This window comes from Heloderma suspectum, chromosome 3, assembly GCF_057233095.1.
Source record: "Heloderma suspectum isolate Gila_16-S chromosome 3, 16-S_ref, whole genome shotgun sequence".
Lineage (NCBI taxonomy): Eukaryota > Metazoa > Chordata > Lepidosauria > Squamata > Helodermatidae > Heloderma > Heloderma suspectum.
In genome coordinates this window covers 91815274-91937169 of record NC_139460.1, presented here as the reverse complement: position 1 = coordinate 91937169, position 121896 = coordinate 91815274, and the positions used below count along the sequence as shown (strand labels likewise).

General features: G+C 45.1%; 3 protein-coding genes across 4 annotated transcripts; 2 read left to right on the top strand and 1 right to left on the bottom strand.

The window, feature by feature from the left end:
• The first annotated feature begins 286 nt into the window (after positions 1 to 286).
• On the top strand, positions 287 to 30849 carry RSPH1 (radial spoke head component 1). Its single transcript, XM_084843807.1, has 9 exons — positions 287 to 373; positions 1897 to 2010; positions 2424 to 2529; positions 14806 to 14896; positions 15972 to 16107; positions 17547 to 17612; positions 23173 to 23344; positions 27956 to 28096; positions 30208 to 30849. The coding sequence occupies exons 1-9, from the start codon at positions 320 to 322 to the stop codon at positions 30264 to 30266; spliced, it is 939 nt and encodes a 312-aa protein (XP_084699933.1). The 5' UTR covers positions 287 to 319; the 3' UTR covers positions 30267 to 30849.
• A 6878-nt stretch (positions 30850 to 37727) lies between these two features.
• UBASH3A (ubiquitin associated and SH3 domain containing A) lies at positions 37728 to 71247 on the bottom strand. 2 transcript variants are annotated; one of them, XR_014789124.1, is made up of 14 exons: positions 71090 to 71247; positions 67283 to 67336; positions 60859 to 61045; positions 60118 to 60316; positions 59381 to 59550; positions 57149 to 57357; positions 51976 to 52093; positions 50662 to 50770; positions 49721 to 49843; positions 47376 to 47468; positions 45320 to 45464; positions 39702 to 39819; positions 39394 to 39500; positions 37728 to 38381 (listed from the first exon to the last, which is right to left on the bottom strand). XR_014789124.1 is itself a non-coding variant. In XM_084843806.1 (14 exons), exons 1-14 carry the CDS (start codon positions 71239 to 71241, stop codon positions 38244 to 38246), a joined length of 1911 nt encoding a protein of 636 aa, XP_084699932.1. In that variant the 5' UTR covers positions 71242 to 71247; the 3' UTR covers positions 37728 to 38243. The 2 variants fall into 2 exon arrangements, 1 of the variants encoding a protein (XP_084699932.1); XM_084843806.1 differs by having other exon boundaries at positions 39713 to 39819.
• Positions 71248 to 78840: 7593 nt separating this feature from the next.
• On the top strand, positions 78841 to 102645 carry TMPRSS3 (transmembrane serine protease 3). The gene is given in 13 exon segments (XM_084845507.1): positions 78841 to 78858; positions 81271 to 81415; positions 83460 to 83567; positions 87232 to 87348; positions 91362 to 91485; positions 92526 to 92651; positions 94340 to 94383; positions 94931 to 95096; positions 96751 to 96920; positions 100271 to 100366; positions 101037 to 101179; positions 102458 to 102616; positions 102619 to 102645. Coding segments are annotated over 13 exon segments (1443 nt in total).
• The last annotated feature ends 19251 nt before the right edge of the window (positions 102646 to 121896 follow it).

The following is a 121896-nucleotide window of genomic DNA, read 5'->3' as shown; positions in this document are numbered from 1 at the left end:
TGCTGCACCCGTTGGTTTTTTTACCTGTCGCGCACCCTTAACAAAAATCTTGCAAGGAAGCGCACACAAAGAAAGCCAAAGGCACCGCTGGCCCGCCCGCTCCCGTCGAAAGTATCTTCTGCCTGTCACACAGCGGACCAATCGCACAGGCCAGAAGATGGGGCAGGCAGCGATAGAAGAGGGGAGGCGGGGCAGGCGTCGGCTTCCCTGGCGAATCGGCCACGAGGACGCAAACCACGGTTGCTATAGCGACTACGCTCCTGGAGCATCGCCCTCCGACCAGGACGCCGTTTCCATGGTGACAGGGCCTGGATGAAGCATGTCGGATCTTGGCTCAGAAGAGATCGAAGAGGAGGCGGAGAATGATTTGGGGGTCAGTGCCGGGGAGACGGGGGGGGGGGTGGTGGTGGTGGTGGTGGTGTCGAGGAAGATATAGGAGAGAGGGAAGGACGAGGCGGAAAAAGGGTGGTATGACTGAGACAGAAATCCGAAACACATTGACTGTGGACTAAGCCCCCTGGATTACAGTGGCACTCACTTCTGAGTAAACCTGCACAGGAGTGAACATCACCCGCGTAATCCCCCTCTGTGGTGGGCGAACTGGTGGAGTGAAGAAAGCGGTTTTTGCTGACGGATTAACGCACTTTTGCGTGATGCTAGAAACATTTGGGGGAAAGTAAAGCTCCAGTCGCCACAAGGCAAATATTAAAGTGAAAGGCTATGAATTACTAATTATTAATTCTGGGAGTTTGATACAGAATGTTTCCCACAATATGGATGAGTATTCTCAAGTGCAGCCTGGTGCATGTGCAGATGCTTTGTACTTCAACTCCCATCAGCCCAGCCAGCATGGCCATTGCTCAGGAATGCTGGGAGTTGAAGTCCCAAACATCTGGAGTGCACCAGGTTGGGGAAGGCTACTCTTACCTTATCCTTTTAGAAATTGTTATTATTATCTTCTGGTCTTTGATCTCTTCCCACCGCCATTGCTAAGGAGAAATCCAAATTGTGTAATTGTGTGGATGCAAAGTAGCTTTATGCAAATGTTTAATTTGCATGATTTATTTAAACCCCCCTTCCCCAACCTGGTGCCCTCCAGCTGTGTTGGACTGCAAATCCTTTCACTCCCAGCCAGGATGGCCAATGGTGATAGGACACAATTGACTTTTAAACTCTTGCTTAAGATACTAGTTTGATGTAAGCCTAGGAAGAAATAATTAATTAGAATCCAATAATTGTATGGCAAGAAGATAGCTAAATATAATCTTGTTGAACTCTACACTGACAGAAGATCCTATATAACACTGCCTTCAAATTATGCACCTTAAAACAAAAGAGAACCTTGCACTATGCTTGTGATCCTTATGAACTGCAATCCCATATAACACTTAGGAATATGTCCCATTGGACTTAATAGGACTTACTTCTGACATGCATAGAATTAACTAGCAGAGTAATATTTGGATTATACACAATAACTTACATTCTATTTTCATACTTGTCTTATATGGGGCCACAAGTCAATGGTAAAACATGCTTTACATTCAGAGGGCCCTGGGTTCATTCTCCAGTTATGGCTGGAATGACCCCTGTTCAAAATCCTGGAAAGCTGTCAGTAATCATTTTCCAGAGAGGTAGCTGTGTGAAGTCTGTTGCAGCAGAAACAAGAAAGAATCTTGTGGCACCTTAAAGACTATCAAATTTATCATAGTCGCTGACTGAACCAGATGGACCAATGGCCTGACCTGGTATATGGCAGGTTCCTATGTTTATAATCAAAGTTTACCTGAAACACTATTTACTTTTTAAATATTTTAATGTGTGTTTATAAGCTGACATACCACTTTAGCTTCTCTGTTTTAGTGGAATGCTAACTATTTGTTCCCATTTGAGTAGGAATATGAAGGTGAACGCAATGAAGCTGGTGAACGGCATGGACATGGGAAGGCCAGATTACCCAATGGTGATACCTATGAAGGGGAATATGCAAATGGTAAAAGAAGTGGGCAGGTAAGACTTACTTTGAAAAGGATTTGCTCATTTCCCAATAGTTAACTCAATCTCTGATTGCACCATCCATGCATAAGATGTAGGTATCAGCAGGCACTGAGGAGCCCAAAGGTTTACAGAAGAACAAAACAACTTGCGGGGTGTGTGTGTGTGTGTCACAAAGTGGTCCAGTGAAGACTGAGTATACTGAGTGAGCACAGAATGCTGATTGGCTGTGGAGGGCAGGGGAATGGAAAACCAGGGAGGGTGGAATGGAATGGAGTGGCTGGAAACCTGAACAGGAGCAGTCCACACTGCAACATTTTGTGGCAGATCCTTCTTGTTTGCATATATCGGATATTTCTCTAATATAAGCACTGTAATAAAACAACCCTGAGAATGAACAAGAACTCTGTGCAACATATATGTTTCAGGGACTGTACAGATTTAGAAATGGTGCACGCTACACAGGAGAATACTTTGACAATAAAAAACATGGCCATGGCGTCTTTATTTATCCCGATGGATCCAAGTATGAAGGTAAAGTATATTTTCTTTGTTCAGATTTAATTGTGAGGATTCTGGTGCCTAGTGAAACCTGAGTAATTGTGTCCCTATGTGTGAATGAATGAAAGAATCCAGTGGTAGGGAACAATGGACTGAGTAGGAGATACTTGATTCAGTAAACCAAAAAATTAAATCTTCACTTTCCCTCCATACTTGCCACACCATAGACTTCAGACAAGAAATGATAGAAGATTTTGGTATAATATCAGGAGAATTACACCTGAATATAATTAGTATGTACACTAAAGCAGGCTTCTGTATGTGTGTCTCCTAGCTAGATGAGGAATTGTGTGTCTAGTTCCTTCTCCAAGACAGCTGCCTTACCAATCAATTGTTTGTTGGGAAGGTGGAACACGGAGGGAGAATAAATCCACCCTTTACAACAGATGATAAATGTGATCACTACTAGTTTTCTGAAAGGGTAAAACTCATGCAGTCCCAGCTACTGCATGCACGTCAGTGGGGAGGGATCGCAGATCAGTGGTAGATCACCTGCTTTGCATGCCGCAGGTCCCAAGTTTGATCCCTGCCATCTCCCAGTAAGGCTGGAAAAACACGTGCCTGAAACCCTGGAGAGCCACTGCTGTCAGAGTGGACAATTCTGGGCTAGATGGACCAATGGTCTGATTCAATGGTATAAGGATCTTATAAGACCACGGTCTTATAGTCTATCAGCTTCTCATTAAAAATATATATAGTAGAGCTATCTGAAAACAATATTAAACAGACTCATTAGCAACATTTCTTTGTGTGCATGGATTTACACATTGTGTAGCAAGTTCCTAACATTTGTAGCTGTATGTTCTGGAGAGGTAGCCATGTTACTCAGTGGCAGCAAAACCAATGAAGAATCTGGCAGCACTTTAAAGGTAAACATTTAGGGCCAAACTACATGTGATTTCTTTCTGGTGTCCTGTCCAGAATGGGACTCTAGCATGGAGGGTGAGGGGGCTTTAGTCCTTTGCCTCCTGCCTTAGTCAGATTCAGATCAGGAGCCCCACACTTGCTTCCATGTTTCCAAATTGCAGGTGTGGGGGACAGTTCCACACTGGGACCCTACATTGGTTGTTTCTGAAAGAAAAATTCTGCAGTCAAGGACAAACCATATGATGAATGTTGCATGTATTTGGCCATTAGGGTTGCATAAGCTTTTGTCGACTAAAATCTATTTCATCCCTTGCATGAAATATTATCCATCAGATGCATGGTGAGGATAACATGTTATGCATCTGATGAAGTGGGCTCTAGGTCACAGCATTTTATGCCAAATTTGGTGCTGCAAGCCCCCTCGTGCTCCTCCCCTGGGGCCCTGGGTTTGTGGGGGTACAGCTGGTGGAAGTGCCTGAGCAGCAATGGAGCATGCACATTTTCCGCGGGTTCCCAGGATCGCTCATCTGGCCTGTACCCCTTCCAGTCCACTAGATATTGCAGGTGGCCGCGAGAAAGGCAGGAGTCCAGAATCTCCGCGACCTCAAACTCCTCCTCCCCCTCCACCAGCACTGGCAGTGGGGGGGGGAGCTGACTGAGCGATGAGGGTCGCCAGAAACCAAGGGGGACAGCAAGGACCGATGAAAAACAGGATGGATCTTCATGGAGGGGGGGAGAGCCAGGAGAAAAGCAACAGGGTTAATCTGGGCTGTAATCTGGAAAGGCCCCGTGTGGCGAGGCGCGAGCTTCCTTGCGGGCGAGTGAGAGGGGAGGTATTGGGTGGACAACCAAACCCAGTCCCCCAGTTGCAGAGACGGACCCGGCTGGTGACGCCGGTCCGCAGAGGCCTTTTAGGCTGTCTTGGCTTGCTCGAGGGAGTCCCGTAAGAGGTGGTATACCGCTCGCAACTCCTCTAAAAAGTCATGGGCCGCCGGCACCGAAGAGTAGGGATGGTGGAGAATTTCTCCACGAATCTCGGGGAGGCCGAATGCCAACGCATTCGGCCCCCCGAAATTGGTGGTGAAATTCTCCGCCACCCCCCCGGGATGGGACTTACCTCCCTTGAATGTCCCGCTCGGCGGCGGTTCGGCAGGGGCGGCGGCTGGTCTTCCGACTGGCTGCCGCCACCATTACAAAGTGAATGTTAAAAAAACACACACACACACGTGATAGGCTACGTAACGATTTACATAGCCTATCACGGCTAGATTTCCAAAGTCAGCCGTGATAGGCTACGTAAATCATTTTACGTAGTCACGGGTGACTATCACGGGTGACTTTGGGGGGAAAAAAAGCGCGTACGCAAATGGCGGCGCCCATGGGCACCGCCATTTGCGTTCCTTATTTGGGCCCGGGTAACCTACGTAAAGATTTACGTAAATCGTTTACGTAGCCTATCACGGCTGACTTTGGAAATCTAGCCGTGATAGGCTACGTAAATCGTTACGTAGCCTATCACGGGTGTGTGTTGTTGTTTTTTAACATTCACTTTTTTATTTCGCGGCCAGGGAGACGGGGCGCTTCTCCTCGGCCTGAATTTCAGCCGGGCGAGGCGGGGCACCTCCCTCCCCGGCCTGAACTTCAGGGGGAGAACCGAAGCACCTCCCCCCCACCGCGAAGCAAGCTGCGGGACCAGGTAAGTGACTTTCGTACATCCCTACCAAAGAGGGAGCTAGGGTGGATGGGAAAGCATTGGGGTGGTAACCAAAATTGGCAAAAAATGGAGTTTGGCAGGTGGAAGCATGGCAGGCGTTGTTATAAGCAAATTCTGCGAGAGGCAGCAAGGAAAACCAGTCATCTTGCTGGTAATTGACATAACAGCGCAAATATTGCTCCAGAGTCGCATTGGTGCGCTCGGTCTGACCGTCCGTCTGTGGATGGTGGGTGGAGGAAAGACGAAGCATCACATGGAGAAGCCCAAGTAGCTCCCTCCAGAAATGGGCAGTGAATTGGGGCCCCCTATCTGAAATGAGACCCTCGGGCCATCCGTGAAGACGGAAAACATGTGCCAAAAAAAGATCTGCCATCTCCCTGGCTGTGGACAACCCAGAGCAGGGGATGAAATGGGCCATCTTAGAAAACAAATCCACCACCACCAGAATGGTGATCTTACCGTGTGAGGGAGGCAAGTCAGTGATGAAGTCAAGGGAGAGCAGTTTCCAAGGTCCTGAGGGGGTAGGCAGGGGGTGAAGCAAGCCTGTGGGCTTGCCTGAGGGGGCCTTTGCCCACTGGCAGGTTGGGCAGGAGGCAACATAGGTCTTGATGTCCTGACACACACGAGGCCACCAAAAATCCCGCGTCACTCCGTGCAGGGTCTTGGCGACGCCAAAATGCCCAGCGGTGGGGGAGTCATGGCACTGATGGAGGACCTTCTTGTGGAGGGGTCTAGAAGGCACATAGACCTAGCCGGAATGGTAAAGCCGGCCACCTCACAAAGAGAAGGGGGTAGAGTGTGTGTGTGTGGGGGGCAGAGGCTAGCCCCAATTCCTCCACTGTTGTGCGGACAAAAGCATCCTGAGCCTGTGCTGAGTGAAGGAGCTCCTCCCAAGAGTGAGGCACTGCAGCTGCCGCCAGGCTCTTGGGGGTGGGGAAGAATCAGAGAGGGGGGGAAGAATTGGGGGGGGGGAATTTCCCTCACCCCCTGGCTGGAGGTCCGGCTTACAAGAAAGAGCATCTGCTTGTAGGTTGTTGGAGGCCTTCACATGGCAAATCTTAAGGTGGAACCGGGCGGGGAAAAGCGACCACCTAATCTGCCGCTGGTTTAAGGCACGGGCTGTCTGAAGATGTTCCAGGTTGAGATGGTCGGTTCTAACTTCGACTGGGTGCAGTGCCCCCTCCAGCAGATGACGCCAGGTCTCCAAAGCGGACTTGATGGCCAAGTGTTCCTTCTTCCAGATGGTATAATTCCTCTCAGGCATGTTCAGCTTCCTGGAGTGGTAGGCGCAGGGTTGCAACCCGCCGCCTGCCCGAATTGGCTGAAAAAGCACCGCCCCACTGCAAAGTCAGAGGCATCAGTTTGCACTACAAAAGGCTTCCTCGGGTTGGGATGTAACAGGATCGGCTCAGAACTAAAAAGCTTCTTAAGTTCCTCGAAAGCCTGTTGGGCAGATGCCATCCAATGAAAAGGAGATTTCCTGTCCTTAAGGAGGTCCGTGAGAGGAGATGTCAGCCGAGCAAAGCTGGGCAGGAACTTTCTGTAGAAATTAGCAAACCCCAGAAAACGTTGCAAGTCCTTCTTGGTGGATGGAGCCTGCCAGGAGAGGACAGCCTGGGCCTTTGCAGGATCCATCCTGATACCGTCAGCTGAGATAATGTAGCCGAGATAGTCCAAAGAGGGTAGGTCAAATGCACATTTCTCCAGCTTGGCATACAGATGGTGCTTGCGGAGGTGCTGGAGGACAGCGGAGACATGGTGCTGATGGGCGTGGGGGTCCTCAGAAAATATAAGTACATCATCGAGATACACAATGAGGAAAGTGTCCAAATAGTCCAGGAAGATGGCATTCATAAAACGCAAAACCGTGGGGGGGGGGCAGGCGACCCCAAACGGCATCTCTAGGTATTCATACGCTCTGTACCGGGTGCCGAAACAGGTCTTTCACTCATCCCCCTCCTGGATGTGAATCAGATTGTAAGTGCCATGCAGGTCCAACTTTGTGAAAATCTTGGCTCGCCCCAGGCGCTCCAGCATCTCGGGTATGAGGGGGACGGGGTACTTGTCAGGGATTGAGACCGAATTCAACGCTCTGTAATCGTGCACCGGGCGGAGTTCTCCCGATTTCTTGGTCACAAAGATGGTAGGGGTGCAGGCGGGGGAGGAGGAGGGGCGAATGAAGCCACGTCTGAGGTTTGTGTCCAAAAACTCCCACAGAGCTCAAAGTTCCGGCTCCGACATAGAATAGAGCCAGCCAGCGGGGATGGTCACCCCAGGAATGAAGTTAATGGCACAATCAAAAGGGCGGTGGGGGGGGGAGCTGGTCGGCCTCCTTGTCGAAAACCTCCCAAAAAGCCGCATACTTCTCTGGGAGGATCACGGTAGCTGAAGAACCGTCAGAAGCAGACGAGGAGGGGGAGGAAAGGGTTAAGGCCTGGACTGCGACTGGCACCTCGTTAGGGAGGCAATGCTCCCGGCAGTAGGGAGACGCAGATTCCACTTGCTGAAGCCTCCAAGAAATCTGAGGATTATGCTTAGGGAGCCAGGAAACACCCAGCACGACTGGGTATTGGGAACCTTGGCCAAGTGAAACTGAATCTGCTCAATGTGGGACTGGGCGCGCAGAGTGAATGGAACTGTAATCCGGGTCACCGCGCCTGAAGAAAGAAGATGCCCATCAATGGTCTCCACTGCCAAGAGGGCAGGAAGGGGCAGGGTAGGAATCTTGTGGAAGAGAGCGAACGTTTCATCCATGAAACTGGTCGTAGCCCCAGAGTCCACTAAAGCTAGGACCTCCACCCCATCCCACTGAGAGGAGCAGAGGTGAACATGCAATAGCAGATGGGAGGGTTGGGGGGGTTGCGGAAGGCACCCACCTTGTGTGGAACTGACCCCCACACTGGAGACCCCCAACAGGCTTGGGGGGCAGCCTAGTCAGGCCTGGGGACGAGGAGGAGGAGGAGGAAGGAGAGGAGGAGGAGGCAGTGGGGCTGTGGATCTAGCGCGGCAGGTTTTGGCAAAATGTCCCAGCTTTCCACACTGAAAGCATAGGCGCCCCACGCACCACCGCTGTAGTTCCTCTGGCGGCAGTGGGGCTCGGGTAGCTCCCAGCTGCATCAGGGTCTCCTCCACCCCCACCGCAGGGGCGGGGAGTGGGGGAGGGGGCAGGAAACGGGGAATGGGAGGAGGGAAATCTCAGCCCCCAGCGCCCCACTGGATCTGCCGGTGCCCCTCCAGCCGACTATCTATCTGGAGACAGGTCTGGATGAGGTCCTCCAAAGTAGACAGGCTAGGCGTGTGTGCCAACTCATCCATGATCTCGTCGTTCAAACTGTCCAAAACTGAGCCACGAGCGCGGCATCATGCCACTGTAAATCCTGCATCAGCAAGCGAAAAGTTGTCACGTAGTTGGAAACTGAGTCCTTGCCCTGCCTGAGGCGGCAAATCTCCCAAGAAGCCGTCTGCGTGCGGAAGGGGTCACCAAAAAAATGGGCCATCGCTGTCATGAAACCTTGATAGTCCCCGAGCAGAGGGTCATTAGCGAGAAGAAGTCCCGAAGTCCATTTAGCTGCCACGCCTGAAAGTAGGTTTATTTATTTATTTATTTATTTATTGCATTTATACCCCGCCTTTCTCCCTCTCGCAAGGAACTCAAGGCGGCTTACATTATCCTCCTCCTCACCGTTGTATCCTCACAACAACAACCCTGTGAGGTAGGTTGGGCTGAGAGTCTGTGACTGGCCCAAAGTCACCCAGTGAGCTTCCATGGCCAAGTGGGGACTAGAACCCGGATCTCCCGGCTCCCAGTCCGTCACTCTCACCACTACACTACACTGGCTCTCAGTGTAATGATGAAGCCCACACAAACCTGTTCTGTTAGGAAATCCTCAAGTCATAGGCGCATGTACAGCTCCGATTGGGCCTGGAAAATCTGAAAAAGTCCTTTCTCACCAGAAAACTTCTCTGGCAAAGCCACCGGGCACTTGCGGCAGGTGGGAATCAGAGGTGGTGGGGGTTGAACCGCAGCTTGCAGATTCTGTACGGCAGTTGTCAGTTGAGCCACTTATCACGGAGAGCCTGGTTCTCTTGCGCGAGAGCTTGCACCGCCGGGTCCATGGCAGCCTCCAGAAGCAGTAGGAGAAGAGAGAGAGAAAAAAAAGAGGAACGGGGACCAAGCTGTCAGGAGCGCCCTAGCGGCCTCTTTCAGTCTACTCCAATAGCCAACTCAAGACACAGACAAAAGGATTCTTTTCAAGGCTTTAATCCTTTTACAACTTAATGACTCTTTCAGATGCTAATCACCAGCGACTAAGCAATGAACAGCAGAGTAGCCTATGCTCCGGGTTAGGCAGTTGGTCCCCGTTTGAAGGAGAATCACTTGAAGACCCTGAACTTATGGGCTAGGGAGAGATCCTCCCTCTTTCCCTTGGGTCCATGGGACGTGACCGTTGTTTGCGCGCCAAACGGGCGCTATGCCTCCTTTCCGCGCCCTCCATCGCTTGTCGCTCCCTGCATCTGCGTTGAGCATCTAGCAAGCCCCCCTCCCGCACTCTCTTGCTGCCAGGGTCACTATCTCTCTCAGGAATGCTGGCAGGAGGAATCTCTGCCAGCTGCTGTGCCTGTGAGGGATGAACGGGCTCCTCTCCCATGGATTGCTGTTTCTCCTCAAAATCAGAACTGCTCTGGGGTTCTGTGGGCTCAGTTTCCACCCTGACAAGGCCATGTGCAGCTCTTCCATCTGTTTCTCCTTAATGGATTTTCTGCAGTAAGAAAAAATAGGGAAGAAGTGATGGGAAAACATGGGTGGGTTATACCTGGAAGATATCATCATCTGGTGCTCCCATAAAATTCCATGAATGAGGCAAGACAATGGTGCAATAAAAGCCTCATCTGAAAGACCCCTAGGTATAGCCTCTGACCTTAAAGCCTGCAAATGTTTCAAGGACACTCTCATTTGACATATGTATTTAGTAACTGCTTACAGAGATGTTACAGTTAGTAGAATACATTATGCATTTATGCATGATAGAGTAATAAAAAGAGGGAGGAAAATGCTTTATCCAGCAACTCCTTTGTGGAAAACATGACAGATCCAGTGTGGGCACAGAGAATTGCCCTAGTGGGTCCAGCCAATAAGCATGAAGGCTGGGGCACAATGCCTGATAAGAAAGCACAGTGTCACAATCTGTGGTCTTGTGCTAGTGGCAAAAGCAGCCTGGCAGAACTAGGTTGTTTCTCTGCTGTGCCAGCAACAATGATCATTAGATGCTGCACAGGTGCAATGTGGAAAGCTTAGACAAATTCATGGAGGATATGGCTATCAATGGCTACTAGTCATGATGGCTGTTTATCACCTCCAGTATGGGAGGCAGTCACTGGGATAACAGGCAGGCATGGCCTTGGTGTACAAAATGAAGCAGGACAAAAGCTAATAGAGTTTTGTCAAGAGAACACGCTGATCATAGCAAACACTCTTTTCCAACAGCACAAGAGACGACGCTACACATGGACATCACCAGATGGTCAATATCGAAATCAGATTGATTATGTCCTTTGCAGCCAAAGATGGAGAAGCTCTATACAGTCAGTCAAAACAAGACCTGGAGCTGACTGTGGCTCAGATCATGAGCTTCTTGTTGCAAAATTTCGGCTTAAATTGAAGAACGTAGGGAAAACCACTAAACCATTCAGGTATGACCTAAATCATATTCCTTATGAATATACAGTGGAGGTGAGGAATACATTTCAGGGATTAGACCTGATAGACAGAGTGCCTGAGGAACTATGGACGGAGGACCGTAACATTGTTCAGGAGGCAGCAACAAAATCCATCCCAAAGAAAAATGCAAGAAAGCCAAGTGGCTGTTTGATGAGGCTTTACAAGTGGCTGAGGAAAGAAGGGAAGCGAAAAGCAAGGGAGAAAGGGGAAGATATATCCAACTGAATGCAGAGTTCCAGAGAATAGCAAGGAGAGAAAAGAAGGCCTTCTTAAATGAACAATGCAAAGAAATCGAGGAAAACAACAGAATGGGAAAGACTAGAGATCTCTTCAAGAAAATCGGAGATCTCAAGGGAACGTTTTCTGCAAAGACGGGCATGATAAAGGACAAAGAAGGCAGGGACCTAACAGATGCAGATGAGATTAAGAAGAGGTGGAAAGAATACATAGAAGAACTATACAGGAAAGATCTGAATGTCCCTGATAGCCATGATAGTGTGGTCACTGAACTTGAGCCGGACATCCTTGAGAGTGAAGTCAAGTGGGCCTTAGGAAGCATTACTAACAACAAAGCTAGTGGAGATGACAGTATTCCAGCCGAGCTATTTAAAATCCTAAAAGATGATGCTGTTAAAGTGCTGCATTCAATATGCCAACAAATTTGGAACACTCAACAATGGCCGCAAGACTGGAAAAGGTCAGTTTACATTCCAATTCCAAGGAAGGGCAACGCCAAAGAGTGTTCAAACTACCGCACAATTGCGCTCATTTCGCATGCCAGCAAGGTGATGCTCAAAATCCTACAAGCTAGGCTTCAGCAGTATGCGAACCGAGAACTACCGGAAGTACAAGCTGGGTTTCGAAGAGGCAGAGGAACTAGAGATCAAATCGCCAACATTCGCTGCATCATGGAGAAAGCAAGAGAATTCCAGAAAAACGTCTATTTCTGCTTCATTGACTACACTAAAGCCTTTGATTGTGTGGATCACAACAAACTGTGGCAAATTCTTAAAATGATGGGAGTACCAGACCACCTTACCTGTCTCCTGAGAAACCTGTACAAGGGTCAAGAAGCAACAGTAAGAACCAGACATGGAACAACCGATTGGTTCAAAATTGGGAAAGGAGTACGACAAGGCTGCATATTGTCGCCCTGCTTATTTAACTTATATGCAGAGTACATCATGAGAAATGCCGGGTTGGATGAATCAGAGGTCGGAATTAAGATTGCTGGGAGAATTATCAACAACCTCCGATATGCAGACGATACCACCCTAATGGCAGAAAACGAAGAGGATCTCAAGAGCCTCTTGTTGAGGGTGAAAGAGGAGAGTGCAAAAGCTGGTTTGAAACTCAACATTAAAAAAAAGAAGATCATGGCATCTGGCCCTATCACTTCCTGGCATATAGAAGGGGAAGAAATGGAAGCAGTGACAGATTTTACTTTCTTGGGCTCCAAGATCACCGCAGATGGTGACTGTAGCCATGAAATTAAAAGACGCTTGCTCCTTGGGAGGAAAGCTATGGCAAACCGAGACAGCATAGTAAGAAGCAGAGACATCGCCTTGCCGACAAAGGTCCATCTAATCAAAGCTATGGTTTTCCCAGTAGTAATGTATGGCTGTGAGAGCTGGACTATAAGGAAGGCTGAGCGCCGAAGAATTGATGCTTTCGAACTGTGGTGCTGGAGAAGACTCTTACGAGTCCCCTGGACTGCAAGGAGGTCAAATCAGTCCATCCTAAAGGAAATCAACCCTGACTGCTCATTGGAAGGACAGATACTGAAGCTGAAGCTCCAATATTTTGGCCACCTAATGCGAAGAGAAAACTCTCTGGAAAAGACCCTGATGCTGGGAAAGACTGAAGGCAAAAGGAGAAGGGGATGGCAGAGGATGAGATGGCTAGATAGCATCACCGATGCAATGAATATGAACTTGAGCACGCTCCGGGAGAGAGCGCAGGACAGGAAGGCCTGGCGTGCTATGGTCCATGGGGTCACGAAGAGTCGGACACGACTGAACGACTGAACAGCAATGCCTCTGAATACCAGTTGCTGGGGAACATGAGCCAGAGGCTGCTATTGCACTCATGTCCTGTGTGGGCTTCCCATGGGAATTTGGTTGGCCATTGTGGGAACAGAATGTTCAACTAGATAAGGCTTTGGTCTGATCTAGCACAGATCTTATGTTCTTATGCTGCATGGAACAGAAATGTCAGAATGGGTGTGGGAATTATGAATCACCTCTGCAGAACCCTAAAAGCATGTTACGATGGAACAAGTTGAAAACAGGGAGGACAGAAAGGACAGTATGTTGTGGCCAGACTTGCAGACCCATGCTATGCTCCACAAAAATCACCATGATACAAGTGAGAAGTTATACACCCAGCTATGTTGATGTAACCCTACGCACTATGTGCTCATAATGAACATAGGAATCTGCTTAATAACATCAGATCATTTTTCGTCTAGTCCAGGGGTGGTCAACTTGTGGCCCTCCAGATGTTTTGGCCTACAATTCCCATCAGCCCTAGCCAATATAGACAATGATGAGGGATGATGGGAGTTGTAGGCCAAAATACCTGGAGAGCCACAAATTGTGCAACCCTGGTTTAGTCCATTATAATATACTCTGGCTTTCACTGGCTCTTCGAGGAATCGTACAGAAGCCTTTTCCAGGCCTGTACATGAAATCCTTTAAGTAGAGATGCTGGGATTGAATCTTGGACCATATACCTGCAAAGTATGTGCTCTTCCACTGAACTATGTCAGTGCATTATGCACTGTGTACACAATGTCAGTGGTGGGGCAAGCAGTGTGATCCTGCTGCCCTTTCTCTGTGCATACATATGCACATATAAAATATCTTCAGGGGACTCTAGTCTGTTCTGGATCAGCAGTGGCATTACCTTCCTTCTTAAGTCCTTGACTGATGAGTAGTCATTCACAATTAGAGATGTAAAATTTCTGGAAATTTTGAAGCCATGGGAAAAAAAAAAGTTTTCCCCTTGGGTTCTTTTTTGGGGGAAAAAAACAGAAATTGGGCAGGGGGAATGAAAAATAAGCAATACTTCTGCTTTGACACTTTTTACAGACCTAAAGTCTCTTTCACTGCTTTAGGACAGCCTTCTCCAACCTGGTGCTCTCCAGATATTTTGGCCTTCATTTCCTATCAGCCTCAGGCTGGATGGCCACTGGTCAGGAATGCTGGACATTGTAGCTCAAAGCATCTGCAGGGTACCAGTTTGAGGAAGCCTGCTTTAGGAACATAAAGGAACAACACTTTTTCAGTCCCAGCGATAGAAACAAACAGTTTATCAGCCCCCTAGTGGGCCAGCATACATAACTTAAAGGCTTGGTGGTCACAAGGTATACAGATCTGGAATAGTAGATTATTCCAGTAAATGTATTGTACTTTGGAGTGATAGCATTTACAACTACTCTGATGTACTGTATATTAAAGTGTAAGGGAGACAAATGTCAGCAGCAGTACAAGAAGATAAAAAAAAAAATGTAGAGAGGTATGCCAAACTAATATTTGTATTGCCCTGTCTTTGGGGCACATTCTTATTCCAGGAAATCTGTGTTTACTTAATGAAATTCTCAAGTTTTACTTCTCTGTTGATGTTCTTATTCATTCAGGATTCTTTTAATTCTAGACTGCTCAATCACAAAAAGTAAAATGTGGATTATATTTATTATTGTATAAGTACCAAGTTCTTTCCCTGACATTAACTATTATATTACTTGTTCATAAGATCGAGCCAAAGACTAAGTGCTATAATGTATAAAGGGGTGTGTGTATGTGTGTGTGTGTGTGTAGAAAGATATATACTGTGTGTGTGTGTGTGTATATATCTATCATCTATCTATCTATCTATCTATCTATCTATCTATCTATCTATCTATCTATCTATATCTTTCTATATCTTTCTATTATGTTCATTGCAGGAGACTGGGTAGAGGACCAGAGACACGGAAATGGAGTTTACTACTATGTAAATGGAGACACATATACTGGAGAGTGGTTCAATCATTGCAGGTTTGCTTCACTGCAGTTTCAAGTTTCTTTTTACATTATTACTGATGAATTGTCAATACCAGTGCAGCCTCCCCCAACCTGGTGTCCTCCATATGTATTGAACTGCAACTCCCACAGTCCAGAATCTGCACTAGTTGTGCTGGCTGGGGTGGTGGAAGTTGTAGTCCAGCACATATGGAGGAGGCTGCAGTGGGTTCTGAAACAAAACGTTGCACTGTGTCCCCAACCGGTAGGAGAACTTTCGTTGGGGGCTGCAGCCAGCCTCGATCAGGAGCCTTGCAGTGCTGTTTAGACCTCTCAGAGGAGAAGGGGGAAAGGACACTTTTTTCTTTACCCATCCCAAGATCTTTCCTTGCTGTGTAATATAGTGCTACAGAACTCAGGTTTGGAGGCAGCTGCTAGTCTTGAACCTGAGCATTGCATTGCTATATAGCATGGGTGGTGGTTCTGGAAAGTGGGAAAGGTCCACAGGGATGGGAGGTTTCTTTTAACCTCATGGCATTCATTCCCTCCACCCCTTCCCACCGTCTCTAATCCCACCTTGCAGGATTTTCATGATAAGCTTAAGCACTTGAGCAGGCCCATTTCTTCTGTCCCTCCTGCCCACCATTTTTCTTCCCCTGAATGTCATCTCAACACTTCATGTCTGAACTGCTCTCAAATACAGACTAAATGAATAAATAAGAAACGGCTGTATTTAGTTGAAAACCAGTATGCATTAACTGTTGTAGCAACCAGTTAGTTTGCATTCTTATTCAGCAAATGCATGGAATTCAAAATGGGAAATGAACAGTGAAATCCTAAACATGTCTACTTGGAATTGAGTCCCATTGAATTCAGTGGGGCTAACTCCCAGGTAAGTGGGTACTGGATTGAAGCCTTAATTTAAACCTGCAATTTAAACCAGACTTTGCTTAGAAATCAATTTAATAATCAGTTTAAAATGGTTATTTAAATTGCCTTGATTTACATCACTGCATCCTGAGACAATGTGGGGGAGACAGCTCTGGTGCTCAGAATCACGATTAAGGTTTTCTACCCATTTAATCTGAAGCTACCCTTTGTCTCTCCATAGGCATGGGCAAGGTACCTATTTCTATGCACTAACTGGCTCTAAATATATTGGCACCTGGGCAAATGGACAACAAGAAGGATCTGCTGAACTTGTTCACCTAAACCACAGATTCCAGGGGAAGTTTGTGAATAGAAATGTATGTATGTTAGAACTAATAGTGATCTCAGAATGTCTTGGAAGGGGTTTTTCGTTATTAATTCTTAATTGAATGTACAGAGTAATCTGTTCAGCTTATTTTGTATCCCCCCCCTCTCCAATAAATGATAGTCCTGATGATAGTGCAGAAGCTCCTTGTGTACAGAGGATCTCCAGTGTTCACCCAGAGCCTCATGTGAGCAAGTGCTTTTCATTCCCTTTAGTGTGGGGGCAGTTTTACCTATCCACATGCAGCTCCTTAGGAGGTTTTGATTAGCCTGAGAATGTGTGTTTTATTTTGGTAGGTGGTGTATACCAGGGGTTCCCAAACTTTTTGGACCTGTGGGCACGTTTGGGAATTTGCAAAACTGCTGTGGGCACCACTACAAATGGCTCCCATGGAGGGTGTGGCTAGTCACATAATACCTGTAGTGGGGTCCTGGCTAGTCAAAAGAGCTGGGTTGAGGGGAGAAATAAGGCTAGAGGCTGGGAGGGAGGGGGAAATAGCAAGGCAAAATGGGTAGAGGGGAGAGAAGGAGTGAGGCTAGAGGCTGGGAGTAAACCGCAAGATAAAGGGGCGAGTGGGAGAGAAAGAGCAAGGCTAAGGGCTAGGAGGAGAGACAAAGAAGAAGGCTAGGGATGGGGAAGGGAGAGAAATAGCAAGACTAGAGGCTGGAATGAGAAAAAGAGAGAGCGCAGAGGGGAAAGGTCTATGGGGACAGAAGAAGTTTGGGTGGGGCCAGGAAGCAACTCTTTCCTTCTCTTCTTGCCCACTGAACAGCTGATCAGCAGCAGGTTCAGGAATAGGAAGGAGAACCTGGCACCTTAATGTTTTCAATTTTGTATTATAAATCCATCTTTCAAGGGGCAGGGAGTGGAGAGCTTCATGGGCACCTTTAGAGGTCCCTGCTGGCACCTCATTGGGGACCCCTACTGTATACATTTCATAACAGTTACAGCAAAAACAACAAAGAATCTTGTGCCACTTTAAAAACTTAACAAATTTACTATGGCATAAGCTTTGGTGAATAGAATCCACTTCATTAAATGCATGAAGTGTTATCTTCAGTTGGCAGGTAGACATGAGTGTAAGGGAGGGGGGATGTTAATAGTCACGTTGGATGGAAATGCAGTGCAAAAAATAAAATCTTTGACAATTATGTTAAAACGTACATATGCATAACTATTTTCAGGTCAGCAACAAAGTGTCCTAGGAGACTGAAATGTTCTCCCACTGGTTTCTGAATATTGCTCTTTCTGATACCAGATTTCTGTCCTTTTTTTTGCATAGAGACTGACCTGTTTTTTCTTTGTAGAATGCAGAAGGGCATTTGTGGAAGATGCCATCTGTGCTATAGTATAACAAAATTTTGGGGATATTTTGTGTCTTTATGATTTGATATTGTCAGAACATTACTGTTTTTTCCTTTTCTCATACAGCCATTGGGTCCTGGGAAGTATATATTTGACATTGGATGTGAACAACATGGGGAATACTGTCACGAGGTAAATACTATCATGTGAACAATGCTAATAGAAAGCCCAGGATTGTATTTATTATTTTAGCTCACCTGATTCTTGTTATGTCTTGTAGCTAACAGGTGACTGAAACAATAACTCTTGTTAAGAGGTATGTACTTTACATTAAAATGCAAGAGTAATAATTTTCATGGCTAACAATGTTAGCGTCAATTCAGTCATCTGGCCGGCATTCACAAGATGAGAAGGTGTGCTTGATTCTCCATTCTTCTTTTAGCCTGTTGTTGTAGCAATACCTGCCCCTAAATCCATGCTGATCTTTTTGCAAAAAAATAACAAAAAATGGGTGGAGGGTTCCACATAGTACTCACTTGCTCTCTTCCCTGCTCTTTTTTTTCTATATCACCCTCTGATGGGATCAAAAAATATAAAGATACAGGGAGTTAGACGTTCAGGTCTTTGCAGTTGGGTTTTTCCACAACTGCAAACCTGCACCCTTACCAGGCTTTCTTCTTCTGGAGTTTTTTCGCTTTCAACCAAGAGGGACCACCCTGATTTGTAATTGAAAACTTTCCCTCTCTGCAGTCCTCCATAATCTTCAATGAAACAGTGCCATCTACTGGCTGTATTATAGCGCAAGGCCAATTTTACACACTGGGGGTTTCCCATTATAATTTTAAATAGTGCATTATCTCTGATCTTTTAAAAAGTGAGATTACCAGGGGAAGGTGCAGGAGACATCCTGGAGGTTGACAATGTCTTGTAAAGGACCCACAAACTTCTGTGAGTAACCAGTCATGAGCATGCTGTAAATTGCTAGTGTGGAGAAACCCTATCTGCAACATGAATGTGCTGCTATGATGCATCAATAAAGTTGTTCTTCAGAGGATTGGTCTGTTCAAAAGTAGTGCAGTCTTTCGGTTTTCTGCAGTCATTGACAATACGGTACCGTCTTGTGCTCTTTGTGCAAAACAGGGAAGGCTTTGCAAGCAAGAAAGTGCTCTGCGAGTTAAAGGAATTAAAAGCTGAGCTTTCATGCTCCGAACTTGATTCTTTTTACCATGAACTTCTGTATCACAAATATACTGTTTAGAGGTATATGATGTATTCTAACACGTGCTCATGAATTACATTTCTCAAGTAATCCCATGATACATGGATATTAAAAGCATGACCCAAGCAAAGTTAAGAACTTTGAAGTCCTATGGAATTTAACACACATGCATAAACATTATGCTGAGGAACAAAGGAAGTTTCCTTATACTGAGCCAGACCATTGGTCCATCTAGCCTAGTTTCGTCCTGGGGACTGAACCTGGGACCTTCTGTGTGCAAAACATATGCTCTATCACCAAGCTATGGCACCTTCCCAATTACTTTGCTTGGATCATGTTTCACACTTGGGTATGAGTTATTCATGTTAACTTTTCCAAAGCCAAATCTATACACAGGAACCAACAGCGTTCTGAGATCCTGCTTCCATCCAGGGAAAGTTTTATTTTCACACAACATATCTATGACCCAGTTCACATGTAACGACCACGTAACCCATGGTTTGTTATTGGGTTAAAACTCTGGGTTGTTTCGCCCTCAGCAACCCAGAGTGCCGGGTTTGGACATCACACCAAGCCACCCAGGAATGGGGTGTCCCTGGGTTATTTTCTAAACCAGATGCAAAGCGGAAGTGGCATGCGGTGGGAGTCACTGTGCTCCCTCACTCCACTTGGCCCTAACAACCATGGGTTGTCATTAATTGTGAACTGGGTCTGCATATAGGCACTCATGGGTAACTTCATAAATGAATCTCTGAGCTCAAAATATTATGTTAAATCAGAGCTCTGATATTTAATAGCAAACATTCTCAGACCATTTTTCTGACCTCGTCTCAGTTTCGTCGCAAGTCATCTGCTAGCTAAGGATGCAATCTGTGGAAGCAAACTTTTGCTGCTCCCATTTATCTCAGTGGGGAATATACAGCAGAACTCCCAGGTGAATTCTGCCTTAGATCAGTAACAACACAGAACTAATCTGTGCCAAACGCATAGGCGGACCAACCCTTCATTCAGTGAGTGTTGTGAATGCACAGCCTCCAGGATGAGAATCTGCATCCTAATGTCAGGTATATAAATAGCTGACATTTATTTGAACATAGTGTTTTGTTTTCAAGGAAAGGATATCACCATTTTATTAAAAGTAATTTAAGAAATAATGCTTTTAGGATCTGCAACTCAAATCTGAATCTTAGCTTCATTTTAAAAAGTTAGTACAATCTGAATTCTTAGCATGCAAAACTGCTAATGTTGTTGGATTCAAGATTTTTTGTAAATAACTGGTTCACCCCCCCCACCCCAATATATCTGTCCTGCAGAAGAGGCAGCAAATAACTGCCTTCTGTTCAAAGCTATGGGAAGCCATCAACATTTACAATGCATATGGTACAGTTTTCAGAAATGCACACATTCTTTTTTCGGAATCTTGTGCTGCAAGCCTCCATTTATTTCATGAATGCAAGTTCTTTTCTTTCCAACAAATTTGTGCTTTCCCCCCCATTGCAAATGGGGCTTTTAAACTTTTGTATAGCGAAATTCATCATTCACTTTGATTCCTTTTCGCAATTTGCTTAGCTCATGCAAACCAAAAGCAAGAGGAGAGGCAGCAAAGAACTGCCTTCTGTTCAGAACTATGAGAAGCAACCAGCCATTGAAGCCTTTATCTTCATGGAACCTAGTACAACAGAGGTGCTCTCTGGCTTTGAAATGGAATGTTTCTGCATGGTTTGCTTGCATGTGACTTAAGTCAGAAAGGAATTTTGGAAAAGAAAGAACTGTGGAGCATTAGTCAATACTGTATAGCTCTACATTTTTAAACATAAAACTAGTTATTTTTGCAATCTCTTTGTAGCCTCTTGAATAGTTTGGTGTTGTTGTTTTTTAATAATGCAACTATTTTGGCAATATATGATGGTGGGGGAAATCGCTTTTCATGCCCCAGAGTTTCCAGATAGTAAGTGGATGGATTGCTAGGATGGATTATAGTGGATTTCAAGGATAGTACAGCAGAGTGGATGCTTTGCTGGGAAAAAAAGACTAGGTGGGCAGGCTGGGTGATGACCAATAGCATATCTAAATATTGCTGGTCCTTAAAGGAGAACAATTGAGAGACACTGCATTCAGAATATATTTAAGGTCTCCATATCTGCACTATTATATTCTCAAGCTGTCTTCATGAGTTATGTCCTATATTTTATCAAAGGGGATACTGAAAACAATAAGGGCTGCTTTGGACGTTATTGGAAGCCATGCTTTTCTGTTTCATGCTTGAGTCTGCATGTGACCCCAACTCACCCCCCCACCCAAAAGGTCCTCTTGCAATGCCACAAGGAGGTGATTGGAAGCTTTTGCTTCTGCTGTTAAACTATTCACAGTTCCCCATTCCATCTGAACCCACGGAACTGTGGTTTCTTTAAACGTGGGTTTGTTAGAACAAGACCAAACCGTAGTTTCAGATATGTTTAAAAGCTTATAATACCATTAACTTTTTACCTAGATAAAAGACATTTGAAACCAACTTACCATTCTCAATCCAATAGAGGAAAACAGCTAAGCCATAACAAGTATACTGTTGCTGGCTCCTAGTGCAATGGGCGCCATCCAAGTGTCTTTGGGGAGCATATTCCGCTGCCAGTGTGCCAGCGCCACCATGTCTGCTCTTCAGACAGTTCTGATGAAGAGGTTGGCACCTGGAGCAGGGCCTCTCATGGAGAGCTTAAAGAACAGGCAGATTTTGTGGTAAATACTTCTAGAAGAAAAGCTGGGTCAAGATTCTTTCTGGATCACTTTGTTGGGGCACAGGAACACAGAGGCTGTTTATTTATTTGTTTGTTACATTTATACTCCGTCTTCCTGTAAAAAATGTCCTAGGTGACTAACAACAATAAAATCCACGATAAAAAATAACTAATCTGCAAACAGGTGTGCAATATTATAGTCAACTCAAATAAGACCATATTAAAAATGATAGCCAATTAAAAACATAATTAAATCAGAAATACAGGTGGAAACACAGAGAAAAACAAAACAACCCTGCCTAGTAAGCCAAGCACCTGTTTAAATAAAGAGGGACTTGCCTGTTGGAGGAAGGCCATCAATGAGAGGTCTAGACGAGCCTCCCTCAGTAGGGTGGTCCAATATCTGGGCGCAGCCACTGAGAAGGCCGCTTCTTGAGTTGCTCCCATACACACATCAGATGCTGGTGGGACAGAGCAAAGGGCATCTCTGAAAGATCTCAACACCCAGACAACCTCATAAGGGAGAACACAGTCCTTCCAAGATTGGCCACAGATATTTTGCAGCCTGAGGTGAAGGACAAGATGGCACCCTCCCATTCCATGTACCAAAGCCAACCGGACTGGTAGTTGAATCTTTAACCCTGGTGACTGGACCATGTCCTCCACTGCACCTGAGTGCAGAAGGATAGATTAGGGGTTGCAGGGCAGGCCACATGACACACACAGCTGTTCTCCCACCATTACTCCCTGCCTTCCAGAATTGGCCACCCAAAGCAGCTGCCTCACTCTGCAGATTGATTGATTTGATTTGTACCCTGCCTTTCTATCCATAAAATGGCACTCAAGGCAGCTGACAATCATAAATAAAACTTGATAAAGCAATGCGCTAAAATACAATAAAACACTGCAACAACAGAATAAAAGCAGCACCTAACTCATCAGATCCACTTCCATGCCGAAGGTCTTCTTGAATGAAGCAGTCTTTGCCTGTTGATGGAAGGACAGCAAAGAGGGAGCAAACCTAGCCTCCCTTGGCAGGAAGTTCCACAGCCTGGGAGAGGCTACTGAGAAGGCCCTCTTTCATGTTGCCATCAAACGTGCCTCTGAAGGTGTTGGTATCAAAAGAAGGGCCTCTCCCAAAGATCTTAAGACCTGGGCAGGCTCATATGGGAGAAGGCGGTCTTTTAGGTAGCCTGGTCACAAGCTTTATAGCTCATAACCAGCACTTTGAATTCTGCCCAGAAACAGACTGGTACCTGAAGCTGTTGTAACAAGGGAGTCACTTCCTCCCTGTGACTGGCCCCAGGCAACGACCAGCTGAAGTTTCTGAACAGTTTTCAAAGGCAGCCCCACATAGGGTGCATTATAGAAGTCCAAATGAGATGTAACTGAGGCATGTGTGACTGTGGCCTAATGATAGGGCCAGCCGTGGGGCCTTGAGTCAGCCTGGTCCCAAGCCTTTTGGGCTTTGTAGGTCATAACTGGCACTTTGAAATCCATGTGGAAATGGAGCAGCAGCCAGCTGTTGTAACCTAATAGTTACATATTCCCTATAACTGGCTCCAGTCGAGAGCCTGGCTGCAGCATTCTGAACCTGATGAAGTTTCCCAACAGTCTTCAAAGGCAGCCCCACAAAGAGCTTGTTGCAGTAATCCAAATGAGATGGAACAAAGGCATGTGTATTTTTGAGGGGAGCATGCAGTGTGTGTGTGTCTGTGTGCGTGTGTGTGTTGCCACAAATAAGTATTGTCATTTTCTTTTTCATTCAAATTGTTACTTTGGATATTCATCTGATCTTTAGGAAAAAGCAGAAGAGGAGGAGGAGGAAGAAGCTTTGGTACCAGTTATTCCAAAATGGAAAGCAATGAAAATTACTAACCTGATACTCTGGACACCTGAAGAACCACCTCCTCCAGGACCGACCCCTGTAGTAACTGTACAGGCTCCGTCAACTGAGGAAGCCGTGGCTCCAGGTTTGTACTGTGGCTGTGGGAGCAATCCATATTCATTGGGTCTCATGTATTCAATGGATCATGGTCAGATCATTTCCTTGTGAAGTTTGGTTTGGTGAAAGCAGATCCTTCCTGCAGGGGTTGGGGACCAATTATTGTATTTATTTATTACATTTATATTCCGCCTTTCTTTCTCTTGCAAGGAACCCAAGGCGCTTTATATAGTCCTTCTCCTCCTTTCCATTTTATCCTCACAACAACCCTGTGAGGTAGGTTAGGCTGAGAGTCAGTGACTGGCCCAAAGACACCCAGTGTGAGCTTCATGGCCAAGTGGGGACTAGAACCCAGGTCTCCTGAGTCCCAGTCCAACACTCCTGATGCTCCGGGGGTTTTCTGGCTGATAGGGCTGGCGATTTGGACAAGGCCCTGGTCTCACTATGGAATGGTGAGATGGGAAAGTCCATCAATACAGTTGCTCCCACTCTGGTGCTGTGGAGCCCATAATTCACCTTGGTCTACAGAAGATCTACAGGCAATGAAACAGGCCAGACGACAGCTAGAGTGCAGGTGGCACAGGGCTTGGAGCAAGTACAATCGAAGATTAGCAAAGACTTTGTTGTGCCTATTATGCAGCAGAGAGGATGGCAGAAAAATCTCATTATACCTCTATTATCTTATCCTTGAAACGTTGCCCAACAGAAACTGTTCTGAGTGGTGAAGAGCCTGTTGAGATCTGGCTTGGGTTCAGAGAAATTGGGATTGGAACTCCCAGTCATTTGCTGTAATAAATTTGCTACGCACTTTGAGGAGAAAGTCGCCTGTATTCACTCAGAACTTGACACCACAGTTATCGCAGAGTCTTGGGAGGTGTCCAGTGTTCCATCTGGTTGTGTGTCTTGGGATCAGTTTCAATTGTTGCAGCCTGATGATGTGGACAAGATGCTTGAATCGGTCCGTCCCACCACATGTAAGCTTGACCTTTGCCTACCTTGGCTAATACGATCCAGCAGGGGTGGATTGATTGGGTGGATCCAGGGGGTGGTAAATGCTTCGCTCTGCCAGGGGATGATGCCTGCTGCCTTGAAAGAGGCTGTAGTGCACCCTTTCCTGAAGAGGACCTCCCTGCACACAGAGGTATGTGAGAACTATCGCCCCATTGCTAATATCCCCTTTTGGGGCAAGGTGCTTGAGGGTGTGGTGGCTGGGCAGCTTCAGATGTTCTTGGAGAGAGCTGATTATCTAGACCCATTTCAGTCTGGTTTCAGGCCAGGGCACAGCACTGAAACGGCCCTGGTTGCTCTGACTGATGACCTCCGGGTGGGGAGTGCGACTCTGTTGATCTTCCTGGATCTCTCAGCAGCTTTCAGCACCATTGATCATGGTATCTTACTGGATCAGCTCTCCAAGATGGGACTTGGGGGCACTATGTTACAGTGGTTCCGCTCCTACCTGCAGGGCTAATTCCAGAGAGTGGTACTGGGGGATTCTACCTCATGGTTATTAAACTGTGGGGTGCCACAGGTTCTATTCTATCCCCCATGCTGTTCAACGTCTATATGAAACCATTGGGTGAGGTCATTAGGAGTTTTGGGGTGGGGTGTCACCAGTATGCTGATGATGCTCAGCTCTCTTTTTCCTTGTCGTCGGAGTCGGCTGAGCCAGTGAAGGTGCTGGACCAGTGCCTGGAGGCTATAATGGGCTGAATGAGGGCCAATAAACTGAAGCTAAATCCTAACAAGACGGAAGCTCTGCGGATTAGTGGTTCCCGAGCCTGGGAATTGGGTAAGCAACTGTCCTGGATGGGGTTGCACTACCCCTGAAGGAGCAGGTGTGTAGCTTGGGGGAACTCCCAAATCCATTCCTGTCACTAGAGTCCCGGGGGGACTCCATGGCCCAGAGTGACTCCATGGCCCAGAGTACTTGGGGACAGCTTCAGCCAATCCACCAGCTATGGCCTTTCCTGGACAGGGATAACCCAGCTACAGTAATACATGCGCTGGTAACTTCCTGATTAGACTACAGCAATGCATTTTACGTGGGGCTGCCGTTAAAGGCGACTCGGAAGTTGCAGCTAGTGCAAAATGCAGTACCTAGACTGCTGACTGGAACATCTCATAAAGAATACATAACACTGGTTTTAAAGGAATTGCACTGGCTGCCAATATGCTTCAGAATTCAAGGTTCTGGTAATGACATTTAAAGCCCTAAGCAGCTTGGGACCTCAATACTTGAGGGAGCACCTCTTCCTATATATGCCTGCCCTAGGACTGAGATCTGTTGGAGGGCCCTCCTCTGCGTCCCACCAGTGCGAGACATACACTATGGTGGGATGTGGGAGAGGTTGCTGTGGCACCCCGGTTGTGGAATGCCCTACCCTTGGAGGCCCAATTGGTGCAGACATTGGTTTCATTTTGGCACCAAGTAAAAAATGGCTTTTTACCAAAGCCTTTGAGGGCTAAATGCATTCCCTAAAGTAGCACACTGTTGTAACTGTTTTATTGTTTTAGATTTTAATTGGTATGAGCTTGTTTAATGGTTTAATATGTTTTTAGCTGTTTAAATTATTCATTGTTTTATATTGTTTAAATTGATTTTATCTTTACGCCACCCTGAGATCTTAATGATATAGGGCGGGATATAAATGTTTTAAATAAATAAATAAATAAATGTATTTGGCATGTCAAGGTTTCACAAGACTGAATATATTTTATAATCTTACACTGTGTAGGATTTCTCCAATAAACCTGGGCCCAATAGCAGGAGGGAGGGGATACGACCCCCACCCAGTTTGGAATGTTGTTCATAAGGGTATCTACAGAGGGAGAAATCCAGAGATTCATGGGCCCCCATAGGTGGCTGGAACTTTCAGGCCCTGATGACAAAAAATAATAATTCCTATGTGCCATTTTTAGGCAGATGGCAATGGATGTTTATGACACATGCAGATAGAATGAGGGCATTTTCAAATACTGAAAAATATCCAGAATACAAACCCTATTAGCTCTAAAGGTAAAGGTAAAGGTGTCCCCAACCAGTCGTGTCCGACTCTAGGGTGCGGTGCTCATCCCCGTTTCTAAGCCGAAGAACCAGCGCTGTCTGAAGACGCTTCTGTGGTCATGTGGCTGGCATGACTGAACACCGAGGTGCACGGAACGCTGTTACCTTTCCCGCCGAGGCGGTACCTATTTATCTACTTGCAATGTCTTGCTTTCGAACTGCTAGGTTGGCAGAAGCTGGGACTGAAGACGGGAGCTCACTCTGTCACGCAGCACTTGGGTCTCGAACTGCTGACCTTCCAGTCTGCAGTTCAGCATCTTAACCACTAAGCCACCGCGGCCCTATTAGCTCTAAAGAGAGCATCAGAATTAGCATTCCTTTACAGTGTCATATCTTTTTACCACATGGGTGGAACAGCTGGTAGATTTACTCTGGAGGTAGTTGCCATTGCCACATGGGAGCTGGGTGTGGGAATTGTATGCTGCTTGATCAGTATTGTGGAGTGCTCATCTTCCATAAAAATACATTTTAAAATTTCACAAATCCTTTTAAATTTTTCGAAATGGAAAAGGTGTGGCAGAAGGAGAGGCATGTGTCACCAGTGATGTCAATAATAGTATTTTCTCAGCCGTTGGAAGTTTGAGTTCTGGGAAAATGGGATGACCCCAGAATGATGTACTAGCTAAGAGAAAGAAGTTTGGTTTGCTTACAGCAGTAAATCCTGTTTGTTTGTTTGTTTGTTTTAAAAAACAAACCTGTTGGGGGGTGAGGATTTTGGGATGTGAATGGCTGGGTGCAAGGAAGGTTTAATCTTCCTGTCCAGTGCAAGGTGGTGCCAGTCCAATCACACACTGACTCTAGAATAAGATAACAATAGAGGGATAAGCTACACCCTACAAAATGAACATAATGTGTAGTTTGACCCCAAGTCTGGGTGAATAAGGCTGATTTGGGCAACCCTGCTCCATGTAAATCAATGCTGGCTTTGCTATAGACTTCAGCTGAGTAAGATTGCACCCAGAGCATATACCTGATCTTTGAAAGGAGCTTTATGAACTTCCCACATTAAAAACTCCTTTAAAAGCAAACACAGGTTTTGATTTTCCTAATTCTGGGCAGAGCCATTCTCACCCCCAGATCCACTGGTTGGTGGTGGGCAAAGGGGGCAAAGGCATCCCTTTGCCAGAAAGTAGTTCCATCAGCAGGGGGTGGGATGTCTGCCTTGGAGACCCCGTTATGCACACAGAAAGCTCTGCTGACTTCACTGGCCCACCATTGGTGGTAGGTCCTGAATTGGGGCATTTCAGCCAACACAACACTTGGATCATCCACCAGGTGAGGACATAGGACCGGTGGAGCCAACCCAGCCCACCACGACTGGGATGGTGAGCAGCATATGAAGAAGGTGCTTGGCTGATGCTTGGAAGAGCAGCTGGAAGTGCCAGTTAGTGTGCCGCTCCCCTTCTCAGTTGGAATTCCCATGTTATCTCCGATCACGGATCAGAGATAACAAGGGGATGCCTCTCCCCATCTCTTCTCTAAGCCCCAGTAAGTTAACTAAAAGAAACTTCACACATATAAGTAGGACAGTAATGCTTTTGCTTTTCCAAAAGTTTATTCCACTCTCCATTTCAGCTGGAGGTGAGACTGATGCTGAAGCTCCTGCTGAAAGTGCTGAGGCACCTGCAGAGGTAGCAGAGCCTGCTGAAGTGACATCTCCACCGAAAGAAAATGAGGAAGAAGACGAGGCAGCTAAAGATGACCAAGGGGATCAGGGTGAGGGAGAGAGCAATTAAGTTGGTCCCTTTAAAAGATGGGCATTATGTACTTAGAAAATGTATATCCCACCTTTGGATCAAATGATCCTCATGGTGGCTTGCAATAGATTGTAATCATCACCAACCCTAAAATCATACATTCCAGCAACCCTTATGGGGCCAAAGTGTGCTTCTCTTCATCTCTGCAGTCCCTGGGCAACTGGCAGAGCCATGTTTTCTTCCTGGAAAGGAGGGGAGTCTGTGATTAGCATCTATTCTTATTAAGCTCATAGAATTGCTGCACATAACCCAGCCTTCCACTGCAAGGCAGGATCATCCAGCTACAAGTCCACACAATCTGGGTTAGAAAAAATGTGGACAGGCCAACTTCATCCCAGGCCAACCCATCACACAGCTAGCATTGCTGCACTTGATTTTCTAAGGCCAAAGATGCTACAGCTCCCCGTTTCTTTTCTCCCAGGTGGGAACAGTGCAAGACGGCAACAGTTTCCTAGAATGGCTGGCGAGGTTTTCCTAAGACAGTGCCGTTTTGTGCAAGATGGTGCCACTCTAGTGAAATGTAGCCAACTAGCACCATCTTGGGAGACTTTTCCCTATCCAGGAAAAAAAAAAGAGAGGGGTGAACAGACAGCAGCTTGGGCGGCATTAGGAGAATGGAGTGGAAAGGGATGGAATTTGACAATATCCCCAACTATGCCAACTTAGTCAAGGTTTTCGACCCACCCCATGGCTGTTTGGCATGCTTCCTCTGAAGAGTCAGAACTGTATTGTTTCTGGAGGTGGCGGTAATGAGCAGTAGTGTACTGGTAAATTTTGAACGGCAGATACTCATCATGGCAGTTCCTGTAGCCATGCTGCCAAGGACAGTCCAAAATTCAGGTGTTACTGAGTGTGTGTGTGCGCGCACGTGCACCCCCGCCCCCCAAAGAGCAGCGGTACATAGCACGGTACCAAATATATTAGGATGCGCTGACAGTCATAGAATAGTGAGGTGGCAAAAGGCAGTGTAATGGCTACTATGTTGACTTTGACTGGAGGAACTTGAAATTGCATGAGAAAGTGAAAGATGTCCCCAAACAGCATAATACCACCAGCTCAAGATTTTCTACTAGTTTCTTTTCCCAGGTGTTTCTAGGAAAAGAAATCAAATGTTTCTCAGGGAGAAAGGTTTGATCTCAAAGTCAACAAACCAGTTCTTGCAGTTTTAATCTCCGCCAGGAGCAAGTCTTTTGTAAAGCTAATGGGTCTTAATTGCCTATTTAAGAACAAGCCACCCTGAAATACTTTGCATTAGAACAGGGTTAGCTCAGATTAGTATATTGTTGCTGGGAAAATCCATCCCCCACCCCCCCACTGTGAGGATTGCAGCTAAACTCAGAGGGAACTGGGAAATCTGAGGAGACATGGCAGATGACATCATTGTAGCTGCTAATCAAAAAATCCCCATGCTTTGACCCTGCAAGACCTAGCGCTCCTACACCACTGGTCATGAGTAGGCTTTCAGATGCAGGACATCCTGCAAAGCCTATAGTTGGTATCCAGTGCAAAATTGATTTGCACTACTATTGGATCAAATAGAGTCATTTAAAACTGTTAGCTTCATCCATTCTTCCTTACTGCCCCATTTCTAACTCCCTTACAGATTATGGGTTGGATCCAGACTTAGTCATGCTTGGAGTAAACCACTGAAATCAATGGGATAAGTTACTCATGACTAACTTAAGTCCTGTTGATTTCAATTGTTCTCCTCTAAGTATGAGGATCCAGTCAATATCTGCAGAGCCTCCTCAGCCTCTGCCTTCAAATCAATTTTTCATAACCTATTTTATTTAGTTGTTACAAAGTCTTTCTCCCCAACATTATGTAGCCCTTCAAGTTTTTACTGAAATTATAACAGCATTTTAACCCTCATTTTCTCCATTCTTCCTTTTTTCTGCTTTTACCCTTGTCTATGTTTGATTTTAACTTAAGCCCTTTTAGGCAGCAATTGTTTTTAAATTCCATGTTTATATAGTGTCAGTTACAAAGCTGACACTTCAGAAATTTTAAAAATGATACTATTTTTATGTTATTTATTTATTCACCATTTTATTTTATTTTTCTACACAGCCGCAGTCATGGCAGAAGAAAAGGAGGAAGACACAAAGGAAGCTGAGCCTCAAGACTAAGGGAAAGGCATGACAAAAATCACATATAACGAAATGAGGCACAATTCAATCGTGCTTAAGCACTTTTAAATCCCATTAATTTAATAGAATTTGAGCATATGTTTAACTCTCCCACTGAAATCAATGGGACTTAAAAGTGGTTTGTTTGGGTGGGTCCATGCCCAAACTTTTATTATTATTTTTTAGCCTATTATCTGGACTGCTTGTTTCATGTTTCAAGGGGCAGCCTAAGCTTCATTGCTGTCTGAAGCAAGAGGCAAAAGTCTGCCTTGCCCTGTCAACATTCACTCCTGCCCTTCCTCTTCCTGCTGTCTCTCCCCTGTTGGGTGGGGTGCCCTTTCTAAATTCAAATATTTGTCAAGCTATTTTAAATAAAGACATTTAAATGAATGCCTGGCCTAGGGTATAAGATTATGATTTCCAAACCTTTGTTTTAAGCCCTGTTGTGCAGAATATAACCCAGTCTTGTTAGCCTCAGGCCATCGTTACATATTAAAATGCTGTTACTGGATCCGTATCTGTAATGGAAATGTAAAACTTGCCTTGGATAGCATGTGTTTTTGACTTAAAATGGTTCTCTTTCATGTCTTGTCCCATGTTAGCAATGTTCATATTTTCACACACATTGGCTGCATTCAGACATAATGCTGAACCATATTATGGGAATGAGCTTGGGTGAGCCTTCAGCATGTTTTCCCCTCCCTTCTGTTCTTCCAGCACAGCCCCAAGGAGGAGACAAGAAGCTTTTGCTTCCTTTTTCAAGTAACCATGGTTACTCATTTCATCTGAACTAAAAACTGAGGTTCATGTTAATTATATTGAAACAGGCCAGCATCGTAAGCCACAGGTTGAAGATGACTTCATTCCTTAAGCCATCTGCCCACAAATAGGATGGAGAATTTCAAAAAGCCATTTGCACACAGCTTGAGTGAGCTCAAATTAATGTGAGGAGTGTGAACAAGACAACATGCATATAAAAGAACATGCCTCCAGGTGGCATTTGTGCTACTTTATTCAGTTGCATCTTCAGTAGAACAGGATTTTTTGATTATGTAAAGTTTTATTTTGGCTTAATATGTATACATATTGTCCCTTTAGATGTATAAATGATCAGCCAGTAGGCTTACATTTCACCAAAATTTTCCAGGGGGAGGAGAAATTCTCCAATAGTTTCTCAGGGATGGGGCTTACCGTTAGTAGTGGCGGTAGTACAGCTTCTTTCTTTTTCCCTCTAAGGCTTTTGGGGTTTCGTGCAGCAGCATCTGTATTGGCAGCTTGGACACCATTTTATATCCTCTGCATTGTGGGGGTAACTGGTGGTCACAACAAAAAATGATGGAGAATATTTGGTGAAAATTCTGCAAAGTGGTCTCTTTTGGGATGACAACAGAGAAAAAGGAAATCAGATTTTTTTCCAGAAATATATCTTCTGAGAAATTCTGGCTCAGCTCTAGAGCTCACAAAAAAGGAATACCATCTTTATTTGGGTTTAAAGAAGTGGTTTTGTGTTTTGCAGCTCAGACCCTAGCTTTGCCTTTTATTAGGTTCTTGGGACAAGTTACTTTTCTTTTAGTCTCAACAGTTTACCTACTAGGAAATGTGTGTTTTGTGATCAGCCATGCTCATCATGGCAGAATGAGCAAGCCCCCATGGCATCCATTTTGTGAGAGCATTCACAACACTCTCTGATCTCCAGATATGCCCACTGACCCAAAAAGGTTGGGGATCCCTGGGGTACAAGTTAAGTGTGAAAAGAGAAGGGGTGAAGAAATGAGAGGAGAAAGTAAGACTACTTTGAGAGGCATGTGAGGGGTGGAGGAAAACAATGCAAAATTAAAAGTCCTCCACTTAGAACCATGAATTAGCAAACTCTGCCTAAAATGGGGAGGCTGAGTCATGATACCTCCAGAGCCAATGTCTGTACTTAACTTGAGGACAGCTGAATTCCCTGCTACAAGGAAAACACCATGGCAAAGAGGGAGTAGCTAACGACATAAAATTATATCAGAAATTGCCAGCTGATAATGCTAAACCCTGCCTCCATCTTCCACATTTTATGACTGGCTCCATGCCTTTATTATCATTTTGTGACTGGTGGGCGTCAGTCATTTTCAACTCAAAAGGGTCCCTGAGGTAAAAAGTTTGAGAACCCCTGCAGTAGACCATGCGATGTCAAGTAAATATGGGTGAGAACTTTTCAAAAGATCTTAATGTCCTCACTGCAGTGAATATTTCACCAGTATAGAATGATCCAAAATGGTCACTTATCAGACAAAGAGCAATGTGTTCCGACATAATGTTATGCTTGACCTTTTAAGATCATTGCTATTGCCCAGTGCAGTTACTCACCCGTAGGGAATACATTTTCTGCTTTTAGGGGCTTCTTCACATGGAGGTTTTATCCTGCCATTTAGATTGCTCACTCACAGAAGTTTGTGGGTCCTTTCCATGATGTCGTCAACCTCCAGGGTACATCCAGAGGTATTTCCTGGATAGTCCATGTTAAATAGATCCGGAAATAATGAAGTATTAAAATACATTGGATTGTTGCGCTATTAAAACAGCCACTAGATGGTGCTGTTTCATTGAGTTCTATGGAACCTTGAAAATTAAAAACTTCCCCTCTCAGCAATCATGAGGTTGCTGTCTGGGAGCCTGTTGTAAACATGGAAAGGCTCCACAATGGTCGGGCTGTGGATTTTCTCTTTAATGTAAAGGCAGTCTAGATCTCCCCTATGAGGGAGCACAAAAACCTGCTGCGAAGTTGGAGGCAAATGATACCCAGTAGCTGAGATTACATAAACAGATAATCAGAATTGTCAATTGTAACAGTGCTGCCCACAGATGTTTGCTTTTGGAGTGGGTGGAGGAAGGGACGACTGGATGCTAATCTCTGTTCACACCACCTATGTGCTTATCAGTGCCATCAGAGCTGTTCAATGGGGGGAGATGGAGGGGCCCTTGCAGCACTGGGGCATATAGACTTCTATGCCAGAAACATCTTATGTCTGGCTTTAATTTCAAACTTAAATCTAACACATAAAGGCATGATTCCAAAACACGGCCTGGTTAGCCATAGCTCAGTAGTAGGGGATATGCTTTGCATGCAGAAGGTGCCAGGTTCAATCCCCACATCTCCTGGAAGGGCTGGAAAAACTCCTACCTGAAACATTGGACAGCCACTGCCGGTCGGTGTCAACAATACTGGGCTAGATGGCTGCTTCCTGTGTTCCTAGTTTTGTATACTCCCCCCGCCCCACACATATATTATAAACTCACATCTCGAGAGAGACGGAGAGAGAGAGAAATATACGTACTATAAACGATATAACGTTCATATGAAAGCCAAGCATCTACATTAGTTAACACACCTGCAAAGTATCATTCTAAACAGGAAGCTGGTATGTTATTAAACATGTAAAAAAACAGCAATTAAACAATTGGTCAAAATTGTTAAATTTTGCCTCTTGAGCAGACTATAACAAGGACCTTTCACATTTTCCCTGGCTTTCAAAAGAGGGTTTACCACGCAGCATGGGGGAGCTGCTATTTAGGAACTTTGGACTTGTGTTTCTTGAGCAGCAGGTCCCTATACTCCATGGCAACCCTCTTTTAAAACTGAGGAACACTTGAAAATTAGTTATAACATGGCACATATGTGTGTGTGCTCAAAGGGAAAAAGTCATTGGACCTGCCCAAGCCCTGGGATGCCAGCCGATCGATCAATCAGTCCTAGGTTTCCCTTATTCCTCCAGTAAGAACAGACACCATTTCCCTTTGGAAGTGCCCCATCAACTACAGTAGATTATTCAGAAATAAAGGACTGGTTCATGTATTGAATTTTTATCGGAAACGTTTACGATCCATGCTAAAAACATGATGGGTTTGATCCAAACTTAGGGCGCAATCCTATGGGGATAGTTGGCTGCCTCTGAACTCGGAGGCAGCCGACTATCCAATGCAGGGCAGGCAGAGCGCAGAGGGGAGCTTCTCCGTGCTCCAGCCACCCTGCATTTGCAGTGGGACAGCCGATTTCAACTGTCTAGCCAGGGCACCTCGGAGTGCCAAGGGAGGCCAGATGGCGCACAGGGAGCGTTATAATGGTGCTTCCACGGTTCCCTCCCTGCCCCTGGGAACGCCCTCTTTTCGGCCACTCCGAGTTGCTCATACGAGTGCAAAGCGGGGGACAAACCGTGCTGCCTGCGAGATGGCACAAGAGGGGAGTCGGATTTCTGGGAACTGAAAAATCCTATGGCCATCTAGATGCTGTCTAACAGCTGTAGCATTGTGCCCTCAGTCATACATAGCCATACGTACCCATTGAAAGCAAGGAGTCTTTAGCAATCTGATGCAAGTCCCATTGATTTCAATGGGTCTACTCTAAGTATGACTAAGACTAGATTATAATACATGGGTGCACCACTTGTGGTCTCCAGACCACATGCAGCCCTCAGATGCTCCCAGTGTGGCCCACAAAGCCAGCAGTGCCCCAGCCACTCTTCCCCACAACCTAGCTGGCCAACCAGCCAGCTTCTTCTTCAGGCCGTGCCTTTCTCCTGGCATGGAAAAACTCTTATTTCCAGTCAGTAGCTGATGGGAGATGACAGCTTTTCCCTGCTGGAGAGAGGGGGCAGGATCTGGGGAAGGAGCTGCTGAGTGATTCAATGCTGTCTACTTCTGAGTAGACATGCAGACACTTGCCCTGCCTACTTCTGAGTAGACATGCTACTCATGCTTACTTGTGAGTAGTCATGCAGCAGCTTGGTATTTGCAATGTTATTTGAAAGCGCTGCTATGTGATTTAGTCTTGCTTATTTGTGAGTAAACATGCTGCTCATTTTTACTTCTGAGTAAATTGTATAGTAAATACAAACATCTATTTTTTAAACATATTGGGATATAGTACATTCTCCAGGGATCTCCCAATAGACTGCAGTCCCCTGCATCAAGTACCATACGAGGAGACTTGTGTTTGGGGGCCGTATTGTGTGAAGGAGCCCTGAACTGTATGTTATTCCAAATTAGGTTTCAAAACAGATATGGTAGATGGTTGCATTTTTAGTTTGCTTCACTAGATGTCACTCTAGATTGCTGTACAAGCTTTCTTGCTCGCATTTCAAAATTCAGAAACAGTTTTCAAACCTACAGCTGTATCTTGGGGTGTTTTCAGATGAGGCTTTAATTATATCACCCTGTCTCAGACACAGAAGTTTAGGAGGAAGGGATCCACATGACATTCTGTTCCTTTCATAATCCTCCCATGTTTTGCCACTGCTTCCAGCTCTTTTTTTTCTTTACACCCCCCCCCCCCACACACACCCAAATTCATTAAGGGAAAGGTGATATAGCCACACAGTGTTTTTTCAGTGGTAGCTCCTCCCTTGGCTTAATCATTCCAGAATCAATGAAGTTACGTGGAAGCTTTCATTGTGCTTCAGAACTATGAACCAGATTGATCGTTCTCTTCATTTTCACCTTTCCTCTTGGAGTAACGTGGCTCAAATCCTGATTTCAATCAGGCCATAATTTGCTTTCCACAGGCCACATCTGGAAGTGACTATATAGCACAAACAAGGAACTGCCTCAAGAGGTTTTCTGGGGGAAGAACATGATTGTTGAAGCCCATAGACAAAGGGCCCAGGGAGGTGCATGGTACAGCTACTGTAGGCAGTTCAGAGTTGAGTAGGCTGAAGAGACTTAGCAGAACAGAGTAAAAAAGAAACCCGTCTACTGATTTCAGTCTAGGGATGTCGGAGAATTTCTCCACGAATCTCCGGGAGGCCGAATGCCAACGCATTCGGCCCCCCGAAATTGGTGGGGAAATTCTCCCCCCCCCCGGGATGGGACTTACCTCGTGCGAATGTCCCTCTTGGCGGTGGGTCCCAGCGGCGGTTCGGCGGCGGCGGCCGGTCTTCTGACTGGCTGCCGCTGCCGCCATTACGAAGTAAAAAAAAAAACACGTGATAGGCTATGTAAATCTTTACGTAGACTATCACAGCTAGATTTTCAAAGTCAGCCGTGACAGGCTACGTAAATCTTTACGTAGCCTATCACGGCTGCCTTTGAAAAAAAAAAGCGTGTACGCAAATGGCGGCGCCCATGGGCACCATTTGCGTTCCTTATTTGGGCACAGGTAGTCTACGTAAAGATTTACGTAGACTACGGCGAAAATAAGGGCAACGCTGCTATCGCGGCTGACTTTGAAAATCTAGCCGTGATAGGCTACGTAAATCTTTACGTAGCCTATCACGTTTTTTTTTTAAAAAAAACTTTACTTTGTTTTTCACGGCCGGAGAGGTGGGGCACTCCCCTCCGGCCAGAATTTCGGCGGGGAGGGATGGGGCGCCTCCCCCCTGGCCAGAATTTCGGGGGGAGAAACGGAGCGCCTCCCCCCCCACACCGAAAAAAGCTGCAGGACCAGGTAAGGGACTTTCGTCCATCCTTAGTCACTACTAGCTCAGATCACATCAACATATATATGGAGTTGGGATTTTTTGCCACAACCCGCATCACTTTACACTTGCTTACATCGAACCACATTTGGCATTTTGATGCCGATTCTCCCAGTTTGGAGAGATCATTTGGAGTGCTTTGCAATCCCTTTTTGTTTGTACCACCCTAGATAATTTGGTGACATCATCAAACTTTTCCACCCCACTGCTCACTAATTCCAGATCATTTATGAACAAGTTAAAATATTAGATCCCTGTGGGACTCCTCAATTTACATCCCTCCACTGTAGTAATTTACAATTTAACCAGCAACAATAATGGATGAAAGAAATATGTATGTACATCAAGGGCACTTGTGTGTCTTATTCTAACTCCGTTGGGCATTCCTTCCCCCAGTTATCACCAGGCAGCAGCCGTTACACTGGGCTGCAGCAGAGGGAGGTGGGAACAGGCCATTCCATCAGCTCTGCTGAAAGATCATGTCCAACCATCAGGCTTCTCATTTCCCTGAACTGTTTCCATTCCAAAGGGGCACAAGAACTACCGTTTAACTTTAGGAATGATTGCCTATTTGTTTTTTTCCTCTTCCCTCCCATCCCGTCTTCCTTTTGTGTCGTGTCTTTTTGATTGTCAGCATTTAAGCAGGTTCTGTTTTGTTTTTATTGATTGTATGTAAACCACTCAGGGAGCGTTTTTGGCTGAAGAGCAAGGTAAAAAACGCTTTAAGTAAATAAAACAATGAACTCTCTTAAAAATAATCATCTGCCTCCACTCCAGCCCTATACACCTGGATCAACCCACACCATTCCCTGAAGGGATTGTTACCCTAGAGCTGGCCTCAACACCTTTTATCCATGGTTGGGATGGTGCAGTAAAAGGGAAGACTAGAGGGAGATGGAACCTTGTGTGTGCAAAAGACTCCGGATCTGTATGTAAGTAAGAACGTGGGAGAGCAAATGCATGTGTGTAGCGTCTTATCTTAGGATCAAATGAGGACAGAGCCAAAAGTAGTAGTCCCATTTAGTTTTATCACATGAATGTTATCTCAGGAAATCTCCAGCAGATACTGAGCTGAAATGCGAGCTTGATTTTCTCAGCAACACACAATTTTTGCAACGGCAAAACAATAAACATGTTCTTGTTTCTTAAAGTGCACTGCCAGGCATTTCACAATTCCTATATCTCATTAATGCTGCAATTATTTGGTAGAAGCCAGAAATGCGATGTTGGCAGCAGTCTATATCAACTCCAGTCCTATTTAGGGGAGAAATGCAGTTAAATGTGAAGTATGCAGATTTTATTTCTGCATTGCATTTGTTTGGGAAGATTTTTCTTTTTAATCTGAAAATTTAAAATTTCAAACAAAGATGGTACAGAGTCTCTGTCTCTCCCAAAGCCAGTTCCTGACTCCCATTACTTGGTTGTTATAGCCAAGAAACAGACAGCAGGGCAGGGCTTTGGGCTAACCATGAGATTCTGTTGAATTAGAAAAATACATATCCACAATGAGGGTGAATGAATATTATTAATTCTCCAGAAGAATGTGTTTCCAATTAAATGCAGCATTTGCTCCATGGGTTAACATCTTGACTGGCGGGTTAATCATTTGCCATTTTTTCTCCTCTTTAAGCTCTTCGCAGAAACACATGCCCAGGGAAGGTATCTAGTAAAGCAGAGAAGATTTCAAGAGGGCTTTGTTAGGGCTACTCAAAATGTTTGCAGCAAGAGAGCAAGGTTTTACCCCACGTAGGCCAATACTATGAAATAACTGAATAGATTTCATTATTCAAGAAAGCTGGGGATAAGGCACTTGAGCCTTTTAAAGAATGGACCCACGCAAGAAGGGGGTCCATTTAGTAGCACAAATGGGTTGTGGGGTCTGATAACTATGCTGTGGGTTCCTTTCTTCATATGCTTTATGAATAGCATTAAAGATGCTGGTAGCCAAATGCCTCTGCTTCTAGTCCTTTTTCTGGAGTAAAGGAAGGACCAGAGCTCAGGGGTAGAGCATGTGCTTTGGATCAGAGCTGTTGAACCTCAGGCCTGTGGGCCAAGTCTGGCCCACCTGGGGTTCCAATCTGGCCCTGGCCTTGCCGTTATCCCATTCACCCAACCACCAGTCATTTGGTGGTTTCCTGACTTTTTGCTCAGTCCCCCTGCCCCATTCTAAAAGGTTGAAATGCCTCTCCTAAGGCTTGGTTAGTAGCAGTAAGAGCATGAAGCTAAAATATGCTGGTATGTTTTGGTATTTGGGGCCGGCTTATTTTGTCTTTGGCCTCGCCTCCTTTTGGCTTTGATCTTGCTCACCACTGGAACGAGGCCCCTGAGAGCTTCTCCAAAATGGGATGCGTCCCTTGGGCTGAAAGAGGTTCAACAGCCCTGCTTTGGATGCTAAAGGTACCAAGTTTGATTCCTGGCATCTCCAGTTAAAAGGATCAAATAAGAGCTGTTGAGAATGATATCTGTCTGAAATCCAGGGGATCTGTTGCTAGACTGACAAACTGTCTGATGAAGTAAAAGACAGCTGTCTATATTCCTAATAGTGAATAGACACACATTACCGGTATGAATGAAAAGCGGGGACTACCAAATCTTAATTTTTGGAGACTATGCACAAAACAGGGGAAAACAAGCAGAAATAACCAATTTATTGATAGTAGCATATCATGTCTTACCTTTCGAACAGACTGGGCAAAGGCATTGCTCTCCCTGGCTGGGAGACCCAATAACGGCCGGGTGAAGGAATCCAGAGATGCGCCATGGCCAACGATCAGGATGGTGCCTATTGTTAGAAGGTAGCTTTTTAGAATGGTATATTAAAGTACAGGGTGCGAATTGTCCTAGATGATAGTTGAGTGCATTCAGACCTATGTAGATTCCAGACCTGCTATATTTTAGCAGCCATATAGAATAAGTTCATATGGCAAATCTTTGCTTCTGATTCTGTTCACTAAAGATACAAGGTAATGAAATCAAGAATTACCATAGAGTTACCTTCAGTTGCACAGGTGTCAACCATCTGTTTTATACTCGCAGAGCATCTGTTAATATAGTCCTCATAGCCTTCGGATGGCATCAGGGAAGAAAGAGGAAAAGTACATCTGTTAACAAAACCATTGCCTGGTTAACATTTGTTGGATCACAGCAACCCTTAAATCTGAATCATGTGAATGTCAGTCCCTGCTTCGATCCTGCTTGGTGGCCTTGAGAACACTGTCGCCCTTAGATCTCCACATGTTTCCTGATGTACACATGGAGCTCCTGTACAAGTGGGATTTAATGGAGGGGGCAGCATGTGCTTGCATCTTTTTGTACACGCAGAGCTGCTTCATCCACTGAACTGAATGTCTGGGCAAATGGAGCATGTGAGGAAGCTCCATTTGCCTATCAGAGCTCCCATACCTCCGAGAAGTTGGTGAGCTGGGATCACCATCCTTCAGTGTCCATTCCTCTGATGTAGAACTGGAATTGTATATCCTGATGTTGAAAGGATCAGTGATCAAGCGCTGCAAAGTGCTTTGCAGCCTGAAAGTCCCACAGAGCACTTTCCTGGGATTAGAAGCCTTGGATTTTCCCATGATGCTGAACTGTTTTCTTTGCCCCTTACATTGCCATTGGCAGAATCAGCTGCCATAAGATAAAGTGATGACCAACAACGCAGCTGGCATTTGAAAAGGACTACACAGATGCATGAAGGCTTGGCCCTCTAAAGGCGATTAGCCAGAAGAGCTGAGAAAATTGAACTGCTGCCTTCATAGGCCAGTGGAGGCTGGTGGCTCCTTTTTCAGTGGGGCAGTAGATCCGGTCTGGGTTTCAGTCAGAACTCTCAAGAAGCTACCCAAAGTGCTGCACCCATTTTGAGGATTGGGTTCAGCATTTTGGATAGCTCCTTTAGAGTTCTGACTGGTTCTGACTGAAACCCAGACCGGATCTACTGCTCCACTGAAATAGGAGCCATCAGCCTCTGCTGTCACAGGCCATATAGCTCTAGAGGCCAGACTAGATGTGACATGTAGGGCACAATCCTATGGCTGACTGGGGCATGCTGGGAGTTGTAGGACTTTATTCTGTCTAAACATGTATGGGATTGCACCCTAAATGTGTTTTTGCATTTAACATGTAGGCTCTAAAAATTCAAATAGCATGAGGAATGTGTGTTATAATTATTGGGATTGCAGCAAGCAGAGATGCAAGAGAAATGTAACCCTTTTCTCCCCTGCTGCAGTCATGAAGCTGGTATTTGCTTTGGAGGGAAATCCCCCATTGGTGCCAACTGAGGATTTCCCAATTCCTCCAAGGCAAATATCATCTTCAGAGGAGGGGTTTTCCTCAAGATTGCAGGAGGGCAAGAAATGGTTGCATTTCCCAGCGACATATATTGTTCCCTGTAACACAAAGTATTTTAGGGTGGCTTGGTCGTGAATGGGTGTCACAAAAGAATTGCTCCTGGTGTGAACCCCCACCCCCGAACGGGTTTGTTGATACAGATCAACACAGCTGCCTGAATTTTCTGATTCTCCTTAGGGGCGTGGCCACAGGGACTCTCATGACGAGTGCCTGCCCTTTAAAATTTACCAATACACCACTATGAGGAATACAGTACAATTATAAGGGATCACACACACACACACACGCACCCATAACACACATATGGCCATCCCAAGCCATTTTTATCAGCTGATCAATTTCCACCATTGGAGCACACATCCTGGATATTTTACAGCGGGATTCCAGGAGCAAGGTACATGGCTTGATCTTGAAGAGGCTTTACAAAAGACCTGCTCCTTGTGTGGACCCCCCCCCCCCGCTAGAACAAGGTACATGACTACAATCAATCCAGCTTCTGTTATTGTTTCCTGTTCCATTTTGGTTTCGCAAACTTTCAGAAACTGTTCTGCAAAATTACATTGCCATGGATGGTAAGGAAACAGAAAATGAAGCATGGTGGTTGACGGAGTGGAATAATAATTATTTTTGTGCAAAACATGCAAACACTTTATGCTTCTTATGAATGCAGTTAGAATCAACATATATTTGAAGGAGTTATTCATGATCTAGAAATGTATTAAACATAGGATCAGAGCTGCTTTGTTTTTAACCTTTTCCCCTTCTCTCTCTTTCTCTCCCCTCACTGCTAGTGGCTGCTCAACCCCAAATGGTTGTTTCTTATGTATTTCTTTTAAAACTCAAGTGCATTTCATACAGCTTGCTACTAACCATAGATGACATAACATCATGAAATTATACTCTACACTGATAATGCTATTGTTAGTCACCTAATTTAAAATGCACCTTTTAAGACCATTTTGAGTGTACACAATATTTGGCCAAGAGAAAGAGTATTAATAGCTCCTACCAAAACAACAACAACACACCACTAGCTGCAATGGGAACAAGACTGAACTCTTACCTTCCATCTGCTTTCTAACCCATGAACAGGGATAGCGTGTGTTTGTTTTTGCATTGGAAGAGTCCATTCGTCATGGGCTGCAACACAGGATTGCTCTTGGCTCCCCTAGCACCAGCCCAAGAAGACCCTGTCCCCTTAATTTAACGATGCGCATTGACCTCCCTTTGCAATCAGTCACTTGCATCAGCCCTTGGCACTGCTATTTTATCAGGAAGACATCCCTCAAGTGGCACAGAAGCACTGCACACAGGGCTTAAGAATGTAAGAAGAGTGCTGCTGGATCAGACTAAAAGGCACTGCTTCAGGAGAGAGACACTGGGCTCCTTCACTCTGAGCTTTTATCCTGCGAATGAGATTGCTCCTTCATGGAAGTTTGCCGGCTCTTTACATGATGCTGGGATTATTCAAGGCGTCTCCTGCACCAAATGCCCTTTGTTCCATTTTTAAATAGATCGCAGATAACGAGCTATCAAATTACCCTGTTGTGTGTCACTTCAGTTTCCTCCATGAAAAGAGTAAAAGCAGCAAGAAAAGAAGTGAAAGATAATGGAAGACTCTGATGTGGGGAGGAGGAGGGGGAAGGGGGTGGAGGAAAAGGAAGCTCGCGAAAAAGGTAGTCATGATCCTGCATTTAAAACAGAAGCAGAAAGCCCTGTTTTAAATGCAGGGTTTTAGGCTGGCGTAGAGATGCCCGCTGTTCCATCAAAGGTGAGCTATTCCACTTGCTCCCCCCACCCTTACCTAGAAACCTTATAAGAATGGCTGAAGCTGAAGCTCGGAAGACGCTGCTTCAGGGGAAAGACGCTGTTCCAACCAAAGCGACCCCCCTCCACATCTGCTCTGTTCCATCCCACTGCCTGGGAAACCTCATAAAGAGCTGAGGATTATTCCAGCTCTCCTTTGGCATTTTTGCTGATGGGTTTTTGCTTTTAGACAGGAGGAAGGTGTGTTTGGGCATCAGGGTTGTTGTTTTAGTTTTAAATAGTGGTTGCGATATTTCTGCTTTAAATTTGCATTTAGGGTATTGTTTGAATATTGTATTTGCATATTTTTTGTGAGCTGTTTTGGGGGCCTTTTGGCCAAAAGGCAGCTTAGAAATAAAATGTAACACAACATCTACTGTAGTCTGTAGCATCATGTTTCCTATGGTGGCTGCACAGATACTTTCAGAAAGCACATCAGCAGTACACCAAGCTGTGGCGCTCCCTCCCAAGGGAGGCTAGCTTCACTCCCTTTCTGCTGTCCTTCTGTCAGTAGGCAAAGACCACTTTATTCAAGAAGGCCTTTGGCCTGTAAGTGGGTCTGTGGGTTCAGTAGTTTTTGGTTAATTCTGCAATTGTTACATTTTTTCTTGTATTTATGTTATTGTTGTAACCCATTTAAATGATGCCTGTAAGCCACCTTAAGTGCCAGGTTTTGGTAGAAAGGCAGGGGTACAAATCAAATCAAAATCAATCGATCAATAACGGCAACAGCCTTCCAGTGATCTCTGACCACTGGATTCCTGCACTGAGCAGGGAGTTGGACTCAATGGTCTTATAGGGCCCTTCCAATCCTACTATTCTATGATTCCTATGACCACTGACAATTGGTTTTCAGTTGGACAGAAGCAAGTGACAGGCTTGTTACCTACCTCCTGCACTTAATCCTAAGGCCAACAGTAAGTGGTGGGCCTTAGCTTCTAGTGCCAACTCAGCCCTGTGCTAGCAAGAGACTAAAGCAGCCTTCCCCAACCTGCAGCTCTGTAGATGTTTTGGAACTCCCATAAGCCCTAGACAGCTTGGCCAATGGTCAGGAATGCTGAGAGCTGTAGTCCAAAAGATCTGGAGAGCAACAGACTGGGGAATGCTGAACTAAAGCAAGAGCATCACTCCACGCTTGTACAGGGAAGTGAAGCACAGGTGTCCGGTTCTGCCAGGTCTGCCTCTCACAGGATGCTGTAGTACCCACCGGTACTACTGGAGCACATAGGCTTGGGCTGAGTATCTCGGAAGTCGGCTTTCGCTGCATCCATCTAATTCCTGCCTCAAGTAAATGGTTGCTACTAGTGCTAATGATGTGTTGATCTTTACGAGCAATATTCAACAGCTTGAATGGATAATAACTAGTGCTGTGCCAAACCCTGCCCCCTGTTTTGGGGAATTTTCTCTCTCCCTGTGAAAGAGGCATTGCTTTTTCTGTCTCTTTCACAGGGAGGGGGATAATTTTGAGCAATTTTCTCCTTGGGGAGGGGGACAGGGTTTCCACATACCTTTTTAAGTTTAGAAAGAGGCTGAAGGATTTTTTTTTTTAACTTTAAAAAGGCCCTGTGCACTTGCAGCAGCATGAGACTCTTTATAGACAGGCTTCTCCAACCTGGCAGCACTTCTTGAACTCCCATGAAACCATGGGATGTCACCATCTCTCATAGACGTTCAGGAAGAGCTCCTGGGCTGCAGAAGCCTTTCTTCAAAGAGTGCTCGGTTGCCGCAAGCAAGAACAAATGGGACTCTTAGAGCGTTAGAAAAACTCTGATCTTGCTTGCAGCAGAACAGAGCTCTTTGCAGAGAGGCTGGCAGCCCAGCAGGAGTTCCTGAATGGCTCTCTGCAGAAAGCCTCTCTTCAAAGAGCTCAGTGCTGCTGCGAGCAAGAATAGAGTTTTTCTAAAGCCCTAAAAGACCCATTTGTTCTTGCTTTGTGGAGAGACTTCTGCAGCTCCAGAGTGTTTCCTGAATGCCTATGAGAGAGGGTGAGTCATGTGGTCTCATGGGAGTTCAGGAAGAGCTGCCAGGCTGGAGAAGCCTCACCTCTCTATAAAGCGTCCCGGGCTGTTGCAAGTGCAGGGGACATTTTTAAAGTAAAAAAGAAAGAAGACCCCTCAGCTGCCTCCTACGCTTGAAAATGTAAAAAAAAAAAAAAACACCCTTGCCCCTCTCCTCAAGTAGAAAAGTATTCAAAAGTCTCACATCCCCAACCTCTTTCGCTAGAGTTTTGATTTTGTCCCCCCCGCCCCGAACTGCTGAAAAAAAAAGGAAGAATCAAAATATTTGGCACAGCACTATTACCACACAGACTATTACCACAGTTCATCCTGTTAATTTGGTTCGTCACAAAGAGAAGGCATCTAAGTGTTTGTCTGGGTGGTTTCTCTCTGGTAGTCTCCATAACATTTAGACATGATTCAAGTAACACACTGTAACTGTAGCACTTACCTGTATGTGGTATCTATGCTGTAATTGAGCTCAGCCAGTTCTCTCTGTGACATAAAAGAGGGAATAGCTGTGCTTGTCTCCCATTTCGTCCATTCAAAGACTCCAGGTTCTATACAAATCTTAACTTTTTGTTCCAGCTGAAGTCCTGCAATGACCAAAGGAGATGTTTTCACAAAGGAAATGGTTCAGAACTCCATATTTAGGTCTGATGCCTGCATGACTTTACCAGGCCACCCCAGTCACTGCGCTTTCGGCAGGGGCGTTAAAGTAATATGTCAGCAGTGCTCTTTCGCAAGCAGACTCTCCTAGGACCAGCAATGCTGAAAGAGCTGTGGAGTTGGTGGTGGTTGTATTTTGCTTGTGTGACCTTATTTTAATCCAGACCAATCCTTTCCTTAAAACCCTTTTCTAAAACCCATCTCTTGCATCCTGATTCTTATTTACACTTGCTGTTGGTTCCTTGTTTTGTCTATCTTGAATAACATTAGTTAGTTATTAAGGGTGCAGCCCTATGCATGTTTAGACAGAGAAAAAGCCTACAACTCCCAGCATGCCCCAGCCAGCCATGCTGGCTGGGGCATGCTGGGAATTGTAGGCCTTTTCTCTGTCTAAACATGCATAGGATTGCTCCCTAAGTAAGTCACTTCCCTGCAACCCCAAATCCACTGAGGCTGTAGGGGTATTTGATGTAAGTTCAGAGTTAAATACAATTAGGTCTATGTGCCTATCAGTAATAGCATAGTATCAGTCTGACTCTGGCCCAATTTGGACATCACGACAACCCAGGTTTTTTGTTTTTTTAAATGCTCCATCTCTGGGTTGTTTTGTGATGTGTGTGAACCAATGATTCTGGCTTGTCAGGGGGAGAAACAGCCCAGAGTTGGAACCCAAGGTTTAACTCTGGGTTCCAAATCTGGGTTGTCACTCCCCCAATAAGCCTGAGTTCCTAGTTCACACACAACACTAAACAATAGTCGCAGTGGGAGCAGCTAGGCAGCATGTAGTAGCATGCTTGCTCACAACCCAGGGTTTAAAAAAACCTGGGTTGTCATGATGTCTGAACTGAAATGGATGTCTGTGTTCTTTGTTGTATGTGTGTTGTGTGACTGTGTTACACACACACACACACACACACACACACACAGAGTGTTAGTGTGCTCATGCACTATAGAATGTGAAATCTGATGAAACAGGAATATAGCAAATCTCATGGTGTCACCAAAGCAGTTTCTGGGAGGAGAGGGAGAGGTGGCAAGATCAGTTCTCTCCTTCCCAAAACACATGAACTTTAAAAGGCACCTAGCTACACCCAGCTGCCTGAAATTTGGCAGGCTTCATCCCCTCAGAAGGGGCTACTATGCCTGCAAATTTCAACATGGACTATGTTCACTGGGCACAGAATGCTGACTGACTGTTGGGGAATTAAACAAAAAGTGGGGGGACGGGAAATGGAATGAACAAGGCCCTTGGGCAAGACATCCTCAATGGGCCGCCTCCCTCAGTGAGTCGACCTTCTCACTGCCATTTTCACCAGCTGCTATTGCTCCTCATCCTCTCTCTCATTGCTACCATTTGCTTGCTTGACAGGCAGAGAGCCAGGGAGCAAGTAGGCCATGGCATCGACTGCTCCCCCTTCTCACCACTACTGTAATCTGGGTCAGAGCGAGAGGCAGATGAACAAGCAGATTGCAATGGTGAAAGGGAGGAGCAAGTCCCGGGGGCTTGTCAGTGGGCCTCTGCTGGGGTGTAGTTCGCCGAAGTTACCCAACCATGCCTATCTTTGATACCGGCCCTGGAATGGACTCGTGTCTGGAATCCTGAACTCCAAACTGCATCATTTGTGACAAGTCCCTCTTGTGAGAGACAAAAGGGCATCCATAGCATCACCAGTGAAAGTTTCCTTAGCCTGTAGCAACAACCACCTCAAAACTGTCCGTCTCTCCCCCCCCCCCCGCGACCTTAAAAAAACCTGTTGGAGGGCAAATGCTGGCAAGGTACAGACCACTTCAGAAGCAATTGGTTCAAAATATTGCTCCTTTCAGAAAGGCTCACCTACCTTCCAACACCTGCTGAGCAGTTTGGATACAACGCAGTGCTGGAGAAGAGTATACACAGCTTACCATCACTTCATTCTCTAGCAGGGCTTCACCTGGTAGTGGGAAAAATACCCCCATAAATGGTCCTTCTTCACAAAAAGAAGAATGCAAAATATGTTCTCACACACATCAGTTGGTTCCCCCTGCCCCCAATACATTGGCTGCAGACACTTTCATTTCCATTTGTATTGTTTCATTTTTTAATATCGAATCTCAGTAGATGGGCTCAAAAGAAATGCTTTCATGAATAAACGACAAGGAGAAGCTACTGGAGTCTTCAGGGTAATTTGGCTGGAATTTGTAAATCTCATTAAATAACTCTGTAATAGATGCTGTGGTAGCCTGAAGATATTTAAGAAAATGCATTCTTAAATGTAAGAAACCAACTTACATGCAACCTCAGTAATGTAAGAAACCAATTTACATGCAACCTGAGAATGAAATGAAATTATGATTTCTGTGGTATTGTTCCTCCACACTAGAGCCCTTTAGAGCTGTTGAGGCAATGCTTTTTCTAGGGATGGATGAGAAATTCATTTCATTTTATTTTTGGTAAGAATCTTACCAAAATTTGCAAAGTACTTCATTATCAGGACAAAAAGAATTTGAGATTAAAAAATCTGAATGTGGAAGAAACTGAAACTGACAAATTCATCCATCCAGGCCCAGGGCTTTGAGTGCTTTGCTCTTAAAAGTCTAGGTCTGAAATTGAATACTACCTATTTAACCATCTTTAACAGCTATATTGCAGGCAGGTTCCTCACGGTCCTTTCCATCCTGAGAATAGCGGTACCTATTCTATTTGGCTGGTATAGATGGGTGATTAGTTCATTTCAGTTCATTTTTTATCAGAATTTACCCAAACTAACAAAGTTCTTCATATTTAGGAGGGAAACAACCTGAGATTTAAAAAAATTCAAATGTGGGAGGAAATTAAACTGACAGGTTTGACCATCTTTTCCACAATTAGCTGGAAGTGGAATTAAAATGGTTTTACCTGGTATTTTTAAACTTTTAAAAGTTTTATATATTATGTTTTTTTAGGTTGTATTTTATGGTTTTAACTGTAAACTGCCCAGAGAGCCTCAGCTACTGGGCAGTATAAAAATGTAATAAATAATAAAAAGAAGAAGAAATGCGGGTTCCACACAAGCATTTCATAGGGCTACATTATATCCAGGAAAGCCTTTCCCTGTGGCCCAAATCCTGTTCAGCAAAGGTTCCCAGTCATACCTGGCATGATGGCCTCAGCATGGTGTTGAAGTACCTCAACACCAACAGGCAGAGAAATGGCAACACCAACTCTGAGGCCATCTCTGCAAGCTCAACCAGGAAGTCTATGGTGCAGTGAGTCAGACAGTACGACAACAGAATCCCATTTCCCCCCGGCATCTACTACAAGGAAAGGACACTCACAACCTTCCACGGACTAGGTACCTATAACAATAGATGGCTTCACTGCAGACAGGACCAAACCCTCCTCCCTGACCTATCCCCTGAAGCTAGCTATCATGAAGCTGGGATCAGGAGGAGCCCAACAAAGGTGCCCTGACATTATGCAGCCTGGTCTTGGTAATACATGCTAGATTGGTGGCCTCCTCCACAATCATATCATGGAAGATGAATGTTCTGTTTGCTGCTGACTTGGCCTCTTATCAAAACTAGCTGGAGGAGAGGGGAGCACCTGAAGATATCTCCTGCATTAACTGGGGCTGCTAGATAAAGCAATAGACCATAACTGTCTGATGTCACATCTATTCTAAACCCTTTGCTGCCTCCCACCTTGCCAATGCCATACCCAAGGACAAATCAACAATTCTAGTTTAAGTGCTGGAAAAATGTGATGTCCCCGTAACCTAAATGCTGCAACGTGGGAAGGCATTTGGATCCCAATCAGCGCTGGCCCAAATGTTAGGCAGAGTGAGGCAGCTGTCTCAGGCAGCAGATGCTGAGGGGCAGGAATGAAGTGTTGGAGGACATTGCTGTGTGTGTGTCACATAGCCTGCTTTGCCCCCCCCCCATGTTAGCGTGCTGCACTCAGGTGCAGTAGAGGATGCTGCACTGTCACCAGTGTTGAAGCAAGATTCAGCTGCCAATCCAGGTGGCTTCTGTATGTGGGCACCATCTTGTCCTTCACCTCAGACGGCAAGTTGTCTTGGTCCGGTTGTGGATCCCATGCAGTAGACAGGCAGCAACAGTTCATAACAGTGGGTTATGAGAAGCAAGGCCCAGAGAATGTTGTTTGAGAGTTTAAATGCCTTCTTTCTGTCTCTCCAACCTCCAATTAATATACTAAGTTGCTTACCAATTAGCCTAGATTGGAATATGCCACAGCATGTTAAAGGAGGATCACATTCATACTCCTTGATGCTATCTTTTCGGTTTGGTAGACTGGAGGGGAAATTTAAGTCTGCTCGATAATATTTTCCTGAAACAAAACAGAATGCTTTACTACCATGAATGTCAAAGCGTTAATCTTGGCAAATCTGCTTCCTACTTTTAATTTTGTTTGTGGTAATTATGACCTAGCTGTCTTTAGAATGCTGCTGCTACTGCTACTACAATCTCAAATTTCTTCTCACATTTCCTCACATTTTTTCATAGAATTCACATTTTCCCCATTTTAGCTTAAGTATCATGAAAACTGATTGCTGTTTCAATTGACTGCTGTTTGAATTCATTTTTTAATTATTATTTTTTTCGTGTGTGTGTGTGTGTGTGTGTGTGTGTGTGTGATCATACGTCACCCTGAGAGCTATTAGCTATAGGGCAACTAAAATAATAAATACATAAATGAAAATCTGTTGCACGTGGCCCCCACCAAAGTGGAGCTTTATGACAGCCAGTGTAGTGTAGTGGTGAGAGTGACGGACTGGGAGCTGGGAGATCCGGGTTCTAGTCCCCATTTGGCCATGGAAGCTCACTGGGTGACTTTGGGCCAGTCACAGACTCTCAGCCCAACCTACCTCACAGGGTTGTTGTTGTGAGGATACAACGGAGAGGAGGTGGATAATGTAAGCCACCTTGGGTTCCTTGCAAGAGGAAAAAAGGTGGGATATAAATGCAATAATAAAAAAATAAAAATAAAAAACTCATGGTGACACCATTGAAAACTCATGGCAAACCTGGGAACTCAGGTTTTGCATGGAGCAGTGGACTAATTGTCTTTGTTTTGTTTGTTACTGTTAACATGATATGTTGCTTTAGGTCAAACCTGCTGTATCAGATCCCCAAACTTCTACCTACCATCTGCACCAAAACACTGCTGTAGCCAAGACTTCCCGAACACCTGATCAATCCTTTCTCCATGGCGAATCACTAACAGGCCTCTTCGGAATGTAGTTTTCCCAGACAGCTGGAAGAAATTGCATTACAACTCTGCTCACTAAATAACAGAAACATTTAGATAATCAGATGTTTAAATGAGCAGAAGTGTTATTTACATGGGTGCTGCACTGACATGATGTCTACAGACTGGTGCTCTAATCAGTTTTACATTACTGCATCAAACCAGTGACACTGACACACACCACTGAGAATGATGCAAGTTCTGCTGATTGTAAGTATGTAGGAGTTGCCTTGCTAAATCAGAACAAAGTCTATCTAGAATCACATTTTGTCTTCAGCAGAAGTTGGCCAGAAGCCTCTAAGAAGCTCACAAGTAGGGTGTGATATAACAGTTTGGTCCCAACATCTGGCAACTGAATATGGATCATTTAGCTTTCATGACTAAGGGAACAATCCTATGGTTGCTAGTCAGCAGCTAGACGGCCATAGGATAGGTCGGTTCCTGGGAAATGACCTTGGAGCCCGCGCTCCGAGGTCGGTTCCCAGAGAAGCAATCCTCCTGCGCCACCTTGTAGGCAGTGCACATCGGCCCCACGCTTGTAAGAGCAGCAGGGAGCAGCAAAAATGGGGCATTCCCAGGGACAGGCCAGGGCAGAGAGGTTGGAAATGCTGGTACACCCACTGCTTTCCGCACTCCAAGGTCCCACGGCTAAACAGCTGAAATCGGCTGTCTAGCTGCGGAAGCAGGGTGCGGGGAGCAAGGAGCAGGTCTGCTCCTCACCGCTCCTCCCACCCTGCACTGGATAGGCGGTCACCCGCAGGGTTGGAGGCGACCGTCAATCCACATACAATTGCTCCCTCCAAGTTGATATATAGCTAGACTTGACAGACAGCTGAGCTTTTCCTAATGCAGGGTTCTTCCTTACTTTTCTGGATTTTTGGTTGCTTACCTTTATGATAATTACAATAATAGAGGACACTCTCTAGGATAGCCTTCTCCAACATGGTGCCCTCCAGATGTTTTGACCTTCAACTCCCATCAACCCCACTCAGCATAGCAAATGATAAGGTTTTGGACATTGGTTTACTTCTGAAATAGGATTCCTTATCATTTAGCACTTCTAATAACGTTGCCCTTTAATTTACAAGTCATGAAGTGAAACCCAAAAACTATGCAAATTTCCTTGTGCATAAACCTGTTTTCTATAGTAGCTTCACTTACACTAGTGTCTATGTGCACATCATACAGCAAGATATTCAAAATCCAGTTACCTGATGAGCAAATGTTTGGGCTACATTCCTTGGCATTGGATTTGGGTTTTTTAGTTTCATGCAGGGTTCGGTTTGATACTTAGGAGTCAGTCCTGAAGCTAGAGTAAAAATATATTCTCTGCAAGGGAAAGTTGAATACCAGTGACAGAGAGGAAAAAGAAAACAGTGAGAAAATCTAAGTTCATACTTTGCCTTGAAACCAGGCACAAGGTCCATAGTATGCGATGGAAGAGACATCCCCATGATGACTCAAACACCCTGCCCTTGCAAAGATGTGAGCATAGAGTGGTTCTCAGAATGACAAGATCTGCTTTTTCTGCACTAAAGCAGAATGGTGGAATACCTACATTGCTGTCTGCTATACAGTAACCAAGACGTTTCTGCACAGGCTTGCTTTCATTACTGAAAGTGAAAGTTGCTTAGCACAACTATGACGAATCCAACTCTTCTCCTGACGAGGACATGTCTCTGAACAAAGAACATGTCCAGGCAGCTATAGACACTAAAATCTGTATTTCTACACCTTCCAGGCTGACTCTTCTTCTTCACCTCTCCCCACGACTTAGCCTTATGTTAACCAGGTACCTGCAGGAATCACCTGGAGGACACATAACCATGTCCTCCTAGGCTACTGATTGGTCAGTTTGAATTTCCCCTCTGGGAGCTGCCCACCCCCATAGAAATATGTTTCCCCTTTGAGATCTTCCATTGTCTCCAACTGGCTGGCAAAGAGGCAAGGCAAGGCAAGGCAAGGCAAGGCCATGCTAAGTAGCCCCAGGTGGGCCTCATCCCCTCCCCCACCTGTAAACCACTTTGCTGAATTAGTCTTACAACCCTGCGAAGTATGTTTGAGTTAGCTAGTTTGATGTTTCATTTTATTTTAAAAGCAACTGACCATTTCTGAACATCCCTCTGCTGGGCTCTTGAATAAATGTACTCAGTTGGAAACTGGAATTGATTTAGTTCTTTTGCCTAGCAGTCCATACTCCTGATCCATACTTCTAGTTCTAAGGAGTATAAAGGAAGTCCTGGAAAATGGGCCTATCTTTCTTCATAAAAGGAAAAGCCTAGATTCCCACATGCTGTTGTTGTTGTTGTTCAGTTGTTAAGTCGTGTCCGACTCTTCATGATCCCATGGACCATAGCACGCCAGGCCTTCCTGTCCTCTGCTCTCTCCCGGAGTGTGCTCAAGTTCATATTCATTGCATCGGTGATGCTATCTAGCCATCTCATCCTCTGCCGTCCCCTTCTCCTTTTGCCTTCAATCTTTCCCAGCATCAGGGTCTTTTCCAGTGACTTTTCTCTTCGCATTAGGTGGCCAAAATATTTGAGCTTCAGCTTCAGTATCTGTCCTTCCAATGAGCAGTTGATTTCCTTTAGGATTGACTGATTTGACCTCCTCGCAGTCCAGGGGACTCGTAACAGGCTTCTCCAGCACCACAGTTCGAAAGCATCAATTCTTCAGCGTTCAGCCTTCCTTATAGTCCAGCTCTCACAGCCATACGTTACTACTAGGAAAACCACAGCTTTGATTATACTTTGTCGGCAAGGTGATGTCTCTGCTTCTTACTATGCTGTCTAGGTTTGCCATAGCTTTCCTCCCAAGGAGCAAGCGTCTTTTAATTTCATGGCTACAGTCACTGTCTGCGGTGACCTTGGAGCCCAAGAAAATAAAATCTGTCACTGTTTTTTAGTTTCATGCAGGGTTCGGTTTGATACTTAGGAGTCAGTCCTGAAGCTAGAGTAAAAATATATTCTCTGCAAGGGAAAGTTGAATACCAGTGACAGAGGAAAAAGAAAACAGTGAGAAAATCTAAGTTCATACTTTGCCTTGAAACCAGGCACAAGGTCCATAGTATGCGATGGAAGAGACATCCCCATGATGACTCAAACACCCTACCCTTGCAAAGATGTGAGCATAGAGTGGTTCTCAGAATGACAAGATCTGCTTTTTCTGCACTAAAGCAGAATGGTGGAATACCTACATTGCTGTCTGCTATACAGTAACCAAGACGTTTCTGAACAGGCTTCGTAACAGGCTTCTCCAGCACCACAGTTCGAACGCATCAATTCTTCAGCGCTCAGCCTTCCTTATAGTCCAGCTCTCACAGCCATATGTTACTACTAGGAAAACCACAGCTTTGATTATACTTTGTCGGCAAGGTGATGTCTCTGCTTCTTACTATGCTGTCTAGGTTTGCCATAGCTTTCCTCCCAAGGAGCAAGCGTCTTTTAATTTCATGGCTACAGTCACTGTCTGCGGTGACCTTGGAGCCCAAGAAAGTAAAATCTGTCACTGCTTCCATTTCTTCCCCTTCTATATGCCAGGAAGTGATGGGGCCGGATGCCATGATCTTCATTTTTTTAATGTTGAGTTTCAAATCAGCGTTTGCACTCTCCACTTTCACCCTCAACAAGAGGCTCTTGAGATCTTCTTCGCTTTCTGCCATGAGGGTGGTATCGTCTGCGTATCTGAGGTTGTTGATAATTCTCCCGGCAATCTGAATTCCAACCTGTGATTCATCCAACCCAGCGTTTCTCATGATGTACTCCGCATATAAGTTAAATAAGCAGGGAGACAATATACAGCCTTGTTGTACTCCTTTCCCAATTTTGAACCAATTGGTTGTTCCATGTCCGGTTCTTACTGTTGCTTCTTGACCCTTGTACAGGTTTCTCAGGAGACAGGTAAGGTGGTCTGGTACTCCCATCTCTTTCAGAATTTGCCACAGTTTGTTGTGATCCACACAATCAAAGGCTTTAGTGTAGTCAATGAAGCAGAAATAGATGTTTTTCTGGAATTCTCTTGCTTTCTCCATGATCCAGTGAATGTTGGTGATTTGATCTCTAGTTCCTCTGCCTCTTCGAAACCCAGCTTGTACTTCTGGTAGTTCTCGGTTTACATATTGCTGAAGCCTAGCTTGTAGGATTTTGAGCATCACCTTGCTGGCATGTGAAATGAGTGCAATTGTACGGTAGATTGAACACTCTTTGGCATTGCCCTTCTTTGGAATTGGAATGTAAACTGACCTTTTCCAGTCTTGTGGCCACTGTTGAGTGTTCCAAATTTGTTGGCATATTGAGTGCAGCACTTGAACAGCATCATCTTTTAGGATCTTAAATAGCTCAGCTGGAATACTGTCATCTCTGCTAGCTTTGTTGTTAGTAATGCTTCCTAAGGCCCACTTGACTTCACTCTCGAGGATGTCCGGCTCAAGTTCAGTGACCGCACTATCATGGCTATCAGGGACATTCAGATCTTTCCTGTATCGTTCTTCTGTGTATTCTTGCAACCTCTTCTTAATCTCATCTGCTTCTGTTAGTCCCTGCCTTCTTTGTCCTTTATCATGCCCGTCTTTGCACAAAATGTTCCCTTGATATCTCCGATTTCCTTGAAGAGATCTCTAGTCTTTCCCATTCTATTGTTTTCCTTGATTTCTTTGCATTGTTCATTTAAAAAGGCCTTCTTGTCTCTCCTTGCTATTCTCTGGAACTCTGCATTCAGTTGGGTATATCTTCCCCTTTTTCCCTTGCTTTTCGCTTCCCTTCTTTCCTCAGCTACTCGTAAAGCCTCATCAGACAGCCACTTTGCTTTCTTGCATTTCTTTTTCTTTGGGATGGATTTAGTTGCTACCTCCTGAACAATGTTACGGACCTCTGTCCATAGATCCTCAGGCACTCTGTCTATCAGGTCTAATCCCTGAAATCTATTCCTCACCTCCACAGTATATTCATAAGGGATATGATTTAGGTCATACCGGAATGGTTTAGTGGTTTTCCCTACGTTCTTCAATTTCAGCCGAAATTTTGTGATAAGAAGCTCATGGTCTGAGCCACTGTCAGCTCCAGGTCTTGTTTTTACTGACTGTATAGAGCTTCTCCATCTTTGGCAGCAAAGGACATAATCAATCTGATTTCGATATTGACCATCTGGTGATGTCCATGTGTAGAGTCACCTCTTGTGCTGCTGGAAAAGAGTGTTTGCTATGATCAGCGTGTTCTCTTGGTAAAACTCTATTAGCCTTTGTCCTGCTTCATTTTGTTCACCAAGGCCATACTTGCCTGTTATCCTGGTGATTTCTTGACTTCCTACTTTAGCATTCCAATCCCCCATGATGAAAAGGACATCTTTTTTTGGTGTTAGTTCTAGAAGGTGTTGTAGGTCTTCATAGAACTGATCAACCTCAGCTTCTTTGGCCTCAGTGGTTGGGGCATAGACTTGAATTACTATAACGTTGAATGGTTTGCCTTGGATTCGTACTGAGATCATTCTATCGTTTTTGAGATTGTACCCCAGTACTGCTTTTCCCACCTTTTTATTGACTAAGTGCTACTCCATATCTTCTAAGGGATTCTTGCCCACAGTAGTACATATGATGGTCACCTGAATTAAATTTGCCCATGCTTGTCCATTTTAGTTCACTGATTCCCAAGATGTCGATTTTCAATCTTGCCATCTCATGTTTGACCACCTCCAGCTTACCTTGATTCAATGATCTTACTTTCCAGGTTCCTAAACAATATTGTTCTTTACAGCATTGGATTTTCTTCTCACCACCATACACATCCACAGCTGAATGTCCTTTCGGCTTTGGCCCAGCCGCTTCACTCTTTCTGGCTGTACTTGGAAATTCCCTCTGCTCTTCCCCATTGGACACCTTCCGACCTGAGGGGCTCATCTTCTGGTGTCATATCTTTTAGCCTTGTGATACGTTCCATGAAGTTTTCTTGGCGGGAATACTGGAGTGGGTTGCCATTTCCTTCTCCAGTGGACCACATTTTGTCAGAACTCTCCGCCATGACCTGTTCGTCTTGGGTGGCCCTGCACGGCATAGCTTATGGCTTCACTGAGTTATGCAAGCCCCTTCGCCACAACAAGGCAGTGATCCATGAAGGGGAGATTCCCACATACCCAGGAACTAAGATTAAATATTAAATTAATATTAAAGATTAAATATTAAAATTAAATACATGGGTGATGGTGGCCTAACTCTGAGGAGTACAGACAAAGCGTGCCCTGCAGCCTTTCCTACCTTGCAGGGCTGGAGGTGCAGATGTACCATTTATCACAACTACTCTTCTGTCCTCTTACTCTACCAATGGAGGACAATATCAAATAGCAACGAACTGCACACACATCCCATGAAGAAATCTGAAGCCAAGCAATACTAACCTGTGCTTGACCCAGGTATCTGACTCATTGGCTTTTTCCGTGTAATTTTCAGGAAGAAATCCCTGGCACCCAGTTCGGTGGGAGATACCAATCACCCAGCCATCACAAACTTCACTTTGTTGTGTCGGATTGACATACATAAGATCTCCAGCATTCAGCATCAGTTCATCAATGTTCTGAGGTTTATACTGGAACAAGGCCCTCAAAACCTAAGAGGAAGCCCATTTTAAAAAGGAGAAAGTTAAAGTGATGTATATTTTGGCAAATGCAGGAACAAATGGAGATGTTGCTGACATCTGTTTACACTTCATTTTATACACTGATACTCTTTCAAACAATGGACATATAAGTGAGATCTCAATTAGGGACAGATGAATCTGTCAGTTTGGGTTTCTCAGCATTGCTCATTTTTCCAGACTTGAATTTGCCTTTCCCAAGCTTTGAGAATTTTTCCATCTTACATCCAGTTCATCCTGAACTCTGAGGATTTTTTTAAAAGTTCACATGAAAATGCATTTCATTTTTGTGCACAATTCTTCTAATACATGCAAGTTGTATGCAATTTTGACACACACACAACATACACACACACACACACACACCCCATGTCACAGAAATCTGCAGTGGGACCAATTGAGTTCAGTTTTTCATGAGTCTCACCTACGGATTCTGTAGCAGACTGGCTTCTCTCTTGTCGGGCAGATTCCGTGGACTTGCAGGCAGGTTTTTCTAATTTCCCAAATTTTGTGCAAATTTCATCATAGAAAAATACACAAAATAAAAAAACAGCCAAAAATGTGCATTTCCCCCATAGGCTAAAGCATGAAAGTGCACATTTTGGGGAAAATTTGCACATTTTCACCCATGTGAATTTTTTGCAAATGCACATTTGCACAAATGCAAATTTGCGCACAGTCAGAAAAAAAAAAGCTCTGACTGTGGATGGGCAGACAACAGAACGAGAGGCGCCTGACAATCCGCAAAACACAGATGGAATGGATTTTACATAATCTGCACATCCCTAATACACAATCTCACACACACACGAAATTTTCCTAATATAATGCATTTTTAATGTTATTTTCATTAATATACACATTTGGGGTGCATTTCCTCCTAATATATGCATTTCTGTATGCAGTTTTTGACTGGAGAACTCCATTGCAAAATTTGGGGAAATGCACATTTCAAAGGATAACCAAGTTTTGCTTTGCGTATCGGTTCAGAAGTGCGAAATGAGGGAAGTTCACATTAAAATGTGAAATGAATGTCTCCCCCAGCATAACCACAATACATCATCATTTAGCATGTTGCCATAACTTAATATGGAACTAAGCCCCATTGGTTTCAATAGAACTCTCTGAAGGAGATGTGCTTTGACCACAGCAAAAGCATTCAGAACTTATTTCTAGCAGGAGAAATCTTAGTGCTGAGCAGCTTGCAGGCTGTGTTGTTCCTGTGGTAACTGCAGTTGCCGCGTGACAATCTGCTTGTGTGAATGTGGTGCATCATCATGAATAGAACACTGTCTCTTATTACAAAGTTATCCATCAATGAGAGCCACACTGGTAGCTCATTACTGCATCAATTATATTATCCTTGAGACCAAAGCCCTTTTCAGACTTCAGGTTTAGGGAAGGACTGTGGCTTGTGACAGAGCACAAACTTTGCATGTAGAAGGTCCCAGGTTTGATCCCTGGCATCTCTAGGTAAGGCTGGAAATATTCCTGCCTGAAACCCTGGAGAGCTTCAGCCAGTCAGTGTTGACAATACTGGACAAGATGGACCAATGGTTTGATTCAATATAAGGCAGCTTCCTATGTTCCTGTCTTCTCCTCCATGTGTTCACTCCACGCCCACTAGAAGTAAATCTTTTCAGCTATAAGTCATGGCTTCAGTTTTAATTCTAGAAACAAGTGTGCTACATCTGTCAGAAATCTGAGAAAAACTGCCTTAAACATTGTTATGAACACCATGGAAGCTTTGAAATCTGTGCCAGTGATTGGGGGCTCCCCTCAAAATCCCCAGCATGCAAAGTGACTTTTCTGATGGGACAGCTGCAAAGCCAAACCAAAAGAGAAGGGATCGTTCATTTTTGGGAATGGCAAATAAAGTGCTGCATACCCAAAAGCTAATCATGAAAGGATGTACTGGACCCATAAATCACTACACACCCACAGAAAGGTTTTTCTAATCTTGAAAGCGCAAGAGGCTATCTAGTCATGTACGTACCTGGTAATTTACGAAGCGCATGTCTCTGGAATACAGAGCTGCCATCCACTGGCAGCTTTGCTTAGGATTGATGGATTTAGCCAGTTGCTCCAAAGTCTTTTGATGGTGAGGATAAAATTTGTTGGCCATCGTCAGATGGAGTTGCTTGGTTGAAGGTTTCACACAGCAATCTAACAGGTAAAAAGGACAGGATTGCAAGATGAGGTTAATTATCACTAGATTATTCACAGAGCTGTACTCTAACAAGTGTTGCATGATCAATTCATAGCGCAATCCTATGAATTTTTACTCAGAAGTAAGTCCCACCAAGTTCAGTGGGACATGCCCCTAGTTAAGTGTTATACGGTAGCAGCCTCAGTAGCTCTAGGACACACGTGCAAGCCCCAATGTGTTCAGAAGGCCTGCACACGAGGAGAGGCCCCCTAATTCAGTTTATCAGAAAAGGGGACTGCATGTACTATGAAAAAGTTCACATAGGGAAGCCTTCCCCAACCTGGTGCCCTCCAGATGTGTTGGACCACAACTCCCATAATTCAGATTACCATGCTGTCTGGGAATTATGGGAGTTGCGGTCCAACACATCTTGAGCGCACTCGGTTGGGGAAGGCCGATGCAGGACTTTTCCTGACACTAAAATGGAGACGGCAGTTTCTCCGCTCACATGCCTGCTCCTTGGAGCTTCGAGAAAGGGAAAATCTCAGCCTGATAATGGATTTCCACTTTGCCACCCTTGTTACCTGCCAACATCATAGCCTCCGTGGCAAAAACTGTAGCAAATGATTTGATGATATTTGCAGGGCCATCGCTAACGAAGAAGCCGATGTAGGTGGTGGAGGAATGTAGTGATAGGGAGATGATCGCTGGGAAACAACTGGAAAAACGGTCACCGGCTCTCTTTAAGGCTTTATATAAGCCGTCAACCTTTTGGTCTTCACACTGAAAGAAAACTCATGAGTTACAGAACCCTGCTGTTTCAGGCTGTAAATAGGACAATTCATATACTTTCAGTCTAACATTTAAGATGGGAATAAGGCAAATCACAAACTTCTGGGATAGATGAAAAATGGCCAACACTGAAAACAGCTTCTGGGCCGCACCGTGTAAGTTTTACACATCAGGTGAGACACTGACAACAACAACAGTGTGGTGTAGTGGCTAGAGTGTTGGACTGGGAGTCGGGAGATCGCGGTTCTAGGCCCCACTCGGCCATGGAAGCTCACTGGGTGACTTTGGGCCAGTCACAGACTCTCAGTCCAACCCACCTCACAGGATTGTTGTTGTGAGGATAAAAGGGAGGAGAAGGAGGACTATGTATGCCTCCTTGGGTTCCTTAAGGAGGAAAAAAGGCGGGATATAAATGCAATAAACAAACAAACAAACAACAACAACTAGAGACCAGGATGCGTGTCATTTCTTTGCACAGTAAAATGCAAAGATTCTGTGATATCACTTCTGAGAACACTAAAAGTCAAGCTCACCGTAAAGAATTCAGAAAGCGTGATGTGTGGGAAAATGTCATGGGCTTTGTTTTTTCCACATTGGTGTTTGCTTTCTCTCCAAAACTCCATCAGTATGTCATTCAAAGTGCCCGTCGGGCACAAATACAGGATGTATTCCTGAGGGATTGGATCTTCCAAAGAAGGATCATTACAGTGAGAATGCAACCTACAATTGAGAGAGAGAGAGAGAGAGAGAGAGAGAGCGCATATCAAGATACAAAATGCTGCAAGCGTTCTTCGGTCCTTCTGGCTAAAGCGCTGTGATGGTATGAGGAATTAGAGCTGCAATTCTTGTTGCAAAGGCTGCTACAGCAGGCCAGCCATTTTCAGTCTGTGGCATTTGTGGGCATGCAACCTGACTGGGCATGATGGGAGCTGCAGTCCAACACATCTGGGGGGCGGGCATGGTGGGGAAGGCTGCTTTATGTTCTTTCCTATTTTGAGTCAAGTTCGGGAGATCCATAAACCCAAGGCAGAGAGAGGCTTTTTGCAGAACAGGCTAGGGTTCCAGGGACACCCACAACCACTACTGGAGAAAGGAGAGGAGCAAGAGGGAGAGTGTCTGATAGGGACAGGCGAGGATATCTTTTGGACAACTGGGGAAAGGAACGTGGTTCCTGTGTTGTATTTGGGCACAGTGGATTAATGGGCCCCCGCTGTCCCTGCTGCCGTGCCAGCAAATTCAGCCATGTAGCATGGTGGTGGGGAAGCTTCCTTTTAAAAGCACAAAGTTGTGGTTTGCCACCAAAATTGTGGTGTGGTGGAAATGTGTGTGGTGGCAAAAGGGGGCTATTATAAAGAAAATAGCCAATGTTCCCCCGCTGCCCTGCCACTGCATTTCGATGAAATGTTCAGCGGCAAAGTGGCAGGGGTGCAGCCCCTGGTGGGGCCTGGGGGTGGTCAAAGTGATGCCCTACCCCTGGAAATTGCCTGCCCCTGTTTTAAGTGCAAGCCAAACTACAGACTCCCGTGTCCTTCTCTTTCTTGGCCCGTGGCAAGTTCCTTCATTCTCCCTTTTTGCAGTCAACATACTCTAAGATACCAGGCTTCAGGCTCACTACTTCATTAGTTAACGACGACTAGGTTCTTTACAGATACAAATTCTAGGAGACTCTCAGGCTACCAAGGAAACAACTATTCCACACAATTACAAATACCAGTAGAGGAGCTGAAGTGGAAGTTCGAGAAGTTGCCGGCAGTTTGAACAAGAACTTCCCAGCCAGACTAGCTTAGGGGGATGCTCCTCCCTTACGATGGCTCCCTCCTATGTAGGCTATCACGCATAGCCAACCTGGTGGAGTGCCTGAGTTCTGCCTCTAACTTTTCCCGCTTTGCTCTGCAACGGACCCTAGCATCCCTCAAGTCACGCCCCTCACTCTCCTCCTCCTCTGAGACCTGGGTTCTCATGGAGGAGGAGAGGCGGGGCCCTTCAGGTTGAGCCATCTGTGTGCCAAGGTCTTGAGAAGAATGCCTTGCCATATCTGAGCTCACTAGGGAGGGAGCCTCCCCCAGTTCTGGCTGTTCCCATTCTGAGTCTGCGCTGCTAACTATCTCCACATGCTCAGATTCATTCCTGACAGCCCAGTCCTAAGAAAAACCATGCAGCAGGTTATGTTGAGTAGCCCTCCAAGGAACTATATAGAATAACTGGCATAGTTAATATGCCAGTTAAGTGACCAACACAAGCGTAGAGCCTGGATTCAATAACTAAGGTGCAACGGACAACACAGTGCCCTTAACTAAGGGCCAGTTCACACATTATGTAGTAAATGAGTTTATGCAGCCCATATAGCCTTGGATGGAGAAAAGCATGTCTACTACTTCTCAGTTATTCCTGCGACTAAGCTGAAGTATGCATAACTGCATTTGAGCATATTTTTCCTTGCTACCCTTTGCTTCTCTCTTTCCCCTCTCCACTAGCAGCCAGAACACCAGGGAGGCTGGGGAAGAGGACTCAACCTTGGTGCCAGTTCTCTCTAGAGCATCAAGAGAGCCTTCAAGATTGCCAGCCAGCTTTCTTTGGAGGAGAGATGGGGAAGCCAACTGAGAAGCGTCAAGTCTGCTGAGAAGGCCCTGTGCCCAAGACTGTGAGCTGCATTTAAGCCAGACTGCTGTGGTCCTTGGACTGTAGCAAGAGTCTTGGGGGAAAGGGGGCAGAGCCATCTGGGGAACCCTGGAGGGCCAGACTGGGATTTGGTCTCAGTTTTATTTATTTATGGCATTTTATCTGATTTAGCCTGCAAAGTTCAACACCCCTGCTGTGAGACATCACCATTTATCTGTTTATTTAAACTCTTTATACCCTGCCATTCCTTAATAAGCCCAAGATGGCTATCATTAAAACCATAACATCACCATTTTAAAATAACTTGACACCAGCAACAAATGCAACAAAGTAGTAATAAAGCACTGGCACAGCAATCCTATCAATGGCCATCCAGCATGGCTTAGGTTAAGGGTGGAGCCCCTCCATCAAGGTTGTCCATACTGGAGGCCCCATTTACTTTCCTGTGGAAAGTTATGCGGGTGTAAATCTACCACCGACAATAGACCTCAAAACAGAGTGTTCTGGGGTTGGAGTGGAACTGATGTTGGATTTGCTGGATCCAAAACCTTTCTAATCCCCCAAATAGGGCTTGGATTGTGCCCCTCAACTATGCCAGTTTGGAGCAGACTTAGCTAACTTCCCCCCATTGCTTCCAATGGGGAGGATTAAAAAAAATCCCAAAGCCCAGCAAGCTGTTCACACACACACACACACACACACACACACACGCACACCCTCCTCCCCTGGCTGGTATGAGTCAACATGGCTCTGGAAACAATGGAGGATTGCTTTGTAAAACAGCAGAGAAGATAAAAAATATAGCCACCATCAAAAATAATTTAAACAATTTAAAAATACACCACTTCAAAAAGGGAGCAACCATTTGTGGCCCCAAAGCCTTCCTAGAAAGGAAGGTTTTGACCATCCTATGGGAAGCCATTATGGGGTGATACAAGCTTTCCCCTGGAGGGAATCCCAAAGCCTGTGTGTGGCCGCCAAAAAGACCCTCTCCCTTTTCAAATGTACAGGGATGGTGTTTAATAAATACATTCATGAATTAAAAATGTGATATGGAGCAATGACCAACAGTGGCTATTTGGCTCATATCTACATCTTTGCTCCTATGTCTTTACAGCCATTTGTTCCTCCTCAAGAATCACAGATATTCTGTGGCTGGCAAGTGGTGAAAAGGTAACTAATCCATGTGTCATGCTGACAGCACTAATTGACCTGTCATTAAACTACTCAGTCTAATACACAATCACACTATGCTTTCTCATGCCATTGCTTAAAGATATATTCAGTGGTATAGTAGATCCAGGGCTTGCAGGGTTGAAGCACCAGGACTTTAGGATTAGCAGAGACGATGATCTCATATACCATTTTCCATCACACTTCCCTGTTCCCTCTGAGTTTAGTTGCTATCCTCACAGTAGCTGGGGGAAATGGGTTTTTCCCAGCAACAATACATTGTTGTGTGGAAATTCTGTTGTATTGAAAGATATTTTGGGGAGGCTTGCTCTTGAGTGGGCAATTATGACTTATCAGCTATAGAAAAGACCTGCTCCTGAGGGAGGTAAAAACTGATTTGTTGACTTTGAGATCAAATGTTTCTTCCTGGTGCTGGGAAAAGGAATACCTGGGCCCAATCTACGTGGAAATGGAATGAGAAGCACTTTCTCGTTTTATCCGGATTTTCATGAAATTGCTTTGGTCCCTCAGTGGCACACGAAGCAAGAAAAGCAGAGTATACACTATCTAAAAACCCACTTTCACGGGTCACACTGCACTTACGTCTGGGCTGGGTGGGCACAGTCAGAGCTAGTAGAACTGAACATCATCAACCCCGTAGGTGCTGCTCAGTGAATGAGAGAGTTGTTCCCCGCCCCTGTCCATGCTCTCCTGCTCAGGGAAGTTTACTAGAAGCACTGAATTAAGCCCCTTTAGTTTACCCCACACTTTCCCCCTCTTAGCATTGGGATATTGTGAAAGATTGAAAGAGTGCTGCTTGGAACAGCAGCTACTGCACTATTTTGAGTGCTTGGAACAGCATTTTGAGGAATAACATATCAGCAACTGCCTTCTTTTGATCCACCCCTGTCCAGTAGAATTGGGAATAATAATAATGATGATAATAATAGCAGCAGCAGCAGCAGCAACCGCAACAATATATGACAGAAAAAACTGTAGTTCTGTGTATTATCTTTATGTCCACAACTCTGCTAAAATTACTCCTAGCTGTATAGAGAAGGCTTTCTTGCAATCACTCTGCCTCTCTACATATTATTGTTGTTGTCGTCATCATCATCATCTATGAAATCTGCATGTCTACATTCATGGTTTTTTGGGCACTGGGTGCTTGCAAAGATGCCTTGAGGCTCCTGATTGAGGCCTGTTCTCCCTTGGAAAGTGGCCATTCCTGCCTCGCCCACTAGCCCGCTCTCTGCCTCCCCAGGCCATGGTGAGGAGAGCCAATTTTCCCAACACCATCCTCGCAGACAGTTTTGATGAGTGGTTGCCCAGATGGTTTGTAATGGTACCTGTTTTGGGGTGTCCTGGGGGTCTAGGAAGCTTTAATTCTCTCACAGAGGCCACCAGTGCCCCCTCGCTAGTCCAAGCGCCTCCCAGTAAGGCTGGCTGGGAATCTTCTCAGGCTGCAATTCCACTCATGCTTACCCAGGAGTAGACCACACTGAATGCAGGGGGATTGACTTCATAGCAGAGCGGTTTCACATATAGGCTGAGAGGCAAACCCACACAATATTGTTATTTCGGCTATTACGCGGTATAGAAATAAATAAACAAACTTTCTCAATAGCTCTAAATCAGGAGTGCAGCTACTTTTGTAAACCACACTGTGCGCTAAAGTAGCTGTACTCCTGATTTGGCGCTATTGTGAAATAACGACATTGTTAGAGTGCGCCTCTCAGCCTATATATGTGAAACTGCTCTGTTAGGAAGTCAATCCCCCTAAGTTCAGTGTGGACTACTCCCAGGGGAGAATGAGTGGGATTGCAGCCTTCCCTCCTTTCTCAGCTGTCCCAGGCTCTCCTGGGGGCTTTCCGATTAGCCTCCATCCTTTCCTTCCCCTACAGCCACCCCGAGGAAGGCAAGAGATAAAACCCTACACTGTAGCAGCCAAGAGCACACTGCCTTTGCTCCCTCAGTCTAGGAAGAGAGAAAGCATCCTCTCCCCTCCCCGTTTTGCCTCTCCCTGCTGCAACATTGTGAATGGGTTAAAGGAGGGCGTGGCAAAGGAAGGAGAGGGGTGTTGTTGTTTCCTCCTTTTTTCTGGATTCCCACAGGCATCGCCTGCGATTTTAAAGGAAAGCAGCATGTCCCAGAACAAACTCCATCGTGGGTGATTGACCCACTAAAATAATACATACATACAAGAGCACTATTGTGAATGCTAAATGCTTGAAACAGCGCAGCTGCAGTTTTCTGAATAGGAAAAACAGGCTAGATATTGTGACTGGGGAAAGTAGCAACTGCGCCACTGTGAATGCTTGTGAATGGGAACCAGTGCTAAGTGGGATGAAGCCTGTGTCCAAAAGTGCCCTACTGCGAATGGGGAAAAAGAAGGAATGGGCAAGAGGGGAACAGGGCAGCCTCACCCCTTGACTACATCACTACCAAGTCACAGCCAGGTCACAGAACTAGGCATGCCCAGGATTTAATTGGGGCGGGGGGGTCAGGGCACATTGCAGTGGAACCGCTCAGGAGCTGCTTTTAAGGAAAAAGACGCACTAAAAGGACTTTCCGAAAATGTGCGTTTTCCAGAGGGAAGCTGTGGGGTGGCTGCGGATTGGTGACAACATCATCTGTCACAAACAACCCTTATGTGCTGTTCCTCTGCACTAAATCAGCCATGTAGACTGGGCCCTGGAAATCTTGAGCTGGTGGTCTGATGCTGTTTGGGGACATGTTGTATCCCCCTCCCTTTCTCATTCAATCTCAGGTCTTTCCGTCCAAAGTCCAACATGTTAACCACTACCCTGCCCTTTGCCAGCTTGCTATTCTATGACTGTCAGCTCATCCTAATATATCGGGTATTGCATTATGTACTGCTGCTCTTTCGGGGGTGGGGATGCGCATGGATACATATACCAAGATATGGATCAACACAGCCACCTGCATTTTGGGACTCTGTTTGGGTTTGGGGCTATGGAGACTGTCATGATGACTGCCTGCAAATCTACCACCACACCACTAGATATATTCAAGTTTCCTGTGGTCTTGTTGCATCAACTCCTACAATGATGAATTCAGGAGTCATAACCCCCCCCCCTGCCCCCAACCGGAGTAATGGCTTCTAATTTATGTTGTTTGAAAGTACAGCTTGCACACACTCACCACTTTGTTGCTTCTTCTACTGTGTTTTGTCCAGTAGCTGCCAAAGCTTTTAGCCTACGGAAAGTACAATAAACTCACTTTGAGAAAAGAAAGCGAAAATAATGGCAAGACAGAATATGCCTTCATTTTGGTGTTCAGCTGTGGGGAGGTTTTCTGAACTTAGCAACTCACTGCACTAATTAAATTTAGAGTCTGCTCCTGAAAATAGTTCTGCTTGTGCTGTATTTTAGGAAGTTGTTAGCTTTTTTGCTATACGAATATGAGGAGCTATCAACCTACAAAAGAAATCTTAAGAGGGTAGAATGGGGAATTCTGGGGCAGAGGAATCACCACTTTCTAAATGCTTCTGGCTTGAGTTAGACAGAGCAGAAAATGGGAGGGGTGGTCTTGTGTTTTCTTCCCATTGCCCCCAATGGGAAGGAATTTACTATACCAGCTCATGGGTTGTTGTGGTTTTCAGCTCTGTTTAGGGGAATGAAGGGTCTTATCTTCCTGCCCCCAAACAGCCATGTTGTCAGCCCCACAGTCAGCAGGGCAACTGCAGTAGTAGAAGGTTCCACTGCCATCCAAGGAGAACCTTCTTCTCCACACATGGAGGGGGAAGTCCACAATATCCTAAAGCCCAAGAGACCCCCTTGCAAGGAATATAGGATTGCACCTGAAGTTGATTAAGCACAGGGATTTTAACTGATTAACCAAACAATTTATGTTAATCTGGCCCTGCCAGGCACAAAGAACCACTGGATTCAATAAAGCCCAGATTGGCCATGATGAACCACAATGGACAAACCTACCTCACAAGGCTGTTGTTGTGAGGATAAAATGGAGAGGAGGAGGATTATGTATGCCACCTTGGGTTCCTTAAGGAGGAAAAAGGGTGGGATATAAATGTAATAAATAAATAAAATCCTCTATTTGAAGGGCTGTTCTGTCCAAGTCTGGCTTAAAGATAAAGATCCATAAGAAAGGAGGGACCTTGAAGTTGTTCATCAGCAGTTAGCACCTGGACAGCAGACCAAACAGATAGGGGCATAGGCCACTGGCCATAATCTTCCCCACTTTAATGGTGAGATGTATTGTATTTCTATTTACATTATAATATTTTATTTATTTATTTATTTATTTCATGTCTATACCACACAATAGCCGAAGCTCTCTGGGCAGTTTTCTAAATTTTCTAAATTTGCATTTATATATCTAAATTAGCACATGCAAATTTTATGCAATTCTGTCTTATGTATCTTGATGATGCATTTTATTTTTTTTTGTGATGCATAAACGGTCAGTGTGAGTTTTGCTGAGACACAGAAGCTGTGTGTATATGAGACCATGACAACTGGACTGATATGAGGACGAGAAAGGCCTCATTAGTTGATAACAAATTAAATCTGCATAAACATGCCAATGAATCAACAATACTTCTAACAATGGAGGCATGTTTCCTTTGGTTTTAGAGACTGTCCATGTTACAGCAGCCACCATCTTAGAAGAAGCATTCCCTCCTGGATGACAGGGAAGTGGAGAATGCCTCTTATCAAATGACATTTGCCATCTATGCTTCTTTTTAATTAAGCACCACATGCTGATCAAGGCAGCTAGCTGCAATCATACAAATGCAATAAAAAGGAATAAAATACAATACAACAGCAATAAAATACAACACATAAAAACAAGGCAATAAAACATAAGGTAATAATAAACAGCAGTTAAAAAACAGCAATAGAACATAAACACAAGGCAGTTAAAATATCAAAACAACCACCACCAGTTCAAACCAATTATAATACATTTACATATCAGTTAACTGGCCAAAGGCCACTCGGATTTTTTTTTTTTAAGTATTTGCCTGCCAGCAGAAGAGATGGGGCTAGCTGGGACTCCCTTGGCAAGGAGTCCAGAGTCTGCGAGCAGCCACTGAAAAGGCCCTTCAGTACATGTTGAAGTATGTTAACTACATATACTTAATAAGATTACAACCAACTCCCCACTGCACCCCTGAGCCTGCTTTTGTGCCTTTTAAAGCTGGTTCACATACAGAAATTAAACAAGTGACATTTTCCCTATCACTTTATCTCCATGGCAGGAAATATTTCACCTGCGTCATTTCCACAGGCCATTTCCACATTAAAGGCACCGGAACAGGATCATAAAAAAGGTGGCAATGCTACTTTATGCATTTCTTGGTTGAAAGCCTTATGCATTACCTACCAACATAAAAGCACTGATCACATGTGATCATATTGTTTCTTTTATAAAACAAATATGCAGAGCTACCCAAGTACCAGATACAAGTCAACGGAGAACAGAAGAAAATCCCGAAGCTGTAACATCATGAAAGAGCTGTACCTGAATTTGTTCATTTTCCTCTTCCTTCTCCATTCCTTTCCCCCTTTTTGTATCACTAATTTTAAACTGGAAGCCACCTTGAGTGCTTGGGTGGAAAGGCAGCACAGAAATATAAGAAAGAAAGTAACTTGGCATTTAGTTCAAGCTATCTGCTTAGTTTGACGGAAGTCTCATTTGGGAGCCATAATTTTGAAACTGAATTGGATGGGTGCCATTGTCAGAAGAGGTTTATAGAATCATTGAATCATAGAATAGTAGGGTTGGAAGGGGCCTTTAAGACCACTGAGTCCAACCCCCTGCTCAATGCAGGAATCCAAGTCAAAGCATCCCTGACAGATGGCTGTCCAGCTTCATCTTGAACAGGTTAATTCTGTTATGCTCCCCTTAATGTTTCCAAGGGCAAATTCCCCTGCCTGGTCCATTTCAACCTTCTCTCAGGTCAGTAATATAGACTTATGTGGATCACTTGACCACTGTTGTCATTAACAAGTTGAGCTGTACTTTCTCCTGTTCTTCATTCTCAACACTCCACTGCTACCAGATTTAAAACCAGAACAAAAATGGTTACTGCTTCCACTTGTTTGGAAGCCAACTCCAGACCTCGCTCAAAATGGCAGCAACTGGTCACAAAAAGGAAATGGAATGAAGCACCATTAGAATGATGGCACTGGAGTAGGTCTTGTAGGCCATCTAGTCCAACCCCCTGCTCAATGCAAGAAATCCAGATGTAGACCATCCACAACAGATGTCTGGCCAGCCTCTCTACCTTAAGATGCCCAGCAAGGGAGAGATGACACATATCCCTAGGTAATTGGTTCCATTGTCAAATTTACTGTTAAGAACATTCTCCTAAATTTCAAATGAAATCTACCCTCCTGTAACTTAAGCCCATTAAATCTATTTTTGCCCAGCTGCAGCAGAGAACAAGTCTTACTTAAATTAGTTAGATTGTTGTGAGCCTGTAGGCAGGTCCTATCTTTTTAACTTTCTGTGCAGCATTGAGGTATTCACAATAATAATAGTGGTAGTAGTAGTAGTAGTGGTGGTGGTACAATAAGAACTCCTAAGATTCAGAATCCACGTATTCCATAATGCATTTGCCACCTATAAGTATGGTTTCATGCTCCCCCCAAATCTTTGTCCTTTCCAGGATTTTAGACACAGCAAATCTTAAACAACATGCAGGTGCAACGTTTGGTTCAGGCTGACTTCAATCGAATATGTCATGACTAGGCTTTAAAATGATACCAGATAATTTCCCCCAACAGGGGGTCTGACTGAAAAGCACCAGCTTACCCATAAGTCTTTTGTGAAATCCAAGAAGAGCTGAACTTCCTGCGATGCCAAAGGAGAGACTGTGCTACAAATGAATAATTGATGGCCCCACATGGTCTTTTAGTTTATAAGCTCTTATAAACAGATAGAAGATTTTTGTGGCAACATAATAACATAAGTACTCACGCTGTATGTACAGAGAACCCAGAGGCCAAGAGAGGCTCCAGTAAGGACTGGGTGCTCCTTTTTTTATTCTTGTTCAAGACCTTTGTATAGACCTGTGCCTCTGGCGCCGCCATCTCTTCCTTTCTCTTCTGCCAATGTGTGTAGACAAACATGTAGAGAAAGAGGGGAGAGTCAGAGTCTGCTAAGATAAAAATCAAAACCTCAAAACCTCCTTCGATCTTTTTGACACAAGCTGATATCCTGTTTTTACAGCATGTTGTGGTTCTTAGAACTATTACTGTAGGCAGGCTGAACGGAAAATGGAAAGAGAGAATGCAACTTAAAAAGAAAAAGTATGTACCTGCACATGGTCGAACCAGTGTGAATGGTAGATGAATCGTCCACATGCCTCAGTGTTATATTCACTGCCTATCGCCTCATTGTATCAGCATTTCCTAGGCAGTAACTATTTTACCCCAAAGCAGTCCTGAGTCAGCGTAAATTATATGTTAGTGTAAGATGTCTGTTTGAGGGTCTAGTGACAGAGTCATAGTTTGTTTTTATTCATTTGTGTGTGTGTGTGTGTGTGTGTGTGTGTGTGAGAGAGAGAGAGAGAGAGAGAGAATGAGTTGTGTTTGTGTGTATGAGTGTGTGTGTGTGTGTGTATGCCACTTTCCTCAAAATCAGAAACAAAGTGGCTCAAAAAACAAAATCAAACAATTACAAAGCAATTAAACAATACTCAAATTAAAATCAAAGCATTTTAAAAGCCGCAACCATTTGAAATTTTAAAAAATCCAAGCCACAGAACACAAAACCCCAAAATCAATTTATAGGAAAAGGAAGGAGATTAACACCATAATATTATGCATGTTTATTCTGAAGTAAGCTCCATTAAGTTCATGTACACAACTGTACTGTAATTAGGCCCAAAGCTCTTTCTAATGAGCTAGGTCTGCACCTGGTGTCTAAGGGCGAAATCCTATCGAAATATTTAGCTGCCTCCGAACTTGGAAGCGACTGCCTATCCAAAGCAGGGCAGGAGAAGCACAGAGGGGATCGTTTTGCATTTTTGGCTAGACAGCGGATTGCGGCTGTCTAGCCGTGAGAGCACAGAGCAGGGAAGGAGGCTGCTGTGTGACACATAGGATGTGTCATATGGGCAGCTACGCTCTCCCCGCCCCGGAACGCCCCCAGCCACGCCCCTTTTTAGACACTCCATGCTCCTCTTGCAAGGATGGGGCTGTTCCATGCTGCCTCCGAGGCAGCGCGGAAGTGGGGGGGAGGTCGGTTCCTGGAAAACAATATATCCTATGGCCGTCTAGCCGCTGTCTGTGACCATAGGATTACTCCCTCCAGGACCAAATTTTACCTGAAGGAGTGTCTCCTCATATTTATAACCCAGACATTAGGGTAACTTTTTGAGGCCTTTCTCCAGCTGCCCCCACCAAATGAGGTGAGATGGATGGCTACTACAGCAAGCATGTTTTCAGTAGTGGCATCACATCCTCAATGGTTTAAATATTTTTATTTTTTAGTGTTTAATATTGTATTATTTTGATATTTTATTATTGAATTTTTTTTGGTTATTTTATTGTTGTTTGTGTTTATTATTGTAAATTGCCCTGAGGGCATTTGCCAATTGGGTGGTATACAAATCTAATAAATAAATAAATCTGTGCAGTACCCCCACCAGAGACGTTCATCTGGCTCATATGTTTCAGTCTTTCTAGCACCAGGTGAAGAGTTTTTTTTATTTTAGAAATGTGTGAGTGCATTTGAGATCATCCTGGCTCTGCTGTTGTCCTCTGCTTCTGGTTTTACTTTGATTTTATTCTGTGGATGTTTTAATTGGTTTAGATCTTGTGTTACATTTTATTGTACATGTATTCTATGGGTTTCTCCCTATTTTGTCAACCACCCAGACAGCTCTGATTACTGAGTGGAAGAGAAATGCGGTGAAAATACCACCAACGAACAATGGTTACATTTTCTAGTCAATTCTTCTTTGTAATGGAATATAGGAAGCTGCCTTGTGCTGAGCCAGACCAGCAGCCCACAGAGTTCAGAACTGTTTCCATCAGCCTTCCCAAATGTAGGCCAAAACATCTGGAGGGCCCACAACTCCCATAATCCCTGATGAGTTGCCATGCTGCGCTGACACTACTGAGGTGGGCACAGCTGACCAAAGACACTACGCTGTCTGAGGCAGAACAATAAACAGTGTTCCCCTTCACCCCCCATGCCCGCCATTCATGGTCCATAGTACCCAACACTGGCCAAGTTATTTTGAGACACATGAAACAGAAAATCCCACAAGCCTGGGAATGAAAATGCAATATTAATCAATAAAATAACTTAACAATTTGCACCCCTTTCATGACACCCAGTATCGGTTGCCTGAGGCAGCTGACTCAGTCTGCCTAATGGTAGGGCCACTAATTACAGTGCAGTGCTGCACAAGTGACTCTCCGGTGTTTCCATTCCGCTTTATCTAAATATCTAGCTAAATAGCCTTTGGCTGAGTCACACATGACACAGCACTCTTCAGAGGCATTAAAGCACAGCAGCCCCTTCCCTCCTCTGCTGAATGACTTAGCCGTGCTGTCAGCACCTGTTGGGGAGGGGGCTGAGGGGTCAGCCCACCTCCTTCTCAAACACATACTATCAGCAGCAAAAGGACCGATAATGTGTCTGATGGTGTGTGTATGGTGCAGAAGTTCTGTGTGCACTCCCAGTATGCAACCTGCTTCTTAGAAGCTGTAATTTGGGCTTCAACAATTACGAACCTAAGCAGAGTCCTGGTGGATCAGATCAAAGTCCTATCTAGTCCAGCGTTCTGTTCCCACAGTGGCCAACCAGCTGCCTGTGGGAGGCCACAATTAGGACATGAGCACAATAGCACCCTCCTGCTCATGTTCCCAGCAGCTGGTATTGAGAAGTATACTGCCTCCAATATTGGAGGTAAGATACAACCACCATGACTAGTAGCTGTTGATAGTCTTCATGAATTTGTCTAGCCCCCTTTTAAAGCCATCCAAATTGGTGGCCATCACTACATTTTGTGGTAGCAAATTCCATAGTTTATCAATGCACTCTGTGAAGAAATACTTCCTTTTATCTGTCCTCCATCTCTCTGGGTTCTAGTTTTATGAGCGAGGGAGAAAACCCTCTCTCCCCCCCACCCGGCCAGGCCCACTTTCTCCACACCATGCGTAATTTTGTATTTTTATGTATGTATGTATATATTTATTAAACTTCTTAATCTCGCATCTGGCCAATTACCCGGCCACTCTGGGCAATGTACAGCAACACAATAGTTTTACAACAATACAATTCTACATTAAAACATCATATTTCTAAAAATACCCTAACCCACCCCAAATGCCTGCCTGAACAACCAAGTTTTTAATGCATGGCAGAAGCTCATTAAAGAGGGGGCATGGCGGAGTTCCCTAGGGAGGGAGTTCCACAAACTGGGGCCACCATAGAGAAGGCCCTCTCCCTCGTCCTCACCAGCCTAGCTGCCCTGGCTGATGGGACAGAGAAAAGGCCATCCGATGCTGATCTTGTTGAGCGGCCTGTCTGGTGTTGCTGGAGGCACTCCTTGAGATAGGCTGGGCCAGAACCATATAGTGTTTTAAAGGTCAAAACCAACACCTTGAATTTGGCCCGGAAAACAACTGGTAACCAGTGCAACTCCTTCAGTATTGGAGTGATGTGATCACGCTGGCAGCTGCCTTGAAAGAGGCGAGCCACCGTGTTCTGTACCAGCTGCAGCTTCCGAACCGTCTTCAAGGGTAACCCCACGTAGAGCGCATTACAGTAGTCTAGAGAAAAGGAGACCAGGGCATGTACTACCGATGGGAGGGGTGCAGCCACCATGCCAGAGGGAGTTGGCACAGTGCTGTCTGTCTCACAGCTGACACCTGAGCCTCCATGGACAGCTTGGAGTCTAAAATGACCCCCAGGCTGTGGATCTGGTCTTTCAAGGGAAGCCGTACCCCATTCAACACCAGGTCAACATCCCCCAACCTCCTCTTGTCTCCCACCAAAAGTACCTTGGTCTTGTCAGGGTTCAGCTTCAGCTTATTCCTCCCCATCCAGCCACTCACCGTCTCCAGAGATTTGGACAGAGATTCTACAGCCAACCTTGGTGAAGATTTAAATGAGAGGTAAGAGTTGCCTGTCATCCGCATACTGATGACACCACACCCCAAACCTCCTGATGAGAGCCCCCAGCCGCTTCACATAGATGTTAAATAGCATCAGGGAGAGGATGGAACCTTGTGGCACCCCACAATGAGCGGCCACGGGTCCGAAACCTCCTCTCCCAGAGGGGAACTACTGGAACCACTGTAATATGGTGTCTCCAATGCCCAAACCCTCCAGGCAGCCCAGGAGGATACCATGATCAACAGTATCAAAAGCTGCTGACAGGTCAAGAACAAGGAAGGAGCATTTGCCCCTATCCAAAGCTCTCCTCATATCATCCACCAAGGCGACCAAGGCTGTTTCTGTCCCATGCCCAGGCCTGAAGCCCGATTGAAATGGGTCTAGATAATCGACTTCAATTGCATCATCACCACCTGCTCAATCACCTTGCCCCAAAATGGCAGATTTGAGACTGGGTGAAAGTTGTTCAGAACTTGGGGATCCAAGGAGGGCTTTTTTTTAAAAGCAGTCTTATCACTGCCTCCTTGAGAGCTGATGGCATCACTCCCTCCTCAAGGGAGGCATTCACCACCACCCTGATCCCCTCACCCAACCTCTCTCTGCAACTCATAATGAGCCAAGATGGGCAAGGATCAAGTAAGCAGGTGGTCGGCCTTACAGATGAAAGCACCTTGTCCACTTCATCAGAAGGAAGAAGCTGGAACCAATCCCACAAAACCGGTTTGCCACAGACCGCCTCTTGCTTGCTAACTGTATCCATGGCACGTGGAATAACACTCCTAATCAGATCAATTTTATCTGTGAAGTGCCTTGCCAAGGACTCACAGGAGGCCTTAGAATGCTCCAGCAGTTCCGGAACAACTGGACCGACCAGGCTCCAGACCACTTGGAACAGCCTCCTGGGACAGCACTCTGCGGATGCGATAGAGGCAGCATAATATTCCTTTTTTGCTGCCTTCACCACCACGTGATAGGCTGAAGATACAGCTCTAGCCTGTGTCTGATTGTCTTTGGAGCAAGACTTCCGCCACTGGTGCTCTAGCCGTCTCACCTCCAGTTTCAGAGCCCGTAACTGCAGATTGAACCATGGTGCAGTCCGAGCCCTGTTCAGGGGGAGAGGGCGTTTCGGAGCCACCTGATCTAATGCCCCAATGATTGCGGCATTCCAGCCACCCACCAGGGTCTCGACCGAGTGGCCGTTGGCATGCTCCAGGGAATCCCCAAGCGCATTCAGGAATCTATTCAGATCCATAAGACGCCTGGGGCGGACCATTTTAATGGGTCCTCCACCCCTGCGGAGGGGTTGTGGAACCAAGAAGTCCAACGTCACCAGATAGTGATCTGACCATGACAAGGGGATGGTGGATATACCCCCAGCTTCCAGATCACTCCCCGCTACTCCAGAAACAAACACAAGGTCTAGCATATGACCGGCTACATGGGTGGGCCCAGTTGGAAAAGGGTACAGCTCCTGGGAAGACATGATCTCCATGAAGTCCTGAGGTGCCCCCATGAGGACAGCCTCTGAATGTGCATTGAACTCCCCCAACACCAATACGTTAGGGGACTGTACACATACATCAGAGACCACCTCAAGCACCTCGGCCAGGGAGTCAGTTGTGCAGCAGAGTGGGCAGTACACGAGCAGAATCCCCAGATGGCCCTTTGGACCCAGCCTCCAGTACATGCACTCAGCAACCTTGGAATCCCAGAGAGGGGGTCTGGTGAAGACCAAGGACTCCCAGTAGATAACAGCCACTCCCCATCCCCGATCCCCAGTCCTCAGCTGCTGTGCATACAAAAATCCAGCTGGACACATGGCCACCAGAGTTGGAGCAGCAGCCTAAGCCAGTCAGGTCTCCGTAATACATGCCTGGTCTGCACCCTCATCCAGGATCATGTCATAGATAAGGAAGGTTTTCTGGCTAACAGACCTGGCATTGCAGAGTAGCAGACGAAGGCCAGAAGATGGGGTCACACCTCCCCCAGCCATCCTTTGGCTCTGGACAGGCCCAGAACAGGGGACAGATATTACACATTTCTTCCTTGTTCTCCTTACCTGGCATGGCCTGCTCCTAGCACTCTGCCAGCACCTGCCACCCAGCCTCAGTATGTTCTGGCCCCCAACACTCCCCCCACTGCCTCTGTCAGGTGGACACATGCCCCTCACTCCTGCTTATCAGGCAGGCAACCCACCCCTAAAAACACAACAGAATCCCCCCCAAAACCCACCCCCACCAACAATTGAACAAAATCAAAACAATACATCCCCTCACAAATACTGCCAGGCAGAAATCCACAGGGGCAGCCACCAGCACACACCCCCAGAGGTAGCTTCTCCTACAGATCCTGGCTCTCCCAGGCCACCTCAGCCAGCCAGCTTATATAGCCCCTCCAGGAAGGGACAGGTGGAGGTGGTCAGCACAGCTGACTCAGTACCTGGGGGCCTGGTCCTGCAGGGACTGGCAGTCTGCCTGGCAGAAGTCCACAAGGAGAGCAGTGGTGGCGGCAGTGGCACCAGCAGCAAGCATGCCCTCTTCCCTGGGTGGGGGCTTCTCCTGCAGATACTGGCTCTCCTCTATCATGTCTCCCCTTACTTGCTTTTTTTTCTAAGCTAAACAGTTCCAGACATTGTAACCTTTCCTCATGTGTAAACTTTCTTCATAGCACAAACAGAACCAAAACCAAAAGGGAGGCACCAAAACCAGAAAGAACACAAAAAGGGAACTACTTCTCAATGGTGGCCATGATGAAATGCATTTGGAACCAATAAGGTCCCTCTTCAAGGGGCAAACTTATGCATCCAAATTCTGAGACGAGGCTAAGTCAGCTTCCAGAAATAGTAATTCCCACCATCAGGGCAACTGAATTTGAATGTTGTAAGATTTCCCCTGAAGAAGGAGCGTATTGTTCTTAGACATGTTGGGGTGCAATACATTTTCATCATGGCCACCACTGAGAACTAGTTTCTCTTTTTTGCATTCTTGCAGATGAAACAGCTGCCCATAGCTCCTCTCTGTTCTTGAGATGTCATTTTATCTAGGAATCATCATTTGAGATGCTCTTTCCTATCCCCCAGGCAGGATCCTTCAATGAAGACAATCTGCCCAACCAAATCACCCGTTTCATATGTTTTGCCTGAAAAGAAAAGGCCAACATACATCTGTCACAGTTCCCAGAGAGATTCTTATTTTATTGTATTTACAAATATTTTATACAACATCATTGTTAAAGTCACTTAACAATACACACACACATTACTCCACTTTTCTTACACATAGACTATGTAGCCTTATTACATTTTACTCTACATATGATATTGCTGAATGTGTTTGCAAATACTTCAATGTTCCTTTTCCTGATTGCAGTTAATTAAAAAGATTGCTGCCTTCCTGGCCTTTGGAGTGATGCCATCCTGGGTTACTGGATATCTTTGGACAGGTTGAATTACACTCATGCCAGTCATAATGTCTTCTGCTACAATGATTCAACTAGCGATTCCGGATAGCTCAATGAAAATATTTGCAGAGCAGACTGCAGGATTTCTAGCTGGCTAACTTTTATAATGCAAAGAGAAAGCAGCTTGGCTTATAACAATGACTTCACAGGAAGAGGTAAGTTTAACCTGGGGAAGGGGGGGGGGTAAACACATCTCTTCTGTTCCTCCATCATATGCCATGCTTTGGAAAGCTGTTTCTTTTAGATTCGTTGATTCTCAACTGATAAGCAATGCCTCCCTAGGGAGACATGGGCAGTTACAATAAGAGGCCAAGTTTTTCCTGGTGAGTAACTTGGTTGGGGCAGAAGACAGAGTTCTCACATGGATTAAATTATGTGCTACATCCATTCTGGTTCTCGGCTATCTGTATGAAAGCCCAATTGAATACAATGTAAGACCACATTGCTTTCAACAGAACTTGCACATGAGTGGATGATACCCTATTGGTGCAATCCTTAAACTGCATTCCTGGCAGATCACTTGGCTTTCAACTAAGAGCACTGGGGTTCCTTGAATAGTGGTGCATTCAGGACAGGACTTTGGGGCAGAGGTCTAGGGCCCACTCAACAGAATGAGCAAGGGAGGGCCCTCAAAAGCGGCTTGGCTGGCTTACCACATTTTGAAGTAAATGAGGTAATACCCATTACCATCTAAAGAAGAGACCCCCATAAGACCGATTTAGGGTGGCCAGATACACAGCGCCCCCCCCCAAAAGGGGGGGAATGCATTGCCAAAAAAGTGGATAAAAGAGAGCAAAAATGGACAAAAGGGTTGTTCAAAAATTGCATGTGCTAATGTATGGATGAACACTTGGAAATAATTACTATAATTTAAATGGAAATACGATACATCTCTCCATAGCGGGGAAGACTGTGACCAGGTAACCTGTGCGCCTTGCTCAGTTTGCTGACCAGGTGATCACTGTTGATGGGCAACCTCATGAGCCCTGCTCTCCTCTCTTATGGTTCTTTGTCTTTAAACCTGACTTGGACCGCCCAGCCCTTCAAACAGAGAATGCCTTCAGCGGACTGTCCTCTATAAAGTAGGTCATCTAGCCAGCCTAATAGACCATTACATCCAGAGTCTAAAATCCCCTAAGTGTATCACTGCTCCAGAAGCTTAGCAGGGGTTCCTTGATAAGAGGTTTGGTTCTGGTAGACAAATTAAAGCTTGCTTGTCAAAACGAACGCTCCACTGCAACGGCAGCCAGAAGAGAGTGCTGGGAGCATTCTCAGATGGGGTCTGGCCAGCCCTTTGAGTGTACTGAAAGTGCACGTGCCACAGAGCACATCCCAGAAACCTGTGTAATGCCACAGCAAGGATTCCACGGCAGATGAGCAGGAGTTTCTCAGCAGACTGTGGCTCCTTGAATGTCAAAATTTGAAATTCATCGTTCCAGTCTTGTTTCACCAGAATGAATTCTTGTTTTGACCAGCTGACATGAGAAAGGTAGTCACACATTAATCTCAATTTGTTTATTTGGGATTTGCACCAGTGGGAATGGGGGTTTGCGCTCACCATGCTTCGAAAATCAACCCTAAAACGACATATTCCAAAACCTGCATTCTAATTTTTGATATGATCAAGATGGTTTTGATGTTGATTTGGGCTTTTTTCCCCCATGGAGGGCTCTAGGATTATTCTCATAGCGTAATGCACCCCCAAAATCTTGTCATCAGAATGGAAAAGCCTAGTGCTTAACTTCTGAAATTGGATGTGCCAGGGCACCGACCTATCAGGAAGACTAGCCTCTGACCCAGAAGCTCTTCCCCATAATTCCAGAGATAGGGGAGGTCATTGCAGCTAGACATTTGGAGGGGAGGGGCACTTTACATATAGACACTGGCCACAATCTGATACCTATTTCATGTGTTCTAATAACTCTAAAGGAAGGTGGGCAGATAGGAGGGCAGATTAATGACATTGTGCTGGCAGGCTTCTCCCCCAACCTAGACATGCCATGAGAATGAGTCGTCAGGTGGTCATATGTCCTATTTTACAGAGGACATCCTTCTGTTTGAAGGGCTGCCCTGTCCAAGTCTGGTTTAAAGATAAAAAAAAACCCTTAGAAGGGGGTGCAGAGGCCTTGAAGTGGCCCATCAACAGTGAGCACCTAGACAGCAAACTGAGCAGGCACACAGCTCACCTGGTCACAGTCTTCCCCACTGTGGTGAGATGTACTGTATTTCTATTTAAACTGTAATAATTATTTCTAAATTTGCATTTATACATATAAATAAGCACATGCAAATCGTTATGCAAATCTGTGTCCTCTGCTAGCATACCGCTCTACTCCTGTGTTTGAAGGTATACAGATAAATGCAATAAATGTAAACAACTATTCAATTAGTCTTCAGTAGTTGACTCACAATACATTTTCCTGGAGCAGCTGATTGAGCACTAGTTCTGCATTTACCGCAAAGGTACTTTGGAGAGCCCTCTTTTGAGGTAGGAGAGAACTCCTTTGGGCTAACCTTGCAATATCTTACAGTGTGTGTGCGTGTGTGTGTGCTTTTTGCTGATTCAGGTCCAAGAAACAGATTCCAGTCCTGGATCTGTTGAAATCGTCTCTGTTACAGAAGAGGAATTGCCAGGTTCGGAGCTGTGCTTCTTCTGCAAAAGGCTTTTCTGCATACAGCAGGCAAAAATAGACCCCAGTGAAAATGAAAATGGTAATGGAATGCATTGTTCTTGGATGTGAAGTATATATGGGCCCTGTCTCTCCATCCCTCCTTTTAGTCCCTTTGTTGCAGAGAAAATATTCACTGCATTATACCTTCTTTATACATTGCGTATTGATGTATTTTTTCTACGCTGCTGCCAAAAATTGTTTCTAATTTCTGGCTTCTGATGTGTTTTGGACTGGGTCAGCTTAAGGCGCAGGAGATATCAGGAAAACTGAGGAAGACCATGTCATCATTTCATAAGGAAGTTGGGGGAAAGTTTCAGAATGTTTTCCCCTAATTGCCCTTTATCCTTTAGGGTTTTTTTTTTTTTTTTTGCCTTGCACCTTCTCTGGTATCCTGTCAGAGTGACCAGAAATCCTGTGGATAGTGCTAAACTGCGGGTAGTGCAGTCTTAAATATTAGTAGAATGTCTTCACCAGATCTGTTTTTCTGGATCCAAGCAATAGATTTTGGAAAGAATATTCAGGCATTGTTTGAAATTTGTGCGATACATTGTGCATTTTCCATAATTTCTTTCTTTGCTATTTAATACATCTGGACCCCGTATGTTATTGCATGTGTGCCAAAGTTGCACTGCACCATGGGATTTGTCATCTTGAAACTATGTAAATATCAAATCATTCTCATGCATGCTTATTTGCTCAAAGTGCAACACATGGGATTCTTGGTTGTTAAGTGGTAAAATAAAATAAAATAAAATAACATAGCAATACTGCTACCTCATCTGGATAGTGCCTATGTGAATCACAGACAATGGGGCAGGAAAAAACCAGACGATACAAGTGAATGACATCTCATTATTCAAGAACCTCCTGTTCTGACTCAGAATGGAACTAAATGGTTAAATGAGAAACATGATATAAAATAATAATACATGGGATTAAGCAAGATTAGGTGAGAGGTATTGGTGTAAAGTGTAAACAAGAGTTTCATGAAAATCATGAGAATAAAGGAATACAATAGTGAGAAAGGAAGCCTGAACATTTATCTGCCCTGGGTTCAGTCTAAGAAAAGTAGATTTTGGTATGGCTCTCAGACCTTTCAGAATAAATATGAATTTTGGCATGGGTGTCGGTAATTTCTGGATAGCCTAACCTTCAACATTCAACCCCCAAATGCAACATTTACAGTTTCCAAAGGCAGCCCTATCTACAATACAAGTATACTGGTGAGGGTGAATTTATGGAAGAAGATTACTCAGGAAGGTAATGAAAAAAATAGCATCAGCACAGGCCTAGAAAATAGAAGAGATGGGATGACATTCTGCCCCAACTGAATACAAGCTGGAACCCTGGGGCAGTATCCAATGATACTCCTACACAGAGCAGACCCATCGAAGTGAATGGGCCTAGTTTATATAGGACTACCATTGGATACTGCTCCTGGCATCCAATTGAGAGGAATGGATGTGGAAGTGTTAGGGGACAATGAGGTACTATTAGGAAATAGTTGCCTTGTTAAATATATATTATAGGGCTGCCTTGGTATATATTTATTTATTTTATTTATTAGTAACATTTATACCTCCTTATATATTAAAACGCCATCAGCATGGTGTTCAACAAAACCTTAAAACCATCTAACCCCCCGAAGAACATTAAAAACATTAATGCATGAAAACATTAAAAACTACATGATTTAAAATGCTAAATTAAAAAGATGCATCTTCACACCTTTTCCCAAAGCCAAGACAGTGGGCTATCGTAGTTTGGCAGGAGTGCATTCCACAGTTTGGGAGCAACCATATAGGCTGGTGGCTCTGATGTCGGGGTGTGTGTGTGTGAATCCACTCTGGGTTTCAGTCAGAACTAGTCAGGACAATAATGGAGCTATCCAAGTCGTGGAGTTCTGACTGAAACCTGGAGCAGATTCACCGCCCCACTGACATTGGAGCCACCACCCTCCACTGGCCTTATCAAGGAAGGAGCAGAGGCTGGCACTGTTTAAATTGCATGTTTTCAGTGCAAAGTCTCCTGCTCTATGCACTTCTCAGAGGTGGTTGTTCCTCACTTTTCTGTTTGATTTCCAGAAGAGATTGCAACACCTCCATGCCATGTTTTAATTCCACTGAGGCTGCTTCCCCTTATCCTTGCCTTATTACTCACCATAATCATAGCAGTTGCCATTGGCCTGGGTGGTGAGTATCAATAACTTATTTATTAGGTTCTCAATTAACCATTCTAGAGTTTGCATTTTTCATGAGTCTCCTGCTGAGAATAGGATTAACCTGCTACCAGAGGTTGCATGTTGTATTTTTATCACTGTGTGTGGGTTTCTTAAAAACAGACCTCTCATCGGGAGATGAGTATTTAATAAGATCATTGGCATAATCAATAGAACGAACACCACTGGAGCATTTCCGTTAGGGCTGGTTCTCAGGACTGCTCCCAGTGTACTCGCATGGACTTCCAGCTGCCAGTGTGATATATGAAAGGCCAGGGTCAGGCATCATTTCCCTTCTCCTGGCACCATCAGGACCACTAACTAGAAGAACACAGCTGCAGGCAATTTGAACCACGAAACTAACACCACAGACCAGGTCCTTCTGGTCCTGGGAATCAGATTATTACAGAGAGTCGATCTCATGCTCTGGTCCATTATCTGTCTCAGGCTGGGAAAGTTATTGCAGACGAAGGCCACCTGGCTAGCCGCCTGTGTCTCCAGACGGTTGCCCTGCCTGCTAACCTGCTTACTTGTTGGCTTGCCCCCTCTATCCCAGGCACTTGCCACCTTTCTAGCTCAGTGTGTGGGTGCAGAGAAGGGGGTGGCCTTTGCTCATGCTTGGATCAGGTCACTGACTTTTTGCGAGTGTCACCAGTGGGGCTTTTCAGGCATTTACAAGCCCCTGCAAAAATTGGTGCATACAGAGTTCTGCACAGGCTATCATCCTGCCCATGACTGCACATGACACCGATGGCTAGAAATCAACGTGAGCAGTGGCTGCCACATCAGAGGTGGTTGTGAGACTTGGTCCTTATTCAGATCACTGAATAACTAGAGACACTAATGTCTGAGAAGACTCAAAGATTCCATACAGGAAGGCATGATTTGCCCTCTCCCAACTGAAAATGAACATGTATATCTGGGGAACAGAGGCAAGTCGTGTTTTCATATCATCTTCTTTGTCAAAATTTATATTCCTGTCATAATCAGAATGAGAATTAATACACACAACCTAACTGGTGTGTTAAAAAAAAATGGGTTGAGTGGATCTATGCTGAATGTGGCATGTGGTCACAACATAAAACCCACATTAATTGCACCATTGCCAGTGCATAAAGAGTCAGCGGTTTTAAGATGGCATGGAATGTGGGGTTATAGTTGCAGCCCAGGGATGTGGTGAAGCAGTTACCATGCCTTAACAAAATGCTGGTGGATCCACAAATTCACTCTCCCACATTCTCAACTGACCAACCTGGTAGTGGAAATTAACAAACAGTACTATTACTAGTACTTTGAGTACTACTGCTAGTAATTAGCATCTCATTTTTCACCATTTATAAACAATGATCTGGATGGAAAAAAGGAGAATGAACTGAGTCTTCCAGTTCACGTTATCCTTTCACTATGAAGGGATTTGGATTACAGCGCACTGTATGGGGAGCACTGAAAATGTATGAAGTGTGTATTGGTGTTTACCATATTCCAGATAAGCCTTATGTCTTTTTGCTGATGTGGAGGGAGGGACTGACCTGGTTTGGACAACACAGCAGCCCATTGTGGATTAATTAACCCTTGAGGGGCCATGGCATATGCCATCCGCCATTATGAATAGGCACCCCCCAACTGGGAGTTGCTGTGGCTTATTGAGTTGTGCAAACCTGGCTGGGGAAGGCTATTCAAGGGTTAAACTAACCCACAGTCTGTTCTAGAGTTATGCGAGGGTTGTTTAGCCCTTGAATAACCCTGCCCAGCTGGGTTTGCATGACACAGCAAGCCATGGCAAGCCCTGGTCAGAGGTTGCATATTCTTAATGGCAGACGGCACACACTGTGGCCCTTTGAGAGTTAATTAATCCACGATGGGTGGTTGTGTTGTCCAAACTGGCCCACTGACTAACTGAAGGCCATACACGTAGTTTGCTATTGCATAGCTGATTGTTGTTACACAAATGGGCAATGGGAGCAGGGAGCGGGGCAGCATGAGCTCGACTAGGACCTTGGTGGGGAGGGACCATAGTGTGGGGCCTCCACCGTGGTACTAATCAGAATGCCTCCCTCATGCCTGCTGTTTGCAGCGGGTTGAAAGTGTGAGTTGGTGCCAATTGCTTTCCCACATCAGGGGCAAGGGTTAAAGCCCCACTTCCCCCTATGTTCTTATCTGGGTTACAACCACCCTACATGGGCTATTCGTTTAATAAAAATCAGCTACACAGTGCCAAACTACTTGACAAATATCATGTCTACTTTGGCCCTGACTATCTGACTGACTGTTTGTCTGTCTATGCTAGCTCTGCCCAACCTGGTGCCATCCAAATGTAGTGGACAACAACTCTATTCATCCCCAACCAGCATGGCCTTTAGCCCTGCTGGCTGGGGGTTGTGGGAACTGTAGTCCAACACATCTGGAGGGCACCAGATTGGGGAAAGCTGGTGTGTGTATTCTCTCTCTCTCTCCCCCCCTCTCATTCACTCCCACAGGCATCTGGTTGGCCAGTATGGGAAACAGGATCCTGGACTAGATAAGACTTTGGTCTGGTCCAGCAAGGTTCCTCTTACATTCTGACAGACAGACAGACAGACCATCTTTTCTACAGAATAGAAACTAGGGTTACCAATGCCGAGGCACAGCAAACATTGAAATCTCTGTTTCATTCTAGTTGGTATTTCTAATGAGTAGGTTTCACTGCATTGGGCAGTATCCAAAGGGGCATTTCTGCCCCCGCCGATTCTTTTCTGCCCCACCATTTCTGTTGTGCAAGCGAGACCTACTGCGTACGCAAGGGAGGTTTACTGCTTCTCAGCGGAGGCCTGTGGCTCCCATGTGGGTGAGCTGGTGAATCGCTCCGAGTTTCAGTCAGAGCCAGTCAGAACTCTAAAGAAACTATCCAAGGTGCGTTGCATGAGGCAGAATGCTTCGCACCTTAGAAAGCTCCTTTAGTTTTCTGACTGGTTCTGACTGAAACCTGGAGCAGATTCACTGCCCGACTGACATGGGAGCGAGCCACAGGCCTCCACTGGCACTTCCTAAGGGAAGCCCCGAAATGAGCTGAAATGCTTGTTTCTGGAAGGAGGAAGGAGTTCCACTGACCTGCCTCCTTTTTATTTATTTACTGATTGACTGATTTAAAACATTTGTATCCCACCCCATATCATTAAGATCTCAGGGCGGCATGCAGATAAGATCAATTTCAACAGTATAAAACAATAAATACTTTAAATGGCTAAAAACATATTAAACCATTAAACAAGCTAATACCAATTTAAAAATCTAAAGCAATAAAACACTGTGCTCTAGTGGCATTTTCCTTCCAGAAACAAGCATTTCCACTCGTTTCGGGTTGCCCTGGAAGCACTAAAGTGTACAAGCAGTGGGGGCCTCTTGTGCAGTGCAATCAGTGAGACAGAAGAGAATCGGCAGGGGCGGAATCCAATTCTCCGCACTGGATTCTCCCCATTGGATTCTCTCTCTTATGTAGCAATGGATAGATTGCCTTTCAAACATTCCATTGCTTTTATTCATTCAGCATGAATTGTTGTGCTGACTTTCTTTCTCTCTTACACATACACACACGCGCACACACACACACTGCAAACCAAGATTCTGCTGTCTTAACGCTACGCTTTCTTCCATTCTCCCAGTTTACTTCAACTGCAGTGGGAGATTTCGGTGCAGATCGTCCTTTAAATGTATTGATCAAACAGCGAGATGTGATGGTGTCTTCAACTGTAGAGATGGAGAAGATGAGTACAGATGTGGTAACTTGGCTTTTTTGTGGACTAGCAAATGGACTCCTAGCCCGTAGATCCAGCAAAACTTTCAAGGAAAGTGATGCAGCTGTCAGAATTGGACACTTTGTGCCCACTCTAGCTGAATGAAGCCAAGCCTACTGGCACCCCTTGGCACCGGCCCTGCTATGCTGCACCCCATAGCCCCGTAAGGGAGGGGGTCTGCCTACTCCATTTCCCTGAGGGAGGTTGACCAACAGCCGGGGGGGGGGAGCATATAATTCTGTCTCTTGGCCTACTAATCTCCCCTGTCTCCAAACTGTATGGGCTGCAAAGCTATGTGCTGGTTAGGGAAGTCTGCCCCTAGTGGCTGAAGATGTTACTCCAGGTTTCAACCACGTGGACACATTTGCATTAATTTAAACGAATTAATGTGTAAACAACAACAACAACTCTGAGGTGCACACCCCTAGGGTCCCCTTAGTTTGCACACCAAGTCTCAGTGTCTATGTTTCACAGTCTTGGTGCTATGGTACTGACAAATGGACAGACACATGTCCTCTTTTATTTTTATAGCTTATACATGCTACTTCCCTTCAAAACTGATTTTCGCTATTCCTGCTAAAACGTACATTCACGCTCTCCTGGGAATATTCTGTTCAGTATTCTAAAACAAATGATTATTTTTGCACATACATAAGTTAAGACTCATAATGAATATGACTGAACACAGGTGAAAATCCATTTGAGATCTTATTCCCAGGTGGTGATGGCGGCAAAGAAAACGTACTTCTCTGCCACCACTGCATCTTCTCAGTGTTGTCTAGTGGAGCTTTTTTGGGTGGCTGAAGGCCTCTTGGGTGTAGGCTCTAGAATACAGCAGCTCATACCTCAAAGACCCGCTATGGGCAATTTGCCAGACATTTTGCAGATAAAGTTGCTCATATCCGTGATGCCTTGGATGCCATTGTTTTGACAGAGTCTGAGATGGATGGGGCTAGTGCACCATCTAGTCATTTTGTGGATACCTTTCAGCTTGTGCAGCCTGAGAATGTGGACAAACTGCTTGGAGGACTGAGGCCAACTATGTGCCCTTTAGATACTTGTCCATCCTGGCTTGTGAAATCCACCAGAGCTGAGCTGGGTATTTGGACCTCTGAGGTGGCCAATGGCTCCTTGAAGGATGGCGAGGTCTCTACAGCTTTGAAGGAAGCAGTAGATCCTATGGTTTTAGATAATTACAGCCTAGTGCCAAATTTGCCATTCTTGGTCAAGGTGCTGGATAGGGATGTTAGAGAAATCCGCCGCAGATTCAAATGAGGCCAGATTCTTTGGAATCCGGCCTCCGGAATCCATGGCAGGATGGCCCCACTTACCTCCGCTCCAGGAGAATTCCATGCGGAATGGCTCTTGGCTGCTTGCTTAACCAGAGCCGTTCGCCTCTACGCTGATCGCCATGTTTTTTTAAAGAATGGCGATCGGCAGGATGTGGCCATAGATTTATACGCAAGATTCACGGCTCTACTTTGCATTTAAGTCTATGGGTACATCCTGCCAATTGCCATTTTTTAAAGCAACGTGGCGCGGAATCGGGATTGGCGAGGAGGTGAACGGGTCCAAGATGGACCAGGTAAGCGGCCCTCAAGCCGGGTGACTCCATGGAATCCTCGCATAGCAGAGCTGCTCTGGAGGATTCCGGTGGGGCGGGGGGGAGGAACAGATTGCCTCCCTCCCCGGGCAGATTCCCCACTGTAACTGACGGTGAGGAATCCGTACATCCCTAGTACTGGATGCTTATTATTTAGATCCATTTCAATCAGATTTCAGACCTGGTTAAGATGGAAACAGTCTTGGTTGCCCTAGTTGATGACTTATGCTTGGGGATGGATGGGGGGAATGCAGGTCTGTTGGTTCCTCTGGACCTTTCAACAGCTTTTGATACCACTGAGCATGGTATCCTTCTGGATCATCTATCTGGGTTGGGCTTAGGAGGCATAGTGTTAAAAGGGTTCTGGTCCTTCCTGGAGCAGCAATCTCAGTTGGTGGTTTTGGGGGACTTCTGTTCCATCCCATGGCCGTTAGCCTGGGGGGTGCTGCAAGGTTCCATTCTGTCCCCCTTGCTTTTTAACACTTACATGAAACTGCTGGGAGAAGTCATCAGGAGGTTTAGCTGAAGTGTCATCAGAATACGGATGATACTCAGCTTTACCTCTCGTTTCCATCTGCACATCCCAGGGAGGCTGTGGAACTCTTGAACCAGTGTCTGGAGGCTGTTTGGGGGTAGATGAGGATGAGCAAACTGAGACTTAATCCAGACAAGATGGCAGTATTGGAGGTTGGGAAGCCAACTACTCTGGAGGAGGTTTACAAGTGGTCGTAGATGGAGGTATACTCTCCCTAAAAGACCAAGTGAGTAGTCTGGGAGCCCTCCTGGTCTCTGCACTAACTGGGGAAGCTCAGGTGGCTCTACTGTCCAGGAGTGTGTTTTACCAGCTGCGGCCCTATCTAGAGAGGACACACCTTGACGTGGTTATTCATGCTCTAGTGATGTCCAGGCTGGATTACTGTAATGCGCTGTACGTGGGGCAGCCTTTGAAGGCAGTCCGGGAACTTCAGCTAGTGCAAAATGCGGCTGCTCAAGTGCTGGTGGTGGCGAGGTGGTCAGATCATATAATGCCTGTACTGTGCTGGCTGCACTCACCACTATGTTTTCATTATGTGGAGATGTTGCCAGAATTGTGCTGGCGACGAGGGGGAGGGGTGGGGAGTGTGGTTTCTGGGATCACTCCCTTAAAGCTTTAAATGGTTTGGGACCAAATTACTTGAGGGATCACTTTCACCCATATCAGTGCCTGCCCGCACTTTAAAATCAGCAAGAGAGGCCCTTCTCACTTGCCCACCTTTGATGGCAGTCAGATGGGAAAGTACACGAGACTTTTCCACAGTAGCCCCACACCTCTGGAATGCCACTGTGGGTCTGTCAGGAACCATCACTGCAGGCTTTTAGGAAGGCCCTGAAGACCTTCTTGTTTCCTCTGGCCTTCCCCTGACTATGTTTTACTCAACTGTTCTGCTCCATAGCTGCAATTATGCTAGGGATGTCAGAGAAATCCGCCACAGATCTCGGTGAGGCCGAATGCCAGAGCATTCGGCCCCCCGAAATCTGTGGCGGAACGAAATGCGAAAGGTGCGCAAAACGGGACACCTACCTGCTGCCGTTCACTCTGCTTTGCGAATGGTGGCTGCGTCCACGGCCGCCATTCGCTTCTTCATTATAGCCATGATAGGCTATGTAAATACTTACATAGCCTATCACGGCTAACGCAGGGACGCCATTTGCATCCCTGCAGAAGCCGTGATAGGCTGCGTAAGTATTTACATAGCTTATCACGCCCCCCCCAAAAGGGAACGCAAATGGCGGCCGCCGTAGCCGCCGCCATTTGTGTTCACTGTTTCCCCTCCCCCTGTGATAGGCTACGTAAATATTTACATGGCCTATCATGGCAAAATACAAGGATGCAAATGGCGGCGGCTACAGCCGCCGCCATTTGCGTCCCTGTGCAGGCTGCCCAGCGGGTGGATGTCTGGCTGTGGGCGGCCCTGGCCAGCAGCTCCGCGGAATCGCCAGAGAGTGGAGCCGTCCGGAGGGCATTTCGGGGGGAGGGATGGAGCGCCTCCCTCCCACCGCGAATGTCACCCTTCAAAAAGGTAAGTGACTTTCGTACATCCCTGAATTATGCTCCAGGTTCTTAGTAACGTTTTATTGCTGGTGTCTGTTGTTTTATTAATGTTTGCTGCCTTATTATTGTATAGGGGATGATAATGATTGTGCTTACTACTATTATTAGAATTTTAATGTTGTCAGCTGCCTTGGGAGGGCTTCTGCCCTGAAAAGTGGCCTAGAAATATTTTAAATAAATAAATAAATAAATAAATATTATTGCTTTTTTTTAATATGGTGGGACATGGAGGGAAATTTCCAGGTCCAGAAAATGTTCATAATCACAGCTATTTGCTGCTTCTCTCTTTTTTGCGTCCTACAGTCAGACTGAGTGGCAAGTCAGCCGTGCTGCAGGTGTTCAGTTTTGGAACCTGGAGGACTATGTGTTCCGATGACTGGAAAGACGACTATGGGAGTGTTACATGTAAATACTTAGGTTTCTCAAGGTACTGTGTAGGAATGTTGCTAAGTGGCAATGGAAATTAAAAGCCTCCGCTTTTTAAAAGACAGCTTTGAAAGTCAAATTGTTACTGTAAAGGAAAGTCCCTCTCATTTACATCTGACTTCCTGAAATACAATGAAACTGCTAACAACTGAGTTGGGTTTTTGTTTTGTTTTTTAGCATGAAGTGCTAAAGTTTTTATTTTATATTGGCTGCAATATAGTATTAGTCAGTAAAGTCTCCGAATACATTATTCGCATTCGTGGAACTTTGCCAAGAAACTATCAGGTTGTTGTTAGATCTGTCTGCTGCTTTTGACATGGTACAGTACTGGAAATATGGGTAGAGCTGGTCCAAGGCTTTTTGCTGATCTGAGGCTGATCAGCAAATGCCCCCCTCCCCATCCATCCAAATCATGGTGCATAGTACCCAAGGCCAGCCAAATTATTTTAGCATATGAGGAAGAACTTTCCACAGGGTCCTCTCCCCATTATTGGCAATAAAAATACAACAATAACAATGAAACAATTTGCTGCCCTTTCATGACATCCAAAATCTCCTGCCTAATGATAGGGCTGGCCCGAGATAATAGGGTGTCTATTTGCTTCTTCTTCTTTTTTATATATGTCAAGACAACACACACACACACACACGCACTGGCCTATCCCCTGTGACATGGCAAGCTCTGGTGGGTACTCAGACTCATTCAGAAACAGAAAGAGATTCCCAGCGATATCCTAACCAGTAGCTCCCTGTTGAGGGAACATCAAACAACCATTTTGGGCTATAAACCAGCAGTCTGGCTAACAAAGAAACACTCAGCCAGAAGTCATAACACCATGGTTGCCGTGGGTATTTTAGTGTGTGTTTTAGTTGGTTGATTTTCTGATATATCAAAATTGTTTTCTTTAATAGTATTTGTAGTATTTTAATGGATACTTTATAATATTCCATCTAAAGTTTTCAAACAAGGTAGGAATGTGACAGATAACATAAATGTCATGGAGGCATTAGAGTTTGCTTGATAATCCCTATCATTTGCAGTTTTGAGAGTTCAGCTGACTTCCCTGTGGCTGCCATTGAAGATGAATTTCAGAGGTATTTTGTTACTGCAAACCACTGGTTATCTGCTGATCAGTTGACATCTCCACAGAATGCTACCGACGTGCGGTATGTTTCAGATGCTGAACTGCAGACAGATATGGAAATAATATACCCAACAGAAAGCCTAAATGGGCTCCGAAATGGAACAGAATGCTCTGTCGTGGAATGTTCCGGGGAAACTGCAGAGGTTGTCTATCTGCAGACACCAAGCATTATTTCATGCTGTGGTGAAGGACAGCCTGTATTCCTGGGAAGCTTCCTTACTGCTTCTCCAATAGCAAGAGCAGTAATATTCATTTAGGAAATGGATTCGAGACATCCTGGCAAAAGCACAGGAAAAATGTGTATTGATTTCAGTTGCCTTCTCATCACAAACAAAATAAAACCCCACACTGACATAAAGGGCATAGCTCGTTCTCTCCTTCATCTCTCTCTTCACCACCAGGCCTCAGCTGGGTGCAAGTAGTGCTGAGTGTACCAACATGTACCTGGCCATTATGGGAGGACTGTCTATGACTTTTTTTTTTAGGGAATTCAAGCTGGCTTGTGCCTCCCTAGGATCATGCACAGAGAGGAGTCATATGCTGGAGTTCCTTGGGAGGAGCAGCAGGGTGGCTACTTATGCATCACCCAAAAGAGGACACAGATTTGCATAAAAATTGCATGTGCTAATTTATGTATAGCAATGCAAATTTAGACTATAATTGTTATAGTTTAAATAGAAATGCAGTACATTACACCATAGTGGGGAAGACTGTGACCAGGTGACTATGTTCCTGCCTGCTCAGTCTGCTGTCCAGGTGCTGATGTTGATGGGCAACGTGCTCCTTTCTTAGGGTTCTTTGTCTTGAAACAGGACTGGGGCAGGACGGCCCTTCAAACAGAGGATGGTCTTCTGTAAAAGACGACACATGGCCACTCTAAGGAGCAGGGCCACCAGGTCTACATATGGGAAGTGCAGACAGTTCTTCTGTTGGGAGAAATGGCCAAGCATATTTTGAAGCTCTCAGGATGATTCATGCCCAGATAAGGGCTAGTATGGAAGGGAAGAGAAGGGCAGGAGAGATGGGCTCCATTTTGGCCTAGGGGGATTCCCATATGTATGGGAAGGCTAATGTAGGAATGGGGTAGAAATTCATTCTGTTCATATTTTAATGCAAACTTACCTAATTTCACACTTTTGAACCCAGGTATCCTTTTGAACTCAGTTACCCTTTGGAATTTGCACATTCTCTGAATTTTGCAGTGGAGTTCTCCAATCAGAAAATGCAAACAAAAATCCATATATTAGTGAACATAAAGTTCAAAAATGCATTCTGTTAGGAAAATTGCTAGACAAAATGTGTATGTATTAGGAGAAATGACAGCATGCATGTATTAGAAGAAATGCACAGCAAAAATGCCTACAAATGTTCATGACAACTTGGAAAAAAAATCTCAATGTTTGGGATGCACCGAATTTAAGATTGGGAAAATGAGAAACCGAGAGAAATCAAAACTGACAGATTTATCCATACCTAAACTAATGCTGAATATGTACATACATTAAAAATTAGGCCTTCTAATCATTGACTCATACTGATACAAATGAAGATTATGCTGGCAGATTAGGCTAGTAATCTTTTGTTAGGGTTACTGACTGAACCACACCTTAATTTGCAATTGTTTGACTGATAAAGGAAAAAAGTATGTATTAGAGGGCAGGGAAGGTTAGAAGAAATATTCTTTAAAGTCTACCTCTTTTTTCATTTCAGAGAAGAGTGTGCCTCAGGCAATGTGATTGTCTTAAAATGTCTGGGTAAGTGCTTTGGGAAATGAAGCAGAATCTAACCCCAGTTTTGTCACCAGAGTTGGTGAAGAATATGAAAGCTAAAGCCTAAGGACATTGAGAAGTTCCTCTGCATCAGCTCTGCCAAACTGAAAGGGGGCTGTACAAGTCAAGAACATGGTAACCCCAAGTAATTTCCACGGGTCCTATGCAGGAAAACATCCCGGTGGGTTGTGCCCCAAAGATTTGCATGTTTGGTATGAGTGCAATTCACTGAAAGATCTTTCTTCAGTAAATAAAATGTTAGAAATGGGAATCATAATAGGGAATAGTAGGGAATGCTGGCACATGACTTAGAGGAAAAGAGAGCATCCAGATTTGGGATTCTCCACCAGGTTCAAAGATGAAGTATTTTCTGTCAGTTCAGGCAAGGAATGGATATTCATACTTAGATTCAAGGATTGAATTTTGAAAGGCATAGACAGACAGACACACACACACACACCACCCACCAGATAAGATTCCATTCATAGAGATGGCCTTATCCCAATTATTCTACTTTTTCCCATTCCGGCAGCATGTGGCACTAGGTCCAGATATTCCTCACGTATAGTTGGCGGAAATGCATCATTGCCCCAGCAGTGGCCATGGCAAGCCAGCCTTCAGTTTCAAGGATATCATTTGTGTGGTGGGTCCGTCATCACCCCCTGGTGGATTGTCACAGCAGCTCACTGTGTTTATGAGTAAGTGTACCATCTAGTTTGTTCTGTTTTTACAAGCCTGGCTGTAACAACATATGTGTCTTTGACTCAGGGTGTATCCAGATGAACAGTCACTCCTGTCACGGTTCATTTCAGTTTTGTCCAGTGCCTTTTTTCTGGAGAAAAAGGTCCCCCAACTCTTGGATTACGCTTCCTCGGGAGCAGATGGCGATTACACACACACACAGTGCCGGGACTCAGTTCTGGTGACTTTCACCAGAAAAAAAGCACTGGTTCTGTCCCTCATTATCATGATAATGATCTTTGCAGGCTTGCCTCCTTCTGGAACTGTGGACTTCATTTTCAATTTTTCTCTTAACAACGCTGCAGTTGCACACAATAACACCAAGGCATCCATGTCCGCCCTTTATACGTTTAGTGTAGCCACCTTTCATGTTACAGCAGTGGTATATTTCTGTGGCTATTTTCCATAGTGTTGCTGTAATATAGAAACACCCTGTGCACCACAGAACCAATAGCAGAGGTTGTTCGCAGCCAATTGTTGCTCTAGCTGGGTGATGTCTGTTTGAGACGGGCCTATTTGCTTGACCCTGGGATTATGGAAAACTGGGTTTACCTTCTGCTTTAGGAAACCTATTAAATGTGAACAGGTACATGTATTGTTGTTGTTCAGTCGTTCAGTCGTGTCCGACTCTTCGTGACCCCGTGGACCATAGCATGCCAGGCCTTCCTGTCCTGCGCTCCCTCCCGGCGTGTGCTCAAGTTCATATTCATTGCATCGGTGATGCTATCTAGCTATCTCATCCTCTGCTGTCCCCTTCTCCTTTTGCCTTCAATCTTTCCCAGCATCAGGGTTTTCTCTTTGCATTAGGTGGCCAAAATATTTGAGCTTCAGCTTCAGTATCTGTCCTTCCAATGAGCAGTCAGGGTTGATTTCCTTTAGGATGGACTGATTTGACCTCCTTGCAGTCCAGGGGACTCGTAAGAGTCTTCTCCAGCACCACAGTTCGAAAGCATCAGTTCTTCGGCACTCAGCCTTCCTTATAGTCCAGCTCTATGCAATGGTACAAATTCAGCACCATTAAAAAAACACACCGGAAGGAAGGACGAGGAGTGATAAACGGCCAAGAAGAAGGGGTGGACAACTTTGTGGGGTTCAGGAGCCACTTTCAACCCCCCTAGACTGCCCTGCTGGCTGCACTCCTGCCACTGCACCACTGAATTTGAACCATATCTCCAAAATACATTCAGCACCTTGTATAGCTCCTTTAGAGTTCTGGCTGAAATCCAGAGTGGATGCACAGCCCCACCAAAATCAGAGCCACCAGCCTCCATGGTCTACATTATTAATAGCCATTTGGATGCACCATGAGAAGAAAAGTGTGGAATTAACAGGATAGCTTTAAAAAAAACACCAGGAAAGCTCAAATTCAATATTGAATTCTTAATTACAAATTGAATTCTAACAATATTGGTTCTAAACCTGAGCACTTTTAAGTGTAAAAATATCATAACAAGCTATTATGATTTTTAGTGCTGTGTCATCTTTGTAAATGACATCTTGTGCCACAATTGATTTGGCATCTGAGACAAAAATGTGTCATAGAGGTTTGACAGACAATCTTAAAAGTTGAAAGGTACTAACCTTTTTATCCTTCTAATGTCTTTGTTTCAGTTTGTACTTGCCCAGAGCTTGGAGTGTGCAAGTGGGTTTTGTAAAACTGGAAGAAAACTCTGTTAATCCATACTTAGTGGACAAAATTATATACCATAAAAATTATAAACCTAAGACAATGAGGAATGATATAGCGTTGATTAAGCTGGCTAATCCACTTGCACTAAATGGTAATTTTGAATCTCCTACCGTTTCTTATTTCTGTTGGTTCTGTGTTTAAAGTTAGAATTGATGGTTGCTGTCATTAATAATAAAAGATCTAAATCTGTGATATACCTGGACCAAGAACCGAACCTACAGTCATGTACAGAGGAGTTCATGATCCAACAATATGAACAAGGCCACATAGCAGCTGACTTTCTCCTGGTTTGACATGCCAGCAGCACTTTGTTTTTTGAGAGGGATCTCCAAGCCACACCGATCATGAAGACTGTAGGATCTGCACTGATCCTGAAGTCACCCTATCATCCATATCAGGGGTGTTGGCTGAAAGACCTTCAGAGGGCTGAATTCCATTTTGAAGACACTCTCATCTCTGGGCCCTCATTCCAATGGCGAATGGGGCTGAAGGCAAAGAGAGTGGGCCAAAATACTAAAAATGTCAGCAAATACTAAAAATGTCAGCTTGAGGGTGCAATCCTATGGCCACTAGACAGCGGCTAGACAGTCATAGGACTGTTTGGTTTCCAGGAACCAACCTCAGAGCCTGCACTCCGAGGTCGGTTCCCAGAACACCACCTCCCCACCCCTCCCCCACCACCTTGTAGGTGGTGCGGATCGTCCTCAGGCTCCGCATTCAGAAGAGCAGTGCAGAGCAGAGCAAAAGGGGGTGTTCCTGGGTGCGGAGAGTCGCAGGGAGTGTGGAAGTGCCGGTACAATGCTTTCTTTGTGTCGTCTGGCCTCCCCTGCTCTGAAGTCCCATGGCTAGATGGCCGAAATCGGCCATCTAGCCATGAATGCAGGATGGCTGGAGTGTGGAGAAGATCCCTTCTGTGCTCCGCCCTATTGGATAGGTGGTCACCTCCGAGTTTGGAGGCAGCCGCCTAACCCCACAGGAATGCTCCCTAAAGCCTCAGAAGAGGCATTTCAGCCTTTTAGACTGGGAGAAAAAAACTTACAAAAGCTGAGAAACCAGCAAATGACCAACTTTCAGGGAGAGATGCTGGGTCCTGGGGAAGGGCGCATTGCCATCTGCGGAACCCTGGAGGGCCAGTTTGGAACCCCAGGTGGCCAGATATGGAACACAGGTTCAGCACCCCTGGTCCATATGAATGGATATGGGACCATCACAGGCTAAAGACTCTGCATGTGGGCCATGGGGGTTGGGTGTGCATAAGAATGTATCCGATTCCCTAAATGAAGAATGACCAACTGATAGCTCATGAACCCCACCTAGTCTTCAAAGCAATTGTATTTGATCCATGGAGGAGTACTCAAATGTTTGCCCATAATTCTATTTGTAAGGAAAAGGAAAGAAGAGTCCAGCTGGCTCAGTCCAAAGGTCCATGTAGTCCAGCATTCTGCTTCCCACAGTGGCCAAGCAGCTGCCTATGGGAAGCCCAGGAGTAGGATGCAAAGGCAATGTTGCTCTTCCACTTTTGTTTGCCAGCAACTGGTATTCAGACCTATAATGTAATTGATCCTGGAGGCTCTATATAGCCATCATGATTAAGAGCCACTGACAGACCTATCTTTCTTGAATTTGTCTAATCCCCTTCTAAAGCCATCTAAGCTAGTGGTCATCATTGCATCCTGTGGCAGCAAATGCATACATATAATATGCATTGTATAAAAAGTCATCGTATGTTGCACTAGGTTTTGGCTTGACTTTATATGGTAGGTTCAACTCTACCATTAGGCAGGCAGAGTGAGGTGACCTCCTCAGTTAGCGGATGTTGGGTGCTAACCCTTGAAGGGTGTGGGGGAGTCAAACTGTCCATTATTTCATTATCATGGGCAGGATCAAGAGAGCCATTTGCATAAGCAGAAGGCACTTATTCTTGTGCAAGGGAGGAGGGTCTCCAGTTTCTGATTCCCTCCTCCCGCTGCATCCACTGAATGACACTCTAAGCTGTTCTGGAGGATCCCCCAACCCTCAGGAGAAGCTTTTTAGGGAATACAAGGAGCATCCATGGAAAGGAGGAGACAGGAAAGGCCCCCTTATGTGGGGAGTCTGCTTGTGCTTTTCTAGATCCCACCACGTATTTTGGAGTGCCATTTAGAGGTAAAGGGAATAACTTAACTCAGAGAGAAATGCAAACTTCAATGCCAACATGTAAGCTTTAAGTTTTGATACTCAGTTCTTTTCCTAGGGCAGTATAGATTCGCTTACACTATTGGTGTACCACTAGACATCGCTTACCCTAGCAATACGTAGCGATATATCAATAGCATAAGCAGAGTGGCAGTATCAGATACCACCCTATATACTATGGGACCACTAGAAGTTTATAGCTTAATAACTGGATGGTTAGTTCACATCAAAACATGAAACTCCCCCTGCCCCACTCCTCATTGCCTCTTTAGGGTGCCTTGGCCACAATGCTGTGATAGCAGTAGAAGCTACAGATGACACAGTTCCCCTTCTGTGCAGTTCTTAAAGCAATCTCCGTTGGGGTATACACTAGAGCTTTCAGCTGGCAACTCCATACCCCTTTGGTTCCCTGGCCCATGGTCTCCAGTCCTCCAAGTCTTCCTTGCCTGCCTTCCTGTTAATAGTGTTTTCTGTTCTCTGCGGCTCCTCTTTTCTTCAACCCCACATCACCACCACCCATTGTTTTCTTGGGTCCTTGCTTTTCAGACCACTGACTATTTTGTCCCATTTCTTTGGCCAGCCTATTGCTTGTCCAACCTCTCTAGCCCTCCTCTCTGCCTTCACCTATAAAACAAAGTCCCTGATTTTAAGTGTTGTGAAGATTCTTCAGAGACCCCTCTGTTAGTAACCCCTCCGTATTTTGGCCTGAGTTCTCTGTTCTATGCCTTTGTCCTCAAACATCATTCTCCAGTTACCCCCCTTTCAAATTTCTCTGCCTCAGTCCATTGCCTACCCTGCATCCTTCCTTCAGTCTCCTTTCCTCTTCTCCTTCAGCTTCCCTAACTCCAGGTACCTCTTCCCAGTTCCCAGCTTGCCCTTGTGTGATATTCTAACCTAAGAGAAACTGACAACTTTCCTTTCCCTCATAGAAGCTAGACTGAAAAGAAGCTAGACTGTTCCCAGAGCAAACTGAATATTTTGAGCCATGACACTGGCTCAGGCAATCAGTGCCAGAGGTTTCACTGTCACAATACATTGCAATACAGATGAAGTGAATCATGACACATGATGGAGTTCTACTGCTGAAGTCAAGTTAGCCTGAACTTATATGGCAGGCCACCTGGGAACCATATTTAAGCTTCTCTGAGCTCTTTGAAGGAAAAGTAATGTATATGTGTAACAAAGAAATAAAATACTAAATGTTGCCCTCTTAGCTATGAATGATGAAACCCTGCTAGTTTGGAACAGGTATTTCTCTTTATACAGGTCTTATAGAGCCAATTTGTCTTCCTAATTTTGGAGAAGGTTTTCCGGAAGGGAAAATGTGTTGGATATCAGGATGGGGAGCTACAGAAGAAGGAGGTATTTTAACATTTGAAACTAACATTGTCTTTTTTTGCTAACTGCAAATATGCCATGTGTGAAAAATTAACCCAAGACTCAGTAAATATTTTCCTATAAACAGAAAGATTTGAGACTGATCAGAATAGAATTGTGGATAGATTCTAATTATGGGATTATGTACAGAGCCATCCCTTTACATGCATCAAATCCAGGGGAAGGTGGAATCCCAAGCTTCTACTTGGGAGTCAAAGATTTAATTGGCCCCATTGATTTCAGTGAGACCTAAAGCATTGCAAACACTTCTACCCAGTAAACTGTAAATATTCTTAAAGAAAATCTGGTTGGATTTCGGGATTCCTTCTTAAGGTGCAATCCTATGCATGTTTAGACAGAAAAAAGTTCTACAGTTCCCAGCATCCCTCTAGGCAGTCATGCTGCCTGGGGAATGCTGGGAATTGTAGGACTTTTTTCTGTCTAAAAATGCATAGGATAGTATGGAACAAATGATTCAATTACCTCTAAAAGTGATTTAAATCCATCATTGGTTGGGTGGCATTAATAAACATACATGAAAATATGGGAACGCTCCTTAAAGACATAGCCGTTTTTATACCTAATAGATTTTTAAGAAGCCATACCTTTTTTTTAACCACTGAAGTGGAGAATATAACTTCTTTTTTGAAAACAGGGGATACTTCAGAGGTCATGAATTATGCTGGTGTCACTTTGATTTCTAACAAAGTGTGCAACCACAGAGAGGTCTATGGAGGAATCGTAGCTTCATCAATGCTCTGTGCAGGGTATTTAAAGGGAGGCGTAGACTCCTGTCAGGTAGGGGCATTTTTTAACAGTAATTGTCTAAAATACATTGTCGATTAACAGTATATTACGAGAACCCAGGTACATGGTATTTTCCAGAAAATTTGTACATTGGGCAGTGTCCAGTGCTGCCCACATGCTAGCAGGATGCAGTGTTATCACAGTGGGAAGTTAGCGCATCCTGAAGCAAATGGAAACAAGCAGAAACACTCATTTCCAGAATGCGTCCAGTCAGTGGCAATTGCAAAAGGGAACTCCACTGACCTGTTCTGTTCTGTTCTGCTCTGTTCTAGGAACAAGCATCTCTGCTTGTTTCTGGGGTTCTTTTAGGAAGCCCTAGCTTCCTGTTGTGCTAGGAGCGGTTCCCACTGGCACAACAGAAACAGTGGGAGTGCAGCAACAGTACTGGATACTGCCTTGTATCTGTATCACATACATTATGACTGATGTTGTATTCTCATTACCATCTCAGGCTGTGGCAGCAGCTTATGGAAAAAGCCAGTGTGTTCTAGCCACATGAACATGTGGTAAAAATAAGCATATGCATGCAAATGTAAATGCTACAGGGGAAATGATATTATGAAGAAAGGGATTTCACAACTCTTATAAAGAACGGCTGGCTGTGGAAAAGGTCAGGAAGGTGTCAAAGGAATCACCAATATGGGAGGGGGCCACAGCTCAGTGGTGGAGCTCATGCTTTGCATGCAGAAGGTCCTAGGTTCGATCCCTAGGTTCCAGTGAAAAGGAACAGGTAGCAGGTGGTGGGGAAGGCTTTTATCTGAGACCCCGGAAAGCTGTGGCCCGTCTGCATAGACCAGCCTTCTCCAACATGGTGCCCTCCTGATGCTTTGGACTACAGCTCCCAGCATTCCTGATCACTGGCCATGCTGAATGGGGCTGATGGGAGATGAAGTCCAAAATATCTGGGGGGCACCAGGTTGGGGAAGGCTAAATTGTGAAAGGTAGGTTCCTTCCTACCTCTGGGGACTATTGTTCATTTATGTTTGCTAAGTAAGCTAAGGGTACAATCTAGTTGTAGGACTTTTTCTTGTCTAGACCTGCATAGGATTGCACCCTAAGCAACTAAAATAAATGCTTACACTTGCTGAACAAATCATTACACACGAAGCATGTTGCACTGAAGATGTCGCCAGTTTTCCCCGTTGTTCAGTCAACAGCTTTCCAAACCACTGTGTGTTAAATTTGTGCGAGCTCAAATATTCTGAGCAACGCTTCCTACTGTGTTCTTCTGAGACACAGACAAAAGTGTTGTTCTCATGTCTCTTTCAGGGAGATAGCGGGGGACCACTGGTATGCGAAGATCTGAATTCCTGGAAGCTGGTGGGAACAACCAGCTTTGGAGTGGGCTGTGCGGAAGAAAATAAACCAGGGGTCTACAGTCGCATCTCCTCATTTCTGGATTGGATACATGAACAAATGGAGGTTTATTTTCTGATAGTTTCTTCTCCCTGGCCTAACCTTGTATACAATGGGATGGGGGTGGGGTGGGGGTTGGAGACAGTTCAGTTTCCTCCTCCTCAGTGGTTTCCCCAGTTTCAACTCCTTTCCATGTTCCATACATATGAATGGAGTGAAAGGGTTTGTTTGTTTGTTTTCTCTGTTCACATCTTGTACTGCATTAAGCTGTCCCTAGGAGCAACGTTTGAAATTCAGTGTTTATTAAGGGGGGAGGGACAATCCTGTGCCCTCAGTTCCAAGAGGAGGAGGAGGGGCTTAAGCATGTTGTTGTTGTTGTTGTTCAGTCGTTCAGTCATGTCCGACTCTTCGTGACCCCATGGACCATAGCACACTAGGCCTTCCTGTCCTCCGCTCTCTCCCGGAATGTGCTCAAGTTCATATTCATTGCATCGGTGATGCTATCTAGCCATCTCATCCTCTGCCGTCCCCTTCTCCTTTTGCCTTCAGTCTTTCCCAGCATCAGGGTCTTTTCCAGTGAGTTTTCTCTTCGCATTAGGTGGCCAAAATATTTGAACTTCAGCTTCAGTATGTGTCCTTCCAATGAGCAGTCAGGGTTGATTTCCTTTAGGATGGACTGATTTGATCTCCTTGCAGTCCAGGGGACTCGTAAGAGTCTTCTCCAGCACCACAGTTCGAAAGCATCGATTCTTCGGCGCTCAGCCTTCCTTATAGTCCAGCTCTCACAGCCGTACGTTACTACTGGGAAAACCATAGCTTTGATTAGACGGACCTTTGTCGGCAAGGTGATGTCTCTGCTTCTTACTACGCTGTCTAGGTTTGCCATAGCTTTCCTCCCCAGGAGCAAGCGTCTTTTAATTTCATGGCTACAGTCACCGTCTGCGGTGATCTTGGAGCCCAAGAAAGTAAAATCTGTCACTGCTTCCATTTCTTCCCCTTCTATATGCCAGGAAGTGATGGGGCCAGATGCCATGATCTTCATTTTTTTAATGTTGAGTTTCAAACCAGCTTTTGCACTCTCCTCTTTCACCCTCAACCAGAGGCTCTTTAGATCCTCTTCGCTTGTGCAAATATTTATGCCACAACACTGAGTGCCAGCTGAACTGAACTGAAACCTGACAAGAGTGATAGCTGAGCCACACCCTAACATTATTCTGTTTGCCCGTAGTAAAAAAACGGGATGAGATTTGCATGGCTGTGTTTAAGCATTTCCTCCTTGTTTTTACACAGCTGATTAGGGGCAATGATTTCTGGAGTGTGAGTGCCGTTTACAAGATAGCAGCAGGCCTCACACTGGGCTCCTTCAGTGGTGCCACGTCACATACCTAGGGAAAGCAAAGCCTGACCGCTCCGAAATGCCTGGGGCCTACCTGGCAGGGCCAGACCCCTAGCCACTTTACATGGCGTGCAGTGAAGGGAGCGCTGCATATTTTCAATTCAATATTTTCAGTTGAAAAGGAATATTACTTCAGGGTGAAGAAATAAAACCATATGAAGATCTTGCGAGTGTGGGCACTGTGCATTATTCACTTCTGCCAGGCACCATCTGAAAATGATTAGGAAGAACTTTGATGCATAAGAAACATTTGCCCACTCCCCACAGTTCCTTGTTGTTGTTCAGTCGTTCAGTCGTGTCCGACTCTTTGTGACCCCATGGACCATAGCACGCCAGGCCTTCCTGTCCTGCGCTCTCTCCTGGAGTGTGCTCAAGTCCATCCACAGTTCCTACCTAATAGCTATCTTTTGCCCTCCCTTACAATGCCATTGCCTGTCTTGCCTCTGTGAGTTTCTGCTAGCTGCACAATTCCTGCATGCTTGCTTATAAGTCAAGGCTGTGTAGCCCCCATGGCTATCGGGGTTTCTGGGAGGGGAGGAGGCTACTTTCTCTCCCTGCCCTCAGAAACCCTGAAGCAGCCAATATAGCTGCTCCTGCGTTGCTAATGTCAGAATGGAAGCAGCAATGTCTGTAGGGGGAGCTGAAGCAGCTTTCCCAGCACCCCAGCGTTCTTGTGCAGGATTGCTGGGATGGGGGCAAGGTTTAAAGCATTCCCTTGTGATGGTATATGTGTGTACACTGTGTATGTGTGCATGTGTGTGCGTGCAGGCACACACATATATACTTCCTGCCAATACCAGATGCAGCTCTTGGAGGCAGAAAGGTTGTGCACCCCTGCTATAAGTGAATAATAATTGAACTGTCCCCCCCTGCCCCCAATTGTCATTAAGATCTTGAGAGAGGTTCAGAATGCAATGGCCATCACGTGAGTACTTTGGTGGCTAAGGGGCCCATGTGGAGGCACTATTGGAGTGAACTGGTAACCTCTGCATTGTCTGTCTGTACATGAGCATACTGGGGCCGCGGTGACTTAGTGGTTAAGACGCTGAATTGCAGACCGGAAGGTCAGCAGGACAGCAGTTCGAGACCCAAGTGCCGCGTGACGGAGTGAGCTCCCGTCTTCAGTCCCAGCTCCTGCCAACCTAGCAGTTGGAAAGCAAGAAATTGCAAGGAGATAAATAGGTACCGCTTAGGCGGGAAAGGTAACAGCGTTCCGTGCACCTCAGTGTTCAGTCATGCCGGCCACATAATCATGGAAGCGTCTTCGGACAGCGCTGGCTCTTCGGCTTAGAAATAGAGATGAGCACCACACCCTAGGGTCGGACACGACTGGCTGAGGACACCTTTACTTTTTTTTTTTTTTACATGAGCATACAGCTTCCTGTGATACTCACAGCTGTTTCTCAGGCAACCGTCACTGCTGCCAGCACAGAACCTGGAGTTCCCAGGAAGGTGGTCAGTCAGAAAAGTGCTGCTACCATTGTGGGAATTAGGGTCACAACTAGGTGAACTATGTGGAGGTGCCACTTCACACCAGTGGTACCTTCCTCCACATTATCTCAGCCCCAGCTTCTAGCCAGATGTTCCTGAGGCATTTTCATAGTGGATGTTGTATGTCTCCCTCAAACCCATCCTAAATACTAAATTTGAAAAGCTAACATACCCCAAATGAGCATGTGGTTCATAGTGCGCAGATGGGTGTTAGTCAACATGTGTCACTGGACTTTGAAGTCATATTCACAGCTCATCACTTTGTTTCTTCCTAAGAAGCAATATCATTGATGTCTCAAAAGGTACATGCTTGATTTTATTTGTAGAGAGAAGAATGGAAGAGAGGAGGTTAGCATCTTTACCACGAACTCTTCAAAATATTTACATCAACTTTCATCCGGCACAGATTTTTGCACTTGTTAATGGAGGAGCTGCTGCAACTATTTTTGCTCACATCCCTTAAAGAGAATGCTCCTTATGTCATAATGAAGCGCATTTCGTTTCTCTTGATGGCTTCACCCAGTCTTTGGGTACAAACATGCCAATGATCCTTCTCTCTTCCCCCACCCATTCCTGGTGCATTGAGAGGGAGAATAGGAAGATCCCACCTATCTGGCTAGAGAAGCAGAAGACATGAAGACCATGTTTACTGGCATTCTGGGTTCCTGCAGCAAGAGAGAAAAGATACAAACACAGAGCAAGGGAGGGGGCACCCCATTGCTCCCAACTGATGGGGCTGATTCTGGTAGAAAAGTTGTTGGAAGCTGGTTGGGTGCTGAACATGTCTGGTTTGGTCATTTGGCCTTGGTGCATTTGACCTTGGTGGTCCTTGCTAGTGAGAGCAGAGAACACACACCCAAATCACATTGTCAGCTGTGCTCTCTCTGACCAATTTTTGTCATATTTCCTGCCTCAAAGTTCACAACTGCATTTTTATTTCCCTCCTTCCTCAATTTAAACACAAGGCTCATGCTGCTTTCCTCTCCACATATCTTTTAGCAGGTTGGTTCTTTCTAAAACTAAGTGGTTGGAAATTAATAAGCCACTTGATTGTCCTTGAAAAGGCTTTTTAAAAAAGAAGAGGAGGAGAAAGATCCACCATAACAAAATCTGTGAATAAACAGTTTTGCCGTTTTGCACAGTTTACCTGAGATTTCTAAGATTACATTTGGTGCCTACTAGATATTAAACTCACTGTAAATAAAGAACTACAAAGTTTGATGGTGCTTGATTTATAATCTTGGATGGCTAAATAAATAAATAAATAAATAATACAGCAGTCCTGTCCTCCTTTGCATCTGGCCACTCTGTCATGATTGTACAACCTCTTTACCAATGGGGCAGGGCCAGCTCCAGAAGGTGGCATGGTTGGGCATTTGCCAGGGCCCCAAGAACACCACAGGGCCCACTGCCCTGAGGGCTACCATTTCCACTTTGCACAGACTATCCAAGAATATTGGATGCAGTTTTAGAGAATTATTAGCCTCCTCCAGGTTATGTCTGGTGCCGTGCCTGAGGGCTTCCAAAATCCTTGAGCCAGCACTGTAACTGGGCATTTCATGCAACCCTAAAATCATTCAAAACACGGTGTTCCAGATTCACAGAGTTTACAAGACAGAATCAATGTTGTCCATGCAGCACAGAAAATATTTAGGGAATTTAATTCATTAGGACTTTGGTCTATCCTCAGGCTTCAAGGCAGCCTATAAGACATCAAGATCTGAAACACAAAAAATTCTAAAAAGATAACTTACACATTTTAACTAATGTAAAAGGAGAAGCCTTACAACAGCAGCTTATGAGATGAAAGACAGTGGTGTCCTAACGTATGCATTGTTGCCAAATGGTTGCGTGTGGTTAGATTGCAAAACACCTGGTGTTTCATTGTCTCCCCTGTTTCTTATAAGAAGTTAGCTCATTTCTCGTTTTTTGACAGCAAGGGGTGAATTGGTGGGGTGATTCTCCCCCACACGACACATTAGGTAATAATGGCATTTTACCGTTATCAGATCTCAGGCCACACAGATTTTTAACCCTACAGAGCAACTCCATTGTTCTTTTTAGTAGAGATGCTTATGGAACGTACCTGTGTGCTGATTCCTCTCCAGATATTTGGGGCTCTACTTCAATGGAAATGTTTACTACTGTGGAGGACCCATAAGTATTGGAATCCATGGTTCTTCAGGACTCCCAGAGGTGCATTTCTAGAATGTCACAAGAAATTAAAATAAAAGGATATTGTCCTATGGTCAGCAAGCAAAAACATAAGTGAGTCTAACAGTTGTTCATTTAAACAATTCTGCAGTTACTTAGGAGCACAATTCCACAACTGCGGAATTATTATTTTTAAATGATATCCAGCGTAACTCATTTGAAACAATTGTATTCTGTTTCCATTTCCCATTCCCCCCCCCCTCCCCGCCTTCCAGTGTTATTTCTAGGGATAGGGGAGACATTTCATACTTCAGAACCAATACTCAAACTGAAACACTTATTCTTCAGCATTTGCAGTTCTCTGAATTTTGCAATGTAGTCCACCAATTTGAAAACTGCATACAAAAATGTGGATTATAGAGGAAAGTGTGCACAGAAGTGTGTATGTTAGTGAAGACAGTGTGCAAAAAATGCATCATGCTAGGCAAAATAGTTGGCAAAAATGTATATGCTAGGAGAAATGTGCACATAAATGCATAAGGATTTTCATTCTGACTTTTTTTAAAATTCAAAAGCTGATGTGTAAATGGTACAAAACAATGTTCAGATTAGAAAAATGATACCTGGGGAGAAACTGAAAGTGACAGATTTGTCCATCCCTAGTCCCACCCCTATCCCACCACCCCCATGTCAAATTTTAGATTGTAAGTTATTCAGGGCAGGGATCTGTCCTCTTCTTCATAAAAAAAAATTGCAAACATGTGACCACTTCTTTTTTATGTTACTGTTATTTTTTCCCCCTTCCAATTTCACTTCTGCAGCATTAATCCTAGAAAATTAATACTTGGGTGGGAGAAGCTGCTTTTAGGGGTCATTCTAAATTAGTAGACCGGCATGGCTAAATCACACCATCCACACCATCCTGTTTAATTTTAAAATGCCAATACCCAGGATTGTTCGGTTTACATTTTTCCTTCTAGCAGGATTGCAGTGGCGCTCCTGGAGGAGGGTTGTAACTGGAGCAGCACCCAAGAGATATTGGAATGGTGAACAGTGGTGGGGTGGTAAATTTTGAAGTGCAGGTGCTCATGACGATACTCCCCATAGCTACACACCCCAAGGAGAGTCCCTGTGTTGAACCAAGGAACCTGTTTTAGGAATTTTCCTTTGCTAGGAGCAGGTCTTTTGTAAAGCTAATGGATCGGAATTGCCCACTGAAGGCCAGGCCACCCCAAAATACCTGGCATCACAACAGGGAACAATATATTGTTGCAGGGGAAAATTCATCCCCACCTGCACCACCAGCTACTGTGAGGATTGCAGAGGGAATCAGGAGTTCAGAGGGAAGAGGGAATTCTGAGGGAAGTGGTAAATGATGTCAGTGTCCCTGCCTGCATCTCTAGGAGCCCTGGCTCCACTGTGCCACTGATGGTGGAACAATAATAGAGAAGAACTTTTTAGAGAACTAGATACTGACCATTCCTGGCAAGTAACATCTACTCATATTGGAATTTGGAAACACACAGTAGGCTCCACTTGGCAAACTGTTGAGAAGTAGGGGTGCTGTGAGTATTTGAACAGGGGAGTCTGGAAAAATTAGCACCACTGTTCAAGCACCCACAAGGGCAATGGTCTATGTTGCCACCTGCTGTGAGTCGGGTGAATAGGATACCCACATACACATTGTCAAAAAAGAGGAAATGCAAATGCATCACCAAAAATAAGGACAAAAGAGGACATCAATTTGCATAATATTTGCATATGTAAATATGTATGTTTGGGTGCAAATTAGGGATGTTGGAGAATTCCACCACAGACTTCAGTGAGGCCAGATTCTTTAGAATCCGGCCCCCTGGAGTCCATGGTGGAACGGGGCAATCCCCCCCCCCGCCACTCTGTGGAATCCCCCTGGGACGGAGCCTGCCAGTGGCGGCTCCGGGTCGTCTTCCGGCTGCTGCTGGGTTGCGGCCGCAAATGGCGGCCACTACGCCAGCCGCCATTTGCGTCCCTGCCAAGCTGTGATAGGCTACGTAAGTATCTACGTAGCCTATCATGGCAAAAGGCAGGGACGCAAATGGCGTAGCGGCCACCATTTGTGTCCCCGCTTTTGCTGTGATAGGCTATGTAAATATATATGTAACCTATCATGGCTACAGCAGGGATGCAAATGGTGTAGGGGATGCCATTTGCGTCCCTGCTTCAACCGTGATAGGCAATGTAAATATATACATAGCGTATAGCATAGAGACGCAAATGGCGTCCCCTATGCAGGACGCCATTTGCGTCCGCAGTAGCCCAGCAGTGGATGGGGGCCCTGCTGCAGATCGGCCCGGCCGGCGGCTCTGCGGACTGGCCGCGGAGCGGAGCCGGCCAGGCAGGATTCCGGGGGGGGGGGAGGACCAGATCGCCTCCCCCCCAGTTGAGGATTCCTGGGGGAGGACCGGATCGCCTCCCCCGTCCCACGGAACCCAGCAGAGCCAGGTAAGTGGGGTTTCATACACCTCTAGTGCAAATTAAGAAATAATAACTGTTATTTAAATAGAAATGCAAGACATCTCACCATAGCAGAGAGGATTGACTGGGTGACGTCAGGCATCTCCCTGGTCCTTATGGCTCTTTGACTTTGGGCTTCACCACAACAGGCTTTTTATCCTGCAATTGACTGGGGCTTCTGCTTCCAGATTCTTTGCGGGATTAAGATTGTCTCCTTATACTGGCTGACACAGGCTGGTTTTTTTCACAGCTATCTTTCTTGGCAAGTTCTCTGCAGCCTCTTTGCCACCCGCTCAAAATTTGCTGCCTCTTTCTGCTTGGTCTTGGAATTGGGGGAGTGGGAGGGAGAAAATGCTGAGAGGGGGGATGCTTTGTCAGTTTGTGGTATGCTTTTTGTTTTTTTCCTCATCCTGCTGATTCCACTGAGGTAGCAGAGAGGGCACCCCAATTTACCCAGTCAGAGAGGATCACCCAGAATATGTAACTCCATCAACTCCATATTACATGTTTATCCTGCCGCTTATCCTTCCATTCTTCCAAAGAGCGCAGAGCAGCATACATGACTCCTTCCATTATAGAACAACCCTGCAAAGTAGCTTAGGCAGAGGAGGGGCGGGGGAGGGGGGGAGACTAGCCCAGATTATCTTCCATGATGGAGTAGCCACTATATATTTACCTTATGGTGCTGTGGTTATAGGGGAAACTGCACAATTTCACACAATCATTAAAGTGGATTTACATTTAAATACTGCATTATCTCTGATCTTTTAAAAAGCGGGATAAAGGTCAAAAGCTGCTGGAGACGCCTTGGACGTTGACAGTGTAAAGGACCCACAAATTTCCATGACTGACAAATCATGAGTGTGCAATAAAAGCCTTGTGTAGAAATGCTCTTTAAATCAGAATTGGACTGGACAGCCCATCAAACTGAGGACACCTTCAAGCAGAGGACTGTGCTCTGTCAGCTCTCCAAAACAGACGACTGTCCTCTGTAAAGTAGGACTCCTGGCCACCCTACAACTGCCCTCCTCAATCCCACAACTGCCTGCCACCACCGCTGCCTCTTCATTCTCCTTCTCCAAGAGCCCAGTTACTTATCTTGGGGTGGGGGAAGGAGACAAGCAGCACTCGGGAAGCCCTGACAAAGGGCAGATCTGTGCCACAAAACTGATGCTATTTGCCTCATTTCTGCTGGGAAGAAATCCCTACAGAGGAAATAGCATGATTTTCATGCCAGGGATGATGGGGCTGGTAGTCCCAGCCCAATCATTGGTGCAAAAACACAGTCTACCAGGGCCTCTGGAATTCCAGTTGGTGCTGCCATCCTCTTCCCCTCGCTCCAAGATAAGCTGTTTCAGGTTGGGGAAAGCAGTGGAGGTGGCCGCAGTTTTGTGAGTGAGCTGAAGCAAAATGGGCAAATGGAGGCATCTGATCTGCACATCAGCTATCAATGAGGGTGAAGACCTGCTGCATCCTCCACTGAAAGGGAAGAGAGAACTCTTGTGGGTACAGGAGCTGTGTGTGTGTGTGCAGGGCCGTCCTCAAGGGTAGGCATGGTTGGGCACCTGCCGAGGGCCCACACCCCAGCTGGGGCCCACAGGCAAGAGCTCCTGGATTTGCCTCTCCTCTTTGTCATTCTTGCTCTGTCCCCAGGCAATGGAGGTGGGGAGAAGGAAGAGCAGCTTTGAGAAGGTAGGCTCACTGAGGGCAGGGGCCCACTGAAGGTGTCTTTCCCATGGGCCCTCAGAAACCTTGGAGTCAATGCCTCAAAGTGCTTGCACCCATTAGAAATTTCAGGATCAGGGCGATGGCGTACAGTCCTATTTTATTATTAAAGTGATTGATTATGTGACAACTGAAAAACTGTCTGCTGAAACCACAATGTAAAGCACCTGCGTTGCCACATGATTGCATTACAGCCACAGGAAGCATTTAGAAATAGGAGACCTGCATATGCCTAAGTTAGAAAGAGCTAGATTTCACAAGCGTAATGTGTTGCAGCTGTTTTAAAGGCTACTGGTACAAACAATGGGGCTTGATAACCATTTCACACTTTAGTGTTGCTCACAAATAGCGGGGTGTGTATGTGTGTGTGTCCTATTTTAAGCTAAGGCCTGGTTGATCTATGCAGTCACAGCTGGGAATATGTAAGGCCTACAGCAGACACTTGGCCTGTCTGGGAGAAGTCAGGGGGCTACAGTTTATACGAACTGCTGCCTCTGCATCGCTGGCATATCCTTCCACCTCAGCTTCTGTAATAAAATTGTTTTAAAAAATCAAATGTGCTGTGATCGTGACACCTTATTTCATGTATCAGTCACTTTGTGTTATACCATGCTCAAATAGAAATGTTATTTCAAGCAGCTGTATATGTACACACATGCCTAATATCACATGGCCCAGTATCTGAAAATGACCATTAAGTATTAGTCCACAATTGGTATAAATTTGATGCTTTTATGAAAAAGTGCATGATTGATAGCCTATGCTGATGCAGTGTTACTTATTTGGTGGCTGCATTCTGCACTAACTACGCTTTCCAAATAGTCTTCAGAGGGAACCCCACAGATAAGCAATGTCGTAGTGATATTCTGGATATTATAAATAAATATTTGTGGATGAAATATCTCTATTTCAATGTGTTTCCCATTGGCTAGCCCTGCTTTGACCCTGGAGTCAAAAGAAACACAACCCATCACTTACTAACACAAAAATGAAGACAAGACTCTTTGGCACTTAGACAATTAACAGGAAGCTAAAAGTGAGCACATAGGGTAATGCGGCTGGCAGGTTCTGCGTGCCTCTCCAGAAACCCTTTAAAAAGGGCAATGCCATCTGGTGCTGATAGATAGGTTTTTCCCCTTGAACCAGAATTGTCAGTTCTACCTTCTGCGGGTATATCTTTCTGCGTTTTCCTATGAACACTGAGCAAACAGAAAGTAACTAATATCTCTCTTTTCCATAATTGAATCTAAGAGATTTCAGTCACTGAATGCAAAGCAAATATTCTGTTTAACTTTAGGGAAGGCTCCAGGTGCCAAACCTATTGTACGTAGATAATTTTGACTTTGGACTGGCTTTACGAAACACTGCAGATCTGTGATTCGTCCCTTGGCTTTATGCAGGAACGGGGAGAACAAGACAAGGGGCTACCACTTGCAGAAGCTAGCCACCCAGAAGAAATCTGACTGCAGCATTCTGCATCAGCTGTAGTTTCCAAACATTTTTCAGAGGCATACCCATGTAGACAGAATGAACACCGGAGTCCAATGTGAAGGGCAACATGGCCTTTTTTAAATACAAGTGTAATCTTAGCTGTTATTTAAACATGGACATATACTTTTACAGATATATTGAGAGGCAGCCAATATTTCTAGGCATATGCTGAAAGTGTGTATATCCCTTACATTGTCACCACAGAGTAACTGTAAACTCACCCCAAAATGGCAGAGCTGCTCAAGGTGGCTTTCTGGTTTATCATAATATATGATTTAGATCAATCTATAGCCCACTTAAGGCAAAGCTCTATGGCAGCCTTTCCCAACCTGGTGCTCTCCAGATGTGTTGGATGACAATTCCCATAATCCCCAGAGTTGTAGTCTACCACATCTGGAGAGCGTCAAGTTGGGTAAGGCTGCTCTAAGGTTTGCAAGGATTTATTCCAGGCCTTTGATATGTGCCTTCTTTCTACAATTCACATGAGCTGACTGACAGCGAAAAAGGGCCAGGAAAGAAAAGCCAGAAATGATGGGTTGGATCCAGATTCAGCCATGCTTAGAGTAGATCCACTGAAATCCACGGGGCAAGTTAGTCATGACTAACTTCCATAGAAACAATGGTCTACATGACTAAGTCTGGATCCAACTGAATGTGTACCTGTAGAAAGTTCTAAGTAACGTTTTGGCTGAAATTGACTATCACAGACACACACACACAGAGAAGATTTAATGCCATCATGAATGGCCAGGTGACTGGCCAGATGGGAGATTAAGAAATTTAAATAAATAAATAAAATCATTTTTTAAAACCAACAAAATCCCAAAATGGAGGGCAGTTCTGTTCCTTCCCTTAATCTACTTCAGTCCCTTCCCTGGCTCCTAATCTCCCCTCAGTCCTTTCCCTCACTCTTGCTTTCTCCCCATTCTTTCTCTCCCTCTTTCATCCCCTGGCCACTTCCCTCACTTTTTGCCCTCCAGCCTTAACTCTTTCTCCCCCTTCCCTCACTCCCCCCTCCCCGCAGTCCTACCACATTGCCAGTTCCAGCTTAATTAAATTCTTCATGAGGTACATGAGTCCTCCTATCACTTCTCCCCAACACTCCTGGGGAAAAGGTATTGTACTGTTTTTGAGATGCAGGAATTGCTTTAAATCTCTCTCTCCGTGTGTGAAGGATGTTCAGAGAGGATCTTGCATTGGGTTTATGGGTAGCCTAAATCCAAAAGGTAGTCAACTCCTATTCTTTGTAAACTCATTTATTTAATGCTTGACTTCTAGAGCCAATATTTACTGAGCTGCTTTTGCTTTTGTCTCATCCAAATTGTGTCCCAAACGCCAACGGGAGATTCACTAAACATGAGGCTGCAAGCTACAATAACATTTTATGCTCTGGGGCTGCACTAATCTATTATCTGAGCTAAAGAAGGCTATGTGAAGAGGGATTGGGATGGGTGTTCTGTTGCAGCAGAAAAATGTGGGATCAGAGGAGTGAACTGGAGTTTGGGGGTTCAGAGCCCACTTCTGCTTTGTCCTCAATTTGCAGCCTTAGGCACCTCACCTGTCTCCATCTAATCCAGCGCTCTGTTTGTAGCAGTAGCCAGGCAGTGGCCTTTAGGAAGCTTAAAACTAAACAGCAGGACATGAGGACAACACCATTCACCACTATTGTTTTCCTATTTACATTTTTGTCACTGGCCATATCTCCTGCAAGAGCCATGTTATGGTGCCATGCCCCCACAGCAACATGCTAAGAATAAACATCCCTCCCCACCTTTGAGGGAGAGGTGTTTCAAAGTGCAAAAGGTGAATTCCTGATTTTTCTGATCCAAGGAATAGTTTTGTAAAGCAAAGCAGGTTAATGTAACATGTGAGCCAAGCTGTGCACTTTAACAGGAGAGGGAAGCAGGTCAGAGTTGCTGGATATTCAGAACTGCAAAAGTATTTTTTTTTATTTTGAAAAAAATCTTCTCTCCCTCAAGTATCTTCAGAAGGGAAGGGAAGGGAAGGGAAGGGGTGGGACGGTTTTTAATTAAAAATAACTGAAGTAGAATCAGAACTCAACTTTTCAAAGATGGTGGTTGGTTCACAGAGAGCTCCAGCATGCACAACTTAAATGTGGAGCGCAGGAATAAGCTTTTGTTAGCCCCCCAGCGCATGTAAGAACTTCAGCAGCCACTGTGGCCTAAACACAGGCCCGGCTCAAGATGTTTTTCTGCCTGAAGTGAAAAACAAGATGGCGCCCTCTCTCATTCCATGCACAAAAGCCTGCTAGACTGGCAGTGGAATCTTTCTTCAACACTGTCAGTTGGACAACTTCCTCCACTGTACCTGAAGGCAGTAGGCCAGCTTAGGGGGCTCAGGGCAGACGGCATGGCACGCGACACTCTCCTCCAACACCATACGGCTGCCTCCCAGTATCTGCCGCCTGAGGCGACTGACTCACTCTGTGTAATAGTAGGGCCAGTTCTGCCTAAACATAAAGGATGAATCTACACATAGCAGTTATACCGTTATCATATTGCAGTGATAACTATTGGTGCCCATTGGTGTCATGTGCAACAATAGTTATCATTGCAGTATGATAATGGTAGAACTGCTATGTGTAGATTCAGCCTTTACTTGGGTAAACAACACTCCTTGTATATTCTGCCTACCCTGGTTCACCACTGAAAATTCTACATGCAACAAGATGGGTGTGATCTCAAGGCTCACTCCCATGGCACACTAAGGTGTGGACCCAGCATTAGCGTAAATAGAATGTAACTCTTTTGTTGCACAAGCCTTTAGCAAAGTTTAATATCTGCACCAGCCATTTTTTTAAAGTACTATCAAGGAAAACCAGTCAGTGCATGCTGGTAAATGTGTCACTGATTTGATTTTAATCAAAAAGCAATAAAAGTAATGAGCTGCCCAAAAAGGACTACCTTACGCAAATCTATGAAACCAAGCAAACAAACACAACCTATATATAAAACAAAAGTTTGTCTTGGTTGACTTTCATTCACAGATTCTCCATCTTCCATTCGTTAAGGCTGAGCACAGAAGCGGCAATGGAAAATAAAATGTTTTGGGTTTTGACCATTTCCCTAATAATCGTAGGGCTCAGCGATGCCTTGCTGCGTAAGTGCACATATTTTCAATTTTTCTTTATGATTTGTATTATGTGAAAGATCAACCAGTATGAGACAAAACTACACTAACAATGCCAGTGTATGCGGATCTACTTGGAAGTATGTCCCAATGACTTCAATGGGACTTACTCCCAGTAAGTATTGCTGCTAAAATAACTGTTCTGAAAAGGAGGAAGCTCTTTCTCCTATACTTTGCTAGATTTGAAAGTCTTGATGGGGCACCACTGGACTGATATTTAGACATTTATTTTGATGTGTTTCTAATAAACAAAGCTTCACTATGTTTAAGGATTTTGAATTCTGAGCTCCAAACCCCGCATCCTAAAATCAGAACACTAAAATTTGATGATCATAATAATCTGTGGACGTTAGGAGATTTGTTCTGTTTTATTACTAGAATAAAGTGGGTGAGGTGGGTGGCTACTAAGAAGAGGGCCTTTTTGGTGGTGGCATCCCCGTTGTTGAATGCCCTCTCCAGAGAGGCTCACTTGGACCCTACACTGTGGTCTTTTCTGCACCAGGTGAAGACCTTTTCATTTTCCCAGGCTTTGTCTTTCTTCTGTATGTTTTTAAATGTGTGTTGTTGTGTTTTTAGATCTTTCACTGCTTCTGGTTTTTACTCTGGTTTTATTCTATTTCAAACTTTTAGAGGGCAATCCTATGCGGATTGATGGTCACCTCCGACCCTGGGGGCGACTGCCTATCCAGTGCAAGGCAGGAGGAGTGGTGAGGAGCGGATCTCCTCCTCGCTTGCTGCACCCTGCTTTCATGGCTAGACAGCTGATTTCAGGAAGTGCAGGAAGTGGCGGCCAGATGACACAAAGTGTTGTACTGGCATTTCTGACCTCCCCGGCCCGGCCCCATGATTGCCCTATTTCCCCCACTCTGTGCTGCTCTTCCGAGTGTGAAGCGCAGGGCTGATCTGCACTGCCTACAAGGTGGTGTGGGAAGGGATGGAGGTCAGTTCTCAGGGAACTGACGTTGGAGTGCGGGTTCTGGGGTCAGTTCCCGGGAACCGACCAATCCTATGACTGTCTAGCTGCTGACTAGCTGACATAGGATTGCGCCCTTAAAGGCTGTATATTCTGTTGTATCGTGTTGTATTTTAAGGTTTTAATATTTGTGAACTGCTCAGAGAGCTTTGCCTATTGGGTGGTATAGAAATGGAAAGAATACATGAATTAAATAAATAAAATAGCATGTCCATATTTGCTCTCAGGGTTTTGAAATAGGACAAGAGAAGAAAGGTTGAAATGTGTGGAATATTTAGGATAGCTTTCCCCAACTCGGTGCCTTCCAGATATGTTGGACTCTAATTCCATTCCAATGGCCATGCTGGCTGAGGATTATGGAGTTGCAATCCAAAATATCTGGAGGGCACCAGGCTGGGGAAAGCTGATTTAGGATGTGGGAAAGTTTGTAGGAACGGGGCAAAAGGAGGGCCATGCAAAGGACGGAAGCGGTGCTGAAAACTGCATCTGGTGAATGGCATGGATGCCCTGTCTTCTAATGGAAGTTCAACCATTAACAGTACTCCATGGTTCAAGCTTCTAGCAGAAATTACAAATATGCATCCCATGCTATCATGATGTATATAAATAAAGTCCTTTAAAATAACTAAATAGAAAGCTGGGATTTTGTGGAAGCTACCAGATCTTCCCTTTAAAAAGTCACATTATGGTATTTTCAGGAACATCAACTAATATACCTACATCTTGTGATAGGTATAAGTGATGTTACAAAAAAGAAACATGAGGTTGGGGTTGAACATGTGTCTGAAAACTGAAGTCTAGTAATTTCAGTTCCTTTGAATATCAGGCTTCGGATCGGGTCTTGATCTTATCATTGTCCCCATAATAATGTAAGGATACATGTATGATGTATGCTGTCCCTTAACAGGCCATTGTAAAATTGGATTCGGGATGAAGGGCTGCTTGTGCTCAAGCCTCAAAGGGCAGTATCCAATCGGGGCCTTGTGCATGTGGCCAGCCCTGCCAGCCACGGTCTACCTGTGCAAGGCCCCTATGGGATCCTGCCCCAGGTTGCCACTTTAAGCAACAAATGGCCAAAATGCCAGGATTGCTTTTGCAATGAACTAGAACTATTTCCGTGCTCTGTTATTGTGGCTAGGATTATAAAGATTAAATAGCTCTAGTTATTGTATTTAAAATGTATAAAGTCGCTTGGTGCTTCTTTAAAGAGCATTTGAGATCTTCTCCCTCCTGGAAAACATCTTGTTGATATTTTGCTTTGTTTCAAATAGCTCCGGGACAATGCAATGTTCCAGGAAGAGCGAGAGAAAACTGCGGCTACCCAGGCATCACTGAAACTGAATGCAGTGCCAGGCAATGTTGCTTTGATTCAAACGTGTTAAATGTCCCCTGGTGTTTCCAACCAATTCCAACAGACGGTTAGTATCCTCACCTGTAATTCAGTGCTGGCCTGGGCTTAATATACTCCATCTGTATGATTACTTGCACATACTGACACAATGTGAGGATATAGTTGCAAGAGTGCTGAAGGGGAAGGGAAGCTAATTGTGGAGATGGAGAAACTTGAAGAGAAAAACTCAGACTCCTCCATCTTTATAAAGCTCCTCCTCCACTGGGCCTTGTAGTGGGAGAGACAGGCAATGCACAGCTCTGCAGTGACTGAGGGGCCAAGCAGAAGGATGGAGAAAGAGTTCTACTCATTCATAGACCCTTCTCTTGCTCATGACTTGAGGTCAGGTCTGGCATCAAGGCTAGGCATGGTCAGGCACTTGCTGAGGGCCCACAGCGTCTCAGGGGCTCATTGAAGAGCTCACTGGAGTCACTCCTCCTCTTCACCATTACAAACTGCCTGTTCACCTACCTCTCACTCTGGCCCAGGCAACGGTGGTGGTGAGAAGATGGAGCAGTAGATGCCACTGCCTGCTTGCTCACTGGGCTTCTTCACACAGAGCTTTTATTCTGCTACTGAAATTGCTCACTCACAGAAGTTTGCGGATCCATTTCATGACATTGTCAACCTCCAGGGCACATCCAGAGGTATTTCCTGGTTATTCCATGTTAAATAGATCCAGAAATAATGAAGCATTAAAGTACGTTGGATTGTTGTACTATTAAAACAGCCACTAGATGGTGCTGTTTTATTGAGTTCTATGGAACCTTGAAAATTAAAAGCTTCCACTCTCAGCGATCAGCTTGTTGCTGTCTGGGAGCCCACTGTAAATGCGGAAAGGCTGCACAAAGGGAGAACTGTGGGTTTTTTCTTTAATGTAAAGGCAGCCACTCGCTCCCTGCCTGGTGAGTGAGCAGGTTGATAATAATGATGAGCAAGAGGATGAGGAGCAATAGCAGGTGCTGACAAAGGCGAGGAGAAGGTAGACTTAGTGAGGGTGGGGGCCCACTGGGGGTGTCTTGTCCAAGGGCCCTCAAATACCTGAAGCGAGCGCTGCTTAAGGTTGCTGGTTTCAGCCTTTGGGGGAAGAACTGCTGTGCCTGTAATATCAACCTGAAATGTAGAAATGAGATGTTGTCCTCCATTTCATCTCCATGCCAAGAAAAGTTTAACTTGTGTTTGTATTGGGTTGCTGCTAAAGGCACAGGAGAAGGGCCAGGAAAGGCCAGGTGGCATTCTTGACAGGATCCTGTGCACTGGAGCTAAGGGGAAGGACCCCCCCCCACACACACACACACACTCCAGTGCAGGGCTCTGGTGAATGCTTAGGGCTGGGGTCTCCAGTATGGAGCCTGCCAGGGTCCCTGCCCTTCCAGATTTATATTTTATTTCTTAAGCTTTTTAAATATCTATGTTTTTTAACTGGAAGGTCTGGCATACTGCACAGTGAAGGGCTGCCCTCCAGTACCGTCTTTGAGTTCAAAAGACGGGTTTTGTGTTTTGGAGCTCAGCCCCCCAACCCGGCCCCTGTCAGCTCCAGGTCTTGGGCAAGTTACTTTTCTTTTTGTCTTACCAATGTGCCTTCTGAAAAATGAGTGCTTTGTGACCAGCCGTGCCCACTGTGGCAGCCATTGTATGAACAGGCATAGCAGGCATTTTGTGAAAGCACTCATAACACTTTCAAAATGCCAAATGTGCCCACCAACCCAGAAAGGCTGGGGACCTCTGACTTAGGAGATTTTGCCCACATACAGGGCCAATACAGCCGTTTCCCATACAGTGATATGGATTTTGGCATCAATATAAAATATGAATAACCAGACATGACATGAGAGATCCATGATCAGGACTTCCTGCATTTTTTTTTAAAGCATCCCCTTCCACAGCTACGCTGATGATTGAGGAAGTGGTGATGGGAGATTAAGGGCCCAATCCTATGCATGTTTAGATGGAAAAAGCCCTACACCTCCTAGCATGTCCCAGCCAGCCATGCATGGTGGGGCATGCTGGGACTTGAAGGACTTTTTTCTGTCAAAACATGCATAGGCTTGTGCCCTTAACTTCTCTCCTCCATGTAATGTCCCCAATATAACCTTAAGCTGCTATTAGTCTGTAGAGGAAAACATACAGGAATCAGAGCAATATCTAGTCAAACATGATGCCATTGTGTTATAGGTTTCCTCACCCACCTGTAAGCAGCAGCTAATGGAGAAGATGACACTGCAATGGCTTCACAGATTTTTCATGACTAGGTGTTGGGGAGAGCCGAGAAGGAAGAGACTGTTATGGGCTGTTATTTTTGTGGGGTAGCTACTTATTTTCCTTAACATTTAATTCTGGTCACGGCAAATTATATTTATAAATATCAGCAGGGAAATGCAAACCACATGCATCAATGTGTTCAAAACTAGGATTTTTAATTGTTTGGGGTGAGAAGTGTTGTGTGTGGAACTAGTTGCATTGCTAATTTTGTTCTGTCTTAATCTGTATTCTTTTATGCTTTCTCCATCCAGAGTGCTTGTTATAAAACATCGCCCACAAGCCTGACACTTTCAACAGGAAGCCATTCAGTCATGGTAGGAAGGAACTACTTCTCTACACGATGAAGCTGCTCCCCAGGCATTTCCTCATGATCCTGTGTTTCTTCACACTGGTGTAACTGCTGAAACCCTGCACAACACTATGGCTAATTAAACCACTTAAACTATGGATGCAGATTACTGCTTCTGAATCTTGTTTTCCCCCCTACTGTTCAGCACTTCGCACCTTCCTGAAATAATAAAGCAAAGCAAAATGTGTGACAATGTGACAAGGAGCTTAATTTCTGCTGTCCCTAATATAACATGCAGTTTGATCCTGAGTTCAACTGCTGATGGTCCTAGAACAGCAAGTTTCAGGATGCACAGAAGAAAGACAACAGCCTTTTCTTAAGCAGAAGTCCTAGGCCAGGGGTAGGCAATGTGGTGCCCATAGGCACCAGTGCACCCTGTGGACACCTTTCTTGGTGCCCAGCCCACTAGTTGTGTGAGTGAGAGAGACAGAGAGTCAGTCTACAGGTGATGAGCCAGGAAGAGAGTGTGTGTATGACT

Coding starts and splice junctions, on each gene's coding strand:
- RSPH1 (XM_084843807.1), top strand. CDS start 320: ATGTCGGATCTTGGCTCAGAAGAGATCGAAGAGGAGGCGGAGAATGAT. Junction 16,108..17,546: donor GGAAGTTTGTGAATAGAAAT/GTATGTATGTTA, acceptor TTTCTCATACAG/CCATTGGGTCCTGGGAAGTA. Junction 23,345..27,955: donor TGAGGAAGCCGTGGCTCCAG/GTTTGTACTGTG, acceptor TCTCCATTTCAG/CTGGAGGTGAGACTGATGCT.
- UBASH3A (XM_084843806.1), bottom strand. CDS start 71,241: ATGTTTGTCTACACACATTGGCAGAAGAGAAAGGAAGAGATGGCGGCG. Junction 50,771..51,975: donor CCCAAACATTTGCTCATCAG/GTAACTGGATTT, acceptor AATTTCTTCCAG/CTGTCTGGGAAAACTACATT. Junction 47,469..49,720: donor ATTCCAATCTAGGCTAATTG/GTAAGCAACTTA, acceptor TCCCACTACCAG/GTGAAGCCCTGCTAGAGAAT.